This window comes from Lytechinus variegatus, chromosome 10 (genome assembly GCF_018143015.1).
Source record: "Lytechinus variegatus isolate NC3 chromosome 10, Lvar_3.0, whole genome shotgun sequence".
Taxonomy (NCBI): domain Eukaryota; kingdom Metazoa; phylum Echinodermata; class Echinoidea; order Temnopleuroida; family Toxopneustidae; genus Lytechinus; species Lytechinus variegatus.
Window position 1 is genome coordinate 29,265,850 of NC_054749.1, and position 144,061 is coordinate 29,409,910.

The window sequence follows — 144,061 nt, forward strand, 5'->3', positions numbered from 1 at the left end:
CACAACCCTCAATTCACAAAACTGAGATCGACTATGTAGGGCCCTGCGAATGATTTTTTTACCGGGGGTGCTGATGTTAATTCGAAAAGCAAAACAATAAAATAAAGGGTCTTACTTCAAAATGAAGGTCATTTTGGTTACATTCCCCCTTTTTCACACCTTCCAGAATGCAGCCTGTGGGGAAAGTTACACGCAGCAAGAATTTTTTTTGCGGCGCTTCAGCATCCTCAGCGACCCGCTTGCCAGGGCCATGTGATTATGACCACGTGAAGTTTGCCTTGTTAGTATACTGTAAAAACTTTGGTGTTAAAACTGACACCAATTGGTGTTAATAGAGGACCACACCGTGAGGTTTTAAATTACACCTTAGAGATTAAACATAACACCAAAGAGTGTAAATGTAACAACAAAAGGTGTTGTAATAACACCTATAGGTGTAAAACTAACACATCCAAATAGGTGTAAAACTAACACCTCAAATTTAACGTGACACCGGTGTAAAATAACTGGTATGGTCCTCTATGTACACCGGTTAACACCACATTTTTGCTGTGTAGATTGGTTAATTCATTGACAGAATTCCCTCCAAATTACCGAATATTACAAATTATCTAAAGATCCAGACCGGAGCTAAAAGTGAAATTGACAAATAGGGAATATATAAGCTTCATAAAAGTGTAAGAAAAACACAAATTAACGGGCTTCGACAGTAGGCTTTATCGAGCTTCTAAATTTTTGGATATCTAGATCATAAATTAGATGTTTCTAAATCATATTTTAGAAGAAATCGGCACATTCAATGATTATTCAGTGGGTTTTCTGCCCGGGGGGGCCACTTACATTGACGAGTGGATACCATGCGCGACCAAAAAAACACGTAAAAAGGATGTCTTTTTCATGATAGGGCACGTTACGTACGTAACGTGATAAGGGTGTCAAAAACGCAAAAATAATGAAAAAAGGGTATCTATTTCACTAGGAAAATTACGTGTTTAGGGTCGAATTTGCGGGGATGATGAGACAAAATTAAAATGTCTTATAAAGGATGTCCTTTTTGCCCCAACACTACGTGTTTAGAGTCCGATTTGCGCGAGGTGTAGAAGGTGGGGTCGTACTAAATCAAATAAGGTAAAGCCGACGACCGAAGGACCCGTAACAATAAAACATTCCTGTACTTGTTTAGGGGTTCATTTCAGGGAATAATTGCCAAGAGTATCGTTTTGTTTCCAATACTTGTTAAGGGTAGGGTTTCACACGCCAATACTTGTTAAAGGCCCGGTCACATATAGCCCGACGCACGACCCGCGCATTGAAAATTGGAAAATAGGGCCAGTGCGCTGTTGTGCGCTCAACTCCTGTCAGAATTTGTGAAAGGCTAGCGAACTTGCATCGAATACATAACATATTGCTAACACGCTGCGCGTATACTGGACGCATTTTGACCGTACACAGAGCGCATATACCAAACCTCCCAACGAATGCATCACGTATTGCGAGCGTGTTGAACGAATGGTAGCGCTGGGCTAGCGCATGCACTGCGCATTCAACGCGCAGCCCGCGACCGAAAACTTCCAGTCACGTGACTGTGGCTGCAAAACTAAAAAGAACCTCAAGTCAGATGGCATCTTCGACCTCGGGCCAGATGACACCCAGGGATATGAATACTCCTAAGTACTATGTCTGGTGCCGGTGAGAATCAGTCTTGATCAAGATTGGGAGGGACGCTATGGAATGATGCACAAGGACAGTTTTGCTTTTTAATGCATATTTCATTTTTAATGTTTAATTGAAATAATACACTTTGTGTTTGCCCATTTCTCACGTGGACAGTGCAGATTGAAAACAAGTGGTAATAAAAGTCTTGGTAAATGATTTTTATCAACCTCTCATTTCAACTGTTAAACAATGTGCTTTGTATTCGTTTTTAATATTCCAAAAATGTCAAAAGAGAAAACGTTAGTTATTAAACATAGTAAAATGTTTATTACACCTTCGATTTTGTCATTCTCATTACAACACGTTTTGTTTAATGTGCAGTAGATTATGGAAACTATCCTACTTGAACAAGTCCCTCAGTTCAAGTTTCAGTGCTTGTACCTCTTTTTTTTCTTTTAGTTTTTCTTCATTTATATTGTTTGAACTATTGATTTGCTATTACATGAATATTAATAATGAAAACTAATGTAAGGGGACTTGCCAAGTAAATGATATAAAAAATTGAATGCAAAAGATTAAGACAAAGATTTTAATGTTATAGAAATGCTAAAAAAAGAAAATACTTATAATGGTTTTAGTTTATTCCATTTCGGTTTTGTACCCCCCTTCCTTCCCCTCAATAAAAAAAATGATGGGGGTATTAAATTTTGCAAGGCCTTTAATAAAAACAATTAGTGCATTGAATAAATACAGCACAGTCCTGTTTCTTGTCAAACTACAATAAGTGTGTTTATTAAACTTACTCTTCTGCAGCATGCAAGTTGGATTTACACAATATAAAAGTCGACATAATAATCAATGAAATGGAAATATAAAAAAGCGAATACATTTAGTTCTTGAAATAGACAAAATATAATTACATAATTAAAGAGAGGACATGAATAATGACAAAAAGATAAAGAATAGGAATTGAAAGAGATATCAGGAAAATGGGAGCAGAAGTACATTAGAACACATTTGGTAAAAAAGACTGACGTGATATCCAGTAAAAAAAACAAATACGAAAAACCCTATAAACAACTGTATACATTAATTTTGTAGAAAAATACTAAGTTATTAAGAAAATATATTTTGTTACTTACACTACCAAAGAAAAATAGTTTGAAAATATTTTATATCTAAAGCAGTTTCAATTTATCAGGCAGGGAAAACACAAGTTATTTTTTTGAAAAAAAAGTTGCCGGCATATCTGAATATCATCACTGTACATAATAATATTTTTAATACTTTACAAAGAAGAGAGGGGAAATATGAAAAAAGCTAATAGACACATGTAGGAGAAAAGGGTGTGTGTATTTAATAATGAAATAATAATAAATAATAACGTTTTATTTACCCAGGGTAGCCACTTCAGTCAGGAAACTGCTCTACCAGCGGGCCCTGCATAACATAAGATGTTATTATTTCCCTTCTCCAATCTAAATGCTGAGCGCCTAGCAAGAAGGCAGAAGGTCCCATTTTTATAAGTCTTTGGTATGACTCGGCCGAGGATCGAACCCACGACCTCCCGTTCATGAGGCGGACGCTCTACCGCTGAGCCACCATGCCCGGATCTGTCTTCAAATGTTACATTTGTTTCCTTTCTCCTTCTGGAGACTTGTAGTTGGTGAATAGTCAGTGCCATTAGGTTATCCTGATGTTGAAGAACTGCAATTTTATATTTCATGTGAGTGTCAGGCTCATCCATCTTTTGAGGTGATTCTTTCGAGGGCTGGAGGAGAAGTGATGAGGAGCTGGTGCCGGATCCAATTAAATGCCCTACGGACTACACGCTAGGCACACGCCGGGTATAGGTTATGAACACGCAAGATACACATTGTGTGCGTTAGAGATACGTTCAGCACTCGTTCAGCATTCGTTCAGCTCGTTCATATTCGTTGTGTGTTCGTTGGAAAGCACGTTATGTGTGCGCCAGTCGTTCGTTCGAAATCAGCCGCCGAATACTCAACGTAGGCTCAGCGTACGTCTAGCGTTGGTCTAGCGCGCTTTGCGAATGTTTAGCGAGTTCATGGCGTATAGAGTCATGCGTCGAGCTCTGCGCATATTTTTGAGCATGCTCAAAAAATCACGACGCACAAGCGAAGAGCGTCGAATATATAACGTTGGTAAAACGCGCTTGTCGAACGCTTAACGAACAATAGCGCAGATCTAGCGAGTAACAACGCATTGACCAAAACAGCAAAAATTCAACACGTGGGCCATGCGCCCCTCGTGCGTCGCCTATATGTGACCGGGCCTTTAGGGGTGCATTTTCAGAATATGGAAATTACGTGTTTAGGGTGCTTTTTGAGACCCCATGGTCGCGCATGGTATCCACTTGTGAATGGAAGTGGCCCCCCCCCGGGGTTTTCTGGTGATTTCTTTTCTTGACTCTTATTGGGCCCAAATTGCTATGTCTGGAAAAGTTGTTACACAAAATCTGAATGCGGTTTGAATTCATAAGAAAGCTGCGCCATGTGAGCGGGATAAGAAATATGGTAGAAACTAGTCCGAGCTTTAGATCTAATCAGTTCAAAGAAAAAATATTCATATCTTTATCCGATAGAATTGAAGAAAATAAAACGCGGAATCTGAAAAGCCCAACAAAAAAAAAGAAGAAAAAAAAGACACCAACTTTTTCTGTGTACAAATCTACGGAATCACAACATTACCGGTCTTGGGACCGGTGAAAAGCACAAAAAAAGCCTATTTTCAAAACCCGATAATTTGAACTATTCTTAAGCAAAAACAGATGGTAAGAGGTAAAAACGTATAAAGCTTGTTAAGACGGTGTTAAGCAGTTTTTTAACTTTCGTGTGGTAATTGATACAGGTATTTTATGTGTCAATTCCACTTTTGGGTACAGTCTGGGTCTTTAATGCCCGTTGAAGGCTTTGGTAAAGAATCAGCCAGATAAACCGGACTCAAACCTCATGCAACAACCCAATTCTACAAAAGAACAAAAAGTCACTAATGTGTTTTTAGCCATTAAAATTTACCATTGGCGGTTTTCAGCCATGGTAATTTGAATTGGTGGTAAATAGTTTTAACGCCCTCTACGTTCGTTGTTGATCATCTTTTTATTAGCATATATATAATTTTCAAAAGAGCTAAATGCTGAGGAAAAATATGAATTTGCTTTTGAAATCGATAAACTAGATATTCATACTTTAAGTAATGAATTCTTATTATATTTCTTTTTAATCAAATCAAACATAGATAAGATGCCAGAAAATATCGCAAGTGCTCTCTATCAGTATCGTACTTTATAATCATTAAAAATCATTTTGAGTGCATAAATTCGACAAAACTTATGTGAGTTATATTCATACTTGTACTAAGATACAGGTAACCTAATGTGCATAATCGAAGAAAAAATAACAACAATAAAAATTATGGAAGAATAGTCAGTGAACTCACCATAACTGTACGTTGCACTTGCAATTTCCACTACCTCAAAGTCTGCATTGACCGGTATCTCATGAGACTTTCAATGAACGGTGAAGAAATTCTTTTTGATGCTCATTTAAAACTCTTAACTCGACGGACCGTAAGAAATCAACGATATATCATATAATCAACAACTCTATTCCTAATCCGATTTTTTAAAAATGTGTTGAACTTTTAATGTTTGGTTAATCGCATCTAACCTTAAAAGCAAGAAATGATGGTGAGTAAGATTATACCGGGATCGAGTCAATACCATACAGATGGCAGTTTCACACACAGGGCATCCATAGACTCATGTGACCGTTAAATATCTGTACCTTCATAATCAATTGCTCTCGGCAGTCATTTCTTTCTCATATAAAATGATATCGATTATGAATATGAGAGGAAGTTGTAATTCCTTCCGCGGTTGTTATAACTATCCTTGGAGGGGTTGTGGAGATACCATACCCTTCGATACAAATGCCCCTCCCCTCAAGTTCTAAAGCTTGCTTACGTCGTCGGCAGTCTGTTGACAAGCCAGCAACAAAACAAAACAGGGCCATCACTCGCACATGAAGCCATCTCTCCCGCACCTTCCGCCATCCCCCACCCCCAGAACCGCGCTTGCATATACACACTGCAGTCGCAATGATGCATAAATAATAACTTATCTCGTTAAGCACTTTCTATCATCAGATATTCAGGCTTGTACTAATCAAGAGATCCTGTTGTGGAAAAAAGAACAAAAATATTGATAGACCTTGGTAAATCATTCATGAGTATATAACCAGAGGTAACAAAACTTCAAGGTCATGGAACACTCCGTATTTATTTTTTTTAATCAGAGATAAATCTAATATATATGAAACGTTTGGCTAATAAATAATAGGACTGATTATATTTCACTTAGCCCAAAGTAAGGCATGACTACAATTAATGGATCCCAATGTCAATGATGTCATAATCTTGCAAGGGTTGTATTAAAATACACTGCAAAACACCTTGTCAATAATCAACAAAAGAATAAACAATATCAATTCTCAAGTTAATTTCATTGAAATATGTTTACTAACTCATGCAAGATTATGACATCATTCGTTTCTGTTAACTCCCGCAGGAACTCAGCAGGACAGCGTTTTGCTGGTAAACGCCAAGTTGGTATATAACCAATTACCTAGGAATCATTTTACGTCTAGGTTAATCAGTCATAGTGACTGTCTTTATAGACGACAGATATTGCTCTCGGGCCTTTTTTATCAAAGCGGATACAAGGGCAGATTGTGGATTCGAACTCACAACCTTGTGATCATGAGTTCAATGCTCTAAACACTGGACCACCGTTTGGCATCTGGATTCATTCATTGCAGCCATGCCATACTTTTGGCACAAATCGAACTTTACACCACGGTAAAAAAATACCTCCTGATTATCAAAGCGTTAACACACACCACATAAAAATAGTATTAAATTATTTGAGAGAAAATATCTATTAGGCCATATACGATAATTATTTGTTCATGAAATACTTTTTTCTTAAATTGGGAATTTATGAGGTGTCAAGCTTTTTTTACTCACATGTCATATATATTTTTAAAAAGTTTACTTAAAAAACTTTTTTGCGAGATAAAGCAATATGCTGCATATGTTACAATTTGATTACTACACTAGCGGGATATGGGGGGGGGGGCACACGTGGCCTAGGTAAAAGTTGTCCTTACCTCTTGTAATAATTTACTTACCCAGTTGCCAATTTACACATGCAGTCTTAGGGATCTCGGTTTTAAAGCAGCTTTGTTTTTGCTTGTCCAATTTCTGTAAAACTTTCACTTATCTGTTTTACGTACTTTCTCCTCTGTCACACAACATTTTATGAAAAATATTGGATTTCCCTTTAATCATAACTATCTAGAATATTGTCTATTACATTAATTGGATACTGGACCAGCAATATCCGTATTTTTTTTCTCTTTTTTGTGCCTTCTTTGTAATGGAAAGGTGACGGATCAGCCAATTTGCTGATTACAGACGTCAGGATGTTACCATCTATATAATGTGATATCAGTACCCCCATTATGACAAATAATCAAGAATCAAATTAATTAGCGAGTAGCTGATCCCGTTTACATCTGGTCAATAATGCGTATTGCATAATTACAATATTATTGCTGTTCATTCAAACAATAATGATGAAGCAGAATTTCATTAGGGTGAGTAGGAAAGCCTTTACAATTAAATTTTACTTTCATCTCAATACTATAATATTCCAGGCTTTAAACGACATTTATCCTCAATACCTAATATTGCTTTTCCAACGTGCTAGTATACTAGCCAATAACATTTTCTCTGGTCCGATGGAAAGCAATAGGGGGTTTTCACAGTAGCGACACGGACTGAGTGTCCTTCCGATTTCACTACCAACGTGTCTCTCTGTAATTTATTTGTATTATGTTCCTTTCTTATATGTTTATTTATATTCTATTTTGTATGTATGCTTATGTGTTTATTGGTAATTTCGTAGCATAAATCAATTTAAATACATTACCTATGTACAAGCACGAACCAATTAATTCATAATAAATAAAATTATGTTTTTAACTTTGATTTTATAGTAATATTCCCCTTTAAAATGGACGTGGGTATAAATCCTACGTATTTATTTTTAAATCAGGAAGGATTTAAAGTCAAATCCCTCGAGATTTAAAACTGATATTTTTTAAGGATTCAAACCAAGTGCAGAGATTCGATTGGTCCATAAAACTACAGTCCTTTTGGATTTACTTAATCCCTGTTATTTCTTCTTGATCATGTTAATAAATTTATTTCAACTCAAGTTTTTAATAAATGCTGTATTTGATAATACCCCCGAGAACATATATGGGTACTTAGAACCCGACTCAGAAAATAATACCCGCAGGATTAGGGTGCCCCACCCCTCCCCCATATCGATAGGTTTGCTTGACTTATAATATGTGCGATAATAAATAAAGATAATAAAGATAACAAATACAAAAAAGACAAGACATTTCAATTCATGGAACGTTTAAACCATAAAGTTTGATTTTTCGAAACAATCAACCACGTAGGCTTAATATTCTATTAGAAATAAAATAAATTGAAATCATACTTGTATGAGAGTACTTTTGATAGACTTATTCAGACATGCTTTTTATATAAATAGTTTTTGTTCGTATGCTCTGAAGCGCCTTGAGCATCTAATTAAGATGGAAAGTGCGCTATACAAATCTCATGTATTATTATTATCAGTATTTTCAAAAGAAAGATTGAAGAGCATGTCAAAGAGAGCTATTTGTATCATAACTGTAATAAATGTATAACATTAATAAAAACACAAGGGACGTCTACATTTGGTCGTTTTTTATTCTCAAACTAAATACCCTGATTGGGGGTCTGCTATAATATCGTAGCTACCCCTATGATGACATGGCATCTGAAGTGTCTTAATACATTAGGAAACTGATGTCAATACGGAAAATTGCTCCCCAAACCCACTCGTAAACGCCCCGGCGGTATAATTCATACATCCGCTGGGAACAATGAGAAAAATATGCCACTTTTTACATTTAAGGGTAAAAGCCCACAATGGAAAAATATTTTCTGGTATGATTTGATTTGAATGGATTTTCATCTTTATTAACACAGACGAAAAAAAAATAATGTTCTTTATTGACACATCATGACTATTTCTGCTCGTTTTGCAGATTTTCAATTCAATCGTGCTCTTTTTGTAATGGCATGATCATAACAAGCATGGTATCACTTTAAAGAGAATCAAATGATCTTTTGAATGGTATCAAATGTGCATTGTCTAAAATTAGAAGTTGGGAGAAATTAATGGTCAAACTCAGATTTTCAATCTTTTTTGAGGGGTTTAGATTACCGTAATCTACAATAAGAATTTTGTCAAATTATCTGTTATACTGAAAGAAATAAAATAAATTTGATTTTATTTTTGTTTCACCTGAATTGCAGAGCGAGACTATTCGTATCGCCTTTCCGATGGCGACGACAGCGGCGTCGTCAACATTGAAATCCTAACCAAGGAAAGTTTTTGACATATCATCCTAACTTAAATTGTATAGAATGTAGTTCATGAAATTTAAATATAAGGTTAATCAATTATTATTAAACATCCTGGTTTCAGGTCACATGATTATGGTCAAAGGTCATTTAAGGTCAATGAACTTTGACCATGTTGGGGGAATCAATATCGAAATCTTAACCAAGGCTAAACTTTTGAAATGTATATGAAGTATATGAACCTAGTTCATGAAACCTGATCATAAGTGTGATAGTGTATCACAAAAGATCCTGCCTATGGAAGCTTAAAAGTGCCACCGAGATGTTGAGATAATTATCTCGGGAAGTCGACATCTTGATAGCAAAAGATAAGATGACGAGATCCTGGATCTCATCATGTCGACATCTTTGAGAAGAGATGATGAGATGACAAGATCCCGGATCTCATCATGTCAACATCTTTTAGAAGAGATGTTGAGATGACAAGATCCCGGATCTCATCATGTTGACATCTTTTAGAAGAGATGATGAGATGACAAGATCCTGGATCTCATCATGTTGACATCTTTTGGAAGAGATGATGAGATGACAAGATCCCGGATCTCATCATGTTGACATCTTGTAGAAGAGATGATGAGATGACGAGATCCTGGATCTCATCATGTTGACATCTTTTGGAAGAGATGATGAGATGACAAGATCCTGGATCTCATCATGTTGACATCTTTTAGAAGAGATGATGAGATGACAAGATCCCGGATCTCATCATGTCAACATCTTTAGAAGAGATGTTGAGATGACAAGATCCCGGATCTCATCATGTTGACATCTTTTAGAAGAGATGATGAGATGACAAGATCCCGGATCTCATCATGTTGACATCTTGTAGAAGAGATGATGAGATGACAAGATCCTGGATCTCATCATGTTGACATCTTTTAGAAGAGATGATGAGATGACAAGATCCCGGATCTCGTCATGTCGACATCTTTTAGATGAGATAATCTGACAAGATGCTTGCACCTGCACGCATTAACACCGACAGGAATTTGGTTGATATTCGATTTTCGATATTCAAACTGTGAAATTGGGTCGATATTCAAACGCGTGTGAATTTGGTTAATTTTCGATATTCAAAATTAGGGGCTTTCAAAGCTAAATAGGGGAGTTTAACAGGTGCAGCACATCTCGGGCAACCATAAATACACTGGTTTGCCCTAGTACGAGGACATTTAGGGGACAAGGTCAGTGAAGAAAAGGGCATGAGATTTTATATTTTTTATTTTTTTCGAGGGACCCCTAGGGATATCCCGACGGCTTAGCCAGGGTAACCACGTATCTTGACTTGTAGAACTCGACTCGGGCAACCAGATAAACACTAGCTTGACCCGGCGCATGCACATTTAGGGGGCTCAAATTAACAAAATTAAAGGGAATAAAGGGCTATTGAGAGCATCTTTTTTAATTTAAAAAAGTATATTTTTCAAGGGGCCCCCAGAGATATCCAACGGCCTAGCCGGGGCAAACAGGCATCCTAACTTGTTGAACGTGACCCGTGCAACCAGATAAACACTAGCTTGATCAGGTGCATGCGCATTTTGAGGGCTAAAATTAACTAAAATAAAGGAATATTGGGCTATATCAAGCATTTTTTATATTAATAAAGTGATTTTTTTAAGTGGCCCCCGAAGATATCCAAACGGCCTATAGCCGGGACAACCAGGTATCCTAACTTGTAGATCTTGACCCGGGCAACCAGATTTGCACTAGCTTCATCTGACGCATGCAAATTTTGGGGGCTCAAATTAACAAAATTAAAGGAATATAGGGCTATTTCAAGCATGGGGAACCACGGTCCTGACTTTTTCCCCATCCCTTGGTACCGCCAATGGGTACAGTAAAAAAACAAGGAAAGAGAAAAAAAGAGAAAGAAGCGAAAGGGGGAAATAGGAAAGAAGGGGGGGGGGGGGGGGAGAAAGGAAAGGGAGAACGGATGGGTTGATCGTATCATTGTATGAACAGGATATTTTATAATCATGCCCCGAGCATAAGGGCGAAGCTCAATGCGTGATAAGGACAAAAAAGAGAGGACACACCATGGCGCACGCAGCAAAAATTTGCTTCATAATAAATCTCAGGCGAGCGAAGTGAGCGAGACAAAAAATCACCTTTAACTTTGAGATTGATTTTGACATGGTATGCAGAAAATGACATCATATTTTTTTTTTGAGGGGGGAGTGCTATGCGGATCGGGTCCGGGGCAATGATGGCACCAAGTTTTTTAACCTAGGAGGAGGAAAAACAAACATTTTGGGGCCGAGGGTGGTGACACACAATTTTTTAAAAATCGAGTGAGGAGCTCGAAAATGTAGTCCCTATACTGAATTGAAAAGGGACCTGTTAAGGATTAGCTGTTTGCATTGATCGGGTCATAAAGATGATATCTCACCAAATAAATAATGCAAGCGCGAAGCGCGAGCTGAAAATTTTTGATATCCGGGATGATACCTGGACGTTCTAAGCACTTTTTGTAATACTAATCATGAACTGAATGGCTATCTAATTAGCTGAAAATATTTCATTTATGAAAATTATGAATACGCAGGATATGTATCTCGCTAAAACGAATAATGAAAACTCTAATAACATATGATTTTTAAGCCCCATGTGAACAGATAATTTACTTATCTCAATCATTAATAACTGCGAGCGTGTAGCGCGAGCAACATTTTGAATGGAGGAAAAAAAATTAAAATTTAAAGAACAAAAAACATTTTTGGAGAATTATGACGTTTACAACACACTTTTTTCTTCAAATTTCGGGGGGAGGGAACTCACTGGGGCCTCCCCATTCGGTGGCGCCACTGGTCTGGGGCGGAGCCCCCGGAACCTCGTGATATTTTTAAATATTGCAGATGGCCAATTTTTTTATCATATCGCGGGTACATACACCACAATTATATTAAGTTCAACGCAGTTGCGGATAATAAACGAAATATGGTAAGGCACGACAACATAGCAAATGTGGAATAATTTGAAAAAGTCGCAAGCGAGCGAAGCGAGCTAGAAAATTTTGGCCTTTTAAAATGATTTTGAAATTAAATTCTAATTATGTGATAGTCGCTTTGGAAATTTAGTCGATCAATCAATCAAGAGCTTTGAAATTAGTCACGCGATATTGTCTAAAAGAGACATTTTCGTTCATGAAAGTTTTATTGGAGGGGTATTACTCCTTGCTGGTTAATTGAATTGAAAGATACATATGCAAAAGAAAATGTCTCATGACAATCATTCAAAGATTAGAGGAGCTTTATACTCATATTTTATATTTTGACAATACGTTTTCTATCGATATACGTCGACATCTTTTCTCCAAGATATGACGATCTACAACAAAAGGTTAAATATATTCATTCGACCCAACCAATTCTCATTTTTTTTAATTTTGTAAACTGATTACAATGAAGAGTATGTGTAATGATTAGACTGATTCTAAAAACAAAGAATGGGCAACCACTAAACATATTTTGTGCAAATAAAAGAAAAATACATGTGTCACTCAGCTTTCGGAATATTTTATTGGCGGAGGAATGAGGACTGAGTATAATAGATTAAGATCTGCTCATGAGATGCTTTACCGAGTTGCCCCCTTAATGTGCATGCACCGGGTCAAGCTAGTCAAGCTTGTGTTTATCTGGTTGCCCGAGTCGAATTCTACAAGTTAGGATACGTGGCTACCATGGCTAGGCCGTCGGGATATCCCTGGGGCCGGCCTCTTGAAAAAATACTTTTTTAGTTAAAAAATGCTCTAAATAGCCCTTTATTCCCTTTAATTTTGTTAATTTGAGCCCCCTAAATGTGCATGCACCGGGTCAAGGTAGTGTTTATCTGGTTGCCCGAGTCGAGTTCAGATACGTGGTTACCCTGGCTAAGCCGTCGGGATATCTCTAGGGGTCCCTCGAAAAAAAAATCAAAAATTAAAAATTTCATGCCCTTTTATTCACTGACCTTGTCCCCTAAATGTCCTCGTAATAGGCCAAGCCAGTGTATTTATGGTTGCCCGAGATGTGCTGCACCTGTTAAACCCCCTATTTAGCTTTGAAAGCCCCTAATTTTGAATATCGAAAATTAACCAAATTCACACGCGTTTGAATATCGAACCAATTTCACAGTTTGAATATCGAAAATCGAATATCAACCAAATTCCTGTCGGTGTTAATGCGTGCAGGTGCAAGCATCTTGTCAGATTATCTCATCTAAAAGATGTCGACATGACGAGATCCGGGATCTTGTCATCTCATCATCTCTTCTAAAAGATGTCGTCATGACGAGATCCGGGATCTTGTCATCTCATCATCTCTTCTACAAGATGTCAACATGATGAGATCCAGGATCTTGTCATCTCATCATCTCTTCTACAAGATGTCAACATGATGAGATCCAGGATCTTGTCATCTCATCATCTCTTCTACAAGATGTCAACATGATGAGATCCAGGATCTTGTCATCTCATCATCTCTTCTAAAAGATGTCAACATGATGAGATCCAGGATCTTGTCATCTCATCATCTCCTCTACAAGATGTCAACATGATGAGATCCAGGATCTTGTCATCTCATCATCTCTTCTACAAGATGTCAACATGATGAGATCCGGGATCTTGTCATCTCATCATCTCTTCCAAAAGATGTCAACATGATGAGATCCAGGATCTTGTCATCTCATCATCTCTTCTAAAAGATGTCAACATGATGAGATCCGGGATCTTGTCATCTCAACATCTCTTCTAAAAGATGTTGACATGATGAGATCTGGGATCTTGTCATCTCATCATCTCTTCTAAAAGATGTTGACATGATGAGATCCAGGATCTCGTCATCTTATCTTTTGCTATCAAGATGTCGACTTCCCGAGATAATTATCTCAACATCTCGGTGGCACTTTTAAGCTTCCATACCTGCCTGAGTTTTAGGTTAATTATCAACGATCTTTGACCATTTCGGGGGTATTTGTGGCAATGTCATTATAACCTTGATCTTATATGGATCTAGTTCATGAAACTTAGACATAAGAACAATTACGTATTCCTGAATATCCAGTGCGAGTTTCAGGTCACATGATCAAGATCGAAAGTCATTTAGGGTCACCGAACTTTGATAATGGATAGGGTATTGGTGGAATTGTCATAATAAATTTTTATGTATTTATATGAATTGTCATCATAACTTTAAAGTTTATGGATGTAGTTCATGAAACTTGGGATATAAGAGTAACCATGTATCCATTAATATCTTGTGCTTGTTTCTTGTCATGACCAAAATCAAAGGTCATTTAGGGTCAATGAACTTTGGCCGTGTCGGGGGTATTGGTTGAATTGGCATCATAACTTAGAAAGTTTATTGATCTACACATGTAGTTCATGGAACATAATTGTAATCAAGCATGAATGATCGTTTTGCAAATGTCTTAGGTCACATGGTCAAAAGTCATGTTGGGTCAGTGGACATAGTATTTCATTATCATTTAAGTGTTTTCTTTTGTGAATATTTGATTAATTGCTGTTCTCAAAGTTAGCACTGCTGCTATATCGAATCACATAATGACGCAGACGAGACTGCCGGAAGCGTTCCACTTGTTGAGAAATCCAGTGCACAAATAAAATCGAATCGCCGGTTTAATATTCTCCAAGATATATTTCACTGACATGAGGGCATCCTATGTGATCGGTAATTTGTCCTTTGTTAACCTGATATATGTTCCCTTGTGACGTGTAGTAGATCTTGCCTTTAAACACCATAAAATCGTCCACATACGCCAGTCCCTCTGACAAAGTAACATTGAGCACCATGTCGTTTCCGGAGAGATCCATTTGCATGACATCGAAGTTCCCATTGAAAATATCTAAGACGAAGAAAACTTGATTTCCTGCGAATTGATAAGTGTATATATATATATATTTGAACCCAAATAGTGATGTGGTTACGTGGACCAGGAATAGTAGAAAATGCATTTATACAAGTTAATTCTTTATGATTGGGCATTTTGTGACGCAGACTGCCTGACTAGCACTGGGAATACGTTAGCCATGAGAGCAGTCTTTCCGATGCAACTTCCCATTTCTAATCTTTATTGAATCGTGGACCACGTTCCATATAGTAAAAGGGGTATTTTTCGGTTTACGAAACAGAAATATTTACTGTTATTGCATTTATTTATCATTTTCAAAGATAAAGACCTATTCTATTAATGTACATGACAGAAGGAAAATATATAAAATTCGGTCGGATAGGGATTGTATCAAAGTCATGATTCAGCAGCTAAAATATCTTCCCAAGATTAGAAGGCGTGTGCATCTACCCCAAAGATTGAATTCTTTAAAGTACTATTATGAAAATGGGTATATATTCAATCAAATTTCTAGGCATAATACAGGACATCACCATGTTTAATATTTGATAATATTGGAACATGGGGCGGAGGGGATGGGGGTGAAGAAAGGTTCAATGACCTGCCATTGGTAAAAATCAAGTAACAAATTATATAACATTTGCCTATAAATATAATATTAGAAGCAAGGAGGTATTGTTATTATTATCAATTCTTTTTTTGGGGGAGGGGGGAGGGGGGCAATTCAGGTTATAATGATTCAAGAGCTACTTACCCACAGAATCAACGGAAAGTCCACGTACTTCCTGAAAGGATAGAGATGAGATAGAAAACAATGTACTGGTTCGCTCCGGGGTTGACTTGTATATCTTCTTTGAGGTTGCCCAGAAGATTGCTCTGTGAAAAGATTGCACACGTATGATCACGGGAGATAATAAAAAGGGTTGAACAAAAGTAAGGAGGTTGGAAGGTGTTCGTTATAGGGCTACATAGGGGGTTGAAACATGTCTAATCTTTTTCTAGTTGGATATCAATACTAGATCTTAAACAAAGCATGACAAATATCTTTTAAAGAGATCGTTACTCATTACCGTGGCGAAGAATTGTTATTTTTTAGGTCTTAGTTTATCAGGCTTATGTTTTTAAAATTATGTTTAAAGGATAAGTCCACCCCAACAAAATGTTGATTTGAATAAAAAGAGAAAACTCCAACAAGCATAACACTGAAAACGTCATCAAAATCAGAGGTAAAATAAGAAAATTACGACATATTTAATTTTCGCTTGATTTCACAAAACAGCTATATGCACATCCTGGTAGGTATGCAAATGAGAAGACTAATGAAGTCATCCACTCACTATTTCTTTAGTATTTTACTATATATAATGTGAAAAATAAAAGTGAAACAACGACTAATTCCCCCCAACATGTGGAATTGGCATTGTTTAATACTATATGATTCAGTCAGGTTGGTACTTATTGTCAAATCTGTAAAAAATGAAATATTGTATAATAAAATTCAAACAATAAAAACAAAAGAAATGGTGGGTGAGGGACGTCGTCTGTCTCATTTACATGTCACTGAGTTGTGAATATCACTGTTTTGTGGAAAAAATAAGTGAAACTTTAAAATGCTATATCTTTCTTATTTCATGCTTGTTCGATTTTTCTCTATTTATTCAAATCAAAATTTATTTCTGGGGTTGACCTTTAATCTATTGCCTATTGTTCAGAGGGAACGACCATAACACATCCACGATTGAAGTTATAACGTGGAGAGAAAACAGGACTACACCATACGACCAAACCATCAGACCCTATTTTCCTACGTGGAGTATATTTATATGAAAATATCAAAGACGGGAAATACCAGAAGCGCTGTAGAAAAAAGGGCCTATGATTGAAATATTGAATATGAATACAAAGGATAATTAATGAATTCGTGAAGCCTACCGGTCTGTAACTGCCATGTATTCTATGTCTCGACTTCCAGTGTGAGTAACATTTAATAGCAATGCAGTACCATCTAAGTTCATAGAAGAGATAGAGTCCTCACAGGAGAGGTAAACCTTCCTTTGCACCAGATCAATGTCAATCCCTTCTGGCTCTGCGAAAAATAATGAAAACAACGCCAGTGATTGCAATAATATGATAACACTCATGAACATGACAACAATAAAGACTTAAAAGAAGAAAGCAGGCGGAAGCGAGAGAGGATGCGCCTTCCACCCGGAACAAAATGCAACAACGTAAACTAAGAAACATGTTGAACAAGCTTATATCTCTTTCAGAATAATTTGGATATAATTCTCGTCATCTAGTGCACCTTTATGATAGAAACTAGATACGTCAATACATTTTGGTAATGTTTGATATGCTCGCCTCCAAGGCAGGAGAAACATGATTTTAATGCTTCTGTAAAGACTATGCAATGTTAATCACTATTTATTTATTCATTCTTTCATCCATTCATTTATGAACTTGTTAATATATTTTCTTATCCATATATTTATTTATGTATTTATTTATTCCTTTATTTATCTATTTGATATATATATATGTATGATGAAATTGATTATGGAATGAATGTTATCTCACCGAAGCAGGTTCCTGTAACATCCCAACAAATCTCATTATTCCCATCAGGCGTCGCACTGCAAATCTCATCTGTGAATCCAGTTCGTAACCAGTACACCCGTCTTTCGTCAGAGTCAAGGGCTATGTCTTCTGGCCACTCGCTCAATAAAGCATTCTCTAAAACTATCGGCGAGTTAGAACCGAGATCAAATATGAGTATGTCTCCGCTACACTCATCAACTCCAATAATTGATGGGGTTCCTAATGTGAGAAAATCAACAATGCATGGAACATTACGCAGTGTTTTTAGAGCCGTGTTCCATGTGCAACAAAGTCCGACAATTATTTAATTCAATATACTCTTTATGCCACTGTTGTCGTAGTCATTCTTTACTCTTCGGTTAAATAGCCAAAATACCATTCTCCAATTACAAGTAACCTCTTTGAAAATATCACGATTTCTTAATTTTGGCGAAAAAAAATTTGCATTTCATTCATACATGAATTTGCTTTTCTGGGGACAGTACGCAAGTAGCTAGGCAACCTAGGCTACAAGATATTCTGCAACATTTGATACTTGTACCAAAACGTCACAACTTTCGGCTTTAAAGGTGCTTAATGGGAGATTGTTCTTGGAAACAGTAACAGTTTAAAAATGTTGAAACTTTATTTGAAGTTAGAAAAAATCATTATAAATGAATGTATTTCATTTCAGGGTGTTCATTGATTATTGTTATTCTGAAAATCTACAATCGGAAAGTAAAACAAAAATAGATACTGAAGTAAAATAATGCGAATTTTAACAGTAGATAATTCATGAAAGGTCAAAGTTGTACTTCGCGAAGATACAAACGTTTAGATAGGTGAAAATTATCAATAAACCTGAATTCGTTGTTCCCGGCTCCGTAGTGGTAGCCGAAGATTCCGGTTTCGCAGTCGTTTGCCCGACGTTCGTTTCTTCACCTTCATGCGCTCCTGTTGTAGAGTAACCCGTCGTCATGGTCGTTGTTGTTCTATTCATCGGCGTCATCATGTTCGATGTGGTACGCGGCGTGGACATTGGAGACGGACTGTTTTCGCTCGTAGTAGACATTATTGGATGGTGAGTGGTGGTCACTTGAGGGGATGTGGAGGTTACAGTAGAAGGGTTAGATGATACATCCAAGTTTGTCGAATAACTAGTTTGTTGATCTGCCGTTGACAATTAGTGTTGTTGAAAGTAAAAAAAAAGTATTCAATTTTATTGTCATTACTACGCACTGCTCACATGGCGCTAAAAGGAAGGTGGACATGTTAACGTGGCGGAAAATAGGTCTCCCGTCTTTCAAAGAGTTGTGATTGATCCAATCAATCGTAACTCTATGGAATTCCATCAGTGTCATAAATTTTTCTACAGGAAATTTGCACAATGTCCTTTGTAAACAAAGAGAAGCACAGTGAATCATTAAAAAAATAATTAATGCATGAATATACATCATAGCTATAAAATATTAATCAATCGCAACTCTATGTAAGACGGGGCCCAGATATCATGTTAACTACGTTACGTCCATAACAGTTTTCGCTACGCCCTCAGAACGCTGTAGCGTTCCCTCTGCGTCATGGCAATTTTCTTTCACACAGCGAGAACTGCATGGATGGTATTGACGTTACTGATTAATGTTGATGTAGAGGAGGTATAAAACTTTAAAAAAAATGAGAACGTCTCTATCAAATACCTAGCTCTGTTGTAACTGAGTGCAAGACGTGACCTTCTGTTGATGTTGCTTCTGTCGTCATCTGAGGATCATCTGATGACTGTGTAGATCCAGAGGTCCATGAAGAGGAAGGGTCTGGGTTTAAAGTAGTCGTGGACTGAGGATCTAAAGATCCTTCCGGCGAGGAATTTTCTCTAATTTCAGGCAGTTGAGTCATGGCTGTCAAAACACAAACTAACATGGTATTAACTGATCGAACTTTACCGTATTTCTTCAAGAATGATCTTCATCTGCAATAGGATCTTGACGTGGTAATGTCCTTGGATCGTAAATAACCATTATCATTGTGCTCAGTAATTCAAGCGTAACACGAGAATGTAACGGAAATATTTTGGCGTAAACAATAATTGTAGATGTAGTAATCTGAAAAATTTGCACTCTAAATTATATAGTGTTAATTTTAGAAACTTGTGTAGTAGTGCTAAATATACCTCGTCAATTGCCGATTTTAGTGCTAGAAACAACGCGTGCATGGTGTGCCACATTGAGCATACATGCAAGGTATTGTAGCACCCTTTAAGTTGCGAAAAACAGCCATTAACGTGCAGTCACTCTACAAACTTTTTACATTTAGCACATCATTCTATCAATGTTAAGGCCATCCTAACAGTCTTAAGATTAAGGATTAGAAAATAAACATGCATACATTTATTTAATTAAAGTCAGCCTTAATCATAATGACCAAATGTAGACCTGTGATGAGGAATATGATCGCATCACACTGATTCTATTGACTTACCGTCCATACTATATTCGCAATTCGTTCCGGTGTATTCCGTCGGGCAGTGGCACTTATAACCATCTAGAGTTTCTTCACACCATCCTATTCCACAGGAATTCACACCACAGTCTGCCAAAAAAATCAGAGATTTTTGACAGAAAGAAATATTTCGAATGAGTTTCATAATTAGCTTATGATTTACCATTACCTGCTGTATGTACATTTTCGTTGAACTGTTGGCAACCTTTTTATTCTTATGACCACGGCCCCGTCTTATAAAGAGTTACGATTGATTTCAAATATATGGAAATCCATTAATGTCGTACTTTTTTCTTCAGGAAAGTTTCTCAATATCCTTTGAAAACAAAGAGAAGCATACTTTGTCAACAGTGAATGCATGATTATACGTCATTTCTAGAAATATATTTTGAACGTCAATCATGATTGTATTGGTTACACTTCGTAATTCCGAAGCTTCGTAATTCCGAAGGTTCTTTATTCCGAAGGTTCGTAATTCCGAAACACGTAAATTGCCTATACCTCGATGTTCGTTAATCCGAAAACGAAAAAGGGTTCGTTAATCCGAACATTTGTGGCGTAATTCCGACGATTCGTTATTCCGAAGGTTCGATAATCCGAAAACGAAATAAGGTTCGTTGTTCCGAAGGCTCGTTAATCCGAAAACGAAATAAGGTTCGTTGTTCCGAAGGTTCGTTAATCCGAAAACGGAAAAAGGTTCGTTATTCCGAAGGTTCGTTGATCCGAAAACGAAATAAGGTTCGTTTTTCCGAAGGTTCGTTAATCCGAAAACAGAATAAGGTTCGTTTTTCCGAAGGTTCGTTAATCCGAAAACGAAATAAGGTTCGTTAATCCGAAAACAAAATAAGGTTCGTTAATCCGAAAACAAAATAAGGTTCGTTAATCCGAAAACAAAATAAGGTTCGTTAATCCGAAAAATGAAAACCGGGAAAGCAGAGTCAGAGGCAAGGGGAGGGGGGCGGGGGACACTGTTGCCATTTAATTATCATATGAGGATGGGAAGGCAAGGGCGGCCGAACGAATTTTCGTTGGGGGTAAAGCCAAAAAATGAAACTCATACGTCAAAATGGGCACTTTGGTGATATTTTCACCTTAAGATTATCATTTGCTTGAAGTCATTGTGTGTTTGATAGTGATTAAGTAGAGAAAAACTTTTTTGAAGTGACTTCTTATTATGGCAAAATGTATATTTAGGCTTTATTTTTCGGGAGAGAATATAATGAGCGAGCGGCTTGGTAAAACAAATTCAAAGGTGAAGTTGTATAACGTTTTTTGTGGTCAATTATTCTTAAAATGGCATTATTGCGAGGTGTTGCGAGCGTGAATCACAAGCTAAAACTTTAGGTTATTTAAATAAAAAATGAAAATTAGTTTTTAAAAATCCGAGCAGATTTCTGCTGTCATTAAAAAGATGTGCATCTAACTAAAGAATTAACACGAGCGCAAAACGCAAGCTTAAACATACTGACCAGAAAAGGAACCTGTTAAAAAAGCATTTAGTGACCTCTTTAGGATGCATATTTCACCAATCGAATGAGAGTGCGAAGCGCAAGCTGAAAATTTTCAATATTCCAGCCTGAAAACTTAACTTAACTTGTATACTTTAAAAAGAGTATTTTATTTCGAAAAAAGCATGAAAAACGGCATATTTATTTTTGAATAAGGAACTTTCCCATTTTGGAAAATATTAATTCCCCTGATTTTTATTTCATTTTTGATGCCCCCTGCCTCCCTCCCGGCGGATCCAACTTTCGTCAAATAGAGGGGGGGGGGGCAATTTGTTTTAGCCATATTTTCCTTGATCGGCAGTTTAAAGTTGATTTTTTTTTGTTTCTTTGAAAGGGTAGTCCTAACAGTCAATAATTAGCTTTATCCTTATAAAATAAATATGTAATAACATGATAAACCCTTTTTAAATAATGCGAGCGCGAGCTATATATTTTTGTTAATATGATGGGCAATATGTTTGTGATCTTCAAAGCGAGATGCCTATGTAACTAAATTTAGATAATAACTGCTAGCAAGAAGCGCGAACAGAATTTTTAAATATATAAGCTCTGACCTGATCTAAAGGGGACATTTTAAGAACTTTTTGCAGTTTAATAGCCGTGAAGACGATGCGTGTTTTAACCAATGGCGGCGGAACGTTTTTTTTTTTTTGGGGGGGGGCAAAGCAAAAAAAGGGGCCAATAGGGGCAATTTGGTGCAAACGGATATTTTCACCATTAGATTATCATCTGTGTAAAGAGGTTGTGTGTTTTGTAGTAACTAAATTGAGCACAATTTTTTAAGTGATCACTAAAGTTATATATTTACGTTTCATTTCTGCGAGCGTAGAGAGCAAGCGGTTTGGGGGAAAAAGTCAAATCTGAAGATGTCAATTCATCTTTTTGGTCAATTACTGTTAAAAGGGCATCCTTGTGAGATGTTGCTAGCGAATCACGTGCTCAAACTTTTGGAAATTTCATGTGGGCCTAGAATGATAATATTGATATAGATATCATTTACCCAGGGAAGCCACTTCAGTTCTGAAAACTATTCTCCCAGCTATTATTATTTTTTTACAAGAATGCTTAGAACACGTAGAATGTCCAGTTTTCAGGTTGGAAAATCGGAAAAATTTGGCTCACGTTTTTCGCCCGCATCAATTATGTTTTTATTGAGCAACTCATTCTATTCCTGGTTACAAAAAAGAAGTATGAAATGTCCAGTTTTCAGGTTGGAATATCACAAATTTTAAGCTTGCGGTTCGCGCTCTCATTAATTAGTTCGTGAGATATACATTCTATTCATGAGTCACTAAATGCAGTCCTTAAAAGATTACTTTCTGAAGCCTGTTGCATAAAACTTTTTACCTGAGAAAACTCTGGTAAAAACTGAAAACTAAGGTTAGTCTGATTTCCGCCATTGACTTTAGCACAGGGCAAAAACTCCTGTAAAAACAACCTGAGTTTTTTCAGGTAAAAAGTTTCATGGAACGGGCCCCAGGTCAGTATATAAACAAATTACAGCTCGCCCTCGCATTAATTCTTTAGAAAGATACACATCTTTCTCACGATTACAAAAAAATGCTCCGAATGCTCACTTCACGTCTTGTTACATGACTAGTTTCAGCTTGCGATTCGCGCTTACAACATCTCACAAGTATCATTATTAGTATTATTTTTATTACCAGCAGAAGCTGTTATTAAAAATGACATCCCCTCCAATACAAATCCTATTATCTAGAGGTTGCTCGCACGCTTCCAACACACTTGATCCCCTGCATCTTTAATTAAACCATTTGCTTATAGGCAGCAATTGCTCAGATAAAATCGAAATTAGCCTATGCTTGATCAGGGCACCATTCTTAATGAAATACATGCTTTGGCCCAACACACGCATGTATCATCGATCGTTATTACTATCATTGCATAATATCGTGTAATCTTGTAATGACAACATCGTTTTTGTTACCAAAATGAATTATTTTCATTTTCGGAAATACGAACCTTATTTAATTTTCGGATTAACGAACCTTATTTCGTTTTCGGATTAACGAACCTTATTTCGTTTTCGGATTAACGAACCTTCGGAATTACGAACCCTATTTCGTTTTCGGATTAACGAACCTTCGGAATTACGAACCTTATTTTGTTTTCGAATTAACGAACCTTCGGAATTACGAACCTTATTTCGTTTTCGGATTAACGAACCTTCGGAATTACGAACCTTATTTCGTTTTCGGATTAACGAACCTTCGGAATTACGAACCTTATTTCGTTTTCGGATTGACGAACCTTCGGAATTACGAACCTTCGGAAATACGAACCTTCGGAATAACCGAACCTTCGGAATTACGAAGCTTCGGAATTACGAATGTATGCGGTATTTTAGATGTTGATGTTGCTGGCCTTTCATAGTCGCGATTGATCGTATTAATTGCAACTCTTTGTAAAATGGAACTCAAATCTCTCCATTTAGAAAAGTAAACTATAATCTCTAAGGGGGAAGTTTCAAGAAAATATCGTTTGCAAATTTCAGTAGTGAATTTACAGGTTAAAGATCAATTTTATCTAAAACAAATAAATGTGTTGATGCAAGAAGAAGACCAGCGATCGGTTGCAAATTTACTATTAATTGATAGACTTATGATTGATTATGGGACCTAAATTAACTAGCAATCGATTGGAAGTTTCATGCAACACCCCACAAGCGTCACCTTTGCCTGGGAGGCGAAAAGCGAACTGAACCACTGTGACCCCCAGGTCTCTCCTCCCGATATAACTGATTGGGGGAATGCAGGTGGACCACTACACCGGGGTTTCCCCCTACTCTTATACGAATAGTGCAATGGATTCTTAACGTGCAAAGGTGGTGACTCTTCTCTAGTACACGGGGCCTACATTTAACGTCCTATCCAAGGGACGGAGTGTTTTCCGTTGTAACATAGCCTGCATCTATGAAACATGGGAGAGACGTTTACACACAACGCGCTGGCTTCCGTCATCCGTCCGGGGTGGACTCGAACCCACGATCTTTGGTTCGACGGGCAGAGGCGTTACCGACTGAGCCAACACCGCTCTCAAACTAATGTTGTTATGAAAGGCTTTTGACAAAAGATTCCGAATGTTATAAAAAATGATTGCTGGAATGCCACATACCTGGTACACGGCATATCTGAATGCCCGTCACAACTAGATCTTCACATCCTGACACAGGAAACACGCGTCTGATAAACTTCGGAACGGTTTCCACGACGGTCCCATCGAATTGTGTCTTGAGGGGACAATGGTGCAACCTCGGAACAGTGTAGTTGATGGTCCTTCCGGAGTTTGGATCTGGGATGCACTTGCTCCCAGAAGATAGATTTGGCACTAGGGAGTGGAAGAAATGTAAATGTAATTAAACAATGTATTTAACGAATTGATAGATAACGATGTCAAATGATGATAATGAAAATAAATAACAGGATTACAACGATAATGATGATTCTAACAGTTTTGATAATAACAATAATGTTATTGCCCTTCAGTATACAATTAATAAAAAGCTTTAAAATGTTCATTTTCTCTATTAAATCACATCAGCTTTATACATCATGTACAATGTAAGCATTTGGGAAGTAGAACTACTTATTGTAATTTTAAATTGTAAAGTGCTTAAAGTATGCTCAAGTAGAAAAGTCTAAAATATATGCATATAATTATATAATATCATATATATATTATATATATAATGATAGTAGTACTAACAAAGACGAAAAGACGAAACAAATATAACGACAATGCTGAAAATAACGAGAATCTAAACAATAATATAGGCATTATAGCGTATAAAAAATAAGTTATAATGATGACGATAATAATGGAGCGCAAAACGCGAAAAATGGCCTATTGTATATTTTCCTTCCACGTTTTAATTTTGTAAAGGAAATGGATAGGATAAAATCTGTGAAAATAGCCACGCGAATTATCAAAGTAACTTAGTAAGAAATACAAGGGAACTACACAAAAAACACACACGGTCATTTAAAGCTTGAAAAGAAGTTTGAATTCGGAGCAACACAATATATATATATATATATATATATACAATGGGAGAGAAAAAGAAAATGAGAGTGATGAAAGGAAGAGAGACATAAGATAAATATATTGATTTGATATCTAATTATCTAGTGCACATGCAAAGAGTATTATCACAATTTGCATCGTTCCAACAGAATTAATAATGTTACATATTCAATGGCCTTCACGCATTTGATTCTCTCATTGAGCTAGAGTTATTTGAATCAATCTCAATTAATTGCCTTTATCATATTCTTTACAATTTGTTTTAAAAATAAATCAACAGTCTGCTGTCATTATTGAGCAGAGCAAAGATGTTTTCAGGAGAGGCCGATCAACCGAGAATATATTGACTGCCATTATAATGACCACAAGTAATTATTACCGAAATTAAAGAATGTTTTTGTTGTATTTACCCGTTACCATGGTGAGGAGGGTCACTAGCGCCCAACAGCGTAGTCCTGTTTTCTGAATCAACAAAATAAATAGAATATCAATAAATTATTCTGATTGTGGCATTTTTTTCAAATCATATCATGATGGAAATGGAGTAAAGCATTCCCGTGATATAGTAAAACAAATGTCATTGGACTCTTAATCAAAATACAGCATGATATCTTTATGAAATAAAATGTATGTAAAATAAAACCATCTTCATTGTAATCTACGGATATTCCATCCACAGTAAAAAAAAATTAATTTTAACCTCTTCGATTGAATTTTAACCACTCATTCCAGTCCTCTGTACCAGTCTAACCCATCATTTCATTATCAGTAACTGTAAGTTACCAATAATTACAGTGACTAACAGTTATCATTGTATAATCGAGATTTTCTACAATGTCAATATAAAATTCCCTCTTTGCACCAATACGTCCTATTCACGTTTTAATCGTTGTATAGGCATATACCTTTTTATGCAAGATTTTATGCTTGATTCATTTTCAACACTTTGCCTAAATTAATGTTTTGTTCCCTTATTACATATATGAAAGTGCACATCTCTAAAACAATTACATTTCTGACAGTACAGTCATGGGTATGATTAGCAGAAATCAAAAGAAGAAAAAGAAAACAATATAAAATCCCCGTTGAGTTTATCAGTCCAAAACATCGTATTATTAGCATTAAACGTTTACAAAGCTGGTATTTCATATGTAATGAAAACGATCGGATTAAAGTTCCGTAATGCAAACAGAGTACTACGTGCTCTTAAACATCACAAATCTAATGTAAATACCACTGATACGGATAGAAGTGACATTAATATATCTAAGCAAGCGAAAAAAACATTAGTCAATAACAATCAGATGAGTATATGCTCAATCTATTATCGCAATAATGCAGAAAACCGACCAAAAATATAAAGCTAAACCAAAATTTATATAAGAATCTTAATTGGTAAAGAGGGAACTCACCATGTAAACATTCATCTTGAGGTCTCCAGTGCTTCTGAATTGATTTGCATATACTGATCTACTTACTACTGCGGTCTTTAAAAATTATAGAATTGAGCAATTATTGGAAGATAATGACTATAAGATTTAAGAGGTCTGGAAGACACAAGGTCATGATATCCCACGCTTCTTTATAAAAATGGTAATTTCCGGAGCTCGGAGTTCGGCATTTTATTAGAAAAAAGCTTGCAACAATTGGCAGTGGATATTTTTAAATGTATATTGGAGAATATAAAGGTACGTGACTCAATTAGTCTAGTAAGGATGAATAAAGTGAAGGAGGCGGGAAAATGGAAATATAAAGGACGAGTGTGAAAGGGGCTGAAGATGAAGGTGAAGAAAAACAAGGGAGGAGGAAAAAATATAAAGGAAAAGATGGAGAAGAGAAAGTAATATAAACAAGAAAAATAAAATACTCAACAGGGGAGCGTTTCATGAAAGGACTTGTCGGACGTTTTATCCGACACTCCCATTTTATCCGACAGTTACTATAGTAACAGTGCCTCCCAGCCAATCAGAATCAAGGAAAGATGTCAGATCTGACAACTTGTCAGACAAAAATGTTGATGAAACGGTCCCCTGATTTTTTGTTAAAACAGAAACAGGTATCTCCCGAGGATTGCTGACTATTAGGGATTTCACATCAGTTATGTCATAGGACAATGTCTGTATTATTTCATTTAATATCTAAAACGATTAATGGATCAATACAGAATGCGTTGAAAACTCGTAAATAGATGTAGTACCGATTGATCGAACAGCGATCTAAATTAACATCACTAATGACCGATTGAGGGGGAAAACGGGAAGAGGGAGAGAGGAGTGTTAGGAGGGGAGGGAGAGATAGGGGATTACATAAAGCAGAAGGAATGTATAGAGAGCATATAAGTATATAAGACATAGAGCGATTTCAAATTAGACGTTTAGAGAGAGAAAAGGAGGGTGGAGAGAGAGGGGGAATGAAAAATGGCATGTAGGACTCAATAAGCTATTTGGCTCCACAACAATTACTGTCTGTATAATAAACACTTAATTAAAAAACGTATAGATCAATACAGGTAGCATATGTATGATTAATTTGATCACACCAATTTCAAACCGATTTTGAGAGAGAGGAGAAGGGGGGGGTAAGAGGTGGAGACAAGATAGATAACTGCAAAGAGGATACGATGTAGATGGAGAGAGGGAGAGTAGTATGGATGAGAGGCGGGGGAGTGTGCTCTAGTATTGTATCGAATTAGTGACATGTTATGCATGCTTTGTTACTTTTATGCATGAAAACTGTCCTCGGAAATAGGTCAATTTATACACTTTCACTTAAACTGAAGGACTGCGTCTTGCACGTTTCATCATTATCAATGTTTAAGTAGACAATTTCTCATCTTGTACTGACCTGATGTGATAAACATTATGATAGTTACATAATTCCGTCATTTTTGATCGGGACGGTAGGAGTTATGAACGACTTTCTGGGGATGAAGGTTTCAAAGTGGGTAAGTATAAACAAGTTAATGATTTTCGATTGAACCATTGCATGATCATGGTGATTATACCCGATTGTATTGTACCATATATCTGCATTTTTGTGCTTCATTTCCCTTTGTTTCAATCCATATATCTAAATATGTCAAAACTGTATACACGCAAACACACCCACACACGCGCGCCTACGCACACACACTCACACATCCAACCCACCCACACACACACGCCTGAATGAACTCTTGAAGTGATCAATACCTAATGTAGCAATATGCGTTGATGAAACATGAAAAAGATATCAAATGTCACCATCATGTTTGCTTTGTTTGTTTCTTTTTATTTAACCATGCAAAATCCAATTAACATCAATAACCCATATGGTTCCATGACATTTGCTCCGACGACAATTGCTCCGATGGAAAATTCGCACGTTAAGCTAAACATAGAACGTAACATCTAAAGCTAAATAACCCCCAAATCCTTATCTTTACGGTTACAATTCGTAATTCCGAAGGTTCATAATTTCGAAACACGTAAATTGCCTATACCTCGATGTTCGTTAATCCGGAAACGTACAAGGGTTCGTTAATCCGAACATTTGTGGCGTTATTCCGAAGGTTCGATAATCCGAAAACGAAATAAGGCTCGATGTTCCGAAGGTTCGTTAATCCGAAAACGAAATAAGGTTCGTTGTTCCGAAGGTTCGTTAATCCGAAAACGAAATAAGGTTCGTTGTTCCGAAGGTTCGTTAATCCGAAAACGGATTAATCATTTTGTTTTCGGACTAACGAACCTTCGGAATTACGAACCTCATTTCGTTTTCGGACTTACGAACCTCAATTCGTTTTCGGATTAACGAACCTTCGGAATTACGAACCTTCGGAAATACGATCCTTCGAAATAACGAAGCTTCGGAATTACGAATGTATGCGATCTTTATATTATTCTGAACCAAAAATTCTATTACAGTCCTAACTCTAACCCTAATGCCCTCCGAGACATCAAGACCGGAGCAATTGTCGCAGGAGCAATTGTAGTGTCACCACCTATAGTTTTACATTAATTTGCAGATTGGTGTCCATAGTAGGAAGCACAAACAAAAATTGTTTATGCCTAGAAACACTTTCCTGTCAAAAATAGCTGGCCCACTATACACAATGTTATAGATGTCAGCATTATCACGTTAAAGCGTTTTATTGCTTTATGTTTAGACTGGTTGCATATCTGCTCCTACCTGGCCCCTTTACACCTAAAGTCCGTCAAGAATACAATTTAGGAAGCAGGATAGGGAATATTTAAATCTATTAAATCTATAAATGATACGGTATATTACAATCACTTGTGTTATTGATTTTGGTATTCTTGTCATCTTATTCAATTTTATAATACCTGATTTTAACAGGGCTCTGTGTCTCCCCAGCAGATAAGATGTTGTGTATTTTATCATACCGTCCTCATCGTCCTCATAGGTAACCTACATCTACGTAATTCTCTACTTTTATCTGTTCGACTCGAATCGATTTCACTTTCTTCAACCTTTTGTTTTCTTATAATGACATCTATGATATTTTCACCCTTATTGATATGCTGTATTTAAAGAAAAAATAATGCCGTCTTCGGAAGGTCCAGAATTAATGCCAGTATTGGCATAATTGGTGATGAGATCTTATTTAATGAAAATGTCATTACTTTACCTTGAACTAGGCCCTTGAGTACATGCAGTGGAATGTGAAAAGTAACCACTATTGATGAAAATTCTATGTAAATGATAGGGTAAAAACTTAATAAATCTATACACGATGAACAACACAAAAGGTCTATAGCATAAATAGGTCAATAAAGAAACGTTAAAACGAAACGATGCGATAAAACAGACAAGGTTTAACTGTTATTCATTGCTGAAATTACAATGAAAGCTATTAAAACTGAGTCAAATGACAAAAGATCACTAACAAGATATCTTGTCATCAGAAATACAAATGTACAGAGATAAAAATAAAATCTTTGATATAACATAAGAAATTGATATTGAGTTGATATAAAAGTTATCAATATTTTCATATTTTGTTCTTTATTTACAGCTTTGTCCATCACTGATGCCACTGGTTCATCCGTGTCCTGTAGTTATGAGACATCCGGTCGAAGGAAATGCAAATTTTCAGGTCACTCTCCACTAATATTCTTATGAAAATATTCTTAGATAAATCAAACTTTATATATTTCAAAACATACACATTCTCATATTGCTGAATTTCCTTATAATATAACAATATACAATATTCCTCTAAAAAAAGAAAAAAAAAAATATTTAGCTGTTGCCATAGGTGAAAATTTAAATTGGAACGAAAATTTAAATCGCAACGAAGATATACGTTGTACAACTACCAATATCTCGAGAAACGTCGGTTTACTATACAAAATGAAACACATAATTCCACATACAACCCTAGTCACACTATGCACTTCATTATAGCTTATATATCGTATCGCAATATAGTATGGGTATCGTGTGAAAAAACTAATATTAATACAATATACTTACTACAGAAAAAAAACATTCGAATTTGTACTGATTCGCACACAAACCCATTATTCCATATTCTAAAGACTCTGACAGTATTTGACATAAATTCACTTCAAAGTTTATTGCCCATGTTCAAGTACGTAAACAACGTACTCCCACTTACATTCCACAATTTTTATACTAAGAACACATCTATTCATTCATGCATGCCCTATACTCTTCCAATTTTCATTCAATCAACCCAAAATTGCTTATTGCGCAGAAATCGATAAGACACCATGTTCCCGATTTTTGGAACTCTCTTCCAGATTATATAAAATAAAATGCTCGTCTCTTTAGTCATTTAAGGTTAACGTTAGATCCTTGTTATCATCAGAGTATTTGAAGTTAATTTTCTGTATCAACATCAGCATATATCAACATAATCATCAGCATCAGCGCACACGGTAACCATCAACAACATCTTCATGGTCTTCATATTCACCCCAACTTCACCATTGTCACCACCATCATTATCTTTATCATCTTTATCTTCATTATTCAAATTATGAACTGATATTTTCAATTCTGCTGTATAGAGGTATTATCAATTTTAATTAGTTTTGAATATAGGGTTGTCATTTTTATTTCAAGCAATTTGCTTATGATGACAATCCTTCTCCTTCAAATTATGTTTTTCTTATAATTTGGTAGGAGATCATATTTGTATAGAATTATATTCTGTTATCAAATTTTTTTTCTCTGTGATGCAGGCCAAAACAGTTTTTAATATATTATGATTGTTATGCTGTTGAAAGATGTATTATACGAATGATTTTGAATACAGAATAAACCAATCAAATCAAATCAAATTATCACCAACAATACATAAAAGGACTCTCGGGTCAAACCCAATATGTTACCAGAAGACGAAATTCTATGCAAAAAGGGATTCTGTTTGTAGCCTTGTTCACCGTTTTAAGAATCAGAATACATATTTCTCCTCTTTCTTAAGGAAATAATCCGTCTCTCTCTACAAGATGTTGCGGTGGGTATATGTTTATATATGACAACTGTGACGATCTAGCTCAACCGACGCTAAATGGAGAGAATCATTTGAATAGTATTATTGTGATATAATTATTATCATTGTCAGAATTTTCAAATTGACTATCGTAGCTGCAAAGAAAAAGAGTGAAGTGGCCACCCTCTATTTTATTACCATTTCGTATTTAATTCACAGAGTGTCTCAAGACAGGTTGTCCGGGATCGTGGTGTGAAAATGAGGTAGGCCACCAGCCGTTGACTAACCACGCTCGACAAATGGGACAAAGATGTTGGCGAAGTAAGAAACATGCAGTTCTATACTAAACGTGTGTTATTGACGTCCGTCATTAAATAGTTGAAGCGTTGCGAACATCAAATGCTTTATTGGCTTATGCCATTTGCTGTTCTATCTGTGAATATTACATTGATGATGCTGTAAGCACTACGTATCATTGGCGTTTTTCATGTTTGATGAAGTCAAATATTATGATTTCTTAAAATGATTGCGTGTATCAGGGGCGGATCCAGCTTTCGCCGATAGGGGGGGGGGCGAAAAATATTTTCATCAACTTTTTTTCGATTGGCCGCTATAATCTGATTTTTTTTTTTTGGGGGGGGGGTTCAGGGGGTAGTCCTAACTAAAGACTGAAGTCTTAATTATATGTTAGTTGTTCTAATATATAATGCGAACGCGAAGGGCGAGATAAATTCTTTGATAATAAATGTCCTTAGAACTGAAGATTCTGAGCAGTTTTTATAATCATGAACAAAGATAAGTATCCAACTAAACAATGCGAGCGCGAATCGCGAGCCGAAATTTTATCATAGTAACGTGAAAAGGGACTCAATTAGGACTCTTTATTAATGAAGAGGATACAAATATCACCAATTAAATAATGATAGTGCGAAGCGCGAGCTCAAAATATTTAATATTCCGACCTGAAAACTGGACAGTCTAAGCGCGTTTTTATTTAAATAAACAAGCTGTGTGTCTCAAACAATTAAATGCGAGCGCGAAGCACGAGCTTAATTCTTTTGTATACTGACATAATAAATAAGCATTCTGAAAAATTTTGGAAAGAATTTCCAAACAGGATAGGTATCTCACAAATCAAACAATGCGAGCGCGTAGCGCGAGCTGAAAATTTTAATATAATAATTTGTGTAAATCAAACAAAATAATGAAAGCTTGATGTGCGAGCTAAAATATTGTATGCAAATTCATTTCAGAACTGGATATAATTATGAAGTGTCATTTAATCCTCTTAAACGGGATTAATTACACAGGCAATGCGAGCGCGAAGCATGAGCGAAAATTTTTATAAAAAGTCTGTTTTTTCAATTTTTTCCCTCATCTTTTTCTTGTTTCCTTTCGGGGTCGGGCCGGCCGTTACGAGGCTGTAAATTGCACATCATGGGTATAATACCTCTTTCTTACTTTTCTTTCTGTTTTTCGTAGTTATTATTAAGATATAGAGTACACTTTTTTCTACAGGTTGTCAAAAAATAGGGGGGGGGGCTGGGGCCGGGTCGGCCCCCTCCTGGATCCGCGCCTGTGTATTCAGGGGATTTTTTGTGAATTCAAAAGAGGGCTAACAATTAATGCATGACGCGATGGATCATTTGCATTTTTTTACAAGTACAAACATTCTTTAAGATTCTGTACTTTGAATCTATTTTAAATAAAGACACTACTGGTTGAACTGTTTCATTAAACCTATTAGACATAATAAAGAGAAATTCCAGTAGTTGCAGTAAACACTGATTTCATGAGAAAGTCTGTAAAACAAGGCTTAATTGTCAGTATATCATCGAGGATCTAGATCTGGTACGGTTACAATAAGTAAACTTTGTGAATCTTGAAATCTACGCTGAAAAATGTTCACCCTAAGATCCCCAACACAGATAAGCGCACGTGGGACAATGTATGATTATTGCTTAGAGCGTCCGATCTCGGGCCCGACGCTCTACCCGAATCCTGTGCTTATTTACTGATTTCTCAGCAATTACAGAATTTCTTCCAGAATCCTTTGGCACATGCGTTTTATTTATACAAACAGACACTTTGGTGGTCATTTCATTGGATTCTGTACGAACTCATTTTGATATCGTTACCAAAACTAGCATTTACCTTTAATCTCTTTTTAACAAGTTAACTATTATTGACTATTTTATTGTTATGCATTTGGTAGAGAAAACAGAAAGTTTAAGGACAATAAGCACGTCAACTCGAGAGGAGACGTCTGACACCCCCACGATGACCCAAGGAAGGTCAACTGAGGAGATCACAACCACATTTCAAAGTACATCGGTAAGCCCACTACCGACGCAATATGATCAAACAACAGCCACCCAAGTTCCAGGCAACCTCGTGACCAAAATACTGATAACCGATGCACAGAAAAAGATATATCTGGCAGATCTATCGACCTTCACTTTCCAAGTTCATATATCTCTTGAAGGTGAACCGTGGGATATTGATTTTGATGAGACGGGACAAAAGATCTACTGGACTGATATATCAGATAATGGCTTATGGTGTGCAGACATCGATGGTTCCAATGCCGTGAGGATAAGGACAAGCACATATGATGGTAAGTTGTGTGTAAAATTACATGACTTTTTGCATGATAGTGCGAGTAGTGTAGGTGTAAATTCATGATTGGTCTTCTGGTGAACATTAAGGGCACTCCCATCCCAATTTTGAGCTCTTTTTAGGTCTCTTCTACCAAATAAAACCCGAAGAGCAGTAGACCGGAAATATACTTCTTCTGAATTGACTATAGCTTATTTTTCAAAACGCCTAAATACATTCAATAACGTCCAGAATTAAATCTAGATGAAATAACTGCAATAAACATAATATTTGATGTATTATTCCGCATAGCACAAATGCCCAATAAATCTAAGTAAATATTCATGAATATTAGAAAATTGTGAATGTTAAAATAGTTTTAACTATGTTATGCGAGTCACCCCATCACTTCCGCTCCCTATCATCGTAATGTTTCCCTTATTTGGGACAACTTACTGAATATGGAAGAAAAGGTATTTCATTTGCCTTTACATTTACTAATCAGGCAAAATCTTATTTGCAAAAAGAATATGCCTTGTGACCTTTGTGAATATTACACGGGAGTGTGTGCCGTAGATCATGCAGATATACTACTTTTCCTATCTTCATGATATTACGTCTTTAATACAATGTTGGTCAACTTGTTGCAGGCCCTAAAGGTTTGGCTATATCCCAAACATCTCGTCAGGCTTTTTGTGCATATGAAGGTAGTCATGTCGTAACTGCTACCGACCTTAATAGCCCAGGCTCTGAGATGGTAATTATAAATCCTACAGGGGACAATCCTAGGGCTATCGTAGTTGACGACGAACAAAAGTAAGTATTTATTTTGATAATATCGCATATGGGACGGCAACTTTTTATTGTTCATTCCATCATCTATTCAAATTGAGCAAGATTTATTTTCTACAATCGTATGGATAAGAAAGTAATATATACAGGAACGATAAATTGGGCTATAGAAGAATGATAACCAATTTAACAGGTTTGAAAAAACTAGAAAAAAAAACATTCAATTATTTTTTTTATTTATTCAATTAATAATGAAATCAGAAGAAAAGATGCATAGTCATTTTCAAAATCTCCTACATTTTCTGTATATTTTCCCCGATAGCTTAAAGATTTTTCTATACGAATTTTGTATAGTATTTCTTTTTTTTTTTTTACTAAAGCATTACCTTACTGATTTCGAAGATTGAATCAAACTTATATATATTTATTCATCAGCGTAATTTATTGGACACGTACCAAAGGTATAGACAAGGCAGGGAAGGACGGCAGCGGAAAGTCAGAAGTATACAACAATGAAGATCTTTCGGATATAGACGGACTCTCCGTTGATGTCTCAGGTCAGATCAATCATCTTGAGAGAGAAAGAGGAAGGGAGGCAGGGCAAATGGGTATTTTGTGTATTCAAAAATTATGTTCTTCTACATGTACATGATCTCTATTGCATTACGTAATATTTTGACTTTCAGTCGGTTGGTGATGTCAAAAGCGCATTGTAACATCCACTTGCATACAGACGCCTTCTACAACGCATTAATTCCTTTGAAAATGCAAGCCATATCACATTGGACAGACTGGAGGTCATTGTTGAAAATTGGTGAACTGGGACACCAGTCTTTGCTAATTGCAAATTGCAAATTGCAAATATGTCGTTTGTCAAGAGTCAAGGACGACACCGATGTTTTGATTCACCGATTTTCGACAAAGGCTTCTTTGTTATGAAGGGCTTACGACAAAAAAATATATCAGCGTTATATAAAGCGTCTGGGAAGTGATTGCTAAAATTCCCCAATTACTTCATCAACAACTGCCAGACAATTATCCCTACAGCCAATGGGAAGTTGATACGCTGTAACTGTTGATATGTCTGAATTCGAGATTAAGAGATTTGTAGTTTCCTGGTGATTTTAATAGGTGAATGTGTATCTTATTTTCTGCATTGCAGGTCAAAGACTCTTGTTTTCCGACAGTGGTAGTAAAAAGGTATTCATCTTGAACTTGAATACGAACTCAGTTACCGAACTGACAAGTTCATATGAGCCCAGTGATATCGCCTTCTTCAACCAAAAATTATATTTATTGAATATCAACCCGACGGCTATTTATGAAGTCAACAATTTGGATACATCCCCGACTTTTGTACAGCATGCGACATCAGCATACACGGCTCCACGGCGCATGCACATTCAAACTGTCATCGTGTCAAATTTAGAGGGGGAGTCGGAGGAGGAGGAAGAAGAAGTTGATGATTAACTGACAGCAGTTACGTCAGAATAAGACTTTTAAAGCCGCTATCCGATAACCAATGATATGGTTATCAAAAACAGCTACTGTTCACCTTCGATACTATAGCGACACAGTTTCATGGTACATTGGTAACTGTAGCATAGATTTCTAACAAAAACCAAAATAGTATGTAATCTTTGATTATATTTGCAAAAGGACTTAATGATTGGCCAATTTATTTTTTGCGCCACATAGATATTATCAAAGCTTACATGTTAACCGATTTAGTACTGAACACTATTCTCCCGTCACATATGCCAAATTTTAGAAGAAATATTTCATGCTGTATAATGATACTAGTCTTTGAAAGGAATGCGACAAAGTTTCTCACAATTTCTTCTCAAAATTATATGTATTATTTAGCTCAAGTTCGAACTACATGTAAACCTGTGAAAGGTTTTCATTTGAAGTAAAAGAAAATCAGAAATATGGTATACAGGTACATAAATCATTCATTAATTCATTATTCGTAAATTAGCGTTTTACTATATATTACTGCTTCATAACTTCCACAATTAAACAAAAGATAAAGTTATATTGTTAAGGAAAAACATTAATTTTCATGAAATTTGGCAAATATAGAAACCTACATTATAATTCATGATAATTTATGGATTAACTAAGTTTAGGGACTTGCCTTTTATACAAGCTCTCTTCAATAATTTGTTATGAAATGTCTTTGTTCTGTATTTTGAACATGTACGTGCACTCTTACTTCGATAAAAAATATTTTGTTGAACGGAAATAAATCTAATCTAATCTAACAAAGATATGAAATTAGTCTTCTATGAAAGGTCATAGGATTGCAAAGCTGTCGAACCCTGTTCTAGTCGTAAAAAAGTGCGATCATCAGGTTTCAAACCAGTTATCACAGTCGATCAATCAGGGGAGCATTTCATTAAAGGACATGTCAGACGTTTTATCTGACAAGTCCCATTTTATCCGACAGTTACCATAGTTACAGTGCTTCTCAGCCAATCAGAATCAAGGAAAGATGTCAGATCTGACAACTTGTCGGACAAAAATGTTGATGAAACGCCCCCGGGTTATTGGCTTTAACATGAACATATGTTGCGAGGCATTGAAATTCTACTCATTAATTCCAAAATGACATCAATTGCCATTAAAAAACTTTTTAATAGTCTTTATTGATCGGTCAATTCAAAAATCCATGATCAGTCGCATTACACTTTTACATGCCTTTTCTAATACTTGATGCTGTCAGTTTTACAGGGGTTCTGTCAAGTTTATATTGTCATACAATTTATCTTGACAACTGAGGCTTTAAACGATAACACAGCTACCACGTAGGCTAGGGTGCACTGGATGCAACTGCACCCTTCAGCTAAGGCAGAGGAGTTCCGACACTGATAAGAAAAACGAAATTTATAACACCTTCTTCTGCTTTCAACAGCTGGTATCCAAACTTTTGTTCCACCTCCCCAAGATGTGCACCTCCCAATGCACAAACCAGCCTACGCCCTTGTACAGATAGGTTGCATGCTAATATTGTGGACGCCGCGACGTCCCAAAAATCGCTAAGTGGCAATACACAAAAAGGACATGGAAAAATGACTGATTACTTTTTTATATACAGTGCGTATCAAAAAAAGTTTACACTTTGAAAAAGCCCTGGGAATTAAAAAATATACAACATGTGGGAAATTTTTTCACATATAATCTTGGGTTTGGGTCTCATCTATCCAATGAAAGTAAAAGTTTTACAGAATGTTACACTTGAATGAGCACTGTCCATTTTTGTAAAGCTCGCAGAAATCTGTTTGCGCAGAAATGCTCTTTTTCACGCTGTGTCAAGGGGAAAGGCAGAAATCAAACTTACCCTGCGAAACATTTCTCATACATTTCCCTTTCACTTTTAGTCAACTGAATAAAACTGATACATTCAAGCATTTTGTAACATTTTTGCCACCAAAATTGAAATTTCAAACACTTAGTAAGCACATCATTTACCATTTTTGTGCCAGCTGGATCTGAGGACATAACTGAATCTGAACAAAAGTTTATATCAGACATCTCCAGCATTTTTTCACTAAGGTTTTATCATTTAAAGTGGGTTTACGTTTCATTTTTCATTTAATACTTTCTCCACACTTTTCCTAAGCTTGACAATGATTAACAATATATATGAAAATCAAACCTAAGCCACTTCATGGAAATCACAGCTCACTGTAAAGCAAATATCGTCACGATGGCCTTTGTGTGTGGGGGAGTGGGGTGGGGCGTCAGGCACCCTTCGAAGTGTTTTTGGCAAGTTAAAAAAGGTAAAAGATATCTTCAAATCAATTTTACTAGCTAAATTCCATGTGTTCTTTATAATTAAGGTATACTTTTATTCGCATAATTATTTCAAGGTTCTGCGCAAAACATTTTTCACTAACTTTTCAAAAGTAAGTGGTGCTCACTCAAGCGGAAATATTTTTCGACAGTTATATCGTCATTTGCTTAAATGGATCTGTACCAATGTTAAAATGTGGAAAAATCTTCAGGATATTACAAATGTATAATTTTACAGGACTTTTTCGATGTGTAAACTTTTTTGATACGCACTGTATATAGTTCTTTCAAATAAAAACAATTTTACCAGTTTCCATACCTGCAAAACCTTACATATATACATATCGCTTGAGACATTTGAATTTGGGAAGCAACTTCCAGTTTCTTTTGTGGATATAAAAACTCCGGTCTGTCGCATTACGGTCAGTCGCGTTACACTTTTCTGACACCACAAATTTGACATTTTCAAAACCCTTCCTGTAACTTATATTAAAAAAAATGAAGCGATGTAAAATGATGATGACCTTCAGATTATCAAACTGAAATTTTACAGAACAATAGTTTCCTGTTGAATTGAAATGAAGAAAAAATATATATATACTGTATGTAGTTCCATGCATGTATGGTTCGGATTCCCCTATAGGGAGATGCGTATGAAAAAAATTGAAACTGTTTATGATCACCCTTTGTATTTATTAACTTCCATATGAATTTTGGTAGAAAAGTTGGATCCAGATTTGAAATAGATTTTGCTTGGAATCCCCCATATACATAATACATAATCTTATAGAATATTACAAAAAATAACATAACGTAATTGCAATAGGACACCATGAGTTACATAAGTTACAGAATATAACATTTAAATAATGTATTTGAATAACTAGTTAAATACCTAGTCTAAAAAATACAAAATATAACATGAAATTAATTTGCGGCGAAGCAATCGAAATGAGTATTAAAAATACTTAGAACTGGCCGATGAATATCCCGACCGGATCGTCTAATGAATCAACCGCGGTGAACTGCAAATCGCGAGAGTCCTTGGTGTAGTTCATCATGCAGAAGACGCCTGGGTTTGCACCGGCTGCGGCTGCATCACCGGACGTCGTGAGAAACATGTCCCGGTCATATACGCTCAGCTGTGTCACAAAGGGGAAGTCAAGGGCTGGAAAAGACGAGGTAAGTTCGACGACATTGTCGGGTTCACTGAGGTCGATGTAGAATACTCGGTGAATAAGAGTGTCTAGGAAGGCGATGACCGTAGTTGATCCTGGTAAAAAAAGAAGGTTTTAACATTGGTAAAAAAAGAGAACATTATTATTAAAAGGTAGTATTTTGTCTTCAGCATAAGGTAAATGATATTTACAGTTACGGTTATCATGACTGCAAGCCGTATAGTCCAACAGGTATAACATGAACAGGAATCGCGTACAGAATAAACGTTTATTCACATTTATCAATGATATCAACGATAGACAATTTATGTCTCCGTAGGGTACCATCATCATAATTATCTTTGTTTTTGTCTAGGTAGGCAAAGGATGGCTCTTTGTGTGTTGCACACATTTGACAAATTGCTTCAGTTCAAACATAACACGTGTCCTGGAATGTACAGATGAATTATCTGTAAACTTCTAAGAATTATTTGGGATGTCAAATAAGAAATTTTTGACATTCTGAAGTTTTGCTTAATTTCATAAAGCACTTATATGCATATCCTGGTCTATATGCAAATGAGGGAACTGACGACGTCACTCACTTTTTCTTTTGAATTTCATGACATGAAATATGAAATAAACCAAGTCTCGATTACTCTATTTTCTCTATTAATCATATTTAATTTATTCCTTCAAACTTTTTTTTTAACTTTCATAACATCAACCTTTACCTGAATCAACAGCAAGTCCTGTAATGTTTCTAAGTTCAGGGTTGTGGTAGATTGTTTGTCGCCTTAATGAAACGAGGTCTATTCTTTCAATTCCACCGTCACGTGACCAGTAAAGGGACCTAGATAGATATAATTTTAATAAGAATAAACACTTTTTTAAAAAAATTTGAGTTAATATTACGTACATATGGATGGAGTTCTTTTTATTAGGCATTATGGAAAAGTTCTTTTTAACTTCTTTGAATCCAATAAAGCACGGGCAAGCGCCTCTCCCAGTAGCTTTCTTGATGGTCATCTGCACTTTTTTCTATTATGACGATTTGTCAAAAACACGATTCCTGATGACTTGACTAAAAGATGCCTCTGATATTTTTCTTAAGGTGCCTATTACATGTTTCTACAAAAGTTAAATGTATCATCGAAATTTCAATCGGCTAATTAATTGACTTTCCATCTCGATATGGAATATTCTACCTGCGTTACAAATCATTTTCAATTAAATAAATTGCAACCGTGCAATAATACCATCACCAGTTACATATATATTTGTTAATGCAAACCTTCTTGATTTATCAATGGCGAGTGCTCTTGGTTTTGGTGTGTACATAATTAGTTCCTTTTCACATTTTGGATATCCAAGATGGAGTCTTGTAATCTTATTTGACTCAGAGTATGCGCAGTACATCAATCCACCAGACTCGATGTATGATATGCTTACAGGCTCTGTTGGAATTAAAGAATAGGAATGCAAGAACGTTATAGGTGAGTAACATAAAATATGATAAACTCAAGAGTTTGTGTATTGGGCATGTTGGGTGGTAACATCGAGTCAGGTTTGCCCATATTTCTTGAGATACCAGATACAGAAATTTAGGAACCTGTTAAATAAGACTAGATATTTCTATGACCTAGAAATTTGTTGTGTGGGATGTTAAAGGTCATTGGTTCAAAACTTTCCAGTCGCCCCTCGGTATATATATATATGTATATATATTGTAAAGAAATGGATGAAGAGAACAATGGTAGGCGTAGCTTAAATCAAGGTTCCCCAGAGCTATCTACCCTTTTTTGGAAAAATTGGTGATGCCGAAAAAATGTCTCTGCCGGGAATCGAACCCGGGCCCCCAGCTTTGAACGCCGGTGCCTTAACCACTAGACCACAGAGACGGGTTAATGGCTAGGGCGAACCCAATCCGATTGACCGTCAGATAGACAGATTTTCGACACTATACCAATTATAATTTCCTTTGTCGGGTGAAGGTGGGTTTAGAACAATGACAAGCCGCCATGCCTGAGCTGGATCAAAGCTATTGCTTCGATACAGTACATATATGGGAGAAGAAATACAAATGTGTAAAGTTATACATGTACAACAGCTTTTGGCAACTCTTTTTTATTTAAATATTGTAAAGAAATGGATGAAGAGAACAATGGTAGGCGTAGCTTAAATCAAGGTTCCCCAGAGCTATCTACCCTTTTTGGAAAAATTGGTGATGCCGAAAAAATGTCTCTGCCGGGAATCGAACCCGGGCCCCCAGCTTTGAACGCCGGTGCCTTAACCACTAGACCACAGAGACGGGTTAATGGCTAGGGCGAACCCAATCCGATTGACCGTCAGATAGACAGATTTTCGACACTATACCAATGACAAGCCGCCATGCCTCAGCTGGATCAAAGCTATTGCTTCGATACAGTACATATATGGGAGAAGAAATACAAATATGTAAAGTTATACATGTAAAGTTATACAGGGTCTCGGGTTCGATTCCCGGCAGAGACATTTTTTCGGCATCACCAATTTTTCCAAAAAGGGTAGATAGCTCTGGGGAACCTTGATTTAAGCTACGCCTACCATTGTTCTCTTCATCCATTTCTTTACAATATTTAAATAAAAAAGAGTTGCCAAAAGCTGTTGTACATATAACTTTACACATATATATGTATATATATATATATATATATATACACAACAAAAAAAGTAAGTCCCCCCTAAATCAAACTGCTGTAACTTTTGAACCGAATTATTTTGAGATATGATATTTCATGGGTGGTTTTATACACTCATTAAGCAACTCCTGGGGAAAAATGAGATTGATCGGTTGAGTCATGCATGAGTAATTAAAGATTGAATTAAAAATGACCATTTTTGAAAGTCACAAGAGTCGTTTCTCAGATTGTGCAAATACAAAGTTGGGCAAAAATTGTTTTTGGGTGAACTTTATAGTGTTATGCTGTTTTACTATCCATCATTTAACCATTTCAGACCAAATTTTGATATCGTATGTTCATGGTTGAGTGAGCACGATGTATTGCAGGGGCCGCGGAAGCGGGGAGGGGGGGGGGGGCTTCACCCCCCCCCCACTTTTTTCCATAAGCAAGTACAAAAATGTAATACGATTGTGATTTTTGGCATGGTCAGTCCCCCCCCCCCCCACTTTGAAAACTGCTCTGCGGCCCCTGTATTGTGACGTGTCATCATAGGGTTTTGGGGGTATTATCTTTTACAACTTGTTAGATCATGTTAAAATTTGAAAATGTTGATGGCTCCCCCGATTATAGGCCCCTCCCCCATTTAAAATTCTGGATCCACCACTGACCTGTCCATACATTCAACTGATCCTGAGAAATTGTTAGGAAAAGATTACATTTATGCAGTTTATAGAGTATTCATTCCTAAATTTTCGAACGTGCTCGCTCAACCATGAAATGGCTAAAGTTCGGAAAGTGTTTGGTGATAGAAATGATGGATGATAAAAACAACAGCAATTAAAGACACCTTTCAAACCAAATTTGCCCCCAATATTCACTTTATTACCCTTTAAAATGAGTCTGTGACATTGAAAATACAAATTTTCCCACTTTGATGCGTGCTCACTCATCCATAAACAAACAAATCGATTTCATTTTTGCACAGAATTCTGCCCATAGGTTGATAAACATTACTGCCAAACGACATTGCTAAAGACAGTCTTGAAAAAAAGTTCCACCATATTGAATAAGGGGTTTACGTATGCTTAAACATATGCACCCATAATGTACACAAGTCTATGAGAGAGAAAGTCAAAATTTTAACAAATATGAAATGAGGGTTTGTTTCATGGACGGTTTTTGTTACTTCTGCCAACAGTTATTTAATGAAACTTCGCACATGGCTTCAGAGTAACACTATCCAAAATGTGCGCACACCAAAATAACCATTCGATTCGGTACAGAGTGGGGCCAAGGCCTTGAACTTTCTTCTCATTTGCATAATTTTCGAATATTGTGTGCTCACTGATGCATTAAACATCGGGATTTTCATAAAAATCAAATCAAATGACATGTGCAAGGAGTTGTATGACAGATATCCATAGTTACAATTGCAGTTTTTCCAATAACGTAAAAAAAGAGCTAATCACATTCCACATGTTCATTCAAGCGTAAATGTTTAATTTGACACCTTTGAATCATTGAAACATGTTAATTGGTCATGAACATAACAAAAAAGTTGAGAAAAGATCATTTTCAGTTAAAAAAATGATACAATACTTGCCTACGATATTTGAAAATCGCATTTTTTGTTTCCAATAAATGTTCATTGAACCGTGAAACGGTGAATATTGTTTGAGATAGTCTTCCCCAAAATAACTGTCATCATATTCTAGCATTTTTTATTTAAAGAAATGTGTAAAAAATCCAATTATAGCAAATTTGGACTTGAGTTTATTCAACCGTGAAATTTAGCTTAAAAATTGTATCGTCTTTTAGAAAGTACCCTTTCCAAGCCTTCTGACTAGTTTTCATGATAAGAATGTGAAATTAGTTCCAATCCAATGGAATCAAAGTCGTGATATTTTGCTTGTGACTTTTGAAAAGTTACATTTTTGCCTTCTGACGGTGCTCACTGAAGCATGACGTAATATACATCCACAACATTTACTCATAGGGTAGCTTATAGAATTACCTACACGCTCATGTAAAAATATATCAAAAACTCGCATTGGTTCGGAAATTATTGATGTTTGTTTAGGGGGGAACTTACTTTTTTTTGTTGTGTATATATATATATATATATATATATCATATGACACGTTTTCAAAGCAGCGATACCTATTATGGCTTGACGAATGACTCCAATGGAATATACGATGAATTAATTATCCGTTTCAACTCAACTCATTATAATGTCGAATACACTGTTAAAACGCTGTTTTTATTTTTAGCGCGTTGTTTAAGCCCGTCACTTTAACAACTACAGTTTAAAAAAGATTAACCAACTGTTTAAACTTTTCAATCAAGATGTTTACAAAGTTTAAAATAATTACAAAAAATAAACAACTTGCTGTTAGAGAGAGGCTTAAGAGTCATATTAATATATGATTATGAATATTGATTTTTTAAATCAAAAAAGCAAGTTCATCAGTGTCTGATATATATGTAACCAATCAGAAGGCTTGGTATAGTTTTGAATCATATAATTCTTGTAAAGCCCAACGTGGTTCTATAAAAAAGTTTATCAAACACATCTAGAACATGTAGAATTGATATCTCTTAACTGCCCTGTTCCAAGGAGCGCCAATAGGGCAATGTATCAACCGCTTAGCAGACGCATTCTATAATGCAGATAATATTTTGTCAAAAACCCTTTATAACAAGGCAGCCTTTGTCGAAAATCGGTGAACTAATAACATCAATTTTTTGTCCGGTCCGAATCTGAAGAAGATGTGCTGTCCATTGCGATTTGACGGCCGGTATTTTCAATGAATTTTGAAAGTTGCATAGATCGTCTTCGAAATGGATGCTAAAGTACGCTATTATTGATTATCATTCATATTCCTTCTGATGAGCAGTGATCCTATCAATCAACATACCTTCGAACAATCCCAAGGAATATATCCTAGGGTATTCACCCAACAGGTTCGAGCCGTGGATTCGGTTGGTCTTAAGATCTGTCCAGAACACCCGAAAGTTGGAAGTGCTTATCGTCATTCCAATCGGGTCCACGTATTGGGGAATGGTCAGGTGTGTAGCAAACTGAAGATTAAGAGCACTTCCAACGAAGATTGTCTTCCTCGACCTGTCAAGGACAAGCATTATCGGACCTTCACCTGTTAAGAAAAAAAAAGAGATTTCATGTTTGAATAGCCTATACTATGGCCAAAGAGACTGTTGAGATATTATTCACGATGAAATAATGCATTGTTGTTTCTGGTAAATTGTTTAAAAGAAAAGGAAATATGTATACGCCTACATGGGGATAACGTACGTATTTCTAAACATTGTCTCACGAGTTTATTTGACAGAATATATTCCAGCACCTACCGAGGTGACTGAATACACTAGGTGTTGTCATTGCCTCATACGTTGTCGGAGTCGAATAACCCACCATAGAAGTCATTGTAGTCCAAATCGTCGATGTAGAGACACTATTTGTTGTAATCAACTCTTCGGTCGTCGGCATTTCAGTTGTTGATGTCCCCGCGATCTCAGATGATGTAGTGTTTGCCATTGCTAAAAAAAAAATCGTTACGATTTGAATTTGGAATAAGAAGGGAATAATGAGTAAGTATATGTATACTATGGCATTTTATTTTCGCTTTCGAGTAATCGATACTGATATCCTTTCTTTAAAAAATCAAATATTAAAATATATTCAGTTGCGCTATTGAACTGATGAAATGATTGAAATAAAGATTTAGAAAAAAATACCATAGTTCGTTAATACAATACAGTCGTATTCAAAGCACTATAAATGCATGATGATCTTAATTTGAAAATATACTTTGAAGTGTGTTAAAGAGATATTAATGGTAGAGCAATGAACTTTCCGAATTCCAAAAGCACTTACAAGGCAGCTGACACACGAGAGATCTTGAAATACGTGGAAACCGGATGTTCGCTAAGAAGTCAGGTATGGGACCAGGAACCAGTTGAATGGTCAAACCATCTGGGCCAGTTATGGACCGACAAGGATTTGAGACGATGAAAAGGATCGTGGCATGGATGGGATCCACAGGCGATTCTGGTGTCGTGTCTAGATAGTCATCGACACCGGAGCTACTACCACCTTGGCTTTCTCCTGGCGCGCAGGCACTGGCTATTGGGAGCCCTGGAAGTAGAATCATTGTTATCATGGTAATACCAGGGGGGTGTTTCACAAAGATTTAAGTATGACTTAGGTCGCACTTAAATGTCGACGCGTACATGAAATGCAACGCGCAATCTTATTGATCAATACGCAGTAGTGCGCGTCCTCTTTGCATGATCTGACCAATGCGGTCAAGCCTTTTACACCTCGCGTAACTAGGCACTTAAGTGCGACTCTAAGTCATACTTAAATCTTTGTGAAACACCCCCTGGTTGTCTTTTCCTTGACGTTTATGACTGCATATACCATCCTTTTTAAATGCCTCCGGCCCATGGCGCTCACCCTTTACTAAAACTAATTAATTGCATTTGATCCCAGGGCCCCGTCTTACAAAGAGTTACGATTGATCTGATCAATCGTAACTCTATGGAAATCCATCATTTTCATAATTTGTTCTACATAAAATTGGCACAATGTCCTTTGTACGCAAAGAGAAGCACAGTGAATTTTCAAGAAAATAATGAATGCATGAATACACATCATAGCTAGAAAATACTTTGAACAAACTTGCATAATAGATGTTGACGTTGCTGGCCGTCCATAGTTGCGATTGATTGGATCAAACATAACTCTTAGTAAGACGGGGCCCAGGTGTATTCAGCTTGAGATGCTATTGGTATGGTCGCTTGGAAATAATGATATAATTTTGAAAAAAAAGTTCTATGCAAATTAAGTCCGATATTTTGGGAGAAAACTTAAGTATTTTCGCGCATCCAATTCCTGAAACATGCCGACCAAATGCGGTGTCATTTGGTGGCTGAAGGGGTGGGGGAACGACTTCCAGGTTGCAAGGGACAGATCATGAATAATTTGTACAATCATTCCCATATACAGTGCGTATCAAAAAAAAGTTTACACTTTGAAGAAATCCTGTAAAATTATACATTTGTAATATCCTGAAGATTTTTCCACATTTTATCATTGGTACAGATCCATTTAAGCAAATGACGATATAACTATCGAAAAATATTTTCGCTTGAGTGAGCACCACTTATTTTTGAAAAGGCCATCAAGACGATATTTTATTAACACTGAGCTGTGATTTACATAAAATGAATAAGGCTTGATTTTTATTTTGTTAATCATTGTCAAGCTTGGGAAAAGTGTGGAGAAACAAGTATTATATGAAAAATTAAATGTCAACCCACTTTAAATAGTAAACACTAAGTGAAAAAGTGCTGGAGATGTCTGATGTTAACTTTTGTTCAGATTTAGTTATGTCCTCAGATTCAGCTGGCACAAAAAGGGTAAAAGTTGTGCTTACTAAGTGTTGAAATTTCAATTTGGGTGGCAAAATTTGTTTGAAAATGCTTCAATGTATCTGTTTTATCTTAATTGACTAAAAGTGCAAGGGAAATGTATGAGAAATGTTTCGCAAGGTAAGTTTGCTTTCGACCTTTCCCCTTGACTCAGCGTGAAAACGGGCATTTCTTCGCAAGCAGATTTCTGCGAGCTTTACAAAAATGGACAATGCTCACTCCAGTGTGACATTCTGTCAAAACTTATACTTTCATTGGATAGATGAGACCCTAATCCAAGATTATATGTGAAAAAATTTACCCACATGTTGTATATTTTTTAATCCCCAGGGCTTTTTCAAAGTGTAAACTTTTTTTGACACGCACTGTATAGGGATCAAAGATTAGTTACAATTGTCATTGATTATGATACAAGACTAGCATTATAAATAATGATATTGCTGTCTCATCTCATCTCATTCTTAATTAGAAACTAAAAATATTAATCATGATAATGATTATTAATACTGTAATTCATATCATTATAGGTTCTTTTGAAATATTTGTATACACTATTCTCATCATTATTGTAATGGCTGTTACTTTTATCATTAAACATATCAGTATATTACAGACTAAGATACATCCTCATAATCAAAATACAACAATATTTAACATTTTCATAACACATCAGGGTAATGATAATGATAATAGATTACATAAAGTTCGTTGAACAGAACGTACAAATTAAAATAACTTGTAAATATCAAGTTGCTTGTGTGGGTAAGTACACACATGCATACACCCATATTCATAAGACTAGAAACCCTCCTACCCATACACACCCTCACACACAAAGCCATGCCCTCATGTTTATTATATGCATGCACTTCAAAAAGTACACGGCAACATCGCATTTCAAAACTCCAAATGTGTGGAGATTAGGTGAATAACCAGAAACAAATCATAGCTTAGTGCCCAATTAACAAAAAAAAAATTATTTCTTACAAAGGAATTCCTTTAACATTTTAAATAATTGACGTGTACCCCTCCCATGTTTGTTACGCAATATAAACTATGTGTACCTGCCAGCAAAGATATGGTGATCATCCTCACGAGCATCCACATTTGGAGTTATTCTAAAAACAAATGCAAAGAAACATGCTATTAAAAATTTGAACGTTTATACAAAGCGATTTCTCATGAAATGACTAGCTGAAACTAACATGAAGCACCGACCGGCTAAAGACCTGCAGTCATTAACCAGAGTAATAACCAGCAACCTACGAATGTCATTGAATCAATTTTCGTACTTAACCCCCCCCCCCCCCAAATATCAGACAAAGTAATCATATAGGCCTACAACTGTAGTCTACATTATTGTTTTGTTGTACCACGGAATCTCTTTTTAATTTTCTTTTTTTTTCTATTTAGCATGATCTTTATCAAGAGAGACATTCCAACATCATGTTGTTCTGTTTCGCTTCAATTAAATGCATTTGGCCATGAAATTAAATATATTGGAAACAATAACTAGCACGCCAGGTATTCGTAGCAAACATGGAAAATTATCAATGCTGTCATTGTCCAATATCCTAATATCGTTTTGAAAAGATGTATGTATCTTAACCAATTTCACAAAATGAGGTCGACTCTTGAATGGGGGAAATACAGTAAACATTTTACAAGATCTATATACCAATATGAATTATAATCAATCATGGGTAATAATGGTTTCATTTCATTTTGACGTTGTATTAATTTAGTAGTTACTCCTTAGAACTGTAATAAATCAATAAAATCCATAGTTAGCATGAATGTTAAACCGAATCGATCAATATGACTTTATGTATTTGTGTGCATAATAAATATACCTTGTGTACTTTAATCAATGGATAATGACCAGAAACTTTTAGTTTTATATTTAAACAATATGATTTAGATGAATTGGGGAGAGGTGGGACAAGAGTGGCCGAACTCGCCCAAACGGTATAAACAAACAACAAGAAATTACACAGTGAAAAAAGGATCAAAGTATTGCTTTATTTTACATAGTGTATTAAAAGGTTACAACTGTTCGTCATATTGCGTACTGTACCTTTACTAATATTGGGGTTTCCTTGTTTTAAAAAAAGTAATTATATTGACGATTTTAAAAATAATAATCATAACAATATTTGTCATTTAAAAGGCGCATTTTCGTGTGATGCTAAGCCCATTAATGTCAAAGAAAATGGCAAAAGTGAGGCAGTGTTCAAAATATATCATCAAGCAAATTCGCCAAATGCAAATTTATTTTTTTATTAGATTTCCAACTAACAAACGAAAAGCTCATAATTTTTTTCAGTTTTTGGCATGTTCCAGTTCTCCCGCGTTCCAGCTTTCATTTTTTCAGTTAGTTCTTTGGGCATAATGTCATTAAATGATGAAAAGTGGTACATATTTACCAAATTATAAAAAAACAATGCTGAAATAGTTCTGACATCAAATTAATCACAGAATTTAAAAAATAAAACAAACGTAGTAAATTGCAGGAAATATTACTAAATATAGTAAATCGTAGTAAGTATACTAAAACCAATGAAATCATAGAGTATTTGTTAATAAAAAAATGGCTTTACCTCTGTGTACAACCTCCGCAGCTAAACAAAATAAGTTGCTTACTCTTTCGTCCCCATGTAACGTCTTTCATCAGAAAGAAAAGCTTGTTTCGGGATTGGTGGTGTGGTAGTCGAGGTATATTATCATTTCAAATTCTCATTAGGAAAATGGAAAAGGCGTATGGTCGTGTCCCCCTCTTTTCGCGGGGCCGAGGCAGCAATCATCCGTGAAATTTGATTAATCACAAGTAAACAATTGTGGTGGGGGATGTCAGCAACAATTTTTTTGCAAAGGAATTAAAAAATACACAATAATCGTAGCTTTCATTTTCTGATTAGTAATTGTGATGAAATATTTCGATTCTTTAATACAAGTTTTTAATCTTAGTTCCGATCTCACTAATTAAAATCAATGACGTGGTGTGCATATACATGATATATTTGCCCTTGAATGTTGAATAATACCGCAACGCAAACCGTTTTCTATGTGTGTTTTGAACATTAAATCCGACAGCATTATCATGAAAACATTATCATAATAGCATTTTCATGTAGGCCTACAATGTGTATTTTGTCAAACAACACACATTTCATTTAGATCTCCTCTAGCACATAGCACTATTACGGGCATATTACGTCTGCCGTATTGAAAACCTCCCAGAAAATGATTCGCACACATAAGATACACACTGAGTGAGGCTATGAAAGGAACCTAAATTCATCATTTCTTTTAAAGTCCATGGAAATGAAACAGATACAATCCAACCAATTTAAACAACCTTTTATCGAAATAAGCAGCTTAATCGTAGGTAAGCATAACATATTATGTTAGGATGTTCGGCAGCTTGCAAATCACAAAAATATAAAAGTTCTTTTTCAAACTTTTCAGTACGTCTTACCTATGTGAGTCATTTGATAAGTGGCTTAAATAGTTGACTTCAAGCACTTTCTTCCTCAAAGTATAATGTTTCTTTAAACAAGCAGAATCTCAAGTGGGACAATCAATATTCCTTATGGTCCATTGGTACATGGAACTCAGATATATCGCATCCATTGCAATGTTCTAATAGTAGGACCTTCTGGGGGCAGATGAAAACGCATGGGTTCAAAATGAACATTTTGAAAGGAAAATCAAATATCTAAAATTCGAATTGTACGCTTGTGTGTCTATTTACCCCAAAATTTATGTAACTTTATTTTGATACGCTTTGTAGGCTACATTAGCTTTTAATAAGTAAGTTTAAAACTACCTTTGGCATGTATTGATTTGGTAACCCCCAGGTAATTTCAATATTTATTTTATTACTAAATTATATTTATGCATGTACCCCAAAACGGTTGTGGTGTGAAAGATAAAATATACCAATAAAACGTGTTTTTAGTATAATAAACCCCCAAAATATGTTATATTGATAAAATTTATATAAGAATTTAAATTGATTGGATGCCCAATAAAAATAAGATATCTGCTGATTTGTTCTTGGTTTATTAAAACACCTTAAAGCCAAGAATGACAGTAGCTTTCTAATAACAAATTACTACAAATGCAAAGTACTTTCTCAAACGGTTATTTTGAACGAAACGCCCTTTGCCGTGAAGGGCATTGACAATACATTTTCTGTGTTCTCGAAATCGGTCTGCGTCCAGATGCGAAAACTCCCAACCATCTATTTTTCCCCAGGCATTACTTTATATTGGCTAATCATCGTTATTTACACGATAGACCCTATATCACGCGTTTTTCGTACTCTAAAAACTGTGCTTTCTAATGCAGAACGGATGGCTGCATTCGTTTTAATAAGGTGAAAACTATTCGGTTGCCGCTTTTTTCTTATTGGTGCGTGATACAATCAACTAATGGAGAGCTTGAGTGGCGGAGCCAGGATTAACAATGGAAATTATTAATGCTGCAGTCACATTTGCCCTATTGCGGCTGTAAGGCGAGTCGAAAACAGCCGATTTATTCATTTTTATTCAAACCACCGATAGCTGGTACAAAAAAATGTGAAGCCGGCTGTTTTTGACTCGCCGTACGGCCGACGTAGGGGTAAAAAAGACTGCGTCATCAAGTTTTGTTTGGCACTTTATTGAAGCCCCTTACCTCCTACACATACACATACACCACACCCTCACACAAACACCACGTGCAATTAAGATGCAAATGAATGCTAATGGTAATACTCCGACAAATATGTATGTATGTATATATATATATATATATATATATATATATATATATATATATATATATATACACATGTATATAGCTGAAACAAGGTTCCCCAGAGCTAACTACCCTTTGGAAAAATTGGTGATGCCGAAAAAATGTCTCTGCCGGGAATCGAACCGGGCCCCAGCTTTGAACGCCGCGCCGGTACCTTAACCACTAGATCACAGAGACGGGTTAGTGGCAAAGGCGACCTCGATCCGGTTGACCGTCAGACAGACAGATTATCGACACTATACCAATTATATTTTCCTTTGTCGGGTGAAGGTGGGTTTTGAACAATGACAAGCCATGCCTCAGCTGGATCAACGCTATTGCTTTGATACAATACACGCATGAGAGAAAGTATACAAATGTGTGAAATTATACATGTACAACAGCTTTGGCAACTCTTTTATTTAAATATTTTGCCTTAGCCACTAACCAGTCTCTGAAAAAATCTTTTGCAAGCAGGATGAATTCTGATTTTGTCCCTGTCTTAAATTGTCAAGTTTCCTTTTTTATTTTTCATGTTGCCTTTCAAATTCTTTTCACGCTCCCCTTTTAATCTTTTATCTGCATCTGTGACGAATTTCATTTTCCCTATTTCAGATATTCTTGAAGAAAAATATATCAATATTATGCAATGTCATCATAGCGCTCAATACACTTTATCAACCCTTCTATGCCAAGACCCTGATCGGACGCTCTAGTTTCAAAGGAATCTCTTCCTACCGAGTACCTATGTACTGCACCTGGATGGAGAGTTGCAGATTTAGATAAACGCCTTGCAAAATGACACGAGTGCTACGGTGGGATTTGAACCCCGGATCATATGGCTCACAACACCTTTACGAAACTAGACGCTAGTGTAGTATTGCTGGTATCGAATTTCCGGTGCGTTGAAACAGAATTAATCGGTCAAGCATTCTAGTCATATTAGGGGTCATTCGGGGGCGCTGGAATAACATCACTCTGCAGTATTATCAGTATCTCGAACGGCTCTGATATAAATGCAACATCATGAACATGGTCCATTTTATTTTAAATTTTAAGGTGAACTCCATATTTCAGTATAATTCAGTTATTTAGCCTGTCATTCCTCCGGGATAGGTGTAGGGGTATCTTTACACACACGCATATATCATTAGACCCCCACCCATCCTTAACGCACAAACACACACACGCGCGCACTCACATGTCTTTGGCTTCAAAACGAACTTAATCGCAATATTTTAGTGGTCAAAGTCATACAATATTTCTGTAATCATTTGTTGTCATGGCAATTCAAAACCATATGCAATCTGCACTCATGCAATTTAAAACAAAATGCAATTTACACTCATGGTCCTACTTACTTCATAGCAAATATGAATGATTTCAATAATAATCATCTAATGACCTATCATTTATTCTTTTTGCGAATGGCTCTTACTTTTTTTTGTCACACCGTAACCCAATTTCACTTCTTACCATTTTGAATAGAGAATTGCAATCGATTCAGACTTGGATTCAAGCGAGTACAGGCTATCACCCAATGTAAACGAAACAAACTTTATGCTCTTCAGTAATTCTTTGAAATCTCTGCCTGACCATATAGCTATAAACAATGTAAATTTGCAACAAATTGATTCTACCGAATTTCTAGGACTCTACATTGATCATGCATTTTATTGGAAATGTCAAATTGACTGTTTGTAAGATATCTTCTCGAAACACTGACATTCTAAATAAATTATTAAAAAAATCCTGATTACATTTTGAAAAATATATTTCACACTTGTTGCATCACATGAATTAGGGAATACTGGCCTTGGGAAACTGCAATAAAACTTTAATCGACAAAATGTTCACAATACGAAAACGAGCAAATTAGGGTGATCAATCAAGTTGGGTATCCTTCCCACGCAAATCTTTTATTTTTCACAAATAAAATGCATAAACTGTCTGATTTATATTCATTTCATGTTGGAATATTCATGTTTCAGCTTTCAAAAGATGAATTGCCTGATATATTTACGCCTATATTTCAAAGGAATAAACTTGTCCGCACGTATATCCCACCCGGCAACGTGACTCTTATCACCTTCCACGTACTCGTACTCTCCTCGCTCAGAGAACAAAAGCTTTTGAAGGATCTAGGTTTTGGAACAGTCTTTCCAATGAAGTGGTACATAATTCCTCTCGAAATATTTTCAAACGTTAATTGAAATTGACGTTGATTTTTAATTACCTTTGATTTCAAATGGCTGTATTATTTAATTTAGATGATTGCTGCCATGTTTCATTTTTATACGACGTTATTACATCTGATGCAAAATAGTTTTTTTATTGTGTTCATAATAATATGAAATATGTCAATTCAATATCTATATCAAATGACATCAAGAAAATGTCTCAAAAAACGAAGTTTTTAGTTTATACAATTTCAATTTCAATTTATTTATTCAACCATCATCAGGTACAAACAATTACATGAATACATACAAATATAGATAATCATACAAATACTAAATATAACAATAGAATGACGGTTTGGTGACCCCGGAGAAAGCAGAGCTTATAGAAAGGGGCCACCAATTTATACAACATATAATAATTACACTAAGTACACTGATGCAATAGCCGTAATAAATGAGATAAAAAGTCTTTTAAGCACATGTTGATAATTTTCTGATAAGTCTCTTGAACCTAGAAAGAGTTGAACTGGATTTTATGTCAGAGGGGAGGTTATTCCATAACTTAGGAAAACAAGTTCTAAAGTTATTGAAAGATATAGTTAATCGAGCTAAGGGTCGATGAATTTGATTGCTTTGGCGAGTAATATAATAAAGATACAAGAGAACATGTCACCTAAATTCACATTGCTTTTCAGCATTGACTAATGTGCAATTCCTTTTTTCTCTCCTCGCCACCCCCTCTCTTTCTTGTATTCTTTTCCCGACATTTCATGTATAAACCTATACATATAATGCTACAACTCTTGGTTTGTTTTACTCTCTCCACTTGTCGCAGTAATCTGTTTGTGAGTTCTATTATCATTTGCTTTTAGATGTATCATTTTTGTATCGATTTAACGTTAGTTAGTCTTTCGTGCTAAAAACATCTATTTGGTCAGAACTGAGCTATTTCTCATTATTTAATTTTGCCAGCCCGAAAAATAATGGTAATGAACAATAATATTAAGTAAAAGATAAAGGTCAAAAAAAGAAATGCAAAAACTGATATAAATGAATGAAAAATAGGCCTAAATATAATTCGGTAAAAAATATATGACTTATATATATATATATATATATATATAATATATATATATATATATGTACAAGTCATATATTTTTCCGAATTATATTTAGGCCTATTTTTCATTCATTTATATCAGTTTTTGCATTTCTTCTTTTTTCCTTTATCTTTTACTTAATATTTATATATATATATATATGTATAATATGACCGATGTATTCTGCCCTACAATTGCAACCAATTCTTTTACTTAATTTTCTACTTCTTGAATTCCTTTTTTTCTAGATACATGTACCTATTTGCACAACTTTTTTTTAAGTTTAAGATTGCATGAATCAAACTTTTCAGATCTTACTAAACAGTTTTGAAGGTTTCTGTAGCAGAGCCCCCTCTCTCGGCTAGGGAAAGGAATTGCCTTTGAAAATCTAAAATCATTACAGTTTTTCGACCCATATCAATTAGGTAAACATTTCATTTAAATTTGGATTTGATTCATAAGCACATTTACCCCGGCCGGTGAAGCCTAAACATTCAAATTTGTAAATAAGAAATAAAAATGGAAGCGTAGATGAACTTTAGACTGATGCTCCTATTGCACGGGCACTCTGAAATTATCGGATTAAAAGATGTCTCAAAATATGGTTGCCAGGACAACATCCACCTGATGATATTATTACTGATTTGGTCTATCTTACTTTAATAACTGATCGAATGATATTATTATATTATAATATCAACGCCCATTCCAGCGGGATTCGACTATTGTTCGTTTACCGAGTCAATTCTCTCATTTTTTAAAGACTACTTAAATAATCGAAGGCAATATGTCAATTTTAACAGTTTCGACTCTGATTCTCTTTTAGTTCGATGTGGTGTCCCTCAAGGTTCCATTTTAGGCCCACTTTTATTTTTACTCTATATTAACGACATCATTAGAACCTCCTCTATTTTATCCTTCGTTTTATTTGCCGACGACACCAATATATTTTATTCGCATAGAGACCTTAATTCATTAAACAATATCGTAAATTGTGAAACTGATAAAGTATCAAACTGGTTCAAAGCCAATAAACTCTCTCTTAATACAAAAAAGACACATTTTATGTACTTCAGACACCATTCCCATAACATTAACACACCGATTTACATTAATATTGACGGCACCCCTCTAGAACAGAAAAAAACAATCTAAATTTTTAGGTGTAATTATAGATGAATCTTTGACTTGGAATCAACACATACACTACGTTACGATGTCCGTTTCCAAAAGTATTGGGATAATTTCCAAGTTAAAATTCACTCTTCCTGACAGTACTTTATTCTTGTTATACAATTCGTTAGTCCTCCCTTATATAACATATTGTAATATCGTCTGGGCAAATTGTGGTTCTTTTAAACTCAATTCTATCTTTAAATTACAAAAAAGAGCAATCCGTATATGCACAGGGTCACATTACTTGGCTCATTCTGACCCATTGTTTCATAAACTCAAAACTTTAAAAATATATTTGATATCAATACAATTCAAGTAGCCATCTTTATGTTCAAATACTTTAATAATCAACTTCCTCCGTCCTTTAATAATATGTTTAGGTTTAACAGGTCTGTTCATTCCTACCCAACCCGCTCATCAGGAAACCTTCATCTCACCAACCCTAAGTTATTAATTACTCATAAATCAATTCGACATTATGGTCCTGATATTTGGAACAACTTTCCAGACAATATTAAGTCATGCTCAACAATATACTCATTCAAAGCCACTATTAAAAGAAAAACCATTGAATCATATGCATCCCCCTCTTCAAGTTAATTATTCAACTGCCCTTTACTGCACCCGCACCTGCACCTGCATTGCACCCACTTGATCAATGAAGAAAGAAATTTATGTACCATTTTACGAGGCCGCCATCATTTTCAAGCTTAACCGCTCACGATGGCGGTCTCCTGCATTCATTTAAACTGTTATTTTTTTTCGATTGAATATTGCTTCTAGTCGATATTTATTTTTCATTGCTTTATTATGACTATTGCTTTATTACTTTGTGAAACTGAATTGTACCACCTTATTGTTATGTTGCATATATTATCTTGAATGCAGAAATAAATAAAATCAAATCAAAAAAATCAAAATTAACAACAAATAGATGTCCATATTGGATGTCTATTGGGATCTAATTTAGAAGATTATTGGACGTAAAGTTGACAACATCGAAGCATCTTACGACAACAGCGATGAACATGTTTAAAATTCACAATACATGTAATTGTGCACTCAAACAAGGAAAGCTAAGTATCTATAATTGACAAACATGAAGTATTTTTTCGGAACTTTGATACATTTCCTTTATTAATGAACGAGCTTATACATGTTCATGTATGTTCCAATGTCGTTTAGCCAGGAATTCTTGTGGGGGAAACCGGGGGGGGGGGGGGGGTTCTGAGTGAGAAAAATTTAACCTTTTCCCGATGGTACATTTCAGTTGGATTTATTGCGGACGGGGGAGGGGTTATTGGAAACCCTGGAACTTTCCATCCACCAAGCTATTGAACAATTTTCCTCCTCATTTTTTTCTTCTATATACTTTTTTATGTTGGGGAGCGACAGGGTTCCACGAAACTCAGGGACCCCCCCCCCCGTCTACGTTAAGGCAAAAATTTGATAGATGAGAATCAAGATTCGTCAATATTAGTCAGTGTATCAAGCAGTTTCCTGTGAATCGACATATTTTTTTACTATTTATTGTTTTACAGGCATTTATCAAAGGGTCATGTGGTCCAGTGGTTAGAGCATTGGCCTCATAATCGCAAGATTGTGAGTTCGAATCCCAACTCTGCCATTGTCTCCACTTTGATAAAAAAAAGGCCCGAGAGTGATATCTGTCGTCTATAACGTCAGCCACTATGACTGATTAGCCTAGACGACTGATTAGCCTAGACGTTAAACCTTTCATAGGTAGTTGGTTATATACCAGCTTGGCGTTTACCAGCAAAATGATGTCCTGCCGAGTTCCTACGGGAGTTACTACAAACAGAAACAAACAGAATTAAGATATCATTCCGCGAACTACTATCATTTCCCATTAAAACCAGTGGAAGAAGATACAAAGCTCTTTGACGGTCACCCCCCCATGCACTTCCCCACCGTGATATTGTTCGGTCCACTTTATCACAGACAAAATGATCAGCAATTAAAGTTAAGCGAGTAGGAGAGGAACAAGATGGTTTAAACCATGTAAACCTGATAAATTCAAAGAAGATACTTTACGTTTTTATACTGTCTTCATTGAATTTTGGACAAGGTAGATACACATATATATCGCAATGATTGATTTGTAAACATTCCTCCCATGTAGCCGAGTAATCCGGGGTGAGTTGGAATCTACTAGTATTCGAATTATACAACTTTGTGATTTCGCATTGAATGAAGGGCTCTATGTTGCAGGCTTTATACCGTAAACTATTACAACTTGAGTCGTATAGGCAAGATGACAAGCTTGAATAGAAGGCTGGCTTGAGTTGGAGTTATGCGCTTGTTACGAATATTTCGTTACACCTTTTTGATCAGCTATATCATATTCATTGCACTGTACATACATACACACCCACACACACCCATCCATATCACTCACACTCACTGAACGCACACTTGACTATACGGAGCAACATAAACTTCTAATGATGGCTCAAACTAAGACGGTGCTGCTTGATCTTGCGCTTGCTCTCCTTTTATTATCATTGATCAACTTCAAAATCGTTAACGCTGACTTTTCCGACATCGACCAACCTCCCAATGACAACGTGGACGAGTTCGATAGTCGTGGAGCTGGTCCAGTCTTTGGGACGGGAGTCAGCAAGGGTTTCCGAAACTGGATGCTCCGGTGGTTGGAAGGAGGAGACATTGCGGACCTCGTGGAGATGGCGACACTTCCTCGGAGACTTTTGGTCGGCATAGAGAAGATCTTGAATTTCTTCGAACAACATAGTGATGAACTTCTCGTCGATGCCTTATTAGGCATAAAGATCTCAAATGGTAACGTAAAACATTTTCTGTTTTCTATCATCTCAAATTTAACACTGGCGTTATAGGTTATATAAAATGTAACTGGTGTATCTTGACGTTACATTATTTCTGCACACAATGATAAAATGTTTAAGGATATGATGATATAATGGTTTGTCGCTTCCAAATTTGTGGAAATGACCTATAATCTATCAACACTCATTTCTAATAATGGAAAGAGAGAGGGAAATATTTTATCTTTTGTGTAGTGGTTTGACAGTTTTGATCATCAGCTTACCCCACAGCTAACCAAAATTGTACTGACGTGGGATGAATTGGAAGGAAGCAAAATTGAAAAACAGGTGGGGCCATTAAAAGAAACATTCCATTAGAGCCTGAATTAACAGGTTGCGAAATATAGCTTAATGTAAATTACATTTAAGTATTTTTTTGTCATGAAAACAAATTATGGCATTTTTCAAAACTATACCAATCCGTGATGTGTAGTATGTCATGACAAATGGGGCACGAAAACTCGCTCTTTTGCTAGGAGAATATTTGGTTTTTCGATAACTATATAAGGAGAGTGTTTCCCTCCCGCTCTTTGACCTTTCATTGAATTTTCAGAGAAAAATAATCTTAAATAACATGATAAGATTTCACTTTTTGATTGACGAAGAAGCTTGATTGAAAATGGGGGATGTGTATCAGTATTACAAACAAGATTTGGTATTTCATTAGGTCTGAATGACGATTATACTCAATACTCATAATGATTGGTTAATTAGTTTTCTTCTCTACCTTTTAGTTTAAGTTCAACTATACTTTTTTCATTTCCATCTTATACATCAAATACATATACAAATCAAATGTAACTACAAACCCACTACCAATTATAGAATTAACATACCTTATACAGGAGAAGCTAATACAGGGCAATTTTAACGATTTTCTTTTTTAAACAGGCTGGCATAAATGTGAAAAGCAAAAAAAAAAAGGTTTCGCTAAAACAAAAATAGCTTGATTGTTTTTTTTTTTTAGAAAAACTTTACAAGCAAAAAAAAATGGTTTCACAAAATGCAGATAATTTGGGATAATTATGGTAGCATAGCTACCAGATTTTCAGGGGATGATGCCTATAGTGAACAACACTCTGGAGGATGCTTCGATATCCCGGCTTCCCAGGGCCATGAGCTAATAGATTGTTATGTTTATTGGATAACATCTATACCATGAACATGGTGTTTAATAAGTATCAAGGGTGCAATTTGGAAATCTAGATTCAAAGAAAATACATTGAAAAAAATTGTCATTATTATCCCCTAGGGGTAATTTAGCGTGCAATATCAGGTATATCAGTTATGTTAGACTAATATGAACGAAATCGACTCCAATCAGACCAACAGTTGGAAATTATTGTGCCATCGAGCCATGGCGTAATGAACCCAAATTTAAGGGGATCTTATGGTGGATCGGGCACAACTTATAAAAAGTTGAGAGCGAGCAAATATTTTTGACATTTTTATTACGAAAATCAAATTTCGTGATAGATTTTGACTCGATATTCAGAAAATAATATCATATTTCACCCTTCCCTTGTCTTTTCATTTTCTCTTTTTTCCCTTGGTCATGCCAAATTTGGGGGGGAGGCGCCCCCCCCCCCCCATCTATACGACACTGACTTCGAGAGTATAGGGTCGTAACGATGCTGTACTCGTCGAAGTGAACTCGGAGACATAACTCGGTGCTTTACCGCTGCCGCTCTCAGATGTTCTTTAAAATGAAAATGGCTTAATACTTTCGTATGAAACTCTCTTAAAATTCTTCGCTCTCCGGGGAGATCTTCGTTGGGTAATAATTACATCAATTTGACTCGGAGAGAGGTCCAGAAATTTAGAACGATAAAAAATGGAGGGCAGATAGGTGGAATGATATCAAATGGAGATATCAAAATAAAGGGAGAGATATAGAAGAGGAGAGGGGGCGCAGGGGAGAGAAAGTTGGGGGTAAGGAGTGGCGCGGAGGGAATAACAAAAGAGGGGTGTCCCTGACAAAATATATAAATTTACCATTGGTTTGTAAACAGACAGTCTTCAGACAATAACAAAATGGTACGATCTTAAAGTATGGGGATATAGCGATTGGTTATACAGAGTAATCGGTGGATTAAAAGATCAAGATAACCTAGTTGTTTCATCTTAAACTGAGCCTCAATCGGAGAAGGATTAATTACCATCTGCTCGGAAGAAAACACTGTATAACTTTACCGGGCATTGAAGATCACCTTAATCACGATGGGAGTATTGCAAAAAAGTATTAGGCTGTTGAAACCATGATATATTTCAGTATATTAAATGTATGATGGTGGGCCCCAAGTCTGCGCACCTAACAATTTGAGTTAAGATTTAACATGAATTTCTTCTTATTTCACAACATATTTTGGTTAATAGTATTCCTTACATTATTATGAGTAAGTGTACAAAATTTCTCATTAAAAAATGAAAGAAAATATAAGATTTTCTTGAAAAAACCTCGGGCAGTCATTTTCTGATTGAAAAAAAAAATGGTACCCCATCTGCGCACTCATTCACTTTGCACAGGACTCGCGGGGATTTTGATGACAAAGGCTGCATTTTGAGGCCGTCACATGAAATGCCCTGAATTCATTATTTTTCCACCATTTTAAGTCGGATTTTTTAATGAATACCTGCTTATGTATTGCATGTGTAAAGTTCGTGCCCGTTGCGTATCTTCTTTTACTAGAATCGCGCAGATACGCGGGTGCGCAGACTTGGGAGACCGCGCAGACATGGGGGAACTAACACGAAACCACTTCAATGCAGTAATGATGAAGCAGATATAATTCACTCTTTCTCGGCAGATACTTCCTTGCATCACTCACCGTTTAGTCATGCAGTTAAGAAAGAGGAATGAATATGGATACAGACTCAAGGGCCAGATAATTTCACTTATCTAATACTCACTGTGGAATAACAAGTGCGATATTACCATTGTATGAGATCTACGAATACTGATGAAAAAGGGGATGGAAAATAAAAAAAAGAAAAAAACGCTTCTCCTGGGAGAAATAAGATAGATGATCAGACATGGATCATCATGTTTGAAAAGTACATTGAATCTATTTCGATTAGTCATGAACATCATTCGAATGGGTTCGTTAAAATATGATATACAACTATATGAGTCAAAATGTTGTCAATCAGACTAATGAAGATGAAACGATTTCAAATTTATGCTTATTTTTTTTCTTCCAGATTTAATATTGTATGAGATACTAATCTCACATTTCAATATTCTTTCTATCCTAACTTTTTGAGGGGTCCACCATTTACAAGCTTTGCTTTTCACTGGACCCCTCCATTCTTCTCATGCTATATAATTATATTGATTTACTTACATTTAATTATATTGATTATATTGATTAATTTTGACATGCATGTTGATTTATATTTGAATCACTTATTGAATATGTATATCATTCATTCAATGTTGAATTTTGTTCATGCTTTTATTCAAATTGAAATAATTTATCTTGTAATTATTTGTATTATGTTGAAGAATGAAAAATGAATTGAATTGAATTGAATTGAATCCAGTCTCATACATGTACATATTGTACTAGTACATATTCAGGCTTGATAGTGTTGGACAGGGAGGTGAAGGCGGACGGTGGATATGGCATGGCAAGAAGTGGACAAGACCCCAAGCTCATGAATTTTTATTTTTTCTTGTTTTGAATAATCAAATCCATCTTAGCACTGCTGATATTTGGCAATACATTAGCCTACGATCGTCACACTCGACCCAGGTGAGGTATATGAGTACCTGCCGAGTTGAAGCAAGCTTCCATCAATATTACACAATACCTCACTTGACCTATTAGAAAAGCATAAGGGACATATCATAAAAAAAGCTTGAGTTATGGCAAAACAGCATTTTAAAATGTTCTGCATAAATTAGAGAGCAAATCAAGCAATTGGAATTATTGTTACCTTTATAATTATTGTTATTATCAAATTCTCTTTTACTTATTGAACATATATCAGGTACAACGAGAATGAAAAGATCTATTGTGACGACTGTTCAATGACTACCTTCAAATGATTAATTTTAAACATTTGAATTATCTATATAGAGCTAACCAATTTATAATTAAATCAGTTTTGTTACATATTGGCAATCCTTTACACTGTTAGAAAATTTATCCTTAAACTAAAAGAAGTTCCTGCAGCAGAGTCTCGAGAACACCTGTAATCTTACCAGATTACGTAATCTTACAGGAAATTGGTATTTGGTGTGTGTAATCTTACAAATTTCCTTAAATAAAACACTCTTTTCCCCTTTTTCTAACAGACCTGTTCTGTTAAATTGCAGAAAAATTCCTGTTTCATGAATTTAAAGAATGATTCTGGTATTGCTTTCTGCAAAATCTTCTTTTATTTTTCTGTAAAATCAGGGTTTTTTTAACAGTGTATCATTGATTTTCTATTTATTAAAACTATCAGTATTATTTGTTTCCCAATGGCCAATAGTATTGCACGTTCACAATTTTATATTTTATGTTACTACTTACAAAGTAAACTGAATTCACAATTCCAAAGAGTGAGTTATTACCCGTACCATTCCATATCCATGCTACACGTATGGATTTCTTGTTATAAACCGTAATTTGTGCCGTTACCATAGATACAAAGGTGAAATGTGTAACCATAGTCTGATATATTGACAATTGTATAACTTTCAAATTTGCTTTCTGGAAATAGGAGAAATTGTATGCAACAGTAGACAACCAGAATTGTTTCAAACGTGAGCTCCTTTCTCCCATCGGCAAACTAAGGCATGATAACTAAATTGTTGGGAAAAGCGGGCTACAATTTTTACAACATAATGTTACACGAGATTGACAGAAAATGTAAGTCATCTTGAGAAAAGTAACTTATCCCTGAAATCGATCATTCTCACAAAGGCTGTACCATTTACGAGGTGGGTAAATTTTGGGATGAACGTTGCAACACTGAGTAGCGTTTAAAAGTAGCGTGATGGTCTTTTCCTTTGTTATTTATCTTCGTATCGTAATTACGCCCATGCTGGAAGAGTAAGGGGAGAGTATTCATTATGTGTGTGTTTACACACACACATACACACACACCCACACACACACACATATATATATATATATACACACACACACACACACATAATGATTGCTGTCGGTTATCTCGAGGAGTATGTTATTTGTTTAACAAGCTTGGGGATTTCTTTATCAGGCCATATGAGTTATATTTTGGCCTGATATACTACATATCTGGCGTAGAGAACTTTCCAATGATACAGTGATCTCTATGGCTCTATGTGTATGCATAGATAAACGATTAAGGAATTTCATTTGTTCGTTCTGATAAAGAAGAAACAAAAAGAAAACGAATAAATATTCTTCAGCTCCAACGAAGATGTTTATTGTTACTATAATACCAAGGACCATATGGTTCCCCTACAAGTGGCGTAAATGCGGTAGACCACCGCATGTATGCATGTGATCTTCGTTTCATATCTCGTTTCTATACGTCTAACGCTGAAGGAGACGTGTTTGCGTCGAAAATTTGGTATTCATATAAATAATTTTGTTGTTAATCAGTCTTAAGTTTGAAGTACTCCGCCGAATTAATCCCCTTCTTCGTTGTCCCTGATGACAGCACCCCGAGCACGCGCCCTCCCCCACACCCAAAATATTGATACACGCTCATATCCCTAATTCACGTAGCAATAGATAAATCATTTATTCAATCATATTCCTACGCAAATAGTAATTAATTTTTTAAGAATACATGCATGGTTGCTATGCTTGTTTGATGGCTAGAGATATGTATTTTTTTTAATCCGCCGCGGGTAACATGAAAAATTTGAGCGCCCCGGCAACACAACACCAAAATTAGTGTAATGGATGCGATGGCGACCTAGCTCTGTTTGTAAGCTTTTAACAAATTACGAAGTCTCTATGTCCTCGGGAAAAGTATCGAATTCAAGGGACAGAATGATAGGGTACGGTATGGTGGCAAACCCTTGTTATATCACCACTGCGTGTAGAAAAAGCAAGAGATAATTCGGTTCCTGGGGGAAATCGTCTTTATTTTTCAGTAAGAAGATGTTTAGTTTTCGTTGCGGCATTGCAACAACGGTCAACATTTGCCTTCTCTGATGCGCCTGAATCATTTTAATCGTGACTGCAAGAATTCCCTCGTGGTCATTATTTACAATGTCGTTCTTCTTCCCATACTTCTAATTATTTAAATCTTCTTATCTCTATTTTGATTGTCTCTGATGCTCTCTGGTTGTCATGGTAACTTTGTCATCTTACGTCTGTTTAGCATGTTTAGTCGAATACAGTATCTTTGTCATATCTGCCATGTAGTCGTTGCAGTGGCAATTACACTTCTTCATGACTGTAATAGAGGTGGAGTTGGGTTATGAACTGCAGCAGCACCAGTAGGCGAAGTGATCGTACAGTTATCATCAGCGTCATCATAATTTACAAAATGATCATTATCAATATCATTGAGAAGATTATTGATCATAATCGTACCATTATACTTATCACTCTCATTTTATTATAATTTTAAAAATCATCATTGTAAGTTCTTGTTATTATTATCATTATTGTTATTCAATTATTTTCATTACTGTCATTATAATTTATATCTTTATTATTATTGTGATGATTTTATTATCATTATCATCATTACTGTAATGACTAATTTTCGTTTCTTTTTCCTTTTTTCCGTTTCCTTTTTCCTTTCCCTTTTCCATTTCCTTTTTAATGACCAACAAACATTTAAATCAGAAAATACAAACCTGTAGGGTATCATCAATAAAAAAACCACATAAAATCACATCATATAAAGAACTTATCGTTCTATATAATTATGATTGATTGAGTGCATATTTAGAAATAAAAAAAAAACAGGGAAACAGTAAATTGATTTCCATGGTATTCAAAAGAAAGTACAGCCATTGCAGGGGAGGGTATGCTATTGAGTTAACGTAGAAATTTGGATTTTAAGGAAGATAGATGCATGTATGTGAATAAAATTGCTGACGGGAAGGCCCCCACCTAAATGATAAAAACAATGTTTGCTCTCAAGAATTGTCTTGTGATCAAATAATTTATGATACGTTTGCGATTATCGTTTTCTCTTGTAGAGCAACTGAATGAAACTCTGCATCAGATCCCTGAAGAAGAAACACTGTTGGCATCAGCCATCAGAAAATTAATCAACAAAGGACGGAAAATTATGGAAGTTGCAGTTCCAAACACACGTCAAAGATTTGAAGATTTTGAAGGTAAATACCAACTCTATTTGTCCAATAACCACTTTCATTATGAAGCACATTATTACAAAGTTTATCCTAAATGAAAATGAAGTACCCTTAAAAATGAACAGATTTGAGCAGAAATGTCTGAATTAGAGCAATCCTAAAGTTATATTTCTGTTGTTAAATCGAATTTGTCCGTTCGGTCACGGATGAGTGAATTACATTAAGATTACTTAATTTGCAAAAATGTCGACTATTTCTCAGTCACTCCAAAGTGATTTAAGGTTGGCCTATTTCTTCAAAGTTATTTTTAGTTTGCATACCATTATATTCAGTTTGCTTTATTTCATTTTAGTTAGACATTGTTACAGTATCTTTTCAAGACCAATAGACCTACTATCCCAGACAGCATTGCACTAAATTCTTTAAACCGTCAAAACTGACAAAGGTGTGAATGATAATAACCAAATAACCATCATATTGAGAGAAAACAGTGTCTGAACTAATGGAAAATAATATTCAAATCATAATACCTTAACACATTTCGTTAATATTACTCTATTTTTATATATGGTCATGATGGTTAAAGAACTTGTGTCCACCCAAACAAAAAGTTTATTTAATAAAAGGAAAAAAATCAAACGAGCATAACATTAAAAATTTAAAATCAAAATTGGATGTAAAATAAGAAAGTTATGACATTTTAAAGTGTCGGTTAATTTCACAAAACAGTTATATAGACATCCTGGTTGGTATGCAAATGAGAAGACTGATGACGTCATCCACTTACCATTTCTTTTTGATTTTCTTCTCATTGTCAAGTAAAACAAAAATAAATTCCTTCCTGAACATGTGGAATTAGCATTATTCTAATTCTACATGGTTCAGTCAAGTTGGCCCTTGTCAAATCTATAAAAAAATGAAATATTGTATAATGAAAACAAGAAAAGAAGTAGTGAGGGACATCATCGACTGTCTCATTTGCATGTCACTGAGTTGTGCATAACTGTTTTTTGTGAAAAATAAGTGAAAATTTAAAATGTCTTAGCCTTCTTATTTTACATCCAATTTTGATGACATTTTCAGCATTATGCTAGTTTAATTTTCTCTATTTATTCAAATCAATATTTTTATTGGGTGGACTTGACCTCTAAGGGTACGTGGAAGGTCCACGAAAACAAAGGATGATCAAACAGAGAACAATGATGAGAGAAAGTAATTGTTATCTCTTTAATGATGGCAGTGATTGGTGGCGTTCTGAAAGTACACATGAACTGGCCCATGGTAACCAAGTCCCTCCCACCTGTTGTTGAGCTGCAGTCGGAAAAGGACGATAATAAGGTTTCTCCGGAGTGCCTATCTCCTTTCAGAACAGACACCGAAAGTCTCTCTGATCATTGCATATCTCAGCTTTTTCCCGACGAAAGGTAAGCCTGTTGTTACTTTTTCGTTGTTTAATTTTCTTTTATAATGGACAATCTCCATCTTATAGATATGCCGCCAATCCATCTGCAACTACTTCTTCTACTAGCTTCCAATGCTACTTACACTAGTGTGATTGTCTTTGACTGAGTCGAGACCAGCTTTGGTTTAGGGCCGAGTAACGTGTACAAACCTATGCAAGAAAGTCTTCTTCAGTTGCCCTGTGATTCGGAACTTCCGGCTCCAACGTCGTTCCCCAGGTCGACTGCTAATACTTCTTTCGTGGGAGCGTCGTGGTATAGTGGTTTAAGACCCTCGTCTTTCAATCTGAGAGGCGTGGGTTCGATTCCCAGCTATTCGGTGTGTTTCCTTCAGCAAAAAATTCACCCAACCCAGGTGAGGTAAATGGGTGCTGGTAGGAAGTAATTCCTCAAAGAGATGTGAGCACCAGAATTGGTAGACTAGCCTAAGCACCTAACAAGTGCGATACCGGCGCCATACAAATTCTTATATTATTTATTTATTTATTTATCTATTTATACTATACTTCTACTTCTGCCGGCTTATTTAATATGGACGGTGTTCGCACTAAGTTTCTAAACAAACTTTTTCATTTCTTTGAGGGTTGGTGGCATTGAAAAAAAACTTTTGAACGATCACAAATGTATTTTGGGTTCCGATATCAATATCATGTCTTGTAATTCAGGTAAAATTTGAAAGTAATGGCTGATTTGCTCCCACAAGGTGTTTAAATTGATTGAATTGATAATATTGTAAAATTGCATCAGATTTTTCTGTTCTTGAAACACCCTCATGCAGGGGCTTACTTTGCTCATACAAAGCAACCCCTGGATGAAACTATGCTTTGCAAAAGGGAATCAGATTTTTTTTCTCCCTGACACCCTTTCACAACATTGTGATTATCATGAATACACTAATCAATATATTTATCCGAAAATAAACCGAAACATTCATTTTCCTTAAAAGAGTAAGTCATGACTTATTCATAATTATATTTATATGATTTATTATTAACTTTGACAGGACCAATGTCATCCAAGAACTTGTTTGAATAGAATTTTGAGAAATTGTCTTCTCTGCTTATATTCCATTTAACGGATGTCTAAGATAAGTGGCACAATACTGGCAAAACTTCCATCATATTAAGGAAATAAAATGAAGTCCGTAGTATTGTCTCTGGTATATTGTGGGAGCGTACCCTTCTTCGACGTCGTATCGAAGAGCAATTAGAGAGATATCATCTTGTAACAACGATAAGCGTATATGAAAAAGTGCACTCATTACATGACATGGTTTTCACGAGAGGAGTTCAGAGAGTTTGTAATGATGAGGATGTGAATGACGTGCTGTTTAAGAAAGGAAGATGGAAGGCAAGTACCGACCTAATGGAGGTCAGAAAAAAGACGTAGGTGATAGTTGTTGCGAAAGCGAGAAAGAGAGAGGTAGAGGGTGATGGAATACAGGTGGGGAGGAAAGAGGAGGAAGGATTAAAAAAAGGAGAGAGAGAGAGAGAGAAAGAAAAAAGAGATTGAAGAGAGAATGCAGAGTAAAAAAAAGACATGATAATTATATTTGGATAAATTATATGTTGTATGCGATATGGGTCTGGGTGTGTGTGTGGGGGGGGGGGGAGGGGGCTGCGTGCCCGCGTGGGTATACCCCCGGATGTATGGTCCAAAGAAAAGTTTATATAAAAAAAGATGATCCAAGAATAATTATTTCATGAAAGAGAGTGACTCAAGCAAGTGAAAATATTTTTTAAGTGAAAAATAATCAAACAAAGACAGATGAATTGCACATGTACATATGATAAGGAATTAGAATTTAGTAGAACAGGTAGAAAGCAGAATGAAATGAAAAAATATGCGAATCAGTGTCATAAACAAAGATAATGTTTCTTATCATTATTTTTCACCAAGAGAAAATGAAAGAAACGTTATGAAATTAAATACATTTCATTTAATGAGCTGGTTACTAATTAACTTTGCCAATTACTATTGTAATATGAATTCTGTACCCCGTACGCTCAGTTGGCGACATAACCGGAATCAAGATAGATGCGGCAGGTCGTCAATTTCCTGTTTCAATTACTGAATTGTTGTCCATGGCCTATTGCAAAATCGATGAAATGAACTTTGAAATTATTTTTATATCAATATCTTTTCGTCTGTATTGTTGTACCTTTTCTTTTTTTAAAAAACACCTGAATACCTGAATTTGTCCTTTTTTCATTTATCAATTTGTTGCCAAACCCTAAATCTTCAAAATGTATTCACAGTTTGTAATATTCTCTTTGTTCTCGGTATAACAAGGCATATGTCTCGAATGAAACCATTTCGAAATGTCAGACAGGAAAAAAAAATCGAAGCTTGCCTAAACCATGGTAGGGGAGACATATATTCCACCCCTCTCTATTCTTGTAATCTTCACTAAAATCCACCATTATCATGATTATGTGCACCACAATGTTCAATTTAAATAGGCCAAAACATATTCATGATCAGTTTGGTTGCTTTGCTCCCTTGTATTCATTTGTGTTTGAAATATTTTCTCTCGGGACAATATCATCCTAACGATTATATAGGCCCCCTAACACCAAGGCGTTTTCAGATTTGCAATCGGAATATTCAGAACAAACTTCGAACATCCATAAATAACCAAATAGCTTTTATTCGCTTTGCTCTTTCGCTGTCATCCATCATAATTTCTCATAATACATTCATCAAAGTTGACTGATATGCTTGTTCACCGTTCTTTGAAATGTTTTTTTTTTGTTCTTTGGATACCCCCTCGCTAATGCATCTCTTTCTCGCCTCAGGTTAGCTGATACTACTTCTGCAAGATGTCAGTTGGACGACGAATGCATCCAGAGAGTGTTTCTATCTTGTCATGGATATGATCTTACCCATCAACTCCTTTATCTAATGATAGGTATTAAGGTAGGTCAGAATATTTACCGCTAGGTTTATTGGTGACCCTCTTTTTTTTTTGGGGGGGGGGTCACGATGAATATTCGTCTATATTCAAGATCATGTTAATGTTCAACATCATAATATCGACCTGACTTTGTGAAGAGAAAAGGCAAAAACCAGCTATGTTTATTTGCGTATACCAAAGTGTGCTGTATTTCCCTATATCTAATTAATACTAAGTTGAATAAAATAGAACATGTAACACAGAAAGTGAATGCTACATTTTGACGAAGAGATCAAATAAAATTATTTGACCAATAAAAGCGTAATATCAAAAGAATCGCTGAATACAAATGAATGCACAGCGAGTGCCTTAAACATTGCCCATAATTTTTCAACATCCATGCATTTTAATTTTACAAATATTACACCTCATAGTAATGAAACTAACAATACTAACTTGAAATTAAACAAAAACCGTTAGACATTTTAGAGGGGATAAAATTTGTGTTCGTAACTTATGAAAATTGAACATCTTGGGGCTTTTTTCCAATATGAGTTGTGTCTCCTTAATAACAAAACAAATAAATAATGATAATCATGGAAATGACAATTTCTTTAAAATGATCTATTTGGCAATTCGCCTATTTTTTTATGCATTTCATACGTTGGCACGATCGACTTGAATCGGAATCCAAATCTAATTGAAAATGTTTCAAGAAACATGAAAGCACAACGAGGGTTAGATACAAAATTGGGAATACATGTGTGTGAAGTGCTTAGAAATCGGTTGAGTCACATAATATTCGAAATGTGCGTTTTCATATATATTTTTTTCCCGATGCCATAACCGGAAAGCAGTGACTTTTTAGGAAAAATCCCGACGTTTCGCGAGTATCGTTCCCATCGCAGTTTGCGAGAGTATAAAAGACGGGATGTCGGTGTTTAATTGCGTTCTTCATTTTTAGATAACTGAGGTGTTTCCCAAAATAGATTAAACCATGTTTACTATTATTTCTAATACTTATTTTCCCTTCTTCACCATTCGTCAATTCTTTCTTAAGCCTTTTCGCGCCCATTGAAAGGGGCACGTTACTTATAACATCTCGAGATAGGCGACTAAAAGTAAGAATTATGGGAACAGTTTACCCCATCTCATCTTCATAGAATCCGCCGCTATTGCAATTTCAAATTCAAGTGCCCTTACCAATTTGCCTCGAATGAGATGTAATCTGAGAAGATTCGCCATTGCGTAATTGAACGAGTGTATAATTGATTCGATTGCGGACATAATTCGTAAAACGATACCGACGATGCAAAACAAAATTTCTCCTTCGCTCAAAAAGTATCACTCCAGCCTATTTCCCCTACTCTTTACTCACGTCGTCCATTTATCACTGCCTAACGGGGTTTTTCTGTGCTTTTCCTCGTTTTCATGAAGTATTTGAAATATAAGATTATGCCTGGACAACAAAAACTGTGGTGTTAATTATTTTACACCGGTGCTAAATTGGTGGTGTTAGTTTTACACCTATAGGTGTTATTACAACACCTTTTGTTGTTACATTTACACTCTTTGGTGTTACGTTCAATCTCTAGGGTGTTATTTTAACACCTCAGGGTGTGGTCCTCCATTAACACCAATTGGTGTCAGTTTTAACACCACAGTTTTTACAGTGTGGCCGTGTTTAGTTTTTTTTACAGTAGATAAGTAAGTCCACTGATTTTACTTCATTTATGTTATCAATATCCATTTGTGGAATTTTTGGCGACACCAGTGCCTGAGAAGCGAAATGTGAATCACTTCGACCATTGGGCGTAACTTCCTGATATAACTTATGAAGTAGGACGGACCATTTTACCGCGGCTCTGACCAAGGAAAGGAGTGTTCCCACTGTGACGTAGCATGCGTCTATTGTCTTTGAGACAAGCATACTTCATTCATTCGCCAAGGGTGGACTCGAACCCACATCTTTGTTAGCGTTTATGGTTCGACAGGCACACGTTTTACCACCTGAGCACTCTCTTCTCTTGATCTTTCATTGTATTTCTTTTAATTTCATTTAAGCGTAAACTGCTGTCAATACACTGAAAAGGTTCATCTGATTGGTGTAAAATCAAGTTAATTTTCGTGATTGTGGAATAAAGAACGTTTTTTTACACTTCTATCAAGAATTAATAATAAAAATCACCATAATGATTATCACCGAAAATTACAATCATGGACACCACAAATTATATTTTGCGTCACCACCACCACCAACATAACCATCCAAACCAAGGCGGATCCAGTATTTTACCAAACGGGAGGTAATTTGGAGAAAAATGACAACCCAAATAAAGGTCTTCACTACCGAACCGAAGTGATATTTTCCAGAAAAAAAAAGAAAAAGGATCTTCGATACAAAATCGATGTCATTTTATTAAATGCACAATTTGACAAGCCAAAAAAAACATCATTGCATGTCAAATTCCACTGAAAATAGTGTGGGTGCCCCTTAAGGGGGTGCATGTGCCCCCTGGATCCGCCACTGATCAACACCCTTCTCCTCATCATCACCAACATCAAATTCATTATCTGTCTCTTGATTCTACCCACTCTTTCGTCGTCTTAATCAACGTCCATGTCAATACCACGATCAGGTATTCCTCTTTCAGCTCTCAGGCTTGGCCCAGTCTTACAATGAGGTGCGATTGATCGGATCACGCCCTACTATGGACGGCCAGCAACGTCAACATCTATTATGCATGTTTGTTCAGTATATTTTCTAGCTATGATGGATATTAATGCAATCATTTTTTTTAATAATTCACAGTGCGTCTCTTTGTTTACAAAGGACATTGTGCAAATTTCCTGTAGAAAAAATTATGACACTTATGGATTTCCTTAATAGTTGTGGATGATTGGATCAATCGTAAGTCTTTGTAAGACGGGGCCTTGACATCAACATAGTTATCACTTCCATATTCATAAAAGTATTGCAATTGCTTATTCCTCACTTCTATTCTCATATGTGGAAAAGTGATATTTTCACACTGTCCTTCATTCCTTGTCATGCTTGTACGGTCGTTCTTTTTTTGTCCTGATTTATTTCCATAATTTTAGATACTCGGCTATTTCGATGTGTTTATAGACTAGACTGTAATTCAATTATCCGTTTGTCTGAATATATTTCGACCCATTTCGACAGTGTATTTATAATTGGAAAGGAAGTGACTGCATCAAGAATATAGAAAAGACAGTGAAATTCAATTCGTACATTTATATATATAATGTATTTTGAAGTCATAAATGTTAAGAAAATAATTTCCTCACATTTGCAAATTGCGAGGGAGGGGGCTTGGTTTGAATGCTTACTACTTTCGAACTGACGTGTGGGTTTGTGGCTTTTCAGTTCATTCCTTAGTTGGTAGCTGCAGCCCCAGGTTTGACGGAAAAAATATTTATATTGGCTCGAATTTTAAACTAGAGAAAAGCCATGAGTTGTGTACTTTACCTTCTAAAAATGGTGAAACTACATGTATTTCGAGACATTTTGCAAAACTTCCTGCGAGTGAGTGTTACTATGGGTCTGCTAATGAGACTATGACTTCCTGCTCATGTAGGAAATACGTTGGCCTTTCGTCTTAAAGGACAAGTCCACCCACACAAAAAGTCTATTTGAAAAGAGAAAGAGAAAAATCCAACAAGCATAACACTGAAAATTTCACCAAAATTTGATATAAAGTAAGATAGTTATGGTATTTTAAAATTTCGTTTAATTTCACAAAACGGTTATATACACATCCTGGTCTGTATGCAAATAAGGAGACTAATAAAGTCACACTAATTTTTTTCTTTTGTATTTTATTATCTGCAGAATGAAACATAATAATTTTTCCTCATTGTCATGTGAAATCAGTGGCGTAATGAGCCAAACATTTTGAGAGGGCTCGATGTGGCGTATCGCGTAAAATTGATAACAAGTTGCGAGCGAGCGAGCAAAAGTTTCGACATTTTTATTACAAAAATCCAAGTTTGTGATAGATTTTGACATAAAAACTATTCCGAAAATGTCATCTTTCATCCCTTTTCTGTTCATCATTTTTCTCTTTTTTTTCTTGGTCGGGATTTTTTTTTGTACGCTCATGTGTGAAACAAAGTTTTATTCCCCTGAACATGTGGAATAAGCATTGTTTCAACACTTTATGGTTCAGTCAAGTTACTCCTTATTTTTAAATTTGCAAAAATTGAAACATTGTGTAATTTAAACAATAACAAACAAAAGAAACTGAGTGAGGGACATCATCGACCCTCTCATTTGCATTTCACCAAATTGTGCATATAACTGTTTGTGAAAATTAAGCGAAGCTTTAAAATGTCAACTTTCTTAATTCACATCCCACTTTGATGATTTTGATTTTTCTGGGGTGGACTTGACCTTCAAATTTTTTTTTTCATCTTTAACACGTTTACTGCTGGTATAGGTTTTGGTATAGTTTTGTAAGTAGCTCTCACAGTAGGCCCTGACGTAACCATGATCCTGTGTGCTGGTATTAATTATCAATTACATGAGTTACTCTGCTCCTGTCTTATACATCGAGTTCCTGAAAAGAAAAGACAGAAGGCTCAATTCTTAAGTCTACACAAAAAGTATCACCTGTTAGAATAATTTACGTCATATGATCTGCATAATTTAAACGGATTTGGGGGTTCAAATCGTAAGAAAATGTATATTTCCCAGTTTTCTTTAGATTACTCATGCTCTGTCGTCTCTCCCTGCACCCCCCCCCCTTGTCGCCTATTCATTTTTTCGACATGTTGGAAGGGTGGTAAATTCTTTTAATTAATGTTATCTAGATTAAATCAAAGCATCGATGATGCAAAGAAAAGTCAATACATTTTTCTCGAAAATCATGATATTTGCTATAATTATCACGCTTTCAAATGCCATTTTGAGTTTGATATGAGCTGATAGATTGACAAGTGCGATGTTATCATTATCCAAAAGAGAACAAGTGGCATGTCAATCTCCCCTCTGACTGTTGAATTTCCATTTGCCATCATTTCGAAAATTTGAAGAAAAATAAAGCTCTTTGTCTTGAGAATTGACGTCACCATATTGATGTTAATAGAAGATGACTGAATTCTACAGCAATCATTAATAACAGATGTTATCTTTCTCTTTTTTGTGAATTAAAGAAGAATGAAACCAATGAAACAAGCCAGTTTGTGTTAAAGAATGAAAATGAAAGAAGAAAGTCAAAAGTTTAAGCAATATTGGGCAAACAATGAGAACATTATGAGCATTTGAATGTCTAGATCATTAATGCTACATAGATGTACAACACCCCCTTAAAATACACCCAAACAAAACTCTTTTTAATCAGTCTGCTGATATTACAAGCAACCATCCATGATATAATGTTGTGAAACTTGTATTACATATCCTCCAATAAAGATAAAAAGAACAGCCCTGATTGTAGAAGAGACGAGATAAAAGAGAACATCGAAGTGAAATATGTATTACAGTAATGGAGAAGTTGTATTTTGTGACATCACATCTCATTGCCAATTAGAGGATCTACATTAAACGTAAGTGCTCTCAACATTAAAGGTTAAGTCCATCCCAGAAAAATGTTGACTTGAATCAGTAGAGAATAATCAAACAAGCATAACAGTGAAACTGAAAATTTCATCAAAATCGGATGTAAAATAAGAAAGTCATGACATTTTAAAATTTCGCTTATTTTTTACAAAACATTTCTATGCATAATTCAGTGAAATGCAAATGAGAAATTCGATGATGTTCCTCATTCATACTTCTTTTGTTTTTGATTGTTTGGATCGTACAATATTTCCATTTTTACAGATTTGACAATAATGACGAACTTGACTTACCATACAATGTTAACACGATAGTAATTCTACATGTTCAAAGAGAAATAAACTTTGTAATGAAGGAAAATTAGAATGTTTCACATTCATGTATTAAAATACAAACGAAAGAGTGAGTGAGTGAGTGACGTCATCAATTCCCTCATTTTCATACCGTCCAGGATGTGAATATAATTGTTTTGTGAAATGAAGAGAAAATTAAAAATGTCATAACTTTATTTTACATCCGATTTTGATTACAATTTCAGTGTTATGCTTGTTTGATTTTTCTCTTTTTATTCAAATCAACTTTCTGTTGGGCTAGACTTGTCCATTAAACAGGTTAAAATGCTCATAATTATCTTGATCATTCAATATTCCTCAAACCTTCAATGACCTCAGTGTTTCTTTTATTTTCTCTGTTATCATGTTTGTAATATGAATTCATCTTGGTTTAAGGGTTTCATTCTACTTTCATTAAAGGATGCATGTATTGATTTGAGAAATACAGCGATAAGGATTCAGGCACGAATAAGCAGAAGGGGAGGCACGTGTCCCGCCGCTTGACCAGAATGTACCCCCTCTCTCGTGCTTTCCCATGTCATCACACGCCACTATTATAGTGACGAATGAAAGTTAGCTTTCGGAGCTAAAGTACAAAACTAATAAGCAATATAATTTAACGACAACGAAGATGAAGATGAATTCTGGTGAATATAGCATGCTGAACTCATACAATAATATTTGTTGATATTTTCCATTTTATCTCCCGACTTAGAGCGAATGTTCTCAAGTACTGGCAGACAGGCTACGAGAAATGGCACCCTCTAGTGTGCAAAAGCAACAAACAATAGAATCTATCATTGACGGATTTTGCTTGGATATTTACAGGGAATCTTTGAATATCAGTGCCGCTGGTTTCCCTTTGAATAAACGGGATCTCTTTATAGAACAAGGTATGAAATAACATTGTCATGATCACGATTCACGATTTTTGTATCGCCTTTTAATAAATTCTCTGAGACTAAGCACTCCGCATTCTAGAAAATAATAACTTAAAGAAGAATGAAACCTTTGGAACAAGATAGCTTGTGTAAAAACAGAAAAATCAAAGAAACAGTTCAATGAAAGTTTGAGAAAAATCTGACAAATAATGAGAAAGTTATGAGCATTTGAATATTGCGATAACTATGGAGGTCCTCAAATTGGTAATGCGACAAAGATGTGTGATGCCACTTGTGGACAACTCTCCCCGTTACTTTAGTATATATTTCACTTAACTTGCCTCTTTTATCACATCTATCAGTAGATCATGACTTTGTGTTCTTTTTTGAGGAGGACATGTAATACAGATTTTTAAAGAATGCATCATGGATAAAGAGTTTGTATCACCATAAGAAAAAGCAAAAAGAGAAATTTTGGGGGGTATTTTATAGTCCATCAAAAGGAAAGTTGTTCACATGTTACATCACACATCCTTGTCGCATTGCCAATGGGAGGATCTACATAGCATTAGTGATTGCAATACTCAAATGTTCATAACTTTCTAATTATTTGTCCGACTTTTCTCAAATTTTCTATGTTCTTATTCTTTGTTTTTTCTGTTTCGACACAAGCCTACTTGTTCCAAAGGTTTCATTCCCTTTAATAACCATAATAAAATTATAGCCATGATAGGAAGCAAAATATTTGCAAAACTAACCACCAAAGTATTATTACATACACACGCTCACACCTGCGCGCACACTGTCCACACACACACTCCCAAATGCAAACACAAACATTTCATCTACCAAAAACTCTACCCACTGACTCTCCCTCACATACACACAAACACACATACACAACCCACACCCTCACACACAGTCACCACCCTCATCTTAGAACTATCTTTCTCTCTCTCTCTTTCCATAACTCAGACGGGCGATCAATATGTGTTTCATAAAAAAGAAAATAAAGCAAAACATAAATTAGAAGGATATACACACACACACACCCTCACTTTTTCACACGCAAACCACCCTCACCCCCACACATACATATAAATGTTTATTTTTTTAATTAAGGAGAAAAATGACAACTTTATTATTTTGTCATATTTATGTAATTAAAAAAAAATACTTTGTCTTTGCAAAATGATCCCCGGTATCGGGTTCTCGTGCAATAAAATTCGTGTCTTAACATTAAACAAATGTCTATATTCTTTTGTTCTTTTTCTTCATTTTCTCCATCTTTTCTTCAGCTGTGCTTTGCGGTCTTCTCAATTATATTGATTTCTTTCGACAAGATTGGGTAGCAATAAATTTGAGCTGGCAGCAACCACAAGGTTGCTACAATTACAGAGATGCCGATTCCGATGCAGGTAGGGAATATGTTCAGAGGTAATGACAATTTCATTCCATGCATAGAGCTGACCTTCTAGAACAATTTAGTATTGTTTTCCTTACAGGAAATTTAAATAATTCTTTTTTTTTGCAAACCTGTTATGTGTATGTTGCGTCCGTAAAGCCTCATATACATTTATATTTTAAATTTTCCTTCTGAAATTGTTATTCTAATTTTTGTTTTAAATTTTGTAAAGAATTAATTGCATTTTTCAAAAAATAAATTTTCAAAGCTGAAATTTTGTTATGTTCCAGTCGACCAACGTCCGTATAATTTCTATAAAGCATCACGTTCTAAGAAAAGGGCACGTGAATTAATTTGCTTGTGCATTGATTATACCCTAATATTAAAACCTTTAACCATAAAAGTTTGGAATGATGCATGTTTCATTCTATTCACATAACATTAGATGGAACGTAGCCAAATTAAAACTATACAAACATGACAAAGCCACAACGGCGTTATTTCTGGATTGATTGAACAAAACTTTCATTGAAATCCATCTTTTTTTATTTTCGTTTGGCGTTTATTACTACCATAGTTCTCTAATGCCTCTTTACTGCTAATTCCCTATCTACATGTACTAACTGACAATTAACTACCTACTTACCGACTAATCTACTGCTTCCACCCTCATAACGCAACATCTATATGTATACCACGTACCACTTCAGGTAGTAGTAGAATTACTACCACACTACAGCACTACTACAATCAATATACTACTACTTTACCATTACCACTAATGATAATGTATTATCTTCGATAATACAGTATTTTCTTCGATAATTTTGTTCTTAATAATGTTTCCACTACCAGATTCTTGGGTGTCCTTATTGACAACAAATTATCTTGGAAGCCTCATATTGATAGTATATGTAAAACAATTTCCAGAAACATTGGAATTATTAATAAACTAAAAAATTTTCTCCCTTCTCGAACTTTATTAACATTATACTACACCCTTATTCTACCATATATTAATTACGGAATAATTGCCTGGGGATGTGCAATACAAACACAACTAAATAGAATACTACTTCTCCAGAAAAAATCTCTAAGAATAATTTTTCAAACACACTTTAGATCACATACTGATACCTTATTTTTTGAAAACAACATTCTCAAAGTAAGTGACATATATCTCTTTGAACTTAGCCAATTTATGTTCAAATTAAGCAAGGAGGATCTCCCCACTATTTTCTCAAATATGTTCCAAAAAAATGCATCAGTACACTGCTACCCAACACGGCAACGACAATATTATCACCTTCCTTTAACAAGAACTTTATTTGCAAAGAATTCATTTGTCTTCTCCGGGCCTGCCTACTGGAACTCTCTGCCTCAAGATTTTAAAGAATCCCCTAATATACATATTTTTAAACGCAAACTGAAAAAATGTTAATTTTGCAATACTCGTTGCAAGCAGGTCATGCTGAATAACTGTTTTTTTTTCTTTCTTTATATTCTCGGCGTCAATGTATATGTGTATTGTATGCTTTCATATTATATACATATACATGTATAATTTGTTATTGCTTTTTTCTTTCTAATCGTAATTAGCCAAAGTACCTGCTCCTGCTACCCGCTTTCTTTCTACGTCATGTGCACTGCACTTCTCTATCCCTCCCCTCTTCTTCCCCTACCCCCCCCCCTTCCACCTTAATGCTGTTTGTATTTATTTGTAAACAAAAGCTCTACATATCATTACGACTCAGTGTTTTTTGTGTGTAATGAAACTAAGTTTATTTAGGGTCTTGCCTTTTGTACAAGCTTGGCTTTTTTCGGCAAGACCCTCCGTTTTACTTTCAAATACAAATGTCATATTAGGTTGTTTTTTTTTTATTTGTTAAATCATGTTCCTTAAGTCTAAGATTATGTTATATATATCTACTATGTTTTGCAGTATTTTCGACCTTATCATGTTATATTTATCATTCTTATGTTGTGAAACGGAAATCAATAAGATCAAATCAAATCAAATCAAATGCTTATTACAACTGACGCGGTAACGCTAGCGCTTATTTTCAATTTTGATATCAATTTGTCTCAGAATTAACATAGGGCATAATAAAGCAAAAAAATGAATTTGTCAAATGAATTCAGTAAAAAAAAAAGTGTGTAAGTTCCGTATGCCGTACTTTTTTCGTTAGGAATAGCAACATTTTTGTAGAAACATGTATCTAGTGATCAATGATATGAATCAATGAAAATAACGACTACTGTCGGAACTATGGCTGGATGATTGATTGCAATTTCTGTAGTAGGCACTATTCGAGATCTCAATTCGAAAAGAAATTTTGATGCCAATCGTTCATGTCGTAATACAGCTATTTTCGATATAATACACTCTGATATAATACTGGTAAATTATATTGCGAGTCTGCCGCTCTCTGTCAGAAAAAACCTTAGCCGGAGAGGGAGTGGTTTAAGTTAGCTCTCTGTTTTGCTCTGAATTGAAAAAGGGAGTTGGTTACTTGGCTCCGCCCATTAACCTTTCTTCGAGGCCAGTGACTACGCCGTATTATGATGCACGCATGCGTACAGATGAAAGGAATAGGGAAAAAAACAATGAAGACAGATATAATTTTTAAGATGTTGCTAAAAATAAGATTCGTTAAATGGAGTAAATACTCAGCCTTCTGGGGCGATGCTCAAATATCAAGGAGACACATTTCCATGCGCGAGAAAGGGTAGATATAAGCTAAATTATTTTGGCTATTTTCAAGGGCTGTCACGCTGTCAAGATTTGCTTTTGTGACGACCGTTGCAACCATGTAATTTATTGTACAAAGGAAAAAAAAAACACTTAAATTGTGTATTTATCTATGATACATTTGATTATACAAAATCATTTTTCATTATCTTGATGTCAAATTTTAGATAAATATTTACCTGTCCAGACTTTTGTTTATGAAAAATGTTGCAAAACCAATAAATGAAACGAAATAAAATGAAATATTATTGTATATGTAGTTTACAGACACTCAAAGAAAACCAGCTTTTATTGTACTCTTTGGATGTGACTACTACTACTATAATACTATTACTACTAGTACTACTACTTCTACTACTACTACTACTACTACTATTTACTACTACTTTACTACTACTATACTACTACTATACTACTACTATACTACTACTACTACTACTACTACTACTACTACTACTACTACTACTACTACTACTAGTATCACTACTACTACTACTACTACTACTACTACTACTATACTACTACTAATTCTACTACTACTACTACTACTACTACTACTACTACTACTATACTACTACTACTACTACTATTACTATAGTACTACTACTATACTACTACTGCTACTATACTGCTGCTACTGCTACTACTACTCGTATCACTACTACTACTACTACTACTACTATTACTACTACTACTAGTATCACTACTACTATTATTACTACTACTACTACTACTACTACTACTACTACTATAGTACTACTACTATACTACTACTACTACTACTTCTACTACTATACTACTACTATACTACTACTACTACTACTACTAATACTACTACTATACTACTACTGCTACTACTACTACTACTAATAGTATCACTTCTACTACTTCTACTACTACTACTACTACTACTACTACTACTACTACTACTACTACTATAGTACTACTACTACTACTATACTGCTACTGCTACTACTACTACTACTACTCGTATCACTACTACTACTACTACTACTACTATAGTACTACTACTATACTACTACTATACTACTACTACTACTATACTACTACTACTACTAGTATCACTACTACTACTACTACTACTACTATACTACTACTATACTACTACTAATTCTACTACTACTATACTACTACTACTATAGTACTACTACTATACTACTACTGCTACTATACTGCTACTACTACTATTACTACTACTACTACTACTACTACTACTACTAGTATCACTACTACTACTACTACTACTACTACTACTACTATTACTTCTACTACTACTAGTATCACTACTACTACTACTACTACTACTATTACTACTACTACTACTACTATTACTACTACTACTTCTACCACTACTACTACCACCACCACTATTACCACTTCTGCTATCATGACTATTATTATATCTACTGGCTATTTCTACCATTTATTATATATATTAATATATATTTATACAATATATTTATTATCCCACACTAATCATATTTGTTCTAATTATTGATTAATCAAATGCTGTGCTATTTGTTTTCTTTTTAACAGCAACTGGAAAATCCGTTTTCCACCGACGTGTAAAACGCCGCGAATTAACGTTTGAAGGTAATCTAATTAATGGTCTATCAATGCCGTCAATAACAGCAGAACAAATTACTTGGCATATTACAGCTTCTATGGCAAGATTTGAGTCGAATGGTCATATTGTTTTCGACAAACTAGAGAGTACCTTGATTTCTTTCTGTGCAATAAAGCTGGTATTTATAAAGAATTACCCAATATTTTTATACTTGATACTGATAATGGTAATATGACTTTAAACATAATGGCAATACACATATATGCTGATATCAATTATGATAATTGTATCGTTATGGGTCAATGTGGTGTAATTATGTCTCAGTAAAATCTAATCATCAATAGCACCTTAGAAGCCATCAAGAACAGAGAAGAAGAAAATAACGAAATATTGGGAAAATAGGGGGGCAAAAATAAGAATAAAGAAGTGTAAATGAGATTGAATTGAATGTATGTTCCCTTTTCTTCTTTGCTCTGAACTCAAACGCGTACGCCTAATGCCCCTTCTCTCCTCCCTCTCTGTTTCTCCCCACCCCTGAACCTCCTTTCTTCCTCTCTGTCTAAATCTCTCTTCTCTCTCCCTCTTCCTTTCTCTCTCTAATACAACCCCATTCCTTCTATCTTTCTCACACTCCCTCTATCAATGTTTTTCTCATCTTTCTTTTGTTTATTTCCTCCCGTTCTTCCCATCTCTCTTGCTCTGTCTATTCCACAGATGGATGTAGTAGTCACAGAACAGGCCTTGCAGTGGCTTACTTTAGCGTCCTCCTCCGTCATATAACAAGTGCAATTTAGATGAAACCGACTACCCAGATACGAGTTTATAACGAACAGGTCGACCAACCGGCAATAGGATTGTGTGTGTGTGTGTGGGGGGGGGGGGCTGGATAGAAGTCTTTACATTCCATGGGTAAAATATCAGCTTTCCATTGTTAGATATGAAAGTAGGTTAGAGACCAGTCAAGGGCGGGGGAATCGCACACTATCTTCATTGATTTTAATATGATTTTTTTACCATTATTATTTTTTTATAATTTTCATAACTGGAAGTAACACTGTATTTGTCATTATCATAGTTATTATCAATATCATTATTATTATTATCTATCTTATATTTGGCTGTGCTGACACAGTAATCAAGTATATCCACGTGGGGTTTATGATAACAAAAAACATAATCAAACGTTCATTTTATGCTTTTCTACACGCTTGTTTAAACTACAAGGGGCTGGACCAAGACCCTGGTCCCATGATCCCTGTATTGAAATTATTAGAACATAATTTTTTTATTACCAATTGGATGAGATTTACTTTTTTTGTTGGCAAATACCCCCCCCCCCCGCGCTCAGGAATGAAAAGAACTTTAAGAGGCGTGTATCAATAGACCAGAAACCTTTCGTCGATAAGATTGTTGACTTTCTTTCATATTGGTTCATATAAATATACACTAAATGTGTGCGCCATATTCCCGATTAATTAGATCTATACGGTATAGAATAAAACACGCTATTAGTCTCAATGATCTCTTTATTCCTTCACAGCAAAAACTGTGGTGTTAACCGGTGTACATAGAGGACCACACCAGTTATTTTACACCGGTGTTAAATTGGTGGTGTTATTTTAACACCACAGGATGTGGTCCTCTATCAACACCAATTGGTGTCAGTTTTAACACCACAGTTTTTACAGTGTTTGTTTCATGTTTGTAAGCCTTCGATTGACATGAAGGGTATATAAAAATAATTGTTCAACAATTTCTATATAGCATCCCTTCTGAAGAAATAACAAAATTGTAAAATATAATGACAATGGATAGCAGACATCGAACCACTTGTTTAATGCATGATTACATTTTTTATTTTTTATCAAATCTTATAGAAATATTCAGATACATATCCGATTTAGATCTGGAAAAAGATCAACTCTGGAGTTTCGTAGTGCATGCAATTTATAGATTTTAAGAAGACACTTTCCTTGAAAACACATTTTAAGAATACTACTCTGGGTATCAGTGGGTAACCAGCATAGCCTACATAAAAAGCCCACAAAATTGTTTATGTATATACATGTACATCAGCCTATATTCTGTCTATAAAGATCAGTTTAATAAATCATACAGCAGAGCAATGAAAAACTGATTCGATTGATGTCTCGTACTACACCACTAGTAAAAAAAGAGAACATAATATAATTTGTATCATTCCTAGTTACATTTACAATACCGAGATATATTTTTTTCAGCTTTGTTCCATTATACATGAGCAATTAGCTAATAAGCTTTTGTACAGTGACAAATTTGTCAACAATATCCGCATTCCTTGTGGTCGGACTCGTCGGAGGGTTACAAAGTTAAAAATAATATCTTACAAAAGAACATCGTTTCCTGACTTGTATTCCAAATCAAGTTATATGGATAGTAAATAATGGTGATATGTTAAATCATGTCAAAAATGGATGAGATTAACGGCAATCCAACACAAAGTTGCCTTAAAAAAAATTACGATTTAATTTCATGTGATTTGTTTTTGTCATTTACATATTCTTGAAATCAACTCTGAAATTACACATTGGAAGTAAGAACCACAATGAATGGACTATTAATACGAGTTTACATTTCCACAAATACCTTTCCAATACGGTTATTATGATGACGACGGGGGTCTATTACAAATGATTTTACGATGATATTATTCTCTTCTCTTATTATCGGTCGAGTGAGACACTATGCGGACTAAAGTCTAGTGGAAAATATGAATTCAGTATGGCAAATGACCCGACGACTGATTCAGCCTTTCAATACATCATGCCCAACCTAGACTTGTTTGAATGGTAGGAATATTGTGGAATATACAAGTAATAAAGCTCCTCTTTTTCATTTAACTTATTACTTTACAGTGGGTGTGTGTCCGTTTGTTTACCTTTTAGGGTGGAACGTGACAGGTTTACCACAAACCTGAAATCTGGCCCCTCGTCATAATAATAAAAAGTATGTGGATTTTTATTCATATTCAGAGCTGATGTATATTCACAGGTGACTAGATATTTTGAAGCGTCGGTGCATCTTTTGTAATTTTTCCTGATACTGAATATTGGCTGAAAATAGCTCCACAAAGTTTCAAAGCATGCTAAAAACCCGTGTAACTAGATATTGACTACACGGCAGCATCTTGAAAACGATATTGTGTGATTGCTGATGAAAAAAACCTCGGGAAAGTGTATTGGATACTCTCCCTTCAACAAACACAATGAAGAGAAAATGAACAGTAGACATGATAGAAGAGTAAACTGATTGTATAATTTGCGTTGCATAAATGACTTCATCACGTTTAATATTTTTAAAGTGTAAGTGTAGACAGTGTATCGTAATTGCTATTTAATAGAAACCATGCATGACACAATTTAATATATCTTTACTGAATGGTGATCCCATAGTTTTAACTTACAATGGTTTCACAAGTCACTGTTAGTTTTGCGTTGCATAAAATGACTTCATCACGTTTAATATTTTCAAAGTGTAAGTGTAGACAGTCCCCGAGACAGTCTATCGTAATTGCTATTAAATAGAAACCATGCATGACATAATTTGATATATCTACACTGAATGGTGATCCCATAGTTTTAATTTACAATGGTTTCACGAGTCACTGTTATTTTTGGTAGGTGGAGGTAATCGACTCATTTCTACTTGGCCGGACACAAATTGAATTTAATTGACCTGGAAAAAGTATTGTTCATCAAAGAATATCGCACTTACACCATACTCTAATGAGGTTACGGCTATGCGTATTCGTATCATATATATCTTTTTTTCTACAGCCGATTTCTCAAGTAACCATGCATGAATACATATTTAATGCTTTTGATCCCCATGCAAAAGAGGACGATCAATGCATTACAAATTAGTTTCATGTATTTGTCATGTGATCAACGTAAAAAATTAAAACATACCTACATATATTCAAAGTCTATTATTCGACTATGTACACCTGAATCAGAATGGTGTACATTGCATTGTGATAAACAGAAAGACTAATCAAAATTACATTCAATTGCCGATATATTAACTTTTCCTATTCTAGCTGACGTATCAAATTAATTATATCAAAGATATCCTTTTATATTTCTATCATATTTATGTTAAAAAACATTATGTTCTTGATTTTAATTTCTTTTTTTTTCATGGAAGGATGTTTAATGCCCTTCTTTTTTTTTCTCTGTATGTAATTCGGGCTATTGTACCTTTACCTCTGTTGTGCAAGTCTGATCAATAAAGTTTATTATTATCAATAAAGAAATAAACGTGATGAATGAGATTGGCATAATTAAGCATACAATTAATGACTTCGTAAATATACGCACAGAAACAGCTACAGATGTCATTTCTACAGTGATATTACTCCGGGCGGGGACACTCGATTTTGGAAAGGGTAGGGGCATGTAGCCGAAAAACTGAAACCATACCCTTATTTAAGAACTGAAGTTGCTATGAAATGAGGGACTTAAGACTTAGGTCTTAAGAAACGGGTATTATACGGGCCACATCATGCTGATACTGTCACTATGCGTGCTCGAGCCCACCCCCGGGCACCATCAAACTATAATGAACTAACAACGGGACAGTGGTATGAGGTTCTGTCAGAACTGTCCACTTAAAAGGTAAAAAAACAAATGGCAATGCTTTAGGTAAATTCCGAGCCGATGGGATTAAGACACAAAGTCTACCAAGTATATTGTCATGATCGTGGTGTCGACCGATAACAGCGTTCCGTAAAGTGTCTGCTAGTCAAGTTTAAAAATATCCTTTTATGAATTATCTTAGACTTAGATCAAATGTATGAAACATATTTGGATATTTAAATAGCAACATAATTATGTAAGTTTCTAAAGCAGGGTGCATAAAAGGCATAATAGGAATGCACTTGAATTAAAATGAGAATACTGAAATCTGATAGCTCTGTATTGATAATCAACTATCTCTTAAAGACAAACATGATAGCAGTTTGTATCTCTGCGAATGGCGAACAGGCCATTTCCAGGGGAGTGTGGGGGGGGGGTGTCGAGGACTTCGCCAAGTACCGTATTTCGTTCTCATGGACTGGGTGGGGGTGTGACTCTGTCGCTGTGGTCGTTGGGGGGTCATTCGCATTAGAAGTATTATTACCAGGTGATCGAATTAGCTGGGTTAAATGGATTCCGGTTGGCACGTCTGGAAGGCGTCTTCTTGGAATGGTTACTAAGGTACGTCTCTAGATCATGTCTGATCTCCGAAAGAAGCGGTGACTCCTTTGTTTCCCTTTTCTGGACATCTCTTGGCTGTTGGAAGAGAAGAAATATTGCAACAAAAGAATAATGAAAGTGAGAGAGAAAGAAAATCAGATAAGAGAGGAATAAGAGAATCATAGTGAGAGCGAGAAAGAAAAAGAAATGAAGAAAAAAGTGAAAAATGGAAAAGAAGGAGTCTACTCAGTCAAGGATGATAGACGGGTTAATGTATGGTTTGACCCGAAACAAATTATAACAAATGATTTTTCAAATGTTTCTGGCAGTATTTGACCTCAGGAATAACAAACTAAAAATCTACCAAAATCTGCATGTGGAAAGTAGTTATTTTGAAGGTGGCGTCCAAGATGGCCGCCAATCATTAAAAATGGATATTACTCACTCACTATCCACCCTAGAATCCTATTTGGGTTCATATTCCATGGTCCAGTGTGTAAATGAATTTATTGATACAAGTTAGAGTGAATATTAGCACTCCAGTGTACCAGGAAAATCCAAGATGGAGCCTAAAATGGCTGCCATTGGCTAACAAATCCACAATTCATCTATTACTTGCTTAAGTCGCTTTAATTTGGTTTCTATTCAATTGTTTTAATGGTGAAGTAGTACATCGGGACAGGTTACAAGGAGAGCCAGTGGTCTGGTGTGTCCAAAAATCCAAGATGGCTTCCAAAAAATAGCTCATATCACATCCACCTGAGAGATATGATTTTGGTGTCTAGACCATGGTTCAGTGGTCAAATAATACATTGGGACAAGTTACAAGGACAGTCAGTTGGCCGGTATGTCCAAAAATCCAAGATGGCTTCCAAATATGGAGTAAAAAATGCTGTTGCTACTTCAAAAATAAAACTAACATAGTTTGTTCAATATCCGGGAAAAAAATAGTATAATTCAGCCACGATGGTATTTACAAATGGACATAGTTCATGTAATATCCGTCAAGGGCATATGATTTTGATGTCTATATCATGGTTTCAAAAGTCATAAAATTAGTTACAAGGACAGTCAGTGGTCCAGTATGTCGAAAATCCAAGATAGCTTCCAAAAATCGGAATCTAAAATGACTGCTATTACTTTAAAAAATTGACATAGTTATTTAAAATCCACCAAGGAGATATGATTTCGGTGTCCACAGTATGGTTTCATGGTTAAAATGATACGTTTGGACTGGTGATATGCACTTGTCCAGAATGCTTAAAATACAAGAGGGTTTTCAAAAAAGGCATCTAAAATGACTCGTAAAATTCAATAGTGGTCAGAGTTCTACAATATCTATCTGTAAGAAATAATGTTGGTGTCTTAATTGTAGTATGAAGGGTCAACTACTACATTCTGACAAATAACAAGCATGGTTGGTATTCAATTTTCTCAAAGAATCCATGATGGATTCTAAAATTTCATCAAAATGGGTGCTGTTAATAACTCATGAAACAATATGATAACTTATCCCCATGTATTTAAGTGTAGGCACCAAGATTATTTCTAACAGGTGGATATTGTATGTAACAGCAGTCACTCTAGAACCCATTTTTTAAGCCAACTTGGATTTTAAGGCAAAATGGATAGCTGCATAATTATCATGGCAACCAGTCCCAAAGTATTTTTTACCCTTGAAACCCTAGGGTAGACGCCAAAATAGTATCCCCAAGGTGTATTTGTAATGTTTTATATCCACTTTTAAGTAACAAAAGTCATTAAAGACTACCTTGACAGGATAACCCATGAAAGCCGAAAGGCTTATTTCCAATGGGGTCCTATATGTTAATGTTTTATACTAACTATAGGACCCCATTGGAAATAAGCCTTTCATGGGTTATCCTGTCAAGGTATTCTTCAATTTCATTGTAATCTCTTGTGATATTCTTGACGAATAAAACCAATCAATCAATTTAAGACCCCCACTTTTAAAGCCATCTTCGATTTTTGGACATTCCTGACACCTGACTGTCCTTTCAACTTAACCCGATGTATTACTTGACCCTTTAAACTCTAGTATAGACAGCAAAATCATACCTCCAAGGTGTAGTTATGATAAACTATGCATATCTTTAAGTAACAACAGTGAATTTACGCCCCAATTTTTTACTGGTCTTGTATTTACCCTATATTACTCGACTCTTTAAATCATGGTTTAGACACCAAACTCATATTCCCAGACAGATATTAAACAAACTATGGGCATAAAAGACCACTGACTGCCATTGTAACTTGTCCTAATATATAATTTGACCCTTGAAACCATAGTTTAGACATCGAAATTATATCTCATAGGCAGATTTCAAATGAGCTATGCCACTTTTAAGTATCAACATTTAGAATCAAGTTTTGGAAGCCATACTGGATTTTTGGTCATACCGGACCACTGACTGTCCTTAAAACCTGTCCTAATGTATTATTTTGGCCCTTAAACCAGTGGTTTAGACACCAAAATCGCATCTCCCAGACCGATACGAAATAAGTTATGTCCGGTTTAAGTAGCAGCAGTCAATTTAGAATCAATTTTTGGAAGCCAACTTAGATTTTTTTGACCAACCAGGCCACTGACTGTCCTTGTAACTTGCCCTAATGTATTAATTGATCCTTGAAAATAGTGGTTTAGACACCAAAATCACATCTCCCAGGCCAATATGAAATGAGCTTTGTCCGCTTTAAAATATCAGCAGCCTATTTTTAATATCAATTTTTGGACGCCATCTTCGATTTTCGGACATACCAGACACTGACTGTCCCTGTAACTTATCCTAATATATTATTTGACCCTTGAAACCAGTGGTTTAAACATCAAAATCAAATCTCTCAGGCCAAAATGAAATGAACTCTGTCCGCTTTAAGTATTAGGAGCCATTTCAGAATCGATTTTTGGAATCTATCGCGAATTTTTGCCCATACCAAACCACTGGCTTTCCTTGTATCTTGTCCCAATGTATTATTCGACCCATTAAACCATGATATGGACACAAAAATTATATTTCTGGATATTGAGCAAACTATGTCGCTTTTTTTTTTTAAAGTAGAACAATAATTTTCTACTCCATTTTTGGAAGCCATCTTGGATTTTTGAACATACTGGACCACTGACTGTCCTTGTTACTTGTCCCAATGTCTTATTTTACTTTATTTTAATTTGTTCCGGGTAAGGCTATTTTTGGCCGTATATAGGCTATTTTTTTGCCGTATATTAACCCGTCTATGACAGTTTTTCGAAAATCAAACGTTTCATTAATAGTCTAAAAGGAGATAGTTTTGAACATGACTAAAGATTATTGCTCAGTGAGTTCCATTCACGAACACCTGTGTACCGAATAAGATGAAGACAAAATTCCAAACGAAGATATACACGAACCTAAAGAAAAAAATTAAATACTGAAAAGGGGAAAAAGCAGCCGATCTCTGGCAAGTGCTTATCCGAGTGATTTCTTAGATAAATATATCATACATCACCATAATTATAATTCTAAAAAATGTATAATAGATGTATACTTGATTACTCATTGATACTGATTAGATGAATTTTCACCTACCTTGTGGTATGGAGCCCCTTGACTGAAGCTAAGGAGAAGGAAAGATACAACCAGAAGCAAATACACCCCTTGCTTCATAATTTATTCAATGTCGCCAGGTCAAAGTCAGCAGAAAAGCTTTAATTATCTACACAGCCACAACCAGGAAAGCCAGTCGGTTAAAATCGAACTGCTGTTTTTCTCCACAAGAGAACCGTTAACCTTGCACGCTTAAATGGCACTTGCCAAGAAAAACAAAATTCGTCATCCACGATTTGGTCTTCAGGGCACAATTTTTTTTAAGTCTGCAAACATGGTAAAAAGTTTGTTCACTCAGAATACAAGTGCCACGTGTTTATCGAAGTGGAAGGTTGTTACAATTTTTGTTCGCTGTCTTTCACCCCTCTACGTTTCTCTTGCTATCTCTCTTGATTAAAAAAATATATTTCTTCGTTATTGCGGTCATTGACAAGCATTCAATATTATAGCCGATGCAGGTTTTATGTTCACCTTTTCACAGTTTGAGCGCCAGGTATTTTACAACACACAATAGCCTGTTCCTATACGTACAATAAATAACAAGAACCCAAGAAATCGTTTAATTCACCTGTATTGTAATCACCCCATTTCCTTCCAGGTATCCCTCAAGCTCCTTCTTTTTTTCTTTCATACCATAATCTCCGTCGCATTATCTGATTTTAATGATTTTCGACTGCTTCACCCTCTCAACTTGATCCCATCCTACCCCCTCTCTCTCTCACAGTCCTTCTCCATTTCTCCTTTTATCTCTTACCCAATCTCTCTATCTCTCTTCCACACACTAACTCACCCACACGCATTGTCTTCTTATTTCACCTTCCCTCTTCTTCACTCTCTTTCACCCTCTTCTCTCTGTCACTCCTCTGTTTTCATTGTACAATATTAATTTCATAAAACCGATGGCCTTGCACAGGAATTTGCAAAGAATGCCCGTGACAATAGCCTTATTGTAATGGCGATCATGCTCGAAGTGGCCTAATAGCCTGCTAATAGCAACACGCGAAAAGGGCTAAATCTATTATTGCAGAAAAGAATGCATTGAAATACGAATATGGATAATAATTATGTGGCTAAGGGACGCACGCCTTACACGCCTCATGAGCAGGGAGGACGCTACATGGGGGTAGTGGGAGTTCGCCCCTCCTGTGATTTTTAATACTTAAAAGGGGAAAAGGAGGGGGAACAAGAAAAGAAAAGAAAGAAACAATGAGGTAGAGTATTCAAAGAGATGTATAGGTCATATATCTCTATATATTCACTATTATTCTAATAAGTTTAGTAATAGGGGTAATTACATCACCTTAAAGTGATTGGTTAACATTGGTTTGACTTTTAAAAATCTGAGCTAGAATGTCACACTTGTCACCTGTGTCTGTGATATGTTACAAAAATGAAGCCCAGAAAAAAAATGCATTCAAGAATAATTATTTAGTGCTTCAAAAATTGAAATATAAAGTGACCGGAAACACCATCTTAATTTCATCCCATACACTTATGTGTACTATTTAGGCATCTACAAGACGCCTATTTACAAAATCGGGGTTTGCCTTGTAGTTTTGGCTTTTTATTCTCAATAATGGTTGTTTTCAGGGTTTATCACTTCTAATACATGCACTTGTACACATGTTTCATCTTGGTTTGAGATTTTTTTTTAATCGGCTGCTTACAAAGTTAAACAATACCTTTAAGCTCATCTTGTCCCTCTCTATACCAAAAAAGGCCTTTCATTTCCCTTTAAGTGAAGAAAAGGGTTTTGGCAATCTAAGCAAAATAGTTTTTGCGATTGATACCTCACCTATCTTTGTTTATATCTTCTTCTTTTATGGAGGTATAATTTTCGAAGTTGCGCGTGGCAGACTTCGGACAGTATACCTACTCAAGTTTTAGGCAAAACGCAAGCTTATCATACACCTATAAGTGGGGGCACTTTGGTGCATTTCTTCGGAACTTTATTGTGCTCTTTTGATATTACATCATGCTGTTATTCACATTGACTGTTTAATATAATGCTTATAGAATGTAACTGCTAGTACAACACAAATAAAAGTAAGTTTTGGGCATTTTTTTTAATCAAGTGCACACCTAGTCACCATAGCATTTCAAATTTATTTGAATGGAAGATAAAATAGAATCGCTGATAAAATGCTTTTCTTACGGGCATAAGTACCGCTGCCAGGGATCGAACCGTGGTCTTTGTATGTATAGCCAGGCGCCTTAATTATTAGACCACTCGACCACAATAGGTCTACACATTTTCTTATTTTACATCAGATTTTTATGAAATCGTTAGTGTTCTGATTGGTTTGTCTTTTCTGTAATAATTCAAAGCTTGTTGTTGGGTTCGTGAACCTGACCTCCACACCTCATACACACAGATGACACACAAACACACTTTCTTTTCCCATAGTACAAAGTTCCAAGCACCGCTCGTTATTTTCTAGCGCAGATGTACACGAACACACTCCTTTACTCTTTACTTTTCTGAGCAAAAAAATACTTTAGGGAATTAAAAGGGGGAACTCGGATTTGGAAATGGTAGAGTTGAGCGGCCCCAAATCTGAAACCATACCCTTGAAAAACTGAATTTGCTGTCAAATGAGTGTTCCAAGAACTATAGATGACCCTCTGCAAGTGGGGGGTGCTTCGAAACTGCAATTTAATTGTTTAACATGAAATGGGCCCTTTGATCGAGAACTGACGAATGAGTGAGGGGCTTAGGAGGGGGGGGGGGGCGGTGGGTTGGTCAGTGAAAAAGGATAAAATGATATCCTTGGAAACTGCTGGCAATGCGTGAAAAGGGGGCCTCAAGGGCCGCACATATCCCTTACTGGAATTACGCGTGAGTGCCGCCCCCCCCCCCCCCGATTCGGCAACGTACAAAAGAGCAGCTTACACGTGACACCACACACATCAAATATGCGAATCCATGACTGTTTTCTTTTGAACTATTCCAATCTTTATTGCCTTCTTTTGAAACAAGCTTTAGGTCAGAGTGGATCTATTCAGCCTCCATAGTGAGTGATAGTCATAATAATGATATCTTTAGGTGTGGATCCCTGCGGGTAAAATACGGGGCATACACACGACTTTTTCTTTAATTCAATTTTTTTTTGCCCTACCTCATTCTATTCTACAAATGTGAATTACCCCTTTTTAATGCAACACACCTTGTACGACTAAATAGTTGCTTCTCTTGATTTTTTTTATTTAAATCAATGAGAAAATTTCTGAAGAAACCGACATTAAATGCACTAATAAGTTTGTTGTAACTTAGTCGAGCTTTCAAGTAAATGCTACTTTTATCCCTCTTTAATAATGTTTCAATTTTCACTACTTTTTATTATTTATTTATTTATTGATCGATTTTTACTGCGCCATGAGCATCTTCTTTAGATGGATTCCGGCGAGTGATTTCTATGAGCACTTAACATTATTCTAGGATTTCCAAGAATCTCGTCATAATTTCTCGACAAAAAAAATCAGTGCAAGAGTTACTTACAATATTTAGTTGTGTTTTGTAATCTTTGTAAAATGTTCAATAAGATTCGGTCAGGATTAACACTTACACTTACACATCCTCATGCTTCGTTTCAAACGTAGCTTTCTTCTTTATGTTTTTTCCATTTCCTTTCTTTCTCATTTACCTCCTTATTTTATAAGTTGATATTAAATGCCTCTTCCATTATGTAGGCCACTCTGGGATGACACTATTCCACCATTTGAAGACATTTCTCAGAAAATGCAAAGAATTCTTGATTAATAACAATGCATGATGATATTTATAAAGCGCTTATGAATTCCAAAAGATGTTTCTAAGTGGATAAGTAAAATAGAAATAGAAAGGAACTTCGGCTAAATATTAAGTAATACAAGTTTAGTTCACAGTATGAAGCTGAGGGGTTGCATATGCTACGAGAAATGGTCATTTATGTTTATACAAAATAGTAGGTTTTTTACATGTTCACAAATTCGTCTATTGAATCTGCTGTTTTGTAAATTTAGGTAGAATGTTGCTTGGACCATGCATAAACATCATAAATTCATTTAAAAATGTATATCAAACTTCATTTGTGGGATTCTATAATACATGTAATGTGTTAAATTTAGGTACTGTTTAGTGTCTTCTGGTATCAGTGCCTTTAATTGCCTAAGGAACAAAACGAACATGAATTTAAAACATTTTATTTATACTTAAGGTTAACAGTGAAGTAGAGTCATGACTTAAAGATATAACCATGGAGCTAACAGAGAATAGCTCTATGATATAACAAAGTAATCCTTTGACCCATGTTTTAGAGATTGATCCGATTTCTTGGAGGCATTATGAAGAAGTTGATATTATCACACCAGTGGCCTGTTGCATAAAACTTTGTACCTGAGAAAACTCTGGTAAAAACTGAAAACTAAGGTTAGTCTGATTTCTGCCATTGACTTTAACACAGGGTAAAAACTCCGGTAAAAACAACCTGAGTTTTCTCAGGTAAAAATTTTTATGCAACGGGCCTCTGCTCTAACCAGTTGGTGGTTTGGCCCTGCGCCAAACGTTTTCAGCGTCTCGTTTCATCTTTCGGATGGAAGGATATAGCTTCTCTTCTGCGGCAGAGGCCTATTGAAAATGAAGTTGAAAAGAAAAGTGGCGATATTTTTACTATTATAGAGATTCATAAATTGTCACTTTTATTCGTCGCACCTAAACAAAACTATTGGCGTTCCAATCTACCCATACTCTTATTCACGGGAGTGGTTTACGGTACACCACTGTCATGACTGTGGTAAGTCGTATAAGGACTAAGAAAAGTGAATAGAGGTACATACAGTAGCAAGATTGGCAGGCGAGTAAGCAAAAGATTGGAATGTAGATTATTTTTTTCTGAAAATGAGGGTAGTCCTGAAAAGGATTGTAAACCAGAAAGTTGGGAGTCTTAACTAGTTGGAAAGGTGAGAAGGCTGGCTTGAGTCGGCGAGAAAACTCGATCGATGTTTACTGATGTTTTGGGCATGCAGGTTGACTGTTCGCCTCCAATATTTCGGAAAATAATACTACCGCCAACTGTCTCGAAATCTCCACTTCACTTCTGTCTCTAACCACTTTCCTTAGTCCTTCTAGCGCTTCCGCGATTGTCTATATAACCAAACAAACCTTTAAACAATGAGCTCTCATTCTTATTATCACTATTTTGCTGGTATAAACTTGTGCAAATTTTGATAATCTCATGACAATATCCCGTTGTTGTTGTTGCTAGTGTTATTATAAGTAGTATCATCTCACATCACAATAATTATTACTCTTATCATTGTTATATCATTAAACGACAAGAGAGATTTGTTAATCTTGATTTTTACCTTGTTTAATTCATGCAATTTCCTTCCACCGCCTCGTCCACCACCACCACGTTGACCGTAGCTACTGCTGAAGAAAAGCAGCATGACAAATAAACATAGTATCACTGTTTGTCGCATTTTAGTATCAACATCAACTAAGCAATATTAATGATTACTCTAATATATTTCGATAAGGCTTTTGCAAATTGAAGCTGGGATCGATGAGTGCATTTCTGAACTGACCAATGTGTTGAAACGGTACAACGTGCAACTGGATATTTGTTTTCTTTTCCGACATGAAAGGACTGGTACCAACCAGTCAACGTTGACCTTGCCACATGACCGAATAATATTGTTGAAAGAAATAACGAGAGGAGAAAGTATGGAAAGAGAAACACTAAACATTTAAAGGAAGAGTGAAAAAAAAGCTAGAGAACGGAAAGTAAAGTAAACGGCGGATAGGGAGATTAAAAGGGGACAGTTTCCGCCTCCTTCATTAGCTGTGGTTGATATCATTTATTTCCTTAATGTTTTCCCTTTTTTTTTACCCCAAGGGAAGATGAAATGAAGATATAAAAACTAGTCTGAGCGTCCGACTGTCGAATGACATTGTTTTCAACTTTTATTGTTTTTTAATATATTCTTTATTAGGTACATAACCTTTTACGAAAATTCTTCTGGCAATCCTTTCCAGTATTTTTTCATTATTGTATACATGTAAACAGTTGTTACAACCGATAATGTCGCACCAACGCATAATGTCGCAGATTGCCAAGAGCGTCCGACGCATAATGTCGCAGTCAACGCATAATGCCGTAGTTTTTCTAACGCATAACGTCACATGTCGCAACGCGTAATGTCGCAGCGCTATTTTCTTCAGGACTCGAGCTACAGATAAGATATAAATTATGCTTTAACTGTTTATACAACACCAATTAGTATTAAAACAGTATCGGTTTGATTCCAAACTCGTGCTGTTTCAATTCCGGGCTGGTGTTAAATCAACACCGGAGTTTTTGCAGTGTGTCTAACTACGAGACAATCTCCAAGGTTGTAAAATCTTATTTGTGCCAGGTTTCTTGATAAAGAATGAAACAGTGTGGAAAATTAATTGTGTGCACGCAGAAAGACACCTACCCATCATTCCACACACACACACACACACCTATCCCACCTACTCACATATAACACCTCACTATCCTGCACAGATACATCCACCCCACACACACGTTTTTTAATCACTTCATAAATACTTCATAAAGCAGTGTTTACATTTCCACTTCTCTCTTTTTAACTAGATTATGTTTACGGTAGATCAACGATGGGCAATCACTGTCATATTGTTATACCTCCCTTCGAATTTGCTTGCCTGATTTGGAAGCAGTTACTTCTGTTGAGCCCTTCACAAATGTGATTGTTGTGGTGGTGTTTATGAGAGAGGTAATGAGTAGTGTGGGTGGATGTATGTGCGTGTGTGCATACGGGGAGGTGATGATGACCCATTAATATAATTTTGTCCTTAATTAAGAAAGAATATCACAACTTTCTTACTCTATTCCATTTGCATTGCAGTTCCACATGTGCATGGAGGCCCAAAAATTTAAAATGAGGAAAGAGTTGAAATATCTCATACACATTTAACAAAATAAAAGAAGAAATAATGAGTGGATGACGTCATCTGTTCCCATATTTCAGTATGTGTAGATCTTTTTCCCCCCTTTTTTCACAATAACTTTCTTATTTTACATCCAAATATGATGTAGTCTTTCAGCTAATTTCAATTTTCTCTTTTTTATAAAAAAAATGTTTAGGAATTATTAGAATGGCCTTGATATTTACATTTTGAAACTAATACACTTTCAGAATATTTGGCCCATGCTTGGCATTTCGTCACGTAATAGCACCATATTATGTTCACTGTTTTCGCTGCTGGTCACAAAATATCCGACAAAATTATTGCCTTATAAAAAAATATTGTCATCTTCTACCATCTCAATAAACTAGAATAGAAAAATTATTGTTTTCCATGAAGTCATTATCTTTCTATTTATTTTGAACGAGCACAGATCAAAATAATTCACAATTTTTGAAATCAAGCTTTTAAGTGTATTTAAGTGTACATTTGATAAACAGTTAAAGTGGGGACAAAATGTAATACGTATTAAAATCAATAGACCATTGAGATACAAAATTTAGACCAAATATTTATGGATCGATTCGAGGCCATGTTTTACCAGCCTTGACCTTGAGTCAACGTCGGTCCATGTCACTATTACAAACTATATCATTGAGGATAATTCGTCCTGCTTCCTCTTGCTTCAGAACCCTCAACTAATATTCCATCTTAAAAAATTTCATTTTACCAGAAATATTGTAACTTATAGAACGAAATTCTAGCGCCGAAGGGACCGAGAACAACTTTTTAGATTTCATTTTCTGAATTTGCCATTGCATGAATGTGAAACAAATTTCATGTTCTCTCCCTCTCTATCCATCTATCAATCTATCTCTCTGATATTTGCATGGACCGTCGGAAACCTAAAATGATATATATTGAGTGTGAATTCATGTCCCACAATACATTATTGGGATTTTTGAGAGGTGTCCCAAATGCTGCTGCCCTGAACTTATTAATATCATCCATGATATTAATAATCAATTCAGCTCATTCGCAAACCCAAATTTGAAAAATACATTCAATTTTCTCAAAAGATACCGTTATGAATTTCAGTTTGCTTTTTTCTTTTTTTCCGGATCGTATGAAATCATTAAATAATGTGCTGCAAACCTTAACTGTTACCCATCTAGTGCATTATACAAAAGATAATTATTATGATGATGTTTAGTCATAATGTATAAATTAATAGGGCTGCCATTGCTTCACTTTTCTACGAAATTTATATTTCACTGCAAAATGTTTATTCATTTATTTATATTTTTATATAAATAATTATTTATTCATTCATTCATTCATTTAATCATTATTTTGCATGACTTCTTGTTTGTAGCCTTCATTAGAACCAGATGAACTTCCAGATGATGATCTCTAAAGTAACAATGTTTATGGTTGGTCTAGAATCGTGTGCTGTCAGAAAGATGTCCTCGTTTTAGAAGGTCTGAAAAGAATCTATCGTTCTCCATCTACGTGCCGTTTCCGCATTTCATACGTGTCGCCAACAGCCCTCTTCATCTTCCGGATGAGTGGAGATAGCTTCATTTCATTTTGGGCGGGCTGTTATAGAAGAAATCAAAACATACATAGCGCCATGTAATTCTTAATATCAGAATTTATATGAGATCTATTTACAGTAAAATTGCCTACATATATGTGCTGATATTCTGCCATTAATACATTTGTTCTTGAAAATGCAAATATTGCTAGTCACATTAAAAAAAGCAGTGTTTGAAAATTACCTTTGTTGCATAAAAGGTTTGTTTTATTTATCTTCCAGTTCGTTTTATACGGTAATAATGGTACCACCCAAACCTTGGAAACGTTTCGAGTGCAGAAGTTCAAGGCAGATTCGGGATTATTTTGAAAAACTACAAGCGTCTGCTTGAAGGTCAATGTATCATAAGGCGAGCATTAAACATCTACTTCGTCATGTTCGTGTCAGTTTTGAAAACAGCTTAAAGGCATACGAATTAGCAATCTTTATCATGTTTATAGCCCCGTCTCAAGTTCTCAACTTCTCAGATCTGGCATGGTTCGTTACGCATAACTAGATTTAATTTGAAATTGAAATTAAATTGAAATTGAAAAGGTTTTAAGATTATTGCACATTGCAGCCAATAGGCTGAATTGCGTACAATTTACAGGTATATATAAATAGAGTGTACAGATTTAAAAACATCAGACTTGAAATGATGACAAAAATATAATGCAACTTGATATATTGTGTATACTAAAAGGAAAATATGAAGTAAAAGAAATACAAACACTGAAAGGTGGTGGTGGTGGTGGTGGAAGGATGCCTATTGATAAACATCTTAATTCAAACAATAAAAACTTAGTTATAAGCAGGTAACAAAAACGAAAGACAGGAGGGTGTCTGGGGACGAGCGAGCAATCAAGTTCAATGCACAGCTCCAGCAAGCATTGCCAATCCCACCAAAACATCATTCAACCTGAGCAATGGAATTTGGTTATTCGTAATGCAACATTCAGAGGACAGTGTTGAAATATAGGCCCATCTGAATGATAGCACACTAATTCACTATACTCGATGCATTCATATCGTAATAATCATATAGATTAGCAAAAAATGTACCTTTACTCTCAAAACCATTATTAGTTTTTCTGCACAAATGAAATGATATGCTTAGTCAACCTCTGGTATACTGATGATTATATCGAAAGATATATTTTAAGTCTAGCCATTCAAGACTCACTGTCAATAAGAGAACACACACAGCGTTTCGTAGTTCACTTCCCTTTAAGTTAATAATTATCTTCTTGATTCACGCGGATAGTTTAACATAATTTTATGAATAAAGGAGAATCTGACAAGAAATTTTCCGTCACAGCTTTTTCCGTATGTTATGTGAAAGTTGTTGCTCGAATCCAGCAGAAGGTATGAATTATAAAAGAATGTTTTGAACGCTATTTTACAAAGAATTTAGGCTCCCAGCAATTTGACCATTTTGAAATCCAAGATGGCCGCCATGAAAAATCGATTAAACATTTTTGTTGCGTTTTATGATTTGAGGCACTGGATTTTAGGCATACAAGTAAAGTTTTTGGCCGCTGATTTTAAAATGTTGCCGCCCACAGCGATCCAACCACTGGACAAGCCGCAAAAATGACCACAACGTTGGAAATTAAGATGGTTACCATTTGCCTATTTCATGTTTTATTGAGTCCTACATTACCTGTGGCACTGTAACTTGGTAAAAAATACATTTTTACGTGCTATATTGAAATATAGATAATGAGCATATGATATATGTTAATTATATATGCCATTATAAATTCCCAAGTTGTCTTTGAGGCACGATATAGGAAATGAATTCATTTTCTCAAAATATTGATCATTAATGTAAGGCAGAAAGAATCACTACAACTAGCTCAAATTAAAATATACATGTAATTGATATATCTTTTGAAAGAAATAAGATGCACCGTGCGCATTACGGTTGTAATAGGTCTATACTCTAGTTGACATTCAAGCTACTTGATCTTATGTTGCTTAATATATAGAGAGAACAGATGTTGCAAATGTTGGGGGACTTCTTATACAGAACATTATCAAGAAAAGGATTTGCACTTTTAAAAAAGTCCTTGAAATATAACATTCTACAACGTGGGATTTTTTTCACATAGGCCTATATTAATAGGCTTATGACCCTTCACACCTAAACTAAATACTGTGTTTATTTTGCACTATGATTGATTTTTCAAAATTTATACTAGTTCATCTAATCTAAATGCTGTATTTATTTTTTTACTCTAATCGATTTTACGAAACTTTCATGAAAATGTGTCGCTTGCAAAAATATCTATTTACTTGAATTTAATTATCAGCAGGATGATACGTTTGGGTGACCATTGCCAACTTTTGTAAAGCTTGCAGAATTTGTTTTGCCGCAAAATGCTGAGTTTTAATGCTGTTTCAAGGAAGGAGGTGATAAAAAAAAACTATCCGTGTTATTCACTTCTCATAATTTCTTTGCATTTTGGTATAAAAAACTGAAATGCATGAATCGCAACATTTTTAAAACACTTTTGCCACTGAAATGCACATTTTAACCATCCATAAACATTACAGGTTATGAGGTTAATTCTTCCTGTTTTGGATGGGGCACCTCCAATATTTTGTTGTTTTCCCCTGTAAATCAGAGGGAGACTATAGGCGCCGCCTTTTTTTGACGATTTTAATTGAGTTTTCTAATCTTATTCATAAAGATATGATTATTTTTATTTTCATCAGCTGAAATTAATTGATCTTAGCATAATCATGCTTTAAAATTCTGCTATAAATGTGGCGACAAAAAAAGCCAAAAAAGGTTCGAAAAACAAATAAATACGTAAGGAATTCATAAAACAATGAAATACATAAAAAAAAATCAATTTTCTAACCAGGATTTTTTTTTCATTTTTGATTGTTAGCAATGGTATGAATAATATTAACTCCAAAAATTAGCATTCTAGGAGCTTTTTATCGTGAATTAGAGCAAAAAGTATAATTTAGGCATATATTAGCATAATACATATACATTGAAATTTAGAACAAGCTACGTTCTTGAAAAAAGACAAAACACAAAGCTAAACCGTTACGTGAGGCTTTACATATCCAATTATTTCAGAAAATTAGTGACGAGTAGAGGTGCTACATACCTCAATATCTTTATTCAATTCAATACGGAGTCCCCCACTGATACCATGTCCCTGGCCATTGGTAAAGCTTAAGACAAGTAATGTTACAAATAAGCAAAGGAGAATTGTTCGATGCATCGTTAGATTTGGTTTCCGGAGACACCCAGCAAAACAATCAAGAGGACGAACTGAATAGGTATGGCCTTCTAGAATTCGTGTTTTACCAATTCATAGTCGTGTATCGCATATTTCTGTACTTTAGATCAAATCTTCTGTCTCAATTGGACAGATTTAAACAAAAGATGTAGCGCGCATTCAATAAATGAGTTCCCAATTGCATTTTGCGCATTACAAGTTAAAGGACAAGTCCATCCCAACAAAAAGTTTATTCGAATAAAAAGAGAAATGTCAAAAAAGCAAAAGACTGAAAATTTCGTCTAAATCGATGTAAAATAAGAAAGCTATGACTTCACACATCAGTTACATTCACATCCTGTGCTCCGTAAAGGTGGTGTCACACCTTGGCGTTTTAGACAGCGTATGCCCGACGTATCAAAATTTCTCTAAAACGTCGGCATACGCTGAACTTTGATATTTTTTTTTCAACTCTGGGCGTATACTTAGCGTATTCATAACGAGTTGGACGTATACATAACGTATTAGTAACTTATATCGAACGCTTCGTTAACTTATAAGTAACGTATTCCAACGAATGCTTAGCGTTTTGCTGGCGTACACAACTTATGCCCTACGATAGCCTAACTTACGCATAGCGCGGCAGCGTATCGCTGACGAACACGTGTCGTAGCATATAAAAAAGGCTGCCGCTCGACTATTCAAATCATAACCGCACGATACATCACCGTATCAACACCACCGCCATGCCGAAGAAAACTCCTGTGAACCACACCTTTATATACCAATTCCTATAAACGTTGTCAATACGCCATTATACGGTAGCTGTAAGTTATAAACACGTTCAGTAAGTTTTGTGGTCGTCCGGAGCACGTCTTCATACGTCAATATACGTTGGAGTTAAGTTACACATACGTTCAAAGCACGTTACTCATAGGTTAGAAGTACGCTGGACATTATCTCGACGTACATCGACTTATGAGTAACTTACGAGTAACGTGTGTCAACGTGTATCAACGATCGCGTAACTTGCCTACAACTTATGGCCCGCGTATGCGGGACGTATGAGCCATACGCCGGCATACGTCGAAAAATTTTGAGCTTGCACAAAAATTTTCGACGACCTCGCCGTATGACGACGTATACCAGTGTGTTTTAGCGTACTCTTAACGTATGCAAAACTTACCCGTAACGTATTCGACGTACGCCAGCGTATTCGCCAAATTCCTCATACGTCGGGCATACGCTGTCTAAAACGCCAAGGTGTGACAGCGCCTTAACACAAAGGTTTGCGATGAATAGCAAATATGAAAGAACACTTCAGGTTGGTTCCTAGTCAGTATTTTGCGACAAATGCGCGTGTAACATTGATCTTGATTGGTCAGTTCATTTAGCGATTGATCGCTAATCTTTGTGTTACGGAGCCCTGGTCGGTATGCAAATTATTGAGGGGACTGATGACATCACCCACTCACTATTTCTTTTTTTTTACTTTATTATATGAAATCTGAAATATTCCCATTTTCTCCCTGTTGTCCTATGAAACAAAAATTGTATTCCTCCCTGAACGTGTTATATTACCATTGTTTTAACATTTTATATTTGTCAAGTTGGTACTCATTGTCATATCTGTAAGAATTGAAATGATGTATAATACAAAAGCAATAAAAAAACAAAAGAGATAGTGAGTGATAGACATCATCGACTGACTCATTTGCATGTCACTGAGTTGTCACATAACTGTTTTGTGAAAAATACGCGAAACTTCAGAATGCCATAACTTTTTACATCCGATTTTGATGAAATTTTCAGCGTTAACCTAGTTTGCCTTTTCCCCTATTTATTCAAATCAACATTTTTCTGGGGTGGAATTGACATGTAAAGTCATTCTCGATAAATCGTGAATATGGTGAAGGCGGTTTTCGAAGTTACTATCAGAAACCAATATCCTAGTCGAAGAAAATGTGCAGTACAAGAATTAAATCTGCAATGACCTTCGGGAGCAGATTCCCCCCCCCAAAAAAAAGAGAGAGAGAGAGAGAGAGAATGCGTAAGTGTGTGTGTGTGTGATGGTTAGAGAAAAAAAAAATGAGAGGGAAAAAATGGAATGGAAAAATAGAATTTTCTCGATATTGTTCAAAATCTTTCAAATCTTTTTAATTTGTCATGTCTGATTTCCCTTTTTCCTATAAAAAGAAAAGAAAAATGATAAGCACCGTTTTTTCCTACGGCTGCGGTAGCGGTGACTGCGGGAGTCGTCAACATTAAAATCTTGACTAATTATTTTTTGAAACACCCCATAACTTAAAAATTGTATTTTTTTAAATGAAACTTGGTAAGAAGAAAAATAATCGAATATCATTTATAGATTTGCAATAAGCTTAGGTCAAATTATCAAGGTCAAACTTATTCCGGGCCAATGAACTTTGACCATTTTTGCGGTGCCAACACTGACACATTAATTAAGGTAAAGTATTTTCTAAATGTCCTCATAAAACTTTTAAAATATAGGGCCCTAACTATTGCATGAAAGTTGGACATAATGGTGATAAAGGGTCATTAATGATCTGGCAGGAGATGTTAGTCACATGGTTATAGTGAAAGGTCAGTTAGGGTCATTGAACTTTGACAAAGTTTCACTATCAATCTGGGGCGGTGGAACGAATTTTCGATTTTTTTTTTTTGGGGGGGACCAAGAAAAGGACACTTGTTTGTCAAAATGGGCATTATGATGCAAAGTGGTATTTACCCCATGAGATTATCATCTGTGTGAAGAAGTTGTGTGTTTTTTTAAGTAATTAAGTTGAGCAAAGCCCTTTTGAAGCGATAACTGGTTGATAAAATATATATTTAGGCTTTATTTTCCGCGAGCGAGCGGCTTGGAAACATTTTCAAATCTGAAGCTGTGAAACTCGCCTCGCCTTTTTGTCAATTATTGCGCAAATATCCATGTATTAATGATACCTGAACATTAAACATTTCGAGCAGTTTTTGTTAGCATGAAAAAGATATGTATCTAACTAAAGAATTGACGCGAGCGCGAAGCGCGAGCTGAAACTTTTAATTTACTGACCAGAAAAGGAAGCTGGTAAGGACTGCATTTATTGATTGATGGAATTTGTGATATTCCAACCTGAAAACTGGATTTTTTTGTAACCAAAACAGAATGATTACCTTACTTTTTCAATGGTTGATGCGAGCGAGTCATTTTCTTATTTTCTAAACTGAAATGTATTATATTGTTTCACTTCAAAAACGGTATTTTATTTTGAAAAAAGCGCAAATATCATTTTAAAAAAGGGAACTTTCCATTTTGAAAAAAAAGGCATTTTCTGCACTGGGTGCACGAGCACCCTCTCGCTGAGGCAGAGGAGTTCCGACACTGGCAAGCAAAATAAATTTTGTACGCCTTCTTCTGCTTTCAACAGCTGATTTTCCAAACTTTAGTTCCACCTCCCCAAGATGAGCACTCCCCTATACCACTTTAGTGCTATCTCCCCATGCTCAAACCAGCCGACGCTCTTGCTAATGCTACTCCTTACCTCAATGTCTTTAGTCAGTGCAAGCCGTCCTGCTCCGCCACCATCGCCGGTCCTACCGCGTGGACCACCTTGGCCATTGACGTAGCTTAGAAGAAGTAACGTTACGAATAAGCACAGGGGAAATGTTCGATGCATGTTTAGATTTGGTTTCGGGAGACACCCAGCAAAACAATCAAGAGGACGAACAGTCAGGTAAAGTACTGTATACTATATATGGCCTTCGAGGGTTCAAGTTTTACCACCTATCGTTTATCGCATACTTTGGATAAACATTTCTGGCTCAAATTTGATTCAACAAAAGATAGGCGAATACGCCAAATGAATTGCATTTTGCGAATGAGCGCTGCAGTATCGGTAATTCGAGATAAACCCAGTGGTGTAACCAGGATTTTAAACTGGGGGGGGGGGGCAAGTGGGGAAAAAGGCAGACCCAACATTTTCTCTCTTCACAAAATCCAGCGCGAGCTAGATATTTTAGTGTAGGGCATACTGACTTAAAAGGGACCTTTCAAGGACTGTTGTAAATCGTGAAGATATCTGAAATCTTTTGATACCCTGAGATAATAACTGGGCGTTCTAAGCAATTTTTGTAACCATGCGCAGGATGTGAAGCTAACTAAACAATTGATGCGAGCGCGAAGCGCGAGCTGAAAATATTTGATTTTCAGCTTTTTGTAATATGAACAAGCAGGATGCGTATCTCGCTAAAACAAATGAAGAATAGTATCACTTGAATATTTTGCCTATTGGCCCGAACTCTGGATTTTGAAGCCCCATGTTATCCTATTGAATATATCATTTATTAATCTCTCTCAACGTTGGCCACAGAGAGTGTGGAATTTTAAATTTCCTACAATGACCTGAAAGATTGTCCACGTTCAAATCATTCACCTCTTTTTATTTCATTCTCCTTTCTTACCCTTTCTCATTTTTCATTTATTCTTCCTCTCCCTCCCTTTAGGCCTAGAGGAGACTGGGAACAATTGTAACACGGGACAAATGTAACAGAGGCTCCCACTGCGAGTCAAAGCTACTAGGATAAGTTTTTTTTACAGAGCATGCGCATTTCATCCTTCCACATGTGAGTGTGCGCAAATATAACGGTTCGTGGATTTTTCTGCAGCAAAATAAACTGTTTTTGAGTAGGAAAATAATATCTCACATTACATAATATTTTTCTTCTGGGCAAATATGTAAATGAGCTATAGTGATAATTGTATATGTTTAGAAAGTATGTTCTTCGGCCTACATTTGAGGCTAACATTTCAACGACGAATACCCACGATAAGATCTTTTCAAATGTGGCCAACCTCCTCGGAGCAGATGTGAAACCATGTTACGATTGCACATGACACTTTGTGAACTGTTAAAACTAAGGCTCAGAAAAGAGAAAATTTACATAACTTGAAACGTATCTGTTAATCGTTTATTTACTTTAAAAGGAAAAGGCTACCATATACAATGCGTATATAAAAAAAAACGGAACAGATTTGAAAATCTGTCTATAAAATTTTTGTTTCGAATGGTGATCTCTATATTTTGGTGTCAATAGGTGCTCTGAGGCCTTATCCTTCAAATGCCATTAAAATAATTTAGTGTCGTTCATGTTTCAGCGAACGCGAAATGTTTTTGTCTGGGGTTAAATAGGGGGCTTACGCCAAAATGGCATAAAATGATAAATATGATCACGTTCGGACTTCTTGCTTAAGAACAGACTTCCTCTTAACCTTTTAATTGTCTTTGCCATAATTTTCGAATAATGCGGTTAAAATTCATTTCAAACTCTACTTAATTGCTTGAATTGTCTGTCGTTGTTCCTTTTTAATATGTTCTCTTTTAGCTTTGAATATTCCTCCTTTAGGCAAGAACAATTTTTTTTAAACCGTAGTATGGGAGAGCGTTTTTTTTCTTAAAATCCTTTTATTATGTGCTACAAAGGTTATGGTGCCTTTGAACAGTGGCATACTGATGGATGGGGGCTCGGGGTGCTCTCCCCCCCAAAAAAAATTTCTCATTTCGGCCATTTTGGCGCAAGCCTCTTTTTGAACCCTCGACAAAAACGTCCCGTGTTCGCTCAAGCATGAGCAGAATTAATTTTTTTTAATGGCATTTTAAAGATAAGATCTCAGAGCATCTATTAACATCAAAATATAGACATAATTTGAAAGAAAATTATTTATAGACTTTTCAAAACTGTCCCTTTTTTATGTACTGTACATGTATAAGTTTAGAAATACATAAATTTGAACGTATATCTGTCATTTTTTTTGTTATTATGCAATAAGGTTTGCGAATCATTTGTTTAATTGTAATCAGAATCTTCAGTGGTATTGTGTTTTTCATGTTTTTAATAATCAATTCCACTTTCCTAAAAAAGAAAATGTTAAGAACACGAGAGTAATATAGGTTCTTCTAATATCAAAATTGTATATCTGAGTACAGGCTAATTGGAAATAAAAGCACAGAACGGAGTAGGCTCATCGATAAATTGAAACATGAACACGTTTCGTCAATCATAATGCTTTATTTACAAAAAAAATTGTAACCATGTTTTATTATTCACATGACTAATGTTGTTTAAAGTCAAATGTTAAAATTAATGCATCACGTCAAGTGAATAAGTGATAAAAAAACAAAATGTCATGTGTTACAATTACCCCGTGTTGGGGCGCATTTGTAACACTTGACCTCTTGTTTTCAAATGATAATTAGCTTCTAAATTATTTTTTGGTTTAATCCAAATCTATTCATGTGTCAAGTCAAGATATGCATCTTTAATGTTATTTATAGGTTTAAGCAGGTATTTAGCTGAAGGTGATAATTCAAATTTAGTAAATTTTGTTACAATTGTCCCCGGTCTCCCCTACTACTTTTTTATTGCGCCACCGACAAGGGGGTGGGGTAAAGTGTCTAGGATTCGCCAATGAAAACAACAGCATGATTTCACCCCTGTTTTATTGATGTCTTCTTTTCATATTTTATTTTTCATACAATTATAAAACAAATTTCCATTGAGGGACAAGTAAAAATGCTAAAGTGTTAGTAATACTTCTTCAATTTTATTACAAATATTAATTCAAATTATTATCCATATCATTCATTTTCATAACAATATTTTTGTTTGACAGCCTGTTATTGTGGGATGAAGAACATTTGTATTTGGTCAATGGGTCGGCAACTAGCATTTGGTAAAAGTACAGTTTCAGAAATGGTTCATTGAGTTATTAAGAATACCATTCCCACACAGAATAACAAAAAAGGCAGGTCCCTTTGTAAGGCGAACAAACTACATGCATTCTTATAATCCAACATCCATAAAGCCAAGCAAAATCAGTCTTTTCATTTTCAAGGTAAATTATTTTATTCATCCGTTCACGTTGACATGGTCGATGTATTTCCATCAAAGAGAGCAGTGGCGTAACTACGGGGGGGCACGTGCCCCCCCCCCCCATCGGCTGACCCCCAAAAAAGGGGGAGGAGAAAAAGAGGGAGAAAGGAAAAGAAACGTAGTGGCAAAGAAGACATTATTGTTCATTATAATGTTATATTATAACTTAATTATGTTATGTTACATTACATAAGAACCTTTTTTTCATAACTTTATGAAACATAATTTGCTCAGGGCCTATGTCTTCAGTGTTCCTGGTGCATTGGGGTGTGCCCCCCCATGCCGTGACCCACGGCACGCCAGTGAAAGAGAGGTTACTAATAGAGATATACCAGATCTAATTATATATTGGATCTTATCTGCTGTTTTTTCAACATTCGCATTCAAATTAGATTTAAAAAGTTTAATAAATCTTCGTCTGTCTAGTATGAATAAAAGTTATTGATGTAGGTCTATAATTGCCTCCTTATTCAGCTGACAAGGCAATATTTCCAACAGATAGAATTTACCTCACACACGACGAGAAAATGTTTTCCAATTATTCAGTTTTTATCTAATAAAAATTGCTTTTAAAACACCACCACCCTCATTCATTAGTGTAAAAAGCTGCGAAAAATTTTCAGCTCGCGCTCGCATCATTTGGCTAGTAGACTACGTATGGTCTTTGTGAATTCCTACAAACAAGCCTTAAAATGTTAATCATGATTACAAGTGCTTTATGCGCATGTTTAGATGTAATTCAAAAAAAATTAGCGAGCGCTTATTGGCACTCGCATTAGATGACTATGGGAGATGTGTATACTTAATGGATTCCTAAAATATAGTCCTTAAAATCTTCCTGTATGGGGGTCAATATTTACAAAAATATCAGCTCGCGCTTCGCGCTCGCATTTTTTAGCGAGACAGGTATGTATCATGATTACAAAAGATTGATTATAATGTCTCCTTTCCGGTCTGAATATAAAAAATTTTAAGCTCGCGCCATCATTTGACCAGTGAGATACACATCCGTTCAATGGCACTGTTCTTAAAATGTCTCTATTAGGTCAGTATACCAGGCAACTGGGCGCGCTTCGCGCGCTCACTAAGTGACTCAAAATGTTTGCTGGTGCCCCCCCCATGCCGTGACTCACGGTACGCCACTGAAAGAGAGGTTACTAATAGAGATATACCAGATCTAATTATATATTGGATCTTATCTGCTGTTTTTTCAACATTCGCATTCAAATTAGATTTAAAAAGTTTAATAAATCTTCGTCTGTCTAGTATGAATAAAAGTTATTGATGTAGGTCTATAATTGCCTCCTTATTCAGCTGACAAGGCAATATTTCCAACAGATAGAATTTACCTCACACACGACGAGAAAATGTTTTCCAATTATTCAGTTTTTGTCTAATAAAAATTGCTTTTAAAACACCACCCTCATTCATTAGTGTAAAAAGCTGTGACTCCCAAATGTCCATATTATACATACACATTGATTAATGTGTGTTTTTTTTCTTCACTATCTCTTTCGAATTTGTAAGAAATTAGGTGCACCGTGCACATTATGGTGGCTGTAATAGGCCTACTCTAGTTGACATCCAAGCTACTTGATCTTATGTTGCTTAATATATAGAGAGAACAGATGTTGCAAATGTTGGGGGACTTCTTATACAGAACATTATCAAGAAAAGGATTTGCACTTTAAAAAAGTTGCCTTGAAATATAAAATTCTACAACCGTGGGATAATTTTGTTCACATATAGGCCTATATTAATAGGCTTATGACCCTTCACACCTAAACTAAATACTGTGTTTATTTTGCACTATGATTGATTTTTCAAAATTTATACTAGTTCATCTAATCTAAATGCTGTATTTATTTTTTTACTCTAATCGATTTTACAAAACTTTCATGAAAATGTGTCGCTTGCAAAAATATCTATTTACTTGAATCAATTATCAGCAGGATGATACGTTTGGGTGAGCATTGCCAACTTTTGTAAAGCTTGCAGAATTTGTTTTGCCGCAAAATGCTGATTTTTCATGCTGTTTCAAGGAAGGTGATAAAAAAATTAACTTCTCATAACTTCTTTGCATTTTGGTATAAAAACTGAAATGCATGAATTGCAACATTTTCCAAACACTTTTGCCACTGAAATGCACATTTTAACCATCCATATAAACATTACAGGTTGTGAGGTTAATTCTTCCTGTTTTTGGGCACCTCCAATATTTTGTTGTTTTCCCCCTGTAAATCAGAGGGAGACTATAGGTGCCGCCTTTTTTGCCGATGTTAATTGAGTTTTCTAATCTTATTCATAAAGATATGATTATTTTTATTTTCATCAGCTGAATTAATTGATCTTAGCATAATCATGCTTTAATAAGATTCTGCTATAAATGTGGCGACAAAACAAAGCAAAAAAAAGGTTCGAAAAACAAATAAATACCTAAGGAATTCATAAAACAATGAAATACATAAGAAATAAATTTTCTAACCAGGATTTTTTCATTTTTAATAGGTAGCAATGGTATAAATAAATTAACTCCAAAAATTAGCATTCTAGGAGCTTTTATCGTGAATTAGAGCAAGAAGTATAATTTAGGCATATATTAGCATAATACATATGCATTGAAATTTAGAACAAGCTACGTTCTTGAAAAAAGACAAAACACAAAGCTAAACAATTACGTGAGGCTTTACATATCCAATTATTTCAGAAAATTAGTGACGAGTGGAGGTGCTACATACCTCAATATCTTTATTCAATCCACTATGGAGTCCCCCAACAATACCATGTCCCTGGCCATTGGCAAAGCTTAAGACAACTAATGTTACAGATAAGCAAAGGAGAAATGTTCGATGCATCGTTAGATTTGGTTTCCGGAGACACCCAGCAAAACAATCACGAGAACGAACTGAATAAGTATGGCCTTCTAGAATTCGTGTTTTACCAATTTATAGTGGTGTATCGCATATTTATTTACTTTGGATCCAATTTTCTGTCTCAATTTGACAGATTTAAACAAAAGATGTAGCGCGCATTCAATAAATGAGTTCCCAATTGCATTTTGCGCATTACCAGTCAAAGGGCAAGTCCATCCCAACAAAAAGTTTATTCGAATAAAAAGAGAAATATCGAAAAAGCAAAAGACTGAAAATTTCGTCTAAATCGATGTAAAAAAAAGAAAGCTATGACTTCACACAACAGTTACATTCACATCTGGTCTGTATGCAATTGAGGGGACTGATGACATCACCCACTCACCATTTTTTTTTTTTTTTCTTTATTATATGAAATATTCCCATTTTCTCCCTGTTGTCATATGAAACAAAAATTGTATTCCTCCCTGAACGTGTTTTATTACCATTGTTTAAACATTTTATAGTTCAGTCAAGTTGGTACTCATTGTCATATCTGTAAGAATTTAAATGATGTATAATACAAAAGCAATAAAAAACACAAGAATAGTGAGTGATAGACATCATCGACTGACTCATTTGCATGTCACTGAGTTGTGCATATAACTGTTTTGTGAAAAATACTTGAAACTTCAAAATACCATGACTTTTTTACATCCGATTTTGATGAAATTTTCAGCGTTAACCTGGTTTGCCTTTTCTCTATTAATTCAAATCAACATTTTTCTGCGGTGGACTTGACCTGTAAAGTCATTCTCGATAAATCGTGAATATGGTGAAGGCGGTTTTCGAAGTTACTAACAGAAACCAATATCCTAGTCGAAGAAAATGTGCAGTACAAGAAATAAATCTGCAATGACCTTCGGGAAAAGATCCCCCCCCCCAAAAAAAAAGAGAGAGAGAATGTGTAAGTGTGTGTGTGTGATGGTTAGAGAAAAAAAATGAGAGGGAAAAAATGGAAGGGAAAATAGAATTTTTCCGATATTGTTCAAAATCTTTCAACTCTTTGATTTGTCATGTCTGATTTCCCTTTTTCCTATAAAAAGAAAAGAAAAATGATAAGCACCGTTTTTTCCTACGGCTGCGGTAGCGGTGACTGCGGGAGTAGTCAACATTAAGATCTTAACCAATTATTTTTTTAAACATCATCATGACTTAAAAATTGTAATTTTTTTAAATGAAACTTGGTAAGAAGAATAATAATCGAATATCATTTATCGATTTGCAATAACCTTAGGTCAAATTATCAAGGTCAAACTTATTCTGGGCCAATGAACTTTGACCATGTTGCGGTGCCAACACTGACACATTAATTAAGGTAAAGTATTTTCTAAATGTCCTCATAAAACTTTTAAAATATAGGGCCCTAACTATTGCATCAAAGTTTGACATAATGGTGATAAAGGGTCATTAATGATCTGGCAGGAGTTGTTAGTCACATGGTCATAGTGAAAGGTCAGTTAGGGTCATTGAACTTTGACAAAGTTTCACTATCAATACAGGGGCGGTGGAACGAATTTGCTTTTTTTTTGGGGGGGGGGAGGGAACCAAGAAAAGGGCACTTGTTTGTCAAAATGGGCATTATGATGCAAAGTGGTATTTACCCCATGAGATTATCATCTGTGTGAAGAAGTTGTGTGGGTTTTTTTAAGTAATTAAGTTGAACAAAGCCCTTTTGAAGCGATAACTGGTTGATAAAATATATATTTAGGCTTTATTTTTCCGCGAGCGAGCGGTTTGGAAACAATTTCAAATCTGAAGCTGTGAAACTCGCCTCGCCTTTTTGTCAATTATTGCGCAAATTGCCATGTATTAATGATACCTGAACATGAAATATTTCGAGCAGTTTTTGTTATCATGAAAAAGATATGTATCTAACTAATGCATTGACGCGAGCGCGAAGCGCGAGCTGAAACTTTTAATTTACTGACCAGAAAAGGAAGCTGGTAAGGACTGCATTTATTGACTGATGGAATTTGTGATATTCCAACCTGAAAACTGGATTTTTTTGTAACCAAAACAGAATGATTACCTTACTTTTTCAATGGTTGATGCGAGCGAGTCATTTTCTTATTTTCTAAACTGAAATGTATTATATTGTTTCACTTCAAAAACGGTATTTTATTTTGAAAAAAGCGCAAATATCATTTTAAAAAAGGGAACTTTCCATTTTGAAAAAAAAGGCATTTTCTGCACTGGGTGCACGAGCACCCTCTCGCTGAGGCAGAGGAGTTCCGACACTGGCAAGCAAAATAAATTTTGTACGCCTTCTTCTGCTTTCAACAGCTGATTTTCCAAACTTTACACTGTGAAAAAATTGGGCAATATTTTACCCAATATTTTGCCCAACGTTGGGCCGATAGTCAACCCTACCAACTACTGGGCAATATTTTACCCAACGTTGTTGGGGCATTAATGTGCCCAACTGTTGGGTAATATTTTGAACTACATTTTGGGGGACATTAATTTGCCCAACTTTTTAATAAAGTTATTAACCCAACATCTGGGCAAGGCCTTTAATAATCACCAAGAAAAATGGCATAATTTTACTAAGTTGTTGAGTTATTATGATCCCTCCCTGCAATCAATAATACTATTTGTTGGGCATTTTTCATTTGCTTTACACAACAAATGGTCATTACTTGACTGGGGTTTTGATGTGAATTATCCAATAGATGGGCAAATAAAACAAGCATTTTGTTTCTCATGCATGATGGTTTGATATTTACGTTCTGTCAATGATTTATTGGAAAAGTTGCACGAAAATGCATCCAATGCTGTTTGTAAATAGCAAGAGGAAAATTACTACAATGTATATTTTATAATAAAAGAACATAAATCCTCTGTGAGATATATTGTTTGTTTGCTTAAGAAATCATGTATTACTATCATAATTACTAATTAATATCATTTGTTATTATTTTGTAAGAAATTGATTACATATTTGTGAATTTCTTAAATCAATAGCCTCCTCCCCCAAAATAAAGGATGACAAAAATATTATTCTCATGACTATTTCTGTAAAACTGTCTTGAATGCTATAAAGCACAATTCAATCAATTTACAAGTGATAGTTCAAGTATGGATTAACAAGCACACATTCACACAGTAAACCACACAGTAATAAATATCCAATCAATGCACTTTAGATCAGTATTTCTTTGGGGGGTTTTTTTTATATAACTGAAACTCAGAAAGTTGCAAAAGTTACAACTACAAACATAATAACCAACTGCATGCATAGAAAGTGTGCATAACTTTGCAGAAGTGGAATATAATTAAACAGTGTCTTTCAATGTTATTACGATAATGTAATATAAAAAAGCTACAAAAATCACTGAGTGATGCCATATTTGAATATGTTCTTGAAAGTGAACAAAATGAATCAAGTTTATCATGCAACTGTCTCTAACCAAAATCTCTGACAGGTATAATTATATATGTACTTCCCTTTCTCTGTTTTTTTTTTATATAACTGGTTTTTTTTTTATTCAACTGAAACTCAGAAAGTTACAAAAGTTACAACTAGAAAGTGAAAAACATAATAACCAACTGCATGCATAGAAAGTGTGCATCACTTTGCAGAAGTGGAATATAATAAAACAGTGTCTTTCAAAGTTATTACAATAATGCAATATAAAAAAGCTACAAAAATCACTGAGTGATGCCATACTTGAATATGTTCTTGAAAGTGAACAAAATGAATCAAGTTTATCATGCAACTGTCTCTAACCAAAATCTCTGACAGGTATATATATGTAGGGAAAGTTCACCCTGACATTAAGTTGGTTTTAATAAAAGCAGTAAAATTAGATAAGAATATCAGTGAAGGTTTGATGAAAATCCATTAAAGGATAAAGTTATGAATTTTAAAAAATTTTATATTGTGACGTCACTTGCGAGCTGCTCTCCCATATGCTGTGTAGTGTAAATTCCATAAATTTCCATTTTTCAAAGTTCTTCATGAAGGAATAGATATTTTTCATAGAGGCGTGTGTAAAAACATGTGTCTAATAATACATCAAATGCACAGGTAAAATAATTTACATTCCTTTAAAAAAATGGATATTTATGGAATTTACAGTACACAGCATATGGGAGAGCAGCTCGCAAGTTACGTCAGAATATCAAAACTTTAAAAATTCATAACTTAAATATCATTTGATTTTCGTCAAACCTTCACCGATATGTTATTTAAATTTTACTGCTTTTATTAAAACGAACTTAATGTCAGGGTGGACTTCCCTTTATGAAGTAGTAAAGTTAGTTCTTTAAATTATTTTCAGTTTCTGGAATATGGAGTGCAGTTTTGTCCAAATCATTGTTTTGTGAAACAGCTTTGAGAGCTGACAATGGCGATCGGCTGTTGAGATAACTACTGTGTAAAGGCAACAAATGCCCGGAAAGAGCGCATTGCTGTTGTTTTTGCGAAAGTTGCCTCCTCCCTTTTGATTGAAAACGACTTTCTCAAAGAAAGTCCAGGTCCCTTTCAGCATGTTCTGGTACTGGCAGTCAAGGACATAGCGCGCCTTGTAGCAGGTGTAAACTGCTTTGATCAGCGAAAATGATGACTACTGTGTGTAGGCAACAAATGCCCGGAAAGAGCGCATCGCTGGTGTTTCGCGAAAGTTGCTTCCTCCCTTTTGGTTGAAAACGACTTTCTCAAAGAAAGTCCAGGTCCCTTTCAGCGTGTTCTGGTACTGGCAGTCAAAGACGTAGTGCGCCTTGTAGCAGGTGTCAACTGCTTCGATCAGCGACTGTACAGGTACTGCCCTCTTCTCTATTATTACAAAGACTTGTTGAGGTCTGAGTATGCTCTCGGTGAAGAGTTCCAAGATGAAGGGCTGTGGCCGCTGTGTCTCATCAATGCTCTGAAGGAAGCCTTCTATGTGAACGCTTTCCTGTTAAAACAACAGAACCGTAAACAATATTAAACATGACAATTTGCACAACACACAATGTCAATGAATCAACCACACTCTGTAAATGAAACTACACTCGTAACCATGATTCAAGTCAGGGGAATTTCTCCTGCTACTGGTGAATGTATCCCAGAGGAATAAATCTGTCACAAATATTCTAAATTCAGTATTAAAATGCACATGTGGGTACACTCACTTCGTGTACCTGGTCCGTGTCGATCCGGAGACCTTATCCGAAAGTGCTTTGCATGCACAATAACGCTGCATACAAGTGCAAGTGCATATCTCAAGTGAGTGAAGCAAAAACAAAACAGCGTCAGATATATGTCATGTATGTAGGCCTATTCTGACAAGTTCCTTACAAATTATGCTTAACGTAAAGTCCAAAATAGAAAAATAAAAAAAACGTTTAAGCAACTCACCTATGAAAGATTCAGCGAGGCTCCCCAGCCCCCAGTCATCTAGAAGCTCCTCCATATCTTATCGACCGTGTGTAGCATGCTGCAAGCGCAACTCGTGATCGTAAAGTTTCGCAACATTTACCACTCAGCAGGGCAATTACTAGCCCAACAATTGGACATCTGTATTTTGGCAGCGGCAGAGTAAAAATTTGCCTAAGTATTGGGCACATAATGCCCAACAAAACAATAACCAACGTATATATTACCCAACAAAAAAATGACCAACGTAAATTTACTCTTTTTTTTCACAGTGTAGTTCCACCTCCCCAAGATGAGCACTCCCCTATACCACTTTAGTGCTATCTCCCCATGCTCAAACCAGCCGACGCTCTTGCTAATGCTACTCCTTACCTCAATGTCTTTAGTCAGTGCAAGCCGTCCTGCTCCGCCACCATCGCCGGTCCTACCGCGTGGACCACCTTGGCCATTGACGTAGCTTAGAAGAAGTAACGTTACGAATAAGCACAGGGGAAATGTTCGATGCATGTTTAGATTTGGTTTCGGGAGACACCCAGCAAAACAATCAAGAGGACGAACAGTCAGGTAAAGTACTGTATACTATATATGGCCTTCGAGGGTTCAAGTTTTACCACCTATCGTTTATCGCATACTTTGGATAAACATTTCTGGCTCAAATTTGATTCAACAAAAGATAGGCAAATACGCCAAATGAATTGCATTTTGCGTTTGAGCGCTGCAGTATCGGTAATTCGCGATAAAACCAGTGGCGCAACCAGGATTTTCAACTGGGGGGGGGGGGCAAGCGGGGGCAAAAGCAGACACAACATTTACTCGCTTCACAAAATCCAGTGCGAGCTAGATATTTTAGTGTAGGCCATACTGACTTAAAAGGGACCTTTCAAGGACTGTTGTAAATTGTGAAGATATCTGAAATCTTTTGATACCCTGAGATAATAACTGGGCGTTCTAAGCACTTTTTGTAACCATGCACAGGATGTGTAGCTGACTAAACAATTGATGCGAGCGCGAAGCGCGAGCTGATTTTCAGCTTTTTGTAATATGAACAAGCAGGATGCGTATCTCGCTAAAACAAATGAAGAATAGCATCACTTGAATATTTTGCCTATTGGCCTGAACTCTGGATTTTGAAGCCCCATGTTATCCTATTGAATATATCATTTATTAATCTCACTCAATTAACGTTGGCCACAGAGAGTGTGGAATTTTAAATTTCCTACAATGACTTGAAAAATTGTCCACGTTCAAATCATTCACCTTCCATTATTTCATTCTCCTTTCTTACCCTTTCTCATTTACTTCTTCCTCTCCTTCCCCTTTAGGCCTAGAGGAGACTGGGAACAATTGTAACAAGGGACAAATGTAACAAAGGCTCCCACTGCGAGTCAAAGCTACTAGGGTAAGTTTTTTTTTTTACAGAGCATGCGCATTTCATCCCTCTACATGCGAGTGTGCGCAAATATAACGGTTCGTGGATTTTTCTGCAGCAAAATATCTGTTTTTGAGTAGGAATATATCGCATTACATAATATTTTTCTTCTGGGCAAATATGTAAATGAGCTATAGTGATAATTTTATATGTTTAGAAAGTATGTTCTTCGGCCTGCATTTGAGGCTAACATTTCAACGACGAATATACCCACGATAAGATCTTTTCAAATGTGACCAACCTCTTCGGAGCAGATGTGAAACCATGTTACGATTGCACATGACACTTTCGGAACTGTTAAAACTAAGGCTCAGAAAAGAGAAAATTTGCATAACTTGAAACGTATCTGTTAATCGTTTATTTAGTTTAAAAGGAAAAGGCTACCATATACAATGCGTATAAAAAAACGGGACAGATTTGAAAAGTCGATAAAATTTTTGTTTCGAATCATGATCTCTATATTTTGGTGTCAATAGGTGCTCTGAGGCCTTATCCTTCAAATGCCATTAAAATAATTAAGTGCCGTTCATGTTTGAGCGAACGCGAAATGTTTTTGTCTGGGGTTAAAAAGGGGGCTTGCGCCAAAATGGCATAAAATGATAAATATGATCATGGTCGGACTTCTTGCTTAAGAACGGACTTCCTCTTAACCTTTTAATTGTCTTTGCCATAATTTTCGAATAAACTCTACTTAATTGCTTGAATTGTCTGTTGTTGTTCCTTTTTAATATGTTCTGTTTTAGCTTTGAATATTCCTCCTCTAGGCAAGAACAAGTTTTTTTAAACCGTAGTATGGGAGAGCGTTTTTTTTTTTTTAAAAATCCTTTTATTATGTGCTACAAAGGTTATGGTGCCTTTGAACAGTGGCATACTGATGGATGAGGGCTCGGGGTGCTCTCCCCCCCCAAAAAAAAAAATAATAAATAAATAAAATAAAATGAAATATAAAAATCATGACCAAGAAACAAAAAGTCTCATTTATGGCAAAAATAATGAAAAGATTAAGAGGAAGTCTGCTGATTAGCCAAAAATCTAATCATCAAATTTCTCATTTCGGCCATTTTGGCGCAAGCTTCTTTTTGAACCCTCGACAAAAACGTCCCGTGTTCGCTCAAGCATGAGCAGAATTTATTTTTTTAATGGCATTTTAAAGATAAGATCTCAGAGCATCTATTAACATCAAAATATAGATAAAATGATTTGAAACAAATTATTTATAGACTTTTCAAAACTGTCCCTTTTTTGATATGCACTGTACATGTATAAGTTTAGAAATACATAAATTTGAACATATATCTGTCATTTTTTTATTATGCAATAAGGTTTGCGAATCATTTGTTTAATTGTAATCAGAACCTTCAGTGGTATTGTGTTTTTCATGTTTTTAATAATCTATTCCACTTTCCTAAAAAAAAATGTTAAGAAAACGAAAGTAATTTAGGTTCTTCTAATATCAAAATTGTATATCTGAGTACAGGCTAATTGGAAATAAAAGCACAGAACGGAGTAGGCTCATCGATAAATTGAAACATGAACACGTTTCGTCAATCATAATGCTTTATTTACAAAGAAAATTGTAACCATGTTTTGTTATTCACATGGCTAATGTTGTTTAAAATAAATTGTTAAAAGTAATGCATCACGTCAAGTGTATAAGTGATAAAAAAACAAAATGTCATGCATTTGTAACACCTGACCTCTTTGTTTTCAAATGAAAATAGCTTCTAAATTATTTTTTAACTTAATCCAAATCTATTCATGTGTCAAGTCAAGATATGCATCTTTCATTTTATTTATAGGTTAAGCAGGTATTTAGCTAAAGGTGATAATTCAAATTTAGTAAATTTTGTTACAATTACCCCCGGTCTCCCCTAATACTTTTTTATTGCGTCACCGACAAGGGGGTGGGGTAAAGTGTATAGGATTCGCCAATGAAAACAACAGCATGATTTCACCCCTGTTTTATTGATGTCTCCTTCATATCTTATTTTTCATACAATTATAAAACAAATTTCCATTGAGGGACAAGTAAAAAGTATTAGTAATACTTTCAATTTTATTACAAATATTAATTCAAATTATTATCCGTATCATTCATTTTCATAACAATATTTTTGTGTGACAGCCTGTTATTGTGGGATAAAGAACATTTGTATTTGGTCAATGGGTCGGCAACTAGCATTTGGTTAAAGTATTCAGAAATGGTTCATTGAGTTATTAAGAATACCATTCCCACACAGAATAACAAAAAAAGGAAGGTCCCTTTGTAAGGCAAACAAACTACATGCATTCTTATAATCCAACATCCATAAAGCCAAGCAAAATCAGTCTTTTCATTTTCAAGGTAAATTATTTTATTCATTAGTTCACGTTGACATGGTCGATGTATTTCCATAAAAGAGAGCAGTGGCGTAAATACGGGGGGGGGCATGGGGGCATTTGGTTAGTAGACTACGTATGGTCTTTGTGAATTCCTACAAACAAGCCTTAAAATGTTAATCATGATTACAAGTGCTTTATGCGCATGTTTAGATGTAATTCAAAAAAAATTAGCGAGCGCTTATTGGCACTCGCATTAGATGACTATGGGAGATGTGTATACTTAATGGATTCCTAAAATATAGTCCTTAAAATCTTCCTGTATGGGGGTCAATATTTACAAAAATATCAGCTCGCGCTTCGCGCTCGCATTTTTAGCGAGACAGGTATGTATCATGATTACAAAAGATTGATTATAATGTCTCCTTTCCGGTCTGAATATAAAAAATTTTAAGCTCGCGCCATCATTTGACCAGTGAGATACACATCCGTTCAATGGCACTGTTCTTAAAATGTCTCTATTAGGTCAGTATACCAGGCAACTGGGCGCGCTTCGCGCGCTCACTAAGTGACTCAAAATGTTTGCTGGTGCCCCCCTCATGCCGTGACTCACGGTACGCCACTGAAAGAGAGGTTACTAATAGAGATATACCAGATCTAATTATATATTGGATCTTATCTGCTGTTTTTTCAACATTCGCATTCAAATTAGATTTAAAAAGTTTAATAAATCTTCGTCTGTCTAGTATGAATAAAAGTTAATGATGTAGGTCTATAATATTATTGCCTCCTTATTCAGCTGACAAGGTAGTATTTCCAACAGATAGAATTTACCTTACACACGACGAGAAAATGTTTTCCAATTATTCAGTTTTTGTCTAATAAAAATTGCTTTTAAAACACCACCCTCATTCATTAGTGTAAAAAGCTGTGACTCCCAAATGTCCATATTATACATACACATTGATTAATGTGTTGTTTTTTTCTTCACTATCTCTTTCGAAGGACAAATCAGAAATGAAATCTAATGTTCCCTTAAACCAATCAAGATATTTACGTTTTGTCTCGATAGATATTCATTTCCTTCATTGTGATATACATATTGAACACCTTAAGATATTGATATCTTTATTTTTCTTTTTTTTTATATTATAGCCTCCATTTTTACTCTACATAGAAATTATCATGGGCATCGTAAATGTCTTTCTATCATCTGCTCAGCTGATATTGTTTTAGTCAAAATGAACAATCCTAATAGCATAATGGTTCCGGAAGAGCCAAGGTAGAAATCGCGATTTCCATGTCTGCTCTACAGGGCGACAGGTTGTCGTACTCTTCTGAAATCTGGGCGTCTGCTCAAAAAGTCGTCAATGGATCTTTTCATCTTTCTGATGAGCGGGGATGCCCTCATTTCTTCCACAGTTTGCTGTTAGTAAAAAAAAACATGACATGGGCCATCATCACCATGGTCATGATCATCATTATCATCTTTATCACCATCATCATCATCTTTATCCTCGTCATCATCATCATCATCCCCATCACCACTATCTTTATCATCATCCTGATGATGATGATGATCATCATCATCATGATCATCATCACCACCACCACCATCACCATCATAATAATAATAATAATAATACATTGTATTTATATAGCGCTTAATACGTGATGTTTCTAAGCGCTTTACAAAACAATTAAGTAACATACATCAATAACATTGGACAGTTAACATACAAGAAAGGAAATGTAGTGTAAAGTGTAAAGTATTTTCATATGACAAATTACAAATTAGCTAAGAAAAAAAAAAAAAAAAAATTATCGTCTTTATCCTCCTCGTCGTTGTCATTGTAGTGTCTGTATTTCTATATTTAAGTTTGGAACATGATTACTTAAAAAAAATATCCAATATGGTTTAGTCGTGTAGTAATGGATGGTATCTCTATAATCCAACCATATCCCCCCCCCCCCGTTGCTGTTATGAATCAGTTACACACTATTAGGTGGCAGCAACAATGCATTAGAGGAAGTGCATTTTATACTTTCAAGATACCAGAATCATCATCACTACCATCAAGATCATCATTATTATCATCATCAAAATCACCCTAGTTGTTATTGTCATAATTGTTGTTTGTTAGTATTATCATTATGATTTTTTATTGTTATTATTATTGTTTCAGCTCGATGATTATTCCTCATAACATCGTTCGACGACAGAACTATGCTATAACTTTACCGATCGAGAGACTAAAATGTGAAAGTCTACTTCAATGTATACGAAGTCAGGAAAGGTCACTATTTAAACATCCTTATCCCCTATTCAATTCAATTCAATTTTATTTATTTCACTTCCATCAAACAAAAACAAGTTGTATACCATATATAAACATAAGTATTTGTATCCGTTGCAGAGAAACAAAAATAATAATACACATGTTGTGAAAAAACACACAATTTGGGCAACACATTGGAGGTTTTAACTAAGTATACTATTTTTCAATAGAAATTAAATTAAGATGGAAATGGAGGGACCCACTAAAAAGCAATGCTTGTACAATGTGGGCCCCTCAAAAAAGATAACACAACCAATAACAAAGTACAAATACAGATATATGTAATCAAATGAGAAAAAAATAAATAAATGATAAATAATACTCACAAAATAAATACGAAGTTATCAAAAAAATATAATTTGTATAGGACAAAACAACCCGTTTGTATAGGACAAAACAATCCCCTATAAAAGTATAGAATTTTTAAATTGCCACATATCCTATTTTTATGTCAACATGGCGAGATATATTATCTCACCAAGTCGAAAAATATAAACGGTTATATACCTATGTCGTCCTGGCAGGCTACGGATCTCGACACGTCTTGGAAAATAAAAATGGCTTCCATAACCCCACCCTTTGGGAGTATAAAATGTGACATTTCATTTTTAGAATTATCAACTCAATGGATATTGCAATTGGACATTAAAATATTATTATCAGTGGTTATATCAATACTAGCTATTATAACTGTTGACATTGCTTATTATATCGTTGCTGCTGTTGTTCTTCTTATATTATCATCATCATCATCATCAGTAGTATAGTGAGCAGCAGGAGCAGCAGCAGCAGCAAGAGCAGTAGTTGTAGTACTAAGAGGAGTAGTAGTAGTAGTAGTAGTAGTAGTAGTTGGCACTACTAAACATCTCTATCATTATTGGGTATACACGTATGAGGCCATTGCTCCCACCCCCCTCCCCCTTGTGTGTTTAAAGTAAAGAAAGAAAATATCATTTTCAACAAGCGAGATGTCTAGATGATATATCTCTACATTGATTGATAAATAACGGCGAAAAGTTTACAGCCATCTTACCCCCCCCCCCCCCCCTTCCCCGCATGACAATTTCCCTCTACGCAGCTCCATGGATTTACCCTACCTGATCATACAATCTTGCCCCCGTATGTCGATCATCTAGGCTGTAGCCAGAGCCGAAGAGAAGCAATATGATGAATAAACTCATGACCACTACTCGATGCATCGTAAGCTTATTTCCAGAAAATGCATATATGATAAATATGGTTCAAGTTTAAAAGACAGTTCAGTCAGGACAGGAACGAAATATGATACTAAATCAAAAGAACACTCCCTTTACCTTCAATACAGCCTTCACCAAGGCAAGCTATTTTTCGAGGTTGAATTTGTTTTTGTTGTTGTGCGAGAAATATTTTTTTTATCATGAGATTTTACAAAGAGAGTGTAAACCACGCAGCGTAGCTTGGCACCGTAGCACTATGGGGTTGTTCCAATACATGCAAGTCATATTCAATATAAATATATTCACCAACCTGACTGTTACGGTTCCCGGATCATGCATGCATGGCATCTCACATTGCCTATCATGGGCATCACTCGGAACCTATTTTCTCTTTTATAATTATATATATATACCGGTATACTTTTTCGGGGGGGGGGGGCATGTCGCCTTTATGCTCATTATTGAAAGTTATTCATAATTATACTGAAATAACCCTCACACACTCCCCCCCCCCCCTTGTCTCCCTCTCTCCTTTCTGCGCAAGGTTCTGTGTGAATGCACGATATCTAACAAAGTACTACCAACCAGGCTTTTCAATTTCAACTATTCATAGTCTGTGAGCCGATCAAACGCCATTGTCTGTATACAGGAACAATTTCGTCATATTCGAAGTCCTACCCAATGCGATGAAAACACATTTTGGTTGTATGTTCCCAGCTGGTAACAATACAGCATTGGATCAACGAGTTGCAATGTTGTGGAAAATTTTGCCTAACGCTGCCTCAATGCTGGCAGGCAATGTTGCATCATCAATAGCATTGCACGCGCATACAAATTTCAGAACGAAAACGTTGGTCCAACGTTGTCCGGGAACTATGCTCCGACGTTGGTAGGTTTTATATTTACCGTATAAAATCACAACAAAATACATTGCACAAGAAATAAGAAAATTTTCAAGTAGAGAATTATCGCATTACATAAAAAAGTAAATTATTTGGGTCATGTACCCGTAATGAATATTCATGGTGCATGATTTTTTTTCCTAGATTCAGTTATGTCAACGTTGGTCCAGTATCCTAGTACCGAAGAAACCGATGTTGTACCATCATCGCTTTTCGTTCAAACAAAATCCCAATGTTGTACCAAACATCTCCACTGAAAAACTTTCCAACCCTGCAGTTCCAAATCCTGTCAACATCCTATAATTGTTGGTGTGTTAAAGGTCAAGTCCACCTCAGAAAATTGTTGATTTGAATAAATAGAGAAAAATCAGACAAGCACAATGCTGAAAATTTCATCAAAATCGGATGTAAAATAAGAAAGTTATGACATTTCAAAGTTTCGCTTATTTTTAACAAAATAGTTATATGAACGAGCCAGTTACATCCAAATGAGAGAGTCGATGATGTCACTCACTCACTATTCCTTTTGTTTTTTATTATTTGAATTATACAATATTTCACTTTTTACGAATTTGACGCTTAGGACCTCCTTGCCTAAATTAATTCCACGTGTTCAGGGAGGAATGAAACTTCATTTCACAGGACAATGACGAGAAAATAAAAATATTTCATATTTCTTATAATAAAATACAAAAGAATTAGTGAGAGGGTGATGTCATCAGTTCCTCATTTGCATACCGACCAAGATGTGCGTAGAACTGTTTTGTAAAATGAAGGAAACTTTAAAATGCCATAACTTTCTTATTTTACATCCGATTTTGATGAAATGTTTAGTATTATGCTTGGTGAATTTTTCTCTTTTTATTCAAATCAAGTGTTTGTTGGGGTGGACTTGTCCTTTAAATAAATCTCCATCAAACTCTGCCATCATCACCTGTTCATCAACCTTCCTACCTAGATGTTAGATTTTTGTGGAAAAAAAATCACAGCTGATATTCCTTAATCCTTCCTTTTCAGTGCTTTCCCTTTCGGACAAAATATTTTCTTTTAGTTTTTATTCTTCTTCTCTGTAATATATCATTTCACATAATAATAATAACAATAATGACGTTTCATTTACCCAGGGTAGCCACTTCAGATAGGAAACTGCTCTACCAGTGGGCCCTGCATAACACAACATGTTATTATTACCCTTCTCCAATCTAAATGCAAAGCGCCTAGCAAGAAGGCAGAAGGTCCCATTTTTAGAAGTCTTTGGTATGACTCGGCCGAGGATCGATCGAACCCACGACCTCCCGTTCATGAGGCGGACGCTCTACCGCTGAGCCACCATGCCCGGTTCATTGATATTGATAATGATTCAGCTGACTATCGTTTACTAATGTTTGAACTTTACAACTTTCTGCCTCCGGAGTGTGGAGTTTTACCAAATGACCAAGGTTTCAAGCGTTCTGTCATATATGTCCACCACTGGCGTAATGAAAATGTCAATTCTTGCCCACTCGCATCTTTAAATATTTGCTCCATTGGCCATATATCTGGCCCCCTTGTTCTATTTGTTATTTTGGCTTGAACATGGACGTCCACAGCGAGGTGACATTTTTTTTTTGTTTTTTGTTTTTTTTGTTTTGACATACACATGCACGCGCGCGCGCGCACACACACCTTTAAACTCTTACCAAATTTCTTTTCACACATTTAATCCTATCCCCTCACACACTATCTTTATTTCCACACACCCAATCAACTCTCCTCGTATCATTTCTCTTTCCACTCACCCAATCCAACCCCCATACAAGTACTTTCCACAAAACCAATCCACTCCCGTCAGACCTTTTCTCTTTTCACACATGCACCCGATATCCAGTCCCCTCACGCTCTCTTTCCACACACACAATCTGCTCCTTTCACACTTTCTTCCTTTCGAACCTATCCGATATAATCCTCTCATAATCTCTTTATATAAAAAGCAATCCACTTAATTCACACCTCTCACTTTCCAGACAACGCACTCCCTTACACTTTCCACACACACTTTCTATTTTTCAAAACAACCAATAGGCCTATACCCCCGTAATACCCCGTATACTCTCCACAAACCAATCTTCTCTCGTAACACTTGTTCTCTTTCTACACATCCGATACAATCCTCTCATTCTTTCCCCACACACAAACCATTCCATCCTTCTTTCCAAACATCCGATACAATCCTCTCATTCTCTTTCACACACACAAACCATTCCATCCTTCTTTCCACACATCCGATACAATCCTCTCATTCTTTCCACACACACAAACCATTCCATCCTTCTTTCCACACATCCGATACAATCCTCTCATTCTCTTTTCACACACACAAACCACTTCTTTCTTCTTTCCACACATCTGATACAATCCTCTCATTCTCTTTTCACACACACAAACCACTTCTTTCTTCTTTCCACACATCTGATACAATCCTCTCATTCTCTTTTCACACACACAAACCATTCCATCCTTCTTTCCATACATCCGATACAATCCTCTCGTTCTCTTTCCACACACACAAAACACCCCGAGCCTTCTCTCTTTCCACACATCCGATACAATCCTCTCATTCTTTCCCCACACACAAACCATTCCATCCTTCTTTCCAAACATCCGATACAATCCTCTCATTCTCTTTCCACACACACAAACCATTCCTTCCTCCTTTCCACACATCCGATACAATCCTCTCGTTCTCTTTCCACACACACAAACCATTCCATCCTTCTTTCCACACATCCGATACAATCCTCTCATTCTCTTTTCACACACACAAACCACTTCTTTCTTCTTTCCACACATCTGATACAATCCTCTCATTCTCTTTTCACACACACAAAACACCCCGAGCCTTCTCTCTTTCCACACATCCGATACAATCCTCTATCTCTCTCTCTCTCTCCACACACAAACCACTCCTCTTTTTCTGCACATCCTATACAATCCTCTCTTTCCACACACATAAACCACTCCTTCCCTCTTCCCACACAATCCTCTCATTCTAATTCCACACATCCGATACAATCTTCTTTATTTCCCCACACACACACTCCCTCACTCTTTCCACACACACAAACCACTCTAAGCCTTCTCTCTTTCCACACATCGGATGCAATCCTCTCACTCTCTTTCCACACACACAAACCACTCCTTCCCTCTTTTCACACAATCCTCTCATTCTAATTCCACACATCCAATACAATCCTCTTTTTTGCCAACACACACACCACTCCCTCACTCTTTCCACACACAGCACTCTGAGCCTTCTCTCTTTCCACACATCCGATACAATCATCTTTTTTGCAACACACACACCACTCCCTCACTCTTTCCACACACAGCACTCTGAGCCTTCTCTCTTTCCACACATCCTATACAATCCTCTCATTCTCTTTCCACACACACACACAAACCACTCCTTAACTCTTTCCGCACAATCCTCTCATTCCACACATCCGATACAATCCTCTTTCTTTCCACACACACACACACACTCCATTCCCTCACCCTTTCCACACACACAATCCACTCCTCTCTTTCCACACATCCGATACAATCCTCTCTCTTTCCACACACACACACACACTCCACTCCTCCCCTCACCCTTTCCACACCCCTAATCCAAGTTCTTCCAGAACCCATCACACTTTCCACAGAATTTACTCTCCTCACACCCATTACATTAATCTCGTACTTTATTTCTTTTCATGCACACAACCCAATCCCCTCACTTTATTCCTTTCCACGCGCAAAATTCACTGCAAATTTGTGGTTTTCAATCTTCTATCCCCAATGCAAACTTGGCAAAATTTAGTAGAATGAAGAGTAAATGGGTACAGCTATTACATTACAGTTAATTTGTAGCATTTTTTTTATTTATACTTTGATCAGAACTGATCTGAACATTGAATGAACATGGCTATAGAGAAATTAGTGGTACCTGTCTTACAGCTAGAAATTAAGTTATGCTGTGCTAAATAAAACTTCTGATAAATGTTTAACTTATGGGTTTATCTTTACACCTAGATAATTTCAGAAAATAAGTGCAATGTGTGTCCAGTACCAGTGCAATTCGATGCTTACTTGCACTTCATGAACTTCTCAAGCTATCATAATTTATATGGTATTTCTAAATTATTTCATGATCTAGAAGCAGACTTGATTTTTTTTTCAACCCACATATAGGATATTGAGCAAACATATTTCATGAAACTGCACACCTTCAAATATGCAAATTTGACTTATACTCATTTATTCAAATCAGATCAAATAAGAATCAATCTTTAAAGCCTATATTTATTATATCCCCAAAAGTTAATTTCACTATTCCAAAAATTTATATCATTATTCCAATGTATTACTAGATTATATATATGTGTGTGTTACAATGTAAAGGGTATAACATAACAAATGTGTTTTATTGAACAGATTTATATAAAAATAAAATATCTGAATATTTATTATATCCTTCTCAAGCATGGAAAGGGCTGAAAATTTCAGATATAATCTTTGTATATTCCTGATAGCCAATTGCTAACACTGTAAAGTAAGTGTCCAAAAGTCTATTAAAAAAAAAGAGATTAGGCGGTAGATACTAAATTTCAATTTAAATGACCACTAAACTTTTGTAATATTGGGATGTTAGATGATACCCGAGTATAGGTCACATTGTTGACCCATTGTCAAAGCTTTAGACAGGGTTTAAAGGAAGGACCCTACTATTTGACCAATGGGAGGCTAGACAAACCACATGAATGTATTACTCATGGACGAATATGCACACTTAACAAAAATCTACAAAGCCAAACAAAAAAAATCGAATTCAGGTCCAGGCCATTTTCAAACTAAAATATTTATTAATCTATTCACGATCACGTCAGGAAAAGGAGATGTATTGCGATAGACATGCATTAAAATTCACTTCATATCATAATGAAAATCACATTCACAGCAGTTAATGCATTACACGCCCCATTCAAGTGACACATCTATGTTCATCTCATTTGTAAATTTTGAGTGAGAATAATTTCACATTCATCTGAATGTAACTGTCATCATCTTAGCAAGGTGGTACTTCATAAACATTTCTGTATGTTATGTCTCATTCGGCACAATTATTAAGATTAAATAAGATGCACTTTTGTAGAACCAACATATAAGATGTTTGAACAAGCAGCCTATCGTCTATCCTTGGTTTTACGTGTTTCATGAATTCCTATTGTTTTTATTTCTTATATCTTGCATTCTTCTGTTGACTTGACTGGTATATGGTAACAATTCCAGTATTGCCTATGTAGTAGCCATATGGGGCAGTATTCTGACAAGTAAACCCAAACATATTTTCTCTAGCATCAGATCAAGATAATTTGAACTGGGTGAATAAGGTGGCATCTGGGCACACTAAATAAATAAGTGGCTACCCATTACTATTAATGTACCTTAGTGTCTAAATTATTTCAGTGTTATGAGAATGGGATTAGGTGCTCTTGACGATGTATATACTGTGATATTTCAGGGCGCTACTAAAGTAACAAGGAAAGTGTATCTTATAGGCATATATACAGATCAAGATAATTTAATGATCACCGGTAAGTGAAATACATTATACAAAAAAAGCAATGAAAGACTTACAATGAAAGACATGAGTGAATATATACCCTAGAACAGGTTGATCTCACATGATTTCAATCCTTATCTAAATAATTTGATTTTTTTTGCATACATTATTTCAGTAAGAGAATCAAATATTATAGAAGAACAATACTAAAAATGTCAAATGATGTTCAGAAAACAGTTGTCTGGATAACATGAGCAGTGAACACTTGATCTTCCACACTGCCATTCATCCACTATTCACTATCATTACATGAAATTTCTAATACTAGATTTTTTCTTCTCCAAAATATTATTTTCCAAAGTATTGTTTACGGTTAATGACATTTTAGAGGTGTCAAATCATGTTCTTCACTTTTCAAGCATAAAGTATATTGACTTGTACTTACAAAATATGATATGATATAATATCACTTTATTTGCAAACATTTAGCATATTGGTGTATTCATGAACCCAAATAAGAATTTCCAGTATAATGTGAGCTTCATTTGATTCTGTTTAGTCAAATCAATTCCGTTGAACTATAATAGCAGGTGATACTCAGCAGTAACTAATGCAATAAGTCTGTTTGGCATTTAAAGTGTTTTCTAGATATCTAGAAAAAAACACAAATAAGTGCAACATGTTTTCAGAAAATGTGATTTAATATCGGATCGATCATTATAATCAGTTTATCAATTCAATATCACCATTTGTCGTCTGAATTTAGATTTAGTCGGCAATTGGTCTAGGCCAGAGAAAAAAAAAATAACAAGCAGATAAGACAAAGCTGGCTGCACTTATCACTACAAACACAAACACCACCTTCACTAAATTATTAATTCACAGCAAAATTAATCTATTAGGAATCACAATAATAAACAATACCATTTGTACATATGGATGGCATTTACGGGCATTGCACTCAGCAGAGCATTTATGTACAGAGGACGGGAGCAATTAAGAGTGATGATCGATTATTTATATATTTTGTGTGAGTGAATATTTCTACTTCTGAATCATGGTTGATATCTTGTACTTAAATGTCGGTCATAAGTATGAGAAAGATAGTCCACCAATATTTTTCATTGTTTACTTTGTACAAAATTTTTGTACATGATTTGTCACAATATGCAGTTTGAATTAAAGTTGAATTTTATATCATTCATTTAATTAATTTGGCATTTTTTTTAAAACAACAGCTGTGCGTACAAATTATCCTGTCAAAGCAATTTTAACTGGTCGTTTCTTGGTGGTGTTGGTATTCTCCCCCTTTGACCCACCCATCCCGCGGATGACGTCTTCAAATTGGGAGGCATCGAAGTAAACCTTGGCAATGCAGTCAAGGAGTTGGTCAACCTTGTCAGGGAACTCTGTCATAGGATCATGGTTGTCCATCTCTGTCACAGGGTTGGTCTTCTTGTCTTCTGGCTTGGTCTTGTTGTTCCATCCCACCCATTTCTTTAGCTGACCGATCATGAAGTCGACCATCTCATAGTCGTTGGACTGGCGGGTGATGTCTCGTTTCACTGAAGAGAACGCCTCAATTACGATGGTCAGGAACATGTTGACAAGTATGAACGTGATGGTGATCATGAAGAAAAAGAAGAAGATGGGGCCAAGGATCCGATTTGTTTCAGCAATACCAGCATAGTGGAATTTGCCTAACATGGCAGCAGAAAGTGTTTCCATGGTAAAGATGAAGTCAGAGAAATCAAGGAGATGGCGGAGGTACATCTGGTGAAAGGCGAGTGCGTAAGCGATGAAGAAGATTCCAAACATGATACCAAAGTGGATCAGATCTTTTGTGCAGCTTTGAATGGTGCTCGACAGGATCCCGATGCGTTTGTTGAAGCGAAGAAGTTTGATGAACTTCAGGTTGCCGATAAAGACCACAACACCTAAGAGGTATGTAAGTAATTCATTCCAGTAGGCAACATACTGAAGGTTGATCCTCTCTGTCCCATGGGTTGCCTTGAATTCCTCAAGGAGGTTGGCTGTGACATATTTGCGATAGAAATAGACAACTGTTGCTCCGATAGCACAAGCAATGATGATCCATTCAGCCAGGTTCCAGAAGGTCTTGAAGTATTTTTTAACCCCCTCCCGTCTCAGGTTGTTGATTTCACGAACAATAAAGAACACAATAAATCCGAGGAAGAGGATCTCACAAGCAAGACGAACAGCCCCAAAACCTTGAGCGTAGGTGTAAAGACGAATTATATCGATACGATAGAAAGGTTCTACGCCACCAGTGGGCAGGAACTCCGCCAACAGACTGACAACCCCAAATAGATCCACCTGACTATTGTACAAAGCAATCTCTACAAACACTCCCCGTGTGTATCTATCGAGCCAGGCCTCCTGGTACAGCTGATCCAGGAGAGCTTCAACGTCGGTCTTATTCCCCTGAAGTTTGGCAAGATACCCACCTCCAGAGTAGAGGGCATGACGACCAAGTACTGGGTAACTTTCTATGTCATCCCATGCTGTGTAGTTATATTGCGGTCTGTCTGTTATGTTTGGATTGTACGGTGTCCATCCGGGCCCATAGTTTTCTTCATCTGAATCCGTTACGGAGTAGGCAACATTACACTCCGGTACTATGTCTGTGAATTCAGATACCACTTCACACTCTCCTACGAGAAAAAAGAATAAATAAATGGGGAAATTACTCATAAAAAATACAACAAGGGATAATGCTATACAAAGAAACCCTAATGAAAACAAATTCATTTCATGAAAGCTGTACCCTACACTGGAAAAAGAGATATTTATAGAAACAATAAAATCACAGAAAATTTCATGAAAACCAGATGAAAAATTATTAACTCCACGTTTTGCATCATTTTGATGAGACAATTCTTATCAAAATAAATTAACAATATGTAATTATTGTGATCATGACGTCATCTTCCATCTTTTTCTCTTGTATTTCAATACATGAATTAACAATAACTCTCATTCCCTGCTCCAAGAATGCCAAACATCGGATTAACTGTTGATCGAATATATAACATCATCATATGAATCTTATCTTGTTATGATATTTTTGAACACATGATAAAGAAAAGTGAAGTCATTAAGAATCATCATCATTAAGAATTAAGACATCATCAGCTATAAAACTGGAGCAAATTTATAACAAAATATTATTTTACCTGCATAATAAAAGTTAAATTACTTCACCCAATTTTGATAGAATTTTCATTTTTGCTTCATTCAATAAACCTTATTCATGCCAATCTTGTCACTTTCAGGCTGGAGTACCCATTTCACACTATCATACTTTCGTCACATTCACATGATGCCTGAGTCAAGTTTGAAATCGATCCTCGAAAAAAACTTTGAATATTGCGTAGACAAGACATTTCCACATATGTAATGATGTTTGCAAAGGATTTTAGCTGCTCATTTCGTGCAATGCTTTAGAGATATTATTAAACAGGGAAAAGTTGATGAACACAACCTCTCTCCAGAAATAGATTCAAGTGATCTACTAAATGTAATCAAATTTAATAGGTATAATTTCTTGGCACTGTGAAGAAAAGTGAGTAACGTAAAAGGGCAGTAACGTTTCATCTTGTTTAGTTCTGCATCAATATAAGAAAGAGGGGCACATCATATGTTACCATGCACATCTTCTTTTTTACTGCTCTTATCTTGAATCCCTTACCAACCTCCGCAAAAAAAGTAATGTATATACTCACCCCTTTTGACGCGAACCTGTCGTAGTACAGGATAACCGAGGATTAAAGCATTCTGGTCTGCAAGAAATCCTTCCAGTTCTGGACTTGGATCACCATTATACCAGGTTAGGGGGAATATTGTCGGTACAAGGGTGGTGTGAAGGTAGGCCCAGAAAGATGTATGACTGTTGATCTGTTTGCGGTAAGTAAGAATATGAAGAAAAAAAAAACAATTAAATTGTTTGTATGTTTAATAGCAGAAGCCTGACATGTATGATAATAAACAAATCTAACACACATACAAAATCAGCAGAAGCTAGCATAAATACAACACACAATTTTTGGTAACAAACTAAATGTATATTATAGTTCAATAGATATTTGACCCCTCCCCTTAAAAAAAACATGTACATGTGTGAATAATTCAGTTTTACTCCGTATAATAGCACATAAAATGAAGAGGTATGAAAAGATCAAAATCGTAATCAAAGGCTATGATGTGCAGTGATTAATATTAATATCTTTAAGTTCAGTCTTGCCTTGGTAAAGGAATGAACTGAATCAGGACCAATTACAAGCTCGTTGAAGAAGTCTTCTTGCATTCGGTAAGCTGAAGGATCAGAATTGCCATAGCTGATGACAAGAACCACCCACAGATACACCACGTAGAAGAAGATCTCCCTGAAGATGGAATACATCTTAATCTCCTTGAGACGTTGTTCTCTGGCTCTTTCCAACGCCTCTGGATCAGGTGGCTTGTAGGGCAGTTTACGCTTCTTTCTTGACACAGTACCTAAGGTAAATTGAAGCACAGGAACATGAATGCGTCTCTGATATTCAATGAACTTCACTGGTTACCAGTCCAAAAGACAATTACATCTTAAGATTGCATTGTTTGTTTACATCTCCACAATTGACCTAGTACCACCATACATTTCATGCTTGTTATCTTGAGGCCAACAATCTCATCATTGTTTATGTTCTAGAACATGCCCTTTTCATCTAAATTCCCAAAATGAACTCAAATAAAGTTTAACAATGCATAAGTTTTTCTGGCCCTAGTATTTGAAAAAATCTCCATGTAGCATCATCTGTCCAAGCTATTCAGCATAATCATTCATAGATAAACTGAAAACCTATCCATTTTCATTCTGATATCCTCTGTAATCACTTGGAGCTAGGGCAGAACTTGTTACTATGGAAAGGTGCTACATAAATGTCAATGCATGTACATATGTGCATGGATTTGGAAATAAAGAATACAGTTGAAAGCTGCAAGCGAATAAGTTGGAAAACAAGTGCAATAACATTTTAATTATTCAGTTTTAAAATGGGCAAGTTGATTTTATTAAAATTGATTTCAATGACAGACTGGATCGATTGAAAGGACCCCCCCCGTACTTAGTCATGTGATCTCTGTACATGTGCAAATAAACACCATTCAATCAGATTTAAAGTGAGAATGTCAAGGATCACAATATCACAATTTGTGGGTGCGTTGTGGTCTAGTGGATACGACTCTTGTCTTTTATTCAGAGGGGCATGGATTCGAACTCCAGCAATGGCGTCTTGCCTTCAGCAAAATTTTGTTCCCACATTGTGTTGCACTCAACCCAGGTGAGGTAAATGGGTGTCCGGTGGGATTAATTGAATGCACCAAACCCCTTTACAGCTGGAGCTAAAGTTGGGGTAATATATAAAGTGCGCCAATGAATAGGCAACTAGATAAATGCTATATATCATTATTACCAGAGACTGTGTGGAGGTACTCTTCATCAGGTCTGAGATCAAATTCCTCTTCATCCTCTTCCATCTCGGTATCCTCATCGGCATTAGGGCTTTTGATAATACAGGCAATGAAGGTCGCAACCAGAAGAATCTGTACAGAAAAAGCAAGAGCACAGAGAAAAATTTCAGCCTCAAAAATATACACAGGAAAATCATAACTACATCTAAGTCTTTAATTCTTAGAACTTCCAACGAATAACCGTTTCTAACAAGCACCCTAAAAAGATCCTTTGGTACCTTTATCTCTTTGTATGCTGAATTATTTATTGCTCCTGTTTCATTAAACTTTAAATCTAACTTGCAATAACAGTTAAAAACTACTAAAATACTTCAATCTGATTGGCTGAATCACAATACTAACAATAATAATGATATTAAAAGTGATCCAGGGGTTAAAGGTATTATTTAACTTTGTGAGCAGCCGATTTAAAAAATTCTCAAACCAAGATGAAACATGTGTACAAGTGCATGTATTAGAACTAATAAACCCTGAAAACAACCATTATTGAGAATGAAAAGCTAAAACTAAGGGGCAAACCCCGATTTTGTAAATAGGCGTCTTATAGACACCTAAATAGTACACATAAGTGTATGGGATGAAATTAAGATGGTGTTTCCGGTCACTTTATATTTCAATTTTTGAAGCACTAAATAATCATTTTCGAACGCAATTTTTTCTGGGCTTCATTTTTGGAACAAATCACAGACACAGGTGACAAGTGTGACCCTCTAGCTCAGATTTTTTAAAAGTCAAACCAATGTTAACCAATCACTTTAAAATCTTCTATAGGACTTCAAGTACTCCCAATGATCCCTGTTTTGGCTTTTGAGAAATCCTACTAAGGTGCTAGATTATGGGATGCTAAAAAAGGTCCTTCTCAGCAATCCACCAATTTCTCTTGAATTTATAGATAATTGGCCATCTCTGTCACATGACCAACATGACCCAATCACTGTCACATGATCCCATAACTTAAAGCCTGTCTTTAGGTTTGGTAAATCGCTCAAAAAGTGCATGTTGTTCTTTTATTTCATTGCTAGATATTACTATATCAATGTATGTGCCCCAAAAAGAATGCAATGTGAAGGATACAAACTACAAATTTGGGGGGTTAATGAATTTACATCAGAATTTAATTTGATTGGGTGCCTGATCAAAATAGAATATCTACCAATTTTTGTCTTTTATATAAACATTTCTCAAGCATGGAATGGGCTGAAAATTTTAAGGTATAATATAAGCCTTCTTATTACTGAAAATGTAAAATAATTGCTCAAATGGCAATTTAAATAAATAGAAATACATTCCAAGAGAGGGTGCTAGTTTCAAATTCCTAACAGCCAGGAAAATGCCATACTTAAATTCAAATAAGTAAATATGATTTAAGGACTACAACAGTTTGGATATATTGTAATGTTAGATGGTACTCAAGAACAGTTCACATAACTATCCCTGTACCAAAGCTAAAGACATGCTTTTAAGAAGACACTGTCATATACCAAACAAGAACAAAGTGAAATGATATATCACTATACCTTAATGGGTTGTGTGAGGAAGATTCCAAAGACAAAGGAAACAACAATTGAGCAGAGCCATTCACTAGCTTCCTTATTGCCGAACTGGATGCCATAGAACACTGTAAAGGTGGTAGCTGCCGCCAGAGTTAAGATTAACACAATCCAAGCAATAATGACAAACCACCAAGGAAAAGAAAACTTCTTGCGTCGTTTCGGTTTTTCCGGTTGGATCAAGACCTAAGAAGAGGTGGTAGAGTTTTATGAAACTTAATCTTCTTTTTTCTGACCAATTAAATTGGCAAGTAGTGTTTCTAAGACAGTTTGTGATCACCACCCTTCATTTTACAGATCATCATTCAGGAAATTTCACATCAGGGCCATCTGGGATTCCTTGTGGTGTAACCTTGGTGTCAAAGTAATTTGCTTAAGCTAGTAGACAATGAATTTTCTTTCAAAGAAAGCATGGGGGAATTTGATAACATTATGGACATACATGTACATGTTCACAATTTTTTTGGCTGCAGTCTTGTCACTAAAGCATGTTTCACGAAACTTTTGTAAAAATTGACATACGGTACTTTAATAATCAAATATCCATTGTGAATACCTTTCTCCTAAAGTTTTTTATAACATCAAAAAAGAATGCCAACAAAATTGTAAATTCAAATCACGAGCTGCCAGCAATTCTATTGCTTTTTTAGAGCATAGTCCAGGCAGTTATGATAATTTAGAGAGGTGAACCCCCTTATCCACCTAATCTGTATGTAAATGTTATGTTTGCTTGGGTTTCTTTGAAATAGACAACAAATCAATTGCTCATAATAAACTTAACATAATAAAAATTTGCATATATCAAAAACTTGAATGACTTACTGTTGCATCTCCTGTCCCTTGCGGAGTCGGGGATGAATCCCCACCAAAGTAACCCGCGCCTCTACCGCCTTGGGCCACACTCTCGTCGTAGGTACCGGGGATGGGTGGGACGACCAGACTAGGTTCAGCCCTAGTACCTGCTGTTGGGTTCATCATCATCGCCGGCTTACTGCTTTCCTCAAGGACGATTCTGCTCGGTGATGCCTGAGTGAGTTTAGAGACGGTGAGGAGGCACATGGTTCAAAATGAATCATGACAACTAGTGAAACATTTCATTGCTATCCTGTGTATCATGATACCCATTAATCAGATTTGATTTTGCATGAAGTTGCAGATTATTTATTTTTCTCTAATTAAGAAACTTTGTTGCTTTTACCCCAAAACTCTAAGATATTGGCCTAAAAGACCAGACTTAATGTTAGCCAATATAAACAATAAGAAAAGTGTGAGAAAATTGTAAAGTATTGAGCAAACTAAATCTAATGTTAGAACGTCTTCTTTAAAACCTGATGGGATTCCTTGAAATAATCAGTTTACTATTTATCTACATGGGGGGAGGGGAAATCTCAATCAAACAATGATTTTTCTTCTTTCTGATTAGATTTCTTTATTTCAGTTGATTCAGAAGTCTTTCATATTTCTGTTATAGCTTGCAGGAAGTAGTCACCACAGAGCTCAAATCTCCACTTACAAAGTCTTCCAACTTGGAGTAATCCGCTGGTGCTGTCTTGCGAGGTCGGCGCTTCAGTTTCCGAACAGGCTTGTTGACCAATGCAGCTAGCTTGATGCGAGACTCTCTCATCTTTCTGGGACGGGATTTCCGGAAGAATTGGACGACAAGAAGAGATACTGGGAAAACTATGAGGTTGGCTTGGATTCCAATGCTTATCTGTTAAGATAATGGATGAGATCACATAAAAGTATTTGAATGGAATCATGAACCAAAGCAATCACTTGCATTATTCATCAATAACCACCATTTATACTCCTACTCCTTCATCTCCTCCTCCCATTTCCCTCTTCCCTCTGTTTCCTCCTTATCCTCCTCCTCTTTCTCTTCACCCTCCTCATATCACTATTACCACTGTTACAACATTATGAATTTCAAATGTGATCGGCAATGGGAATCCATTACATGAAAAATACATGATCACCATTACACTCTTATTAAAACTCTTTCCAATTATCATCAGGTAAAGCACTAGAAAGATGGCAGTATAAGGAAAGCTGGCTGGTACCTGAGCAGGAGAGAGACTCAATGGGCCTATTTCAATGGGGCTGGTGGCAGCAGGAGGTGGGGTAACCTTGTAAAACATGATGTTCACAAGCATCTCCAACCAAAGGAACATCAGACAGCATGCAGCCCTCTGGAACCGGGTGAATCGACTCCCTGGAGGACGGGCGATGATGGAGAACCACAGGTGGCCATCGTTGAAATTCTTGCGGGAGTGGTTGCTGAACAGGTGGGAGAAGTTCTGCATCTGCTCCCGGCCTGCTACTGGAATAAGCCGGTCAATCTGAATGTGACAGAAAGGATTGTTTCAATAAAACTGTACTTTTTCACTTGCTCTTGAATCTTGTGTGAGACAGATTGCCAAATACAAGTTTTCACATTTATACACCATCACCATTATCATCTTTGGCATCATTATCATCATCACCGTCACCATCATCATCAACATGGTAATCAACACCAACACAAACCAT

General features: G+C 35.7%; 5 protein-coding genes and 2 long non-coding RNA genes across 7 annotated transcripts; 2 read left to right on the top strand and 5 right to left on the bottom strand.

Moving 5' to 3' along the window:
* Positions 1–9,346: 9,346 nt before the first annotated feature.
* LOC121422206 lies at positions 9,347–27,188 on the bottom strand. Its single transcript, XM_041617111.1, has 11 exons — positions 27,110–27,188; positions 26,108–26,159; positions 24,789–25,001; positions 20,125–20,235; positions 19,347–19,544; positions 18,511–18,819; positions 17,650–17,889; positions 17,005–17,158; positions 15,827–15,948; positions 14,123–15,090; positions 9,347–9,456 (listed from the first exon to the last, which is right to left on the bottom strand). The coding sequence occupies exons 1-10, from the start codon at positions 27,122–27,124 to the stop codon at positions 14,840–14,842; spliced, it is 1,665 nt and encodes a 554-aa protein (XP_041473045.1). The 5' UTR covers positions 27,125–27,188; the 3' UTR covers positions 9,347–9,456; positions 14,123–14,839.
* Positions 27,189–30,043: 2,855 nt separating this feature from the next.
* Positions 30,044–37,805, top strand: LOC121422205 (low-density lipoprotein receptor-related protein 4-like). The gene is made up of 7 exons (XM_041617110.1): positions 30,044–30,099; positions 30,712–30,792; positions 32,377–32,478; positions 34,373–34,774; positions 35,406–35,571; positions 35,983–36,104; positions 36,710–37,805. The coding sequence occupies exons 3-7, from the start codon at positions 32,457–32,459 to the stop codon at positions 37,015–37,017; spliced, it is 1,020 nt and encodes a 339-aa protein (XP_041473044.1). The 5' UTR covers positions 30,044–30,099; positions 30,712–30,792; positions 32,377–32,456; the 3' UTR covers positions 37,018–37,805.
* Positions 37,806–39,586: 1,781 nt separating this feature from the next.
* Positions 39,587–47,318, bottom strand: LOC121423065. Its single transcript, XM_041618340.1, has 6 exons — positions 47,064–47,318; positions 46,538–46,726; positions 46,087–46,323; positions 41,797–41,959; positions 41,237–41,355; positions 39,587–40,618 (listed from the first exon to the last, which is right to left on the bottom strand). The coding sequence occupies exons 2-6, from the start codon at positions 46,722–46,724 to the stop codon at positions 40,314–40,316; spliced, it is 1,011 nt and encodes a 336-aa protein (XP_041474274.1). The 5' UTR covers positions 46,725–46,726; positions 47,064–47,318; the 3' UTR covers positions 39,587–40,313.
* Positions 47,319–60,113: 12,795 nt separating this feature from the next.
* On the top strand, positions 60,114–86,493 carry LOC121422885 (UPF0764 protein C16orf89 homolog). The gene is made up of 8 exons (XM_041618115.1): positions 60,114–60,683; positions 67,872–68,012; positions 69,229–69,412; positions 72,247–72,367; positions 78,976–79,153; positions 80,440–80,559; positions 84,856–84,912; positions 85,601–86,493. Exons 1-8 carry the CDS (start codon positions 60,329–60,331, stop codon positions 85,678–85,680), a joined length of 1,236 nt encoding a protein of 411 aa, XP_041474049.1. The 5' UTR covers positions 60,114–60,328; the 3' UTR covers positions 85,681–86,493.
* Positions 86,494–89,065: 2,572 nt separating this feature from the next.
* Positions 89,066–94,342, bottom strand: LOC121422886. Its single transcript, XR_005971202.1, has 2 exons — positions 93,690–94,342; positions 89,066–90,198 (listed from the first exon to the last, which is right to left on the bottom strand). It is a non-coding gene; the product is annotated as an uncharacterized LOC121422886 (long non-coding RNA).
* A 31,175-nt stretch (positions 94,343–125,517) lies between these two features.
* Positions 125,518–128,181, bottom strand: LOC121423373. The gene is made up of 2 exons (XR_005971278.1): positions 127,866–128,181; positions 125,518–125,855 (listed from the first exon to the last, which is right to left on the bottom strand). It is a non-coding gene; the product is annotated as an uncharacterized LOC121423373 (long non-coding RNA).
* A 7,129-nt stretch (positions 128,182–135,310) lies between these two features.
* On the bottom strand, positions 135,311–143,870 carry LOC121423112 (polycystic kidney disease protein 1-like 2). The gene is made up of 8 exons (XM_041618403.1): positions 143,593–143,870; positions 143,046–143,243; positions 142,355–142,558; positions 141,500–141,718; positions 139,925–140,054; positions 138,715–138,968; positions 138,197–138,368; positions 135,311–137,125 (listed from the first exon to the last, which is right to left on the bottom strand). Exons 1-8 carry the CDS (start codon positions 143,833–143,835, stop codon positions 135,702–135,704), a joined length of 2,844 nt encoding a protein of 947 aa, XP_041474337.1. The 5' UTR covers positions 143,836–143,870; the 3' UTR covers positions 135,311–135,701.
* Positions 143,871–144,061: the final 191 nt, after the last annotated feature.

Bases quoted from the DNA above. Each gene is read 5' to 3' on its own strand.
- LOC121422885 (XM_041618115.1), top strand. From the start codon at position 60,329: ATGATGGCTCAAACTAAGACGGTGCTGCTTGATCTTGCGCTTGCTCTC. The intron at 60,684-67,871 runs GTAACGTAAAAC...TTTCTCTTGTAG, and splicing joins AGGCATAAAGATCTCAAATG to AGCAACTGAATGAAACTCTG. The intron at 79,154-80,439 runs GTATGAAATAAC...TCTTTTCTTCAG, and splicing joins GGATCTCTTTATAGAACAAG to CTGTGCTTTGCGGTCTTCTC.
- LOC121422206 (XM_041617111.1), bottom strand. The intron at 17,890-18,510 runs GTTTATTGATAA...TTCTCACATTAG, and splicing joins GCCGGGAACAACGAATTCAG to GAACCCCATCAATTATTGGA. The intron at 17,159-17,649 runs GTGAGATAACAT...TATTTTTCGCAG, and splicing joins TGTTACAGGAACCTGCTTCG to AGCCAGAAGGGATTGACATT.
- LOC121423065 (XM_041618340.1), bottom strand. From the start codon at position 46,724: ATGGCAAACACTACATCATCTGAGATCGCGGGGACATCAACAACTGAA. The intron at 46,324-46,537 runs GTAGGTGCTGGA...TTTTCTTAACAG, and splicing joins TAGTGTATTCAGTCACCTCG to GTGAAGGTCCGATAATGCTT. The intron at 41,356-41,796 runs GTTTGCATTAAC...ATATCTATCTAG, and splicing joins GCCATTGATAAATCAAGAAG to GTCCCTTTACTGGTCACGTG.
- LOC121423112 (XM_041618403.1), bottom strand. From the start codon at position 143,835: ATGCAGAACTTCTCCCACCTGTTCAGCAACCACTCCCGCAAGAATTTC. The intron at 138,369-138,714 runs GCAAGACTGAAC...TACCGCAAACAG, and splicing joins CAGTTCATTCCTTTACCAAG to ATCAACAGTCATACATCTTT. The intron at 137,126-138,196 runs GTGAGTATATAC...TTTTTCTCGTAG, and splicing joins ACAGGTTCGCGTCAAAAGGG to GAGAGTGTGAAGTGGTATCT.
- LOC121422205 (XM_041617110.1), top strand. From the start codon at position 32,457: ATGGGACAAAGATGTTGGCGAA. The intron at 32,479-34,372 runs GTAAGAAACATG...TGCATTTGGTAG, and splicing joins GGGACAAAGATGTTGGCGAA to AGAAAACAGAAAGTTTAAGG. The intron at 35,572-35,982 runs GTAAGTATTTAT...TTTATTCATCAG, and splicing joins GTAGTTGACGACGAACAAAA to CGTAATTTATTGGACACGTA.